The sequence below is a fragment of the Barbatula barbatula genome (genome assembly GCF_947034865.1).
Source record: "Barbatula barbatula genome assembly, chromosome: 1".
Taxonomy (NCBI): Eukaryota; Metazoa; Chordata; class Actinopteri; order Cypriniformes; family Nemacheilidae; genus Barbatula; species Barbatula barbatula.
This window is the reverse complement of record NC_136766.1, coordinates 8,342,050-8,486,228: the sequence shown is the minus strand read 5'-3', so window position 1 is coordinate 8,486,228 and position 144,179 is coordinate 8,342,050. Positions and strand designations below refer to the sequence as shown.

The 144,179-nt window shown below is 39.2% G+C and overlaps 8 protein-coding genes across 12 annotated transcripts in view; 4 read left to right on the top strand and 4 right to left on the bottom strand.

The window, feature by feature from the left end:
* Positions 1–14,400, top strand: part of plcb3 (phospholipase C, beta 3 (phosphatidylinositol-specific)) — a 50,974-nt gene extending 36,574 nt beyond the window's left edge. For both annotated transcript variants that reach the window (XM_079458447.1, XM_079458448.1), the window contains 20 exons: positions 86–196; positions 308–375; positions 448–544; positions 653–737; positions 2,326–2,450; positions 2,572–2,726; positions 2,850–3,011; positions 3,157–3,256; positions 3,349–3,453; positions 5,285–5,367; positions 5,829–5,955; positions 6,562–6,597; positions 6,714–6,823; positions 6,912–6,994; positions 7,162–7,291; positions 7,379–7,455; positions 7,538–7,627; positions 11,015–11,075; positions 11,317–11,403; positions 11,524–14,400. In XM_079458447.1, coding sequence (XP_079314573.1) covers positions 86–196; positions 308–375; positions 448–544; positions 653–737; positions 2,326–2,450; positions 2,572–2,726; positions 2,850–3,011; positions 3,157–3,256; positions 3,349–3,453; positions 5,285–5,367; positions 5,829–5,955; positions 6,562–6,597; positions 6,714–6,823; positions 6,912–6,994; positions 7,162–7,291; positions 7,379–7,455; positions 7,538–7,627; positions 11,015–11,075; positions 11,317–11,403; positions 11,524–11,808 — 2,177 coding nt within the window. In that variant the 3' untranslated portion in view covers positions 11,809–14,400. The remainder of the gene's footprint in view (positions 1–85; positions 197–307; positions 376–447; positions 545–652; positions 738–2,325; positions 2,451–2,571; positions 2,727–2,849; positions 3,012–3,156; positions 3,257–3,348; positions 3,454–5,284; positions 5,368–5,828; positions 5,956–6,561; positions 6,598–6,713; positions 6,824–6,911; positions 6,995–7,161; positions 7,292–7,378; positions 7,456–7,537; positions 7,628–11,014; positions 11,076–11,316; positions 11,404–11,523) is intronic.
* A 4,860-nt stretch (positions 14,401–19,260) lies between these two features.
* On the bottom strand, positions 19,261–58,485 carry slc8a4b (solute carrier family 8 member 4b). The gene is made up of 9 exons (XM_079475701.1): positions 58,050–58,485; positions 40,074–41,155; positions 39,530–39,793; positions 38,037–38,521; positions 25,685–25,791; positions 22,619–22,740; positions 22,440–22,539; positions 22,053–22,325; positions 19,261–20,578 (listed from the first exon to the last, which is right to left on the bottom strand). Exons 2-9 carry the CDS (start codon positions 41,097–41,099, stop codon positions 20,199–20,201), a joined length of 2,757 nt encoding a protein of 918 aa, XP_079331827.1. The 5' UTR covers positions 41,100–41,155; positions 58,050–58,485; the 3' UTR covers positions 19,261–20,198.
* A 3,668-nt stretch (positions 58,486–62,153) lies between these two features.
* Positions 62,154–66,613, top strand: cct7 (chaperonin containing TCP1, subunit 7 (eta)). The gene is made up of 11 exons (XM_079452726.1): positions 62,154–62,253; positions 62,880–63,033; positions 63,148–63,254; positions 63,913–64,091; positions 64,184–64,355; positions 64,458–64,622; positions 64,775–64,963; positions 65,142–65,239; positions 65,327–65,459; positions 65,559–65,765; positions 65,954–66,613. Exons 1-11 carry the CDS (start codon positions 62,248–62,250, stop codon positions 66,176–66,178), a joined length of 1,635 nt encoding a protein of 544 aa, XP_079308852.1. The 5' UTR covers positions 62,154–62,247; the 3' UTR covers positions 66,179–66,613.
* hspa12b (heat shock protein 12B) lies at positions 66,593–78,515 on the bottom strand. Of its 3 annotated transcripts, none has more exons than XM_079452625.1 (13): positions 78,136–78,515; positions 76,757–76,820; positions 75,769–75,860; positions 75,083–75,207; positions 74,337–74,523; positions 74,010–74,114; positions 73,369–73,485; positions 71,549–71,726; positions 70,186–70,272; positions 69,314–69,418; positions 68,736–68,994; positions 68,541–68,644; positions 66,593–68,461 (listed from the first exon to the last, which is right to left on the bottom strand). In XM_079452625.1, exons 2-13 carry the CDS (start codon positions 76,800–76,802, stop codon positions 67,815–67,817), a joined length of 2,052 nt encoding a protein of 683 aa, XP_079308751.1. In that variant the 5' UTR covers positions 76,803–76,820; positions 78,136–78,515; the 3' UTR covers positions 66,593–67,814. The 3 variants fall into 3 exon arrangements, with proteins under 3 accessions (XP_079308751.1, XP_079308750.1, XP_079308752.1); XM_079452624.1 differs by having other exon boundaries at positions 66,609–68,461; positions 76,757–76,823; XM_079452626.1 differs by lacking the exon at positions 78,136–78,515 and adding an exon at positions 78,007–78,053 and having other exon boundaries at positions 66,609–68,461; positions 76,757–76,823.
* A 3,156-nt stretch (positions 78,516–81,671) lies between these two features.
* On the top strand, positions 81,672–87,887 carry LOC306892077 (polyadenylate-binding protein-interacting protein 2B-like). 2 transcript variants are annotated; one of them, XM_079452846.1, is made up of 4 exons: positions 81,672–81,910; positions 86,288–86,448; positions 86,838–87,008; positions 87,204–87,887. In XM_079452846.1, the coding sequence occupies exons 2-4, from the start codon at positions 86,299–86,301 to the stop codon at positions 87,258–87,260; spliced, it is 378 nt and encodes a 125-aa protein (XP_079308972.1). In that variant the 5' UTR covers positions 81,672–81,910; positions 86,288–86,298; the 3' UTR covers positions 87,261–87,887. The 2 variants fall into 2 exon arrangements, with proteins under 2 accessions (XP_079308972.1, XP_079308971.1); XM_079452845.1 differs by lacking the exon at positions 81,672–81,910 and adding an exon at positions 82,191–82,403.
* Positions 87,888–89,577: 1,690 nt separating this feature from the next.
* Positions 89,578–92,539, bottom strand: nagk (N-acetylglucosamine kinase). Its single transcript, XM_079452754.1, has 10 exons — positions 92,462–92,539; positions 92,152–92,236; positions 91,945–92,043; positions 91,722–91,863; positions 91,533–91,643; positions 90,848–90,960; positions 90,660–90,747; positions 90,481–90,578; positions 90,317–90,395; positions 89,578–90,091 (listed from the first exon to the last, which is right to left on the bottom strand). Exons 1-10 carry the CDS (start codon positions 92,524–92,526, stop codon positions 89,898–89,900), a joined length of 1,074 nt encoding a protein of 357 aa, XP_079308880.1. The 5' UTR covers positions 92,527–92,539; the 3' UTR covers positions 89,578–89,897.
* Positions 92,540–94,161: 1,622 nt separating this feature from the next.
* On the top strand, positions 94,162–105,158 carry dok1b (docking protein 1b). The gene is made up of 5 exons (XM_079452652.1): positions 94,162–94,564; positions 98,967–99,260; positions 100,058–100,148; positions 101,489–101,661; positions 102,379–105,158. The coding sequence occupies exons 1-5, from the start codon at positions 94,508–94,510 to the stop codon at positions 103,543–103,545; spliced, it is 1,782 nt and encodes a 593-aa protein (XP_079308778.1). The 5' UTR covers positions 94,162–94,507; the 3' UTR covers positions 103,546–105,158.
* A 331-nt stretch (positions 105,159–105,489) lies between these two features.
* Positions 105,490–124,273, bottom strand: m1ap (meiosis 1 associated protein). Its single transcript, XM_079452714.1, has 9 exons — positions 123,305–124,273; positions 123,022–123,204; positions 121,725–121,914; positions 111,819–112,007; positions 111,480–111,633; positions 110,364–110,505; positions 109,879–110,076; positions 109,504–109,689; positions 105,490–108,095 (listed from the first exon to the last, which is right to left on the bottom strand). The coding sequence occupies exons 1-9, from the start codon at positions 123,551–123,553 to the stop codon at positions 107,925–107,927; spliced, it is 1,662 nt and encodes a 553-aa protein (XP_079308840.1). The 5' UTR covers positions 123,554–124,273; the 3' UTR covers positions 105,490–107,924.
* Positions 124,274–144,179: the final 19,906 nt, after the last annotated feature.

Below are 144,179 nucleotides of genomic sequence, written 5' to 3'. Positions count from 1 at the left end.
TCATGGGTTTTTATGTAAACGTGATCCGTTTTCATTTCATTGCCCATTTCATTTCAAACCCATTCATAATGAGATTTGTGTTTAGATTGTCCATTGTCAGATGGGGAAGTGGCCCAGGTCCTGTCCAATGGGGGCGAGAGGCTTGCAGAGAGGATGAACAAAGACCTGGATATCCCCAAATTGATTGCCAATCAGGGTGAAGACCGATTTCAAACTAGGCAACAGCACGGACGTTTATGGTGAATGTATTTATGGTGTGTATTAATTTTTGTCTTTCTGTGTGTATTATTGTTTCATGACTTGATAGATGGAGAAAGTGACGATGAGGAGGAGGAGCCGGTTGTAGATCAAGATCCCAAAAAACAAACTGATGAGGTAAACATTGTGATTTCTTACCTTTCTCTCATCCTCTCTCTGATGAGGCATTAAAGTGCCCTCGTCTTTCAGGGTACTGCATACAGTGAGGTGAACGCTACAGAGGAAATGTCCACATTGGTCAACTACATAGAACCAGTCAAATTCAAATCATTCGAAGTGGCAAGGAGTGAGTACAAATAAAAAATACTGCGTGTGTCTACAGGTTTCTATACATTGTGGTCCCCACTATGTAAATTGATTATTAAACAATACAAATCTGTCTTTCTCTTTTTAGAGAGAAATAAATATTTTGAGATGTCCTCTTTTGTGGAGACCAAAGGCTTGGAAACTATGAAGAGCTCTCCCAGTGATTTTGTAGAGTATCCTTCAATGCATTTTTTTTTAATATGTATATATACACACACACGCGAAAAAAATAAAAAAAATCACACATTTATATTTAATCAGCATTTCTTGATGTATTGTGGCCATTCTAGTCCATGGTCTGTTGGATTTCAACTAAATCAAAGACTGGGATGTGATTCTTCTGCACAAATCTGATGTGCTTTTTTTGACCTCGCTGGGATCACCCGCGTAAATTGAATACATTCGATTTATTTTCATTTGTGACGGGGTTGGGGACGTGGGCATGGTCATCATACAGTTGGCCAACAGGATCCTTTCTACACTCTCTACGTCATGCACACACTTGTTATATATGAAGAGCAACCGCTTCATTCAGAACATCATTTTGCGAGTTATCTTTATATCTCCAGAGAGTTCATGAAAAATAGACGCCAAACACGGCTGTTTTGGTACTCAAAAAAGCTTGTGGTGTCATTTTTATTAAGTGGGGAACTGATCAGCGTTTTGTAACAGAAAATCCAGAGTCTGGGAGTTGAGGCGTCTATACGATATGCTTTATTGTTGTAACATATGTATACTAAGATATGCTATTACGGGATTTAATGGCTTGAAAAAATGGCCAATCTAGTCACTGTCTAGTATAAATGTTGTGTTGAAGTCTCTACTGAATGCATACATTTAAATCAACTTAAACCGCAACATACAGTGTTTGCAAATACCTTTATTACAAGCGAATTATTGCGCCATCTAGTGGCTGTGTATGGAAGTCTCTTGAGGTCACAATATTCTTTACTTTTTGTGTTCGACTATTATTTAATGAATTATTGCTGATTACAATAAAATTTTAAGTAAGTGTTAACCTAATGTAAACAACTCAAGTGGTGCCATTTGTTAATGTCATCTTATGTGACATTAGACTAGTATCAACCTATTTTGTTTAATATTATTTAGGTGTCTGTCAAACTAATAAATATTTTAGCTAATATTTCCAAAATTGCCAGTCAGAACGGGCTAATTATAAAAGTTTGTTTTTGTGTTTCTCAGTGAGAAATATATATTTTTGCCTGTTTTAGTTAGTAACATTAAAGACTATTTTGGGGGGGATTGTGGTTGGAGCAAGGGTCCGTGCAGTCTCCCTGACTGAAAACCTCAGGAGTGACGAAAAGTCATCCAACAGCAATGTGAAAGACTAACAGCATGAGAAGTCACATGAAAACGGAGTTATCACTTAAAAGTCATATTAGAACTTATTAGAATTTTGTATGTACAAATACGTTGCTTAGAATTGATTATTAAATTGTTTTCTTTGCAGTATTTGAGTTTAAAAAAAATTGAGCATTTTTGCTGTTATTTGAACCTGTTTCTCCAGTTTTCACTGTCTGCAAATAAATGCAATTAGAAACAATATTTTTATTTGTAATTTGTGAGAACTATTCTTAGTTCACAGAAGGAAACAAACATGATCATTTTACCTAAACACATAACGCATATACAGTAAATTCAGAAAAACTCTAAAACCAGAAATGGTCTCTTAATTTTTTCCGCGGCTGTATGTGTGTGTTTTTGAGTTGTTGTCTTCCTTAGCGACTTGTGTGTATTCAGATACAATAAGAAGCAGCTGAGTCGAATCTACCCCAAAGGGACTCGAGTTGAATCCAGTAACTACATGCCTCAGCTCTTCTGGAACATGGGCTGCCAGATGGTGGCACTAAACTTTCAAACTCTAGGTCAGATATTTCGATTTCTGTCATATTTCATGGTTTTCCTTTTTCAAGAGTTAACTTATTAAATTAATTTGATTTCAAAGGCACCTTTGTTCACAATCTCATGTTTCGGTTTGCTTCCCAGACCTGGCGATGCAGTTGAACATGGGGGTGTTTGAATACAACGGGCACTGTGGCTATCTGCTTAAGCCAGAGTTCATGAGACGCAACGACAAACACTTTGACCCCTTTACTATGGACATTGTGGATGGGATCGTAGCCAATAGGGTCGAGATTAAGGTACTGTGTGCATAATGCAACATATTGTATGAGGTACTACTGTAGCTATCTTCTGTTTTTTTACTTTGTAGGTGTAATGTAGCGTAAAAGATCAGACCCACATCTGCTCACTCTCATACACAGATAATCTCGGGTCAGTTTCTGAGCGATAAGAAGGTTGGCATTTATGTGGAGGTGGACATGTTTGGACTTCCCACTGACACTAAAAGGAAATACCGAACAAAAACATCTAACAACAACTCTCTGGACCCGGTGTGGGACGACGAGCGCTTTGAGTTCAACAGGGTGACAAATGACAGAAATAGTTTGTCCACAATTACAGTTTTATCTTGACTCATTTTATTACTGTTAAATGCATTTGTGTTTGTCTCATCATAAAGGCTTTATTGTAATTACTAATTAAAAGTATCCCGCTGACCACTGTCTCTAGGTGGTGTTACCCACCCTGGCATCCCTGAGAATAGCGGTGTATGAGGAAAGTGGAAAGTTTATCGGCCATCGGATCTTACCAGTATCTGCATTGCGTCCAGGTTTATAGATCTATCACACATCATCCTATCAGTCCGATACTGTTTAGAAGATGATTTGGTTTATCTCAACTGTGTGTGTGAATGTGTTGTAGGTTATCACTACATTTGTCTGAAGAATGAGTTGAACCAGCCGCTCATGTTGCCCTCCCTCCTGGTGTACACAGAAGTGATGGACTACATCCCCGATGAGCACCAACGTAGGAGAAGAATCTATGATACTATACTATATGTCATTTTAATCCAGTTTTTTAGACAGTGGTTCAGTGTTTACCCTGCTACACACAGTATATGTTGTCACCAGCTGGAGGATGAGTAGAGCAAATTTTTAAAAGCTATACAGTAGGTTCTCAACCAGAATTATCCTTCCGCCGGTGTCGTCTCCGCTGCGGTACTTCTTTAATGTGTGTTGACTCTGTGTTGAAGCTCATTGCCACACTCAGCAGAAGGGCTAGTTTTAACTCACAATTTATTATTTCTATTTTATTGTAGGTTTATTTGAACTGATAGAGACAGAATATAAAAAACAGGGGAAACATTTTTATATAAAGTTTATAAATTGATTTGCATTTCAGTCAGGGAAATAAGTATTTGATTCCCGAGCAAAACATAACTTTGTACTTTGTGGACAAACCCTTGGAGCAAATTGGAGTTTTAACCTCTTTCACAGATTTAGGACTAGAGACTGGCTAGAACATTAAATGTGCTTCTCCTTAAGCCACTCTTTGGTTGTCTTTGCAATATGTTTTAGGCCTTTGACCCATCTTCACTGGTAATAAACGGGAGGATGTTCTCGTCCAAGATTTGACAGTACATGGGCCCGTCCCTCAGCCCCATCGATGCGGTGAAGTCATCCTGTACCTGTAGCAGAGAAAAAGCCCTAAAGCATTATGTTTCCAACACTGTGCAATTTTTGTTCTCACAGCACTTTCTCCAAAGCCTTTTCTGAATCATTTTGATGTTCATTGTCAAACTTCGGACCAGCCAGGCGGGCCTTCTTGGGCAGGAGGACCTTGAGGGTGCTTCAGGATTTAAATCTATTGTAGCATAGCGTGATACCAATGGTTTGCTTCCTAACTGTGGTCAAGACTGTATTGAAGTCATTAACAAGCTTCGTCTGTGTAGTTCTGGGCTGATCTTTAACCGTTCTCATGATCATCTTTACACCATTGGGGAAATCTTGCTGGGAGCTCCAGACCAAGGGCAATTCATAGTTATTTTGTATTTCTTCTATTTCCAAATAATCACACCAACAGTCGTCTCCTTCTCACCAAGCTTCGGTCTGTAGCCTATTCAAGGCTTGTGCAGCTCTACAATCATGTCCCTGACATCCTTTGAAACCTATTTGGTCTTGAACATGGTGGTGGAGAGGTTGAAATGGAAGATACTGGTTCTGTTGGCAGGCATATTTTATATACATAACAAGCTGATTTACAAGTACTTTCTTAAAGTGACAGGACTTAATAAGTATTAAATACTTATTTCACTGACTGAAATGCAAATTCCCCCCATTGATGTTTTGGTTGATATTCTGCAAACATTAGTTCAGTGCAGCGCAAGGCAAGAAACTTTCAACTCTAGCCTGTTCTTTATGCGTGAATATATATTACATCATCAGCCAAAATATCAGAAACTGTTTTTGTTTTGTAGCTCAACTTTCTTTAGGCCTATATGAACTTCTGTGATCATAAACACTTTGGCTCATTCACTGCTTAAAAATAGAATTTATTGTAAACGTGAATAACTCTTTTTTTAATCTTTAATATGTTGCCTCCTGTCATGTAATAACGAATTTATCATATTGAATTTCACTGTTTCACAGTATTTGTGGTTAAGTACTGAAGGCGCATACTCTCCCTTTGCACCTCCTGGTGGAAATTTTGCAGACTAGTTTCACATGTAAATGTTTTTGAGTGGGGAAGGGCGGTGTTTGTTTATTGTAGTAAATTGCCCTGAAAGTTCAACCAAAATAATATTAGTGATAGTAATTCATAGGTTTTCCTTTCATCTTTGTTTTTGGTACACATGTAGGGTACGCTGAAGCTCTGACAAACCCCATCAAACATATCTCTGAGCTGGCTCAGAGGGAAGCACAACTTGAGGCACTTCTGGAGGTCAGTCACATTTGAGTTTTTAACAGTATACAATACACCCCTGGTCAAAGATGTAGACTCACGCCTATTCATTGCTATTTCTTAGTTTTAGCCTTATTTCAGTGAATATACAACAGAAATGGAAGTTTGGGAATTATATAGTAAACAAAACTAGGTCAAACAATAATCGCATCCAGAATAAAAGTTTGTGTTTACATAACATATGCCTGTGTACTCTGCATATTAATATTGCATTTATAAACGCATACCCATACATGGATAGTTGACAGACCAACATGCAAACTCGTCATATCATTAAGAAAAAAACAATAGTGAGAACCCAATAAATACGATACATTTTTCAGAAGTGTGAACACATCTGGTATTTTTCAGTTGGTAACAAATATACTGTAATGCAAGTTCAATAAATCCATTGTTTGATTAAATAACATTGTTGTAATTAACAATGTGTGTCTGTGCAGGATGGTACTGTCAAACCAGAGGAACGAGTAAAGTGTTATCCTAGTTGTGTGACGTCCATTGACCCTATCTGTCCTCTGCCTTCTCAAATACTTCCTCCATTGAATGATGTCATGAACCCTGCAGCAGGTTCGGTTCACCTCTGAAAATGATCACCTCATGTTCTCATTTCCATGTTCTTTACCATATGTGACCCTGGACCACAAATCGAAATTGAGATATATACATCACCTGAATAAAGCTTTCCATCGATGTATGGTTTGTTAGGATAGGACAATATTTGGCGGACATACAACTATTTGAGAATCTGAGGGTCCAACAGAATCGAATGCCTTTAAAGTTGTTCATCAGAGGCGCTGTAGGAGGCCATTGAAGTTTTAACGCTCTGTATTTGCTTACCGCTACCAATTTTGAGTGAGAACTGTAATTCCCGAAGAGCAGGCAGCAGTGAGAGAAGTTTGTAGGCGTGTTTCTGGCCATTTATGTTTGCGATTTTTCTGCATTTACGGTAGGAAATTGACAAAATATCTTCATGGAACATGATCTAATATATCCTAATGATTTTGGCACAATGACCCATACAATGTATTGTTTGCTATTGCTACAAATATATTTGTGACTGGTTTTGTGGTCCAGGGTGACATATTACACACACACGTCTGTTCTGTTTCGATGTTTGGTTTGAATGTCATGTCCATTTACTTGACCCATATGTCCATGTGCCATATATTTTAGCCCCCAAAGAAGATCTGGTCAACAATATTCTTAAAGGTAAGATCCACAAACCATCGTCTAATTGTCATACCCTCATCTTCAGCACTCATGTCACCCTCACGGACAACTACGATGCGTTATAAATCATGTAAAATGATGCATGTGTTTTACAGTTATTGAACCTCAGTCTATTGATGACCTCAAACAGAACAATTCCTACCTGAAGTTGATAAAGAAGCAGTGCAAGGAACTCAAGGATCTACGAAAGAAACATCTCAAAAAGGTTCAAAATCGTTCGAGTACTTCAACACCGCAAAGTTATATTCAGCTGCGTATGACAGATAACTTCTTTGTTCGTGTTTGTGTTACAGGTGTGGACTTTCAGTAAGGAACAGAGGTCACTGAGCAAACAGAGTCAAGCGGAGAAACGTCTGCGGCCCAGTCTGAAAAAAAAGTGAGAAAATTTGATTCCTCGCAAACTCAAACTGGGCTCGTGTGCCGACTGTAATTCAGAATAGTCAAAGACAGCTAAGGAAAATATTCTTTAAACCTGAAACTAAACGTTATCTCATAGTTAATCACGTTAAGTCCATTTTTAATACGAGTGTTTGCGTAATGCAGTGGAGCAGAAGAGCCTGTGCAGAAGGATCAAATGGATCGGTTTAAAGAAGAGCAGATGCCGAAACTTCTCAGTCTAAGACAGTCACAACATCAGATTGAGACCGATACGAAACTCGCTCATCTGTTAGAGGTACCACAAACACACATCGCTAAAACAGACGATACACTACACACGCTTTAAAAAAATATTGATTATTTTGCAAATACGTTCTCTCAGGCCAGTCGGAAACTGGGGGAAATTGCCCTGGAATGTCAAGCTGCCCAGATAAAGAAACTCAAGGACGTGTGTGACAAGTAAGAAATGATTTTGTGACGATTTGGAGGGTAAATTTGTGTATGTATACTTTGACACATGTTGAAATGTTCATACTGACAGAGAGAAGAAAGAGCTCCAGAAGATTCTGGAACGGAAAAGGCTGAGCAGCATCTCTGAGGCCAGGAAGTTAGAAAAAGATAGGGCTGAAAGGTGAGTTTATTTCTCCCATCCTTGTTCTCACATTTACAATCTATTCTGCGTGATCTGTCGATAGGAATAAAATGTCATAAATTGACATTTGAATTGAATCGTATTTTTGTCTGAATTATTAAAATTCTAATTTTAAACAGCTGTCATGTAGATGAGAGATTAAATGACATAAAGCAGACTCGACCTGCTGAGATTATTTTCTGCACCACTTTTTCCTTTGTTGTTTAGCAGATGTTTATTGAAAGCACCTCACAGTGAACTCATTTTAGGGACAGTCCCGGTGGCTGTCTTGGGTTAAGTACTATGCTGAGAAGCCTGCTGGTTTCAGGACATCACTGTACATTTCACAGGTTGGCTTGGTGTCAGCCTCCGACTACATCCCCACAGAGTACTCACAGACCGAAATTACAGCCCATCAACATGATATACACAAGTAGATATATATGTATAAATATACAGAATTTTTAAAGATACTGTTCTGTAATGAATAGGAAATATGTATTGTGCTTTTGTCGTTGGAAACTGTGTCTGGTGAAATGCACCGTCAAGTTAGAGACTTAGATAAATGTGACCATTTGTGTCTAGAGTAATTGAATGAGTAGCGAACCGTGACGTTTGAGCCTTGGCCCTCTGCGCACGCGCAACCCTACAAACCAACCCACCCCCCCCCCAAAACCCCACATTTTTTACCTTACTGTCTGTATATCATTTTACCATCACACTAACATTTACATTTAGTCATTTAGCAGACGCTTTTATCCAAAGCGACTTACAAAGTGTTCAGGGAGCAATAAGTGATGTCATACAGGAGCAATAATACAACAGGTGCTAATACAAAGTTACTAAAGCTAGACCACCACCTGTTGAGAGAAGAGAGAGGGTTAATGTACTTAAAAATGTGTGTATTCACTGAAGTCAAGTCAGTTTATTTATATAGCAATTTAACCGCTTTGCTGTTCCTGTTCTATTCTCTTTCTCTTCTCATAAGTACAGCACACATGTGTAAATAAAGCGCATACCTATGTAAAAATGTATAGGATAATGCAATGTAAGTCGCTTTGGATGCGTCTGCCAAATGCCTAAATGTAAATGTAATGTAAATGCATTGTCACATAATGCTCAACTTGGACAGCTCATTAAAGCTGACAAAAATGTTAAAGATGTAAAGCGCTAATTCAATTTGTGAATTCTGCTTATAAAAAAAATGAAGGGCGTCGGAGGAGCGCATAATTACAACTGATAGAGAGAGCTGCGTAAATTCATACACCATCTCACATTTTAACAAGTGTAGACCCCTGCACAGGCCTCAGCCAGTTTTTTAAACCTCTGCATTACGCAGGCTGTGGCAGCCATTAAGTTAGTTGTTTTTTATGGCAATTATTCATATTTCGTTCAGTTTCTTTATTAAGTTAATCTAGAAAAATGTGTGAAGTATTTTTTGTTTGTTGTTCAGGTGCTGAACTGGAACGCGTATTTAAATAAAGGTTGTGAATGAAAACTGTTGCAGCCATTGAAATAGTTTTGGTTAATTATATTTCTCTTCGTTTCTTTATTGCGTCAGTTTAGGGAAATGTTTTGAGTATATATTGCCAATTGGTTTTGTCTGCTTATTTAAAAAAAAATCTTTGTTGCAGAGATTGGCATATATTCGTTAATTGCTCTCTCGTGTTACTTTAATATCATACGCTGCTGGGTCTGCGCAACGTGCGCATATAGTTGAAAACATCCATCCATCCATCCATTTTCTTCCGCTTATCCGGGGCCGGGTCGCGGGGGCAGCAGTCTAAGCAGAGATGCCCAGACATCCCTCACCCTAGACACTTCCTCCAGCTCTTCCGGGGGGACACCGAGGCGTTCCCAGGCCAGCCGGGAGACATAGTCCCACCAGCGTGTCCTAGGTCTTCCCCGGGGTCTCCTCCCGGTCGGACTGGCCTGGAACACCTTCCGAGGAAGGCGTCCAGTAGGCATCCGTAACAAATGCCCAAGCCACCTCAGCTGACCCCTCTTGTATAGTTGAAAACATATAAATCACAAACTTAACACTACTCTGTCGATTGTGCGCTTTACCTACTGTTTAACTCAAAACACATGCATCATAACTATGTATGCATGCTCTGGTCTGGATAGTAAAGTGATACTGCCATGCGGGGGAGTGGGGACAATGTCCATTGATTATGACACCATGAAAAAGGCCCGATGCCCGGCTCGCGTTTTAACAACCTGTACCGAAGCCCGGCCCTATTTTTCGGGCTCAGGCTGGAATGCAGGGCTCGATGTGTATTCATTGCACATATGTGTCTGTTTTTAATACACATGATCTTCAATATAGTTTGTCACTTGCTGAGCTTTTGAAGTAGCAACTTCATTTTAACACATGTTATGCCTTATGGAAACAGAAACATCTCAATAGTGAAATCATTTTTATTGGTGTTATGTACATTTAAACAAAAATAGACATGTGCATAAATTTGGGCTCCCCAAAGAAATAATTCCTTTAATATTTAGTAGAGCCTCATTTTGTTGCAATAACAGCTTATAGATGCCACCTTTAGCCACAGACAAGTTCCTGAAGTCTGGCAGGTGGTATTTTGGCCCACGCCTTGGCTTTTGTGCGTAGACAGCCTGCTTCAAATCAATCCATACATTTTCACTGATGTTAAGGTCTCGGGACTGGGATGGCCATTCCAGAACATTGTACTTGTGCTTCTGCATGAATTCCTTGATGGATTTTGAGTGCTTAGGATCATTGTCCTGCTGAAAAATCCAACCCCGGCGTAGCTTTAACTTTAACTTTGTGACCGACTCTTGAACATTCTTGTCAAGAATCTGAGAGGGATTCATGAGGTGAATTTTGCATACCACTGTATTTACTACAATAAAACCATGGGAAATGTTCCTACGGATCAGTCCCCAAAAAACAGTATGAACATAAAGAGTCCCCATAACCGCTTAAGTGGAACAAAAAGGATCCGAGTCCTCTTTCAGTAACGGAGACAGTGTGAACATAAAAATAACTCTTGGTCCACTGAAAGGGGTCTGAGTTTGGTTCTTTTAAAGAGGACCCAAGTGTGAAAACACCCTAACTGTAATGTCAGCCAGCGGTATGCTAACAGAAGGCGCTCAACGTAAGCACACGTTCGATTTCTTGCAGCATGCGCAGGCAGCGTATTACATCGGAGAACTACGACGGCTCCGTGATCTTGAATTACTCTCGTGAGACTTGGAAATCTCACGTGGTTAGAGTCCGCATCGAACCTGGAAGTCAAATATAAATATGTAATCACAGAGGGCTTTGAGGGTTCACAACTGAATTGAATGCTTTCAGCACCTCAATGACGTCCAGTGAAAGTAACCTTGTTCTTTTTTCTCTCATTCCACATCTTTCAGCAAGGATTTGAGTGAGATCAATAGAAAACACATCAGCGAGTCTGTCAACTTAATCCGTCTGGTGAGTTGAGCTGTGTGGCAAAGTTATTTAGATTTCTGTCTGAATGATCTGATCTGCATTCAAGTCACATGAATAAAAAACAGCAGTCGCATCTCCAAAGTACACAAAAATGTTCCAAGGGTCAAGTCAATTTCCGCCTTATGAATATGCATCTGTAACGTTGGCATTATAACGCTGTGTTGTGGTCATACGCATATCTTTATCGTACATGCTCTCGCTTTCTCGTTTCTCTTTTGGGTAGCTGGAATTGTCTCAAGGGAAGCGTCAGGAGACGCTGAAAGCCCTTCACAAAGACATCCTCCAGAAGATAGAGGAGGAGATCCCTCTGGTCAGTAAATACACACATCCAATCATTCATTTTTAAAGCATTATTTTAAACAGATGTGTGTTTTTCTCCCTGCTGGATCATTCTTGTCAAATAACCACACGTTTTATTCCTTCTCTTCAGAACCAGGCTCGCCTGATATCCGACTGCGAAGCAGAGCTGAAGCGCTTGCCGGAGGAAATCTCTCTGTACCTACAGGGGGAGCTAGAGAGCAAAGGCTCATATAAAGACCTCTTAAGTCAGGTCAATAATGACAGCTCCGACCCGTCTTCTAACTGCAGCACACCCCCTTTCTCCTCTCCCGATCACAGCTGGAGCAACATCGGCAGTATCTCCAGCTCATTGCTGGACTCGCCCACCTCAAAAAGCCCTGTCAAATCAGACAAGGACACTACAGGAGTATTCTAGTGATGCTATGCTTTTCTTTTCTTCGTTTTTTACCACTAATTCTCACCTCTGGAATCTAAGAATAGATTTAGTATTACAAGTTGTACGCATTTTTTTGAGCTGTATGGATTTTTTTTTCATTTGCGTATACCTTGCGAATTGAAATGTACCAACTTTTTACGTTTTTATTTTTAAACCAAAGTCTTGTTTTAAATAGTTAGAATTGATTTTATCTAGCTTTACAAACGTGGGCTCTGGTACATATTGATGCCTGTACGGGGACACCTGTGGAAATAAGAGGGGAGCGGTACACCTTTGACTTGGTTCTCTATTTATTTCTGTTGCATTGTGCACTGTAGAGCTTTAAGTGTAGTGCTTGGAATTGCCCTGAAGGTGGCAGTGTAAATTTGCCAATGGCACATTGGTCTGCGATGCGAAGGCCAGGCTACTGCTTGATCCGAATGGTACGTGTTTACATAAAAATGCACAGATGGACTGTCGCTTGCCCAACTTCCAACAATGAATTTCTCATAACGTATGAATACCTAGTCATTTATTTTATGTACAAGTTAAGTGCCCCATTTCTACTTTTCTTTCGCTTGAACTCTATCACCCAGATTATGCTTTATAAATCCTGTTATCCCCTCAGTGTTGGTTGGATAATCGAATCGATTCTAATCCAGTCTCTGTAATTGGCAGTGATCCCGTACGTCAAATTCTCTCAAATGCACTGATGTCTAGGAAACTTGTACCTTATGCCAAGCCGTTTTTCTACATTTAAATCCGATTGAACCGTAGTCCCGGCACAGTTTTATGACAGACACCTGCACAGACACTTCCGATGTGTTGTTTCATAAAGTCGGATTCCAAGTCACAACACGTTGCATAACATACATCGAGGCAGAGCATAATGTGAGATTGAACGAAGACACGTAAAGCTTAGCTCTGATCACAGCAATCCAGGCCTTTTTTTAATCCATTAGACAGCATGACCGTTGGATTTCACTTTCTCTGTGTAATCTGATTTGATTCTATCATTTTTCATTTATCTCTGGTTGACCATCTGGGTCCATAACCTCTCCTCTTTCATTCTTTTTTTCCGACACTTCTCTCTCTGGATTTTGACATGCCTACAGTGCTCACTCGCTCCGCCCACTTGAGCGTTCTGCCTTGACGCGCACCAAAGCTTCCGTCAGCGCGCTGGTCTGCTGTAGTGTGCATCATCTTCATTATTATAATACAGGAAGATGACAGTGTGCTTGGTACTTGATGATCTTTATCGAAGCACTTTAAGAAATAAAATCAATTACAGCACTTATGACTATCAAACAAATACATTGGACGCAGGCCGTGACGTCTACTCTCAGTGCATGGATGAAAATATAAAGACGAGATGTGTAATGTACACGGTTGGAAGAGAGCGTGTTTGTGTGTGATTTTGCTGGCTGTATGAATGGTTGAGTTTAGAAGACAAAAGGGCTGTGATGGACCATGTCATCTTTCTCAATGGGAAATGTGTGTTGTGTGTATGGGTATGTCTTGTCTGCATGTCAGTTCAATAGCTTTATACCAATATGAACAGGGATAAATGATGTATGCATGTAAGCATATCCTCTTTTCATACTTCATTATCTTTGAAAAGGACTGTATTGGCCAATATCGTTGTACTAGGAAATATAATTGTGTGTATTTTAGCAGAAACCAGTTTATAAATTGTCTTATAATTCATTCCTTTTAGGAGTTTAAGAAATTATACTACTGACTAAAGCAGGCGAGAGTAAAGTCTGTCTTTGTCTGTGTTTTGGGCTTCGGGGAACATATCAAATTGGAGTTATCTGTTGTTGATGGTGCATTTTTTACTTTATGGCCTGTAATTTTCCATTTAATTTAAAACAAATTTTCAAAGATATTTGTAGCACCTTTGTAAATGGGATTGTCACAATTTCACTGTTGTTTTGTTTATAGGCCATTGAAATGGGAACATTTCGTATGTTCAGTGAATTTTCTGTTAAACCCCACAGTTTTGGGTCTTGAAATGGGACAAAAATCCAGGTTGCTAACATTTTTTATTTTGATTTTAAAACCTTTTATTTTGAAATGCATTGGAAAATCACGTCCTTTAAATTCAGTTCTTCGTGGTTGGTGGGTTGAAGTCAGGAAGACATTTGCATGCAAATTCCTGTCTACAATCAGACATCCTCAGGGGAGATCAGAGTCGTGTGAATCAAATCACAGCACTTCTCTCATTATTGCTAATGATCGATGACAGACTGCTCCATAATACAGTACACGTGGATCCAGGACCTGACTTAAACCTAATGCTAGCTAATATTGGTGTTTGTACTGATATGTCTTTAAGGGACAATATATGCAAGGGCTAACTTCTGCTGCCTCATTTATAGCTTTAACCAAGTACATATGTCATAATTAGTACATCGTTGTTCACACTTTCTGGATCTGTCTCTTTATCACCTTCCTACTGAAACACTTTTGTTAACACTGTATGTAGATAAAGTACTGGTCTGCCTTGTTAAAGGGAAAATTATTATTCTGGATGTAATTTTTATTCGATAAATAATATAACTGTACATTCAATAAATGCAGAACGTTGTCAAAAATGTCTCGTTTCAGCTTTTCTTTTTCAGTTCTCTCTTTGGAGTAGAAAATGTCTTCGGATTAGGAAATAGTTTCGCAAGGTATGTCCAGAAGGCAGAGTATGTGACTTTATGAAGGTATTATTTAACACATGTAGTACATCATCACATCCATCATGGAGACAGATTCCATCAATTTTAAAACTTCAAACAATGATTTGAAGTTTAAAAAATGTGTGGGACCTAATAACCTAGATGATGATGTCACCAGCACTTTAAGTGCTATATAGAACTGTATCCTGATACTTCAGCGGTTCTTTGAGATGACTGGTGCTATATAGAGCCCCCGAAGAACCATACAGGGACTTAAAAGGTTATTATACTAAAACTGTGCTATATAGCACCTCGGTCACTCTGAAGAACCACTGAAGCCCCAAGATATGGTGCTTAATAGCACTAAAACTGGTTCCCCTATGATCACCCTATGATCACGAGTAAAGAACCACTTTTAGTTTACAACACCAATTTATTTTTAGTATATTAACTAATACATTTTCTTTTACTGGAACATAAGTGTCTTATGTATTATTTCCTATAAAATAGTTTATTAACAATCTATTATTCTATATATTTTAAAAGATATATGAAACTATTAAATATTATTTAATCCCCTAGTAAAAAGGTTTTAACCTCTGTATATTAGTGGAGCATCTGTGTATAAATATGCAGAATAATTAGTGTGTTACGATTTTGCATCTTCAACAAAATTATGTGGCCTGCTCCATTATTTCGAGTCTTATGACATAAAGTACATATTTTGAGTTTATGCACTAGTTTCCATTTAACAAACGCTGAAAATAAATGCAACGTCTTCAGATATTATTATTGAACCCAATAGATAATACTTTACAACAAAGAACAAGATATGTGGATAATTCATACACCTTGGCTTTATACAGTAACTTTTTTAAGCTTCAAGAAAGATCTGCAGATTTGTGACAATGTGAATTACTTCCGTATTCGGACGCATTTCCGAGTGAAACGGAATTTCTAATGAGAAAAACAGTGGGCATGTCTTGTTTTCTTTTCACTGCGATTTCATTGGATGTATAAAACAGCTGTTGCAACTGGGAGAAGACTGAAAGTTGAAGGGGAGGCTCCGCCCAAGCCGCTGACATCATTTGAGATGGATAGTCAGTAGAGGGCTGAAGTGCATTTTCAGATTTTGACTGAGGATTATGAGGGCACATGAATTTAAAAAAAGACAATAAGCCACATTGGTAAACCATTACAATTAACGCTGAAATATTTCATGAAATAAAATAGGGATTGTAATTTTTAATTTCACTTGGACTTTAAAGTGCAAACATATAGTCCTTCAATTTGAACTAGACTATAATTACTATTTTTATGGACTTGACTATGAACTTTTGAAACCCGATTCCCTCCATATCTGACCAGTCCATTTAAGTACTTTTCTAGTCTTTTCAGCTCTCCACGGCCGACCAGAAGTCAGAGTTTAATTATACTCCCATTCATTTTTATTTTCTTAATGTTTCACATTCTCTCTTTCGCCTTCTCTTATCTCCAGGAATTGTATTTCAAGCGCAAAACTCAGATCTTCTTTGTCATGTTCTCCTGTGAGCGCCTGCTTTGATTTCCGTCTTCCTGCTCTCGTTCTGTCGGTCAGGGGCATGAGAGAAGGTGCATGATGGCAGGAACAGTCGGTGCCTGACTGTCACGCCAGACATCCATCAACTCAGTGTGCAGAAAAGTATATACACATCACATATCTCTTGCTTTCTCAAAACGCCTCTTCCTTCCAGATCTTTGCTTGTTCCATTGAACCTCTTTGAGGTCCTGTGGAATTATCTCGTAAGAAATTAGACAGTACTGCTAATGACAGTAAGATAAATTGTCAACTCAAAACTCTTAAAGATATGTTTGTTAGGTCTCCGTTTAATCTGTAAATATATTGCACAATAAAGACTGTTATCCTTGTCAAACTGGAACATGAACATGATCATATCCTATATTTATTCTGCTGGGACACCAGTGTTAAACTGAGGACTGACTTTATACACCCCCTAAACATATTGTTGATTAAAATACATTACTACATGGCAGGTTTAATATATAGTTATTGAATACTGTTCTTTGACCAATTGTGGTTGTGTGACTTCTGGGTCATCTGTACAGTATAAAGCTTTTTGTTCGCAGACACGAACAAACAAATTAATCACAAAACTGGGAAAGTGGCCAGACTGTGGACAAAACTACAACAATTGTATGCATCTAAGAATTATATAAAATGCAATTGAACCAGGTATAAATTTATGTTAACACACAACCTCCTGTATTTCAATGCCAATGCCAATAACAATAACACTCAAACCATACTTTCCATCTGTTGAAATATCACTATGGTGGTGAACAGAAACAATTTATTACATTGACATGTTATTCATTAATGAAATGTAAAATATATATATATATAATAAAAAAATAGCTGTTTTTGAAATGTAGTCATGTTGCTACTTCTGGGACATATTCAATTCATACTCAACCATAATATGTCAAATAATTGATCTCATTTTGTGTCGGTAACACAATTATGAAGCAAAAACCTGCATGTTGACCTTACAGCAACACAGGAAATCTCTTCTTCAGAATAAAGGCTGGATTCATTTTTCCAGATTTTTAAAAGGTACATCTAAATATCTTAACTAATGTGTCTGGGGACAGTTAGTATGATGGGTAGGGAGTAATAATGAAACGTCATTTTAATAAAACAGAGAGTAAATCAAATGAAACGAAACATTCTAATGATAATCTCGGATTATTTTCAAAATACAAATACTGCTATCTGAAAAACTACTGACAGGTCAATTCGACTTTTTGCCCATGTCTCAGAACATGTCTTGATGTGCCACGAATAACCTTTACACTTAATTTGAGATCATCTATACTTGTGATTGTCTCAATAGGCTCTCTCTTTCTCTCTCTCTCTCTCTCTCTCTCTCTCTCTCTCTCTCTCTCTCTCTCTCGGCTTAATCCAATTACGATAGCTGCTTCTCAGCATGACATTCGGGATTGCACTTCAATTCAATGTGCTCCAAGCGTAACCTGGCACAGAGAGAAAAAAACAGTGACCCTGTAAACCGATTAAATGCACTCTCTCCATCTTGCACCCATGTTTCGTCTAGTATGAACTAGTATTTGTGTCCTAATGACATCACGCTGTCACGATGCTACAATATAACTTCGATAAAACCAGTAAATGCACATGATCATTATATGGAAACTCTTCACAATAATGTTAAATAAGCGTTTATGTGTTAAGTAAAACTGTATAACTTGCAGTAAGTTCAGAGGTTTAAGTTGGTATGAGATGGTTTGTTGTGTGCTATTTAATATCTGTAAATAGACTTGGGTTGAGTGGGTGTAACACATAAGGCGACTCCCACATGCACACACACTCGTCATCCGGTCCAGACAAGACAATGACTCTTCGGGTGGATCGCCTAGCAACAAGATAATACTAAAAATACTCTGGGTGCAATCTTTTCACTCCAAACACTTGACAGAGCGCAGAAGATACTTCAAAGAGCTAAAAATCAACACAACTGCTAAATCTGACTCAATCTGTGTTTTTCATTCAGTCATTTCTCTCCACACACTGCAGTCACGTAACTACAAACACTGACAACAGATAACAACTGACACTTCATTACTGTGAATCACTGCTTGACACACAGAAATCATAACTCGACAACAAATTAAGTCAATTAAGTACTTTTGTGTGTTAGGCTATATTTATTAGAATTGCACAGATACAAAATGTAACCACCGAGTGATGTCTGCAAAACAAAGATTCTGAAGATTAAGCTGAATTTACTGGATGGTATAACACGGCTCGTTGGAATGCTTGCTTCTGATTGGCCGGTTGAGACATTTGCAGGTTCCTTAATCCCGGATAACAAGCTTTCAAAATGATTTTTGTCAGAATTGTTTGACAAATTGAATATAAATATATCTTTTTAATAACACATATGACATTATATTTACAAATGATTAAACCAAATTGCCTGTTGGTGACAATTGAACATCGTTCCTTACCCTTAAACTGCAAGTAAACAGCTTTTCCTTGCGGAAAGTGTGCATTTGGTAAAAAAATTCTAAATTCACATTTCACGTCCAGTTTTTTTCTACATGTGGCAAGAAGCCGTGTAATAAGCAGGATAATGCACAAGCAGCCGGCTGATATTGCGAAATAACCCCCTTCAGTGTGATACTTCGCGTTGGACCCTGATCACACTGTCGGGGCTTAGTCCTGTACATTATCCCTTACATATAATTACTATTAATATTGACCATCAAATTGGTGATGTTTTTTAACATTTTCAATATACAGAGAACAAATTCATTGCATTTTCCTGTCCTCTTTTGATTGACAGGATATATTGGCCCTGATCTTTGTCTGTTTTTAAACTATTACGTCTAAAAATACTCTTATTGACCGATACGAATTATTGCCTGATATATCTTGCATCCCTAATATTTATATTTACATATAAGATAATATATAATTTTTTGATTACACTGCATTTATTATAGTTTTTTTCCACAGATGTACAATGTACAGTTTAAGCTCTTGATGCTGTATTATCACAAGAAGTGCTTTTTAATGATGATCTACTATGCAACAGTATAAGGAACTGCAAGTTCTATTAACTACCAACCGTTTACTGTTTACAGTCTTCATAATTTCCCAGTTAATGCCCAGCCTAGATAATTGAAAAATGAGGAGCAAGAGTTTACAATCCCTTTGTCTCATGATCTACTGTGACTGTAACATAAAATACAGATACAGACAGTTCTATTATAACATTAGTCAAGTTGTTTATTCTCACATGAGTGGTCCCCACACACACACACATTATATACGCATTTACAATGTATACATTTATGAATGATATTCAGCACCATCACTTTGTTTCATTCATTATTATTCCAAGTGTTCCTCTGTTTTCCCCATCACTCCAGTTCATGTGTATGTTCAATTCCTTTTTGTTATTTGACATCCTGTTGACGTCAACAATACGTCATTACATATCAGTTACGAGTTCTTCGACATGCTTCAGTCAACAGTCATGTTTATTTATGTCGTGAAACATGCTTTTACTTCCTCCACGAGCACTAGTAAATCCATCTTGATGCTACACCTGGCTCTTAAGAATATAGTTCCAGTTAGGTCATTCAGTTCATTTAAACATCTTTTTCAATATTATGATTACAGTTACATGAGAGTAATACCAACACACAGTAACAAAAAAAATCTTAAAAAAGTAAACCTCTTCATTCAATAACGAAGGCTCGGGATCGGCTCAAACGGAAATATGAAAAAGACAGGAGTCATTGGTTACTGGTAGATTTAAGACAGCACTGAGAGACGAGTACGAGTGTAAGGCAAGGAAACAGGGAACGACGGGTACAATTCTGCATTCAAACTAATCTAAAGATGCACTCGGTGATGTTTGCTTTGTATTGCATTGCATTGGCTGATCTGGCAGCTGTCTGGAGACACATAGTCTCATCTGAGTACGAGATCATTTTGACATATTGTTTTATTATTCTGGGGTAAATCTTCAATGTAAGCTTTACTGAGTGCACTTTCAAAAATGAAAACTTACAAAAATCGGACTTATTAAAAGGGTACCGATAAATATCTAATAAATACTAGTATTTCTCTCATTTACTGGCCACGTTCAGAGAAACTTCGAGAAGCTTTGATATGCTGATGCCACTCTTTTTTTCTCAGAATCCAGGAATGTGGCAGTATGCTTCCAGTGAGGCCAACAAGATGTAGATCAGCCATAAGGAAAGAAACAGTAAGGATGTCAATATCTTGCAAGTCCGTGGACCACCGAGTTCTCCTCCTGCCACTGAGGGGCGCCGGCGATACAGCAACACACAGACACACACCACAGACAAGGCCGTGTAGAGTGTGACCGAGAAAGCCAGAGAGCCTGGATTCACAAGAAACGGTTTGCCCTTTGTGCGCCAGTATACGGCAGCTATGGTCCACGCCACGCCAATGCCCAGGAAAACATTCACAGCGTTGCTCCCAGTCACGTTGCCAATGGAGGCGTCTGCATATTGATCTTGGATGGCAGCGACCTTACTGGCAAAAGTGTCTGTACAGAGGAGAGAGACCGAGAAAAAAGAGAGAGGATGTTTATTACCGAGCATTTGTGGAAGGAAAAATGTGCATATAATGTAGCCATGAATGAAGAGTCAATGAGTGATTTTAATTTCCAATATTGAGGTTGCCAGGTTTATTACTTGTAGTCACATTATGTTTAAGTGGTTGCCAGGGTAATTCTATGTGGTTGCTAGGTTGTTCTGGGTAGGTGAATCAACATTTTAAGAGAGACCGAAATAAATACATTTAAAATATTTTTAAACTGTTGTAAAGTATCACAAAGGGGGTCATGAAAAGGACAAATGCAAGACGAAACTAAGAGGAAATGAGAGAAAGAAAAAAAGAGGTAGAGAGAAAAGGGTGCACTTGACCCTCAGGACCCTTAAAGTTACATTAAAGGACAAATTTGGGCACTTTGAGATCCCTATGAAATTTTTAAAGAATATTCTTTAATTTATGATTTTATAAATTAAATATTAAATAAATGTAAAAACACTTAAGTTCTGCTTTATTTTGTGATTTGATTGTTCAGTTTTTTACATTATTTGCCTTTAAAATGACTCAAATGTGGCATTCATTTTAATGTAAAATAAGAACGAAAAAAAGATTTAAACTTAAAATGTTCCATAAACACAGTGAAAATCTCACCTTTTTGTGACATCTTAAGGACATCTGAATGCTTGTAACCATAGTAGGAAAAACTACAATGCCAGTAAAAAGAGTTTGCTTTCCTGCATTCTTCAAAATATCTTCTTTTGTGATCAACCGAAAAAGAAATGTATAAAGCAATGGTAGTCAATGGTGGCCAAGAACTGTTTGGTAACAAGGTTTCTTACAAATATATTTCTCTGTGTTCATCAGACCAAAGAAATATATACAGATTTGAAACAACTCCATGGGAATAAATTATGTCTTTTGGGTGAACTGTTCCTTTAAGGCTTGCTGAGTTGCTATTGTGTAATTGCTGAAGTGAAAGACAGCAGAGCACCAAAAACACTCAAAACACCTTTGAATCTGCATAGCAACCGCCTGGCAACCCTCCAACGTGGAGACAACCATAAAATCTTTAATAAATTTATTCAAAACGGCACCTTTTTAAGTTTATCTGCGAGCCTTTCAAAATGGCTTCAAGGGCAGGCAAAGATCAAGGGAGAAGAGAAACTTATGTCCTCAAGAGCCAAGAGGAGTTCAATTTTTACAGAAATTAGAAAATCATCATACAAAATGAACCAAACCAGCTCACAACAATGACATACAATCCCATGAAGCACTGTGATTAATAACAATAAAATGACAAAAAAACGATTGATTTCAAGCCGTCTGATTAATTTGATGGATTAAAAAAAACTCATAGATCTGTAAATAAACATAAGTTACTGTTGAAAATCAATCACTCTTGCACTTTATTTTGGTATTATTTAAAATATGTTCACAAGTAATTGCATTTGATCACATTTATCACCAACCTGGAACAGAGGTCCCGAGAGCAACAAACACCACAGCAGTGACCGAATCTTTCAGGCCAACGGTGCAGCCGAAGTGTGAAGCGAGATCACCCGTGATTGCTGTCAACACGCCAATCAGACAGATGGACACAATGAAGCACGCCCATCCGTTCCAGTACTCCGTGGGTGGCACAAATGCAAAGAGAACCTTCCAGAAGACCGTGAGAAAATGCATGATGTAGTCAAAGCAGGATGGAAGACGCTCTTCACCGCTCTCTTCCTCATCGTCGTCCCCTAATGAGTCATAGTGAAGCAGACGTGACTTGAAATAAAAACATGCTTGAACGATTCTAGTGTAGATCTAACATTGCACGGGGTGTAAGGATGAACAAGCAGGAAGTTGCATACCTGCGCTTACAGTAACAGCACTAACAAACTGCTCTCGCCAGCTACTGCTGCCCACAACCAGAGCCAGGTTAGTCTTCTTAATGAGCTTATCCACTGTATTCTACAACACACACCAAACCAAATAAAGCGTTTTGTTTTCATTCTGATCCCTTATTTTATCTTACATTTATCTGTTTTACCTTAAACTCATAGGACTCTTCAATTACCACCTCCAACCTGGTATGTTCTCCTAGACTGGGACATCCCATCTTTGCCACTTCCTCCTCCGCCCCTATATCTGGCTTATTCTCATTCGAGTCTCCTAAAGTACACAAACATAAACCAAAAGAGAAACACGTTATCGAAAAATGGACAATATTGGAATAATATTATTGCTTAAGGTACATCTAGGGGGCCACATTGGACCACTTTCTCATTTATTAAGGTATTTACTTATTAATTAAGTCATACACTTAAAATTATACTTAAAATAACTCCATATATAAAGTATATTGATTATAACAAGAATTTGGAGAGATGTTATCCAAATTGAATATATATATTTCTGCACTAGAATTGTGTCACTTGCTGTCCATTTTGATAATTATGAATAATGACAAGAGATGTTTTCGCTACTCGTGAGGCGTAAAAAAAGGAGTGAAATTGCCTATTAATCTTCATTTTCAGCAATATTCAATATTTATGATATTCTGTAATTGTGTATCTTCATCACAGTTTCAATAATATCTAATATGTACATACGTAATACATCACCCAGCCTTATTATGAAGATGGTCAGAGTGAATAAGAAACGGTGAAACTGCAACAATGACTAAAGGCAACGAGCGAAATTGCTTGATGGAGAGATACGCTTTCCTCAACTTCATACTTTATTCCATAAATCTTATGAATGTGATTATGATAATTGAATTGTGAAGTAAGGCATTTGAGATTCCAGTCTTTGCTGGAAAAGGCTGCATAAATAACATAGGGAATAGTGATAGCCTCCAGTCACACTGCTAACTTGAGCTGACACAGAGACGGGCGATTCTTTCTGGAGGTAATGTATTTCACAGTCTGCAGGTATTTGTGAATAATGCTTTACTGTAAAATTATAGAGCCACGGAAAAATGTAAGAGACCTTTTCAAAATTATTTTCATTTTTCTGTTGATTTATTCTGTAAACTACCAGCAATATTTTGCCTGAATTGCAAATAAAATATTGTTTCTATTTGCATTTATTTGCAAAAAAATGACAGAAAAGGGGCTCTGTACTTTTTCAGACCTCAAAAACTACAACGTTTATATTCACTTTTAAGCACTACAACAGTAATATTATTACATGTATTTAGTTAAAATGTATATATATAATTTATATACAAAAAATTATTATGTGATAACCTCAATTTTTCTCACAGTTTTGTCTTGTCATGCTGTCAGTCTTTCACGTTGCTTTTGGATGACTTGGTCACTACTGAGGTTTGATATAAAGAACATTTTATAGATTTATCAAATTAAAATTTTTATTTAAAAAGCCAGAGGATGTTAACCAATCAGGACGGACAGAGATAATATATTTTCCTTCTAATAAAATCGAGTCTTTAAGCTTAAAAGAACATTACATATTTACTCAGGCTTTAAAGACGCAGCGAAATTCAAATGACAATTCTTATTTGTTAAATTGTTGGTTCTTTAGAAATGTTGGCCCATATTGCATTTACATTTATTCATTTGACAGACACTTGAAAACATTACCCACACCATTACACCACCACCAGCCTGCACAGTGGTAATAAGGCATGATGGATCCATGTTCTCATTCTGTTTACGCCAAATTCTGACTCTACCATCTGAATGTCTCAACAGAAATCGAGACTCATCAGACCAGACAACATTTTTCCAGTCTTCAACTGTCCAATTTTGGTGAGCTCATGCAAATTGTAGCCTCTTTTTTTCTATTCTCCTCTGACCTCTAGCATCAACCAGCCAGTCTGGCACCAACAACAATGCCACGCTCGAATTGCTTAAATCACCTTTCTTTCCCATTCTGACATTCAGTTTGGAGTTCAGGAGATTGTCTTGACCAGGACCACACCCCTAAATGCATTGAAGCAACTGCCATGTGATTGGTTGATTAGATAATTGCATTAATGAGAAATTGAACAGGTGTTCCTAATAATCCTTTAGGTGAGTGTATATATATAATATAATAAGGTTCCCTGTGGGCAGCACATGCACACGTGAGTTTGTTGACTAAGCAGAAACAGCTGTTACATCATGTCACTTCATAAACTGTGTGCATGGACGTTAATGTGTTTAATAACCAGCAAAAATAATTTTCTGTAGTCATATTTTCGGAAACACACTCGTAACCAGGCATTTTGCTTTGTGTAATCGGTGCAATCACTAAATTACACTAAATTATCCAACTCGCTGCGGGAATAGTGCCTAGCATAATAACTAAAGATACTGATAACATTTAACTACGTGTGTGAACTAAGGAATGAGCAACTTTTGACCATAAAACATTTATTTTGGTTTGGTATTCGTCCTTTATAACTATATGCTACATAACCTATTGAGACCCGGCATTATCTCTAGCCTACCATGCGGTTATAAATTGTGAACCAGTTACGGTAGTGCGCCAATAAACAACCTAAGCACAGCCTAATAACTAATTAGCTCATATAATACTTTATATGAAAAAGGTCCCCATCCGTTTTGCAACCCGTTGCCTCTTGCAGTTCGTGCAACAAAGTGTAAATCCGTCAGATATCGACTCGTGTTCGGGTTCATGTCCGATCACTCTCTCTCTTTCCCTTTGTGTATTTTTTGCTGGCTCTGCCATGGTGATGGTTTGTAGACTTGCGTTGAACTAGATCGTTTCATTGTTAGCTAACTTCACCCAGGCTACGAGTAAAACGTGACGTATGCCGTAAAGCAGGTGATGGGCGGGGCTTATGTACCTACCCGCACACCAAAGTTACAAGTGAATTCAGTTGATAGAGGGCTGCTTAGGTAGCAAAAACTCCCAAGTGTTGCTTTAAATAAAAGCTTCTCCTAAATGACTAAATGTAAATGCAAGTGTTATGCTTTTTTATGCTTCGATGTGTTATTTTTGAAGTTTTAGATGCAACATAAATATCGCAATGCTTGTCTGTAAAGCTGCTTGTAATTAAAGGGAATCTCGAAAACATCTACAGTACAGTATATAATACACATATATGCACAAGTATTCACACAGACATATTCACAAGTCACTTTACCATGTTTTTGTCCAATCTCAAGTAACACCGGCTCTCCTAACTCAATGCTGAAGGTCTTGTTCTTTTCATACTCTTCATCATCTATAATCTTCACCTTGATTATCTTCCTGTAGACAGATAAGCAGTGAAAGAAGTTCAGATATAGTTTATAAACACCATGTTATACAATTCATTTGATCTGTGAATCCATTTCATACTATAAACCCATTTAACAAACTCATTAACACATGAGAATATGTCATTCTGTAACACACTTGCATAATCTCGGTTTTACACACAGTGACTGTGAATACCGAATATCTTTGTTTAATTGACATAACTGACATAATAACACACCCAATGCATCCTAAATTCATACATTATTAATGACGATATGTGGTGCCAATGTAAACAATGCTATTGAGCGGAAGCTGTAAGTACAGGATTTAGTGAAATTGCTTTTAAATTAAAAAACAAAGTGGGAACATCTATCATCACTGAGAAAGATGTACAGCAGTGGTCATTCAGTACCCATGGTTCAGAGGTGAGGTTCACATAAGGGACAGGGTGGAGCTTGTACACCCAGATTTAGAGATGCTCTAACCAATCATCATTGTAAAATGTTTAATAAACATTTTATAAAATTGCAATTACATAATTACTTTACAGTACAAATACATTACATTTTGAGAATTTAGTTTCAGATATGAAAATTTGGTAACACCTTAAAATAGGTTTCCAGTCTGCAGCTTTAGTTAACATGACCTGACAATGAGCAATAATACATCAACAGCATTTTTGAATCTTAGCTAATGTTCACTTCAACAATTACATGTTTTAAATCAAACTGTGTATGTCTTTTAAAAAGGACTTCATTTCATGTTTTAAGATAATCCCTGTCCGGTACACCATCCCTTTATATTCTATTTTTGGGTTAAATTCAGTAAATGACATAAATAAATTGCTGCACAGAATAGAAGTCCAGGTAATTTGATCAAAACCTACTAGAAGATTTCTGGCCCTTACCAATAGCATATATATATTTAACCAGTGATTCTTAAACTTCGTTGTAAGGCGCCCTTTGTTAATAGTCCATTGCCCCCCCAAATAAAAATGTTTAATCTTAAATTTATCATTTTAATTAAGACAGAAACATATTCAGGAACATCAATTCTTTCGTTTGGTGGTCTTGTTTTTTATGTTTGGTTGCATAAAATATATGATATATTTTCATATTATATAAAATGCCACAAAATCTGTCGTCCCCCTGGATCCATTTTGGGGTCCCCAGTATGAGAACTACTGTATTAAACTATATGGTACGAAAAAACACAGAAGGGAAAATATAGAGTCGGTGATGCACAAAAACACTGTATCTGTATATTTATATCAGTGGTCACAGACTTATAATTCACTTTTATTACGGCTGTAATTCCTCACAGTGTCACTTCTGCTGACTTCATTAACCAGAGAAATGTATTCATCTTTGTTCAATTAAAACTGACAGATACTTTAAATTAAAGCAGGATTAATCAATAGCCCCTCATCATATTTTATATTAGAAACACACCGTGAAAGAGACAGAGCAAGAGAAAGACACAAAAATGAGCAAATACATTTAAAAAAAACTTCTGGTGATGTTGAGATTTACAAAAAGACACACGCTAAGTCCTCTGTGAGAACAAGCAAACATTCACACTTCCATTCCTTTATAAATCCTAAATCTTAAGTGCCTTTCACAGTTAATCTTCCTTCTTTCCCTTCAGCTCCTCGGAGTGGTTTTCCTCTCCTCGTGTTTCTCTCCATCCTTTACTGTACCTCGGGTTATTCATGAGTTGAAATCTGAAATCCTCCAGAGAAAACACACGTTTTCCTGCCCTCTGGCTTTGAAAAGCTCTCCACTTGCTCTTCCTCTCGCCATCATTCTCTCTCTACATCTTTCTGTCACCCTTTCATACCGCTAGTAAATTTTCCATGCCCTCCATTTCATTCCATTTCTTTGCTGTGCTCTTACTAGATTTTTTTGTGTGTTCTTGAAATGAATCCAGACGTTCAATTATGATCTTGTCAGCTATGTGTTTTATTGCTTTTGCCTGACTCACACGCACGCACGCACACACACACACACACACACACACAGGAAAAGGAAAGCTGAAGAGAATGTAGTAAAGGAAGGACACAGAAAATAAGAGAATTGGGAAATGCTCTCACTTTTGTTTATGTGCATTATGTTGCGTTATTAGAAAATTATGCAAATTATGTAATGCTACAAACAGACACAAAACAACCTGTGCTGAGTGCCAATAAAAACTCTTTCGACCAATGGAACCGAATGGTCTTATTAAAAATGCAGATCCACATGCCCTGACGTGTTCTGTTATAATTCTTTCTCCATCATTTGATGGATAACTGCTGCCATGATCAATAGAAAACATGCACGTCACCTCAAATTATAAATTAAAGAAGCAACGTGTAGATTTTAGCTGCATCTAGCGGTGAGGTTGCAAATTGCAACCAATAGTTCACTCTAACTCTCCCCACTCCCTTTTGAAGCGCTTTGATGGCTGACACAGAACTAAGATGTCTTCCGCTGTGTGTGTAGATAGAAATAGCTCATTCTAAGGTAATAAAACATAACGCTTCATTATTTAAGGTCTTTATACACCTCTGAAGACATAGTTATGTATATTATATTGCATTTCTGTCAATAGATCCTGCCACTTTAAAGCCCCCCTAATCCAGACAATTCACTTTTAAATGTTGTTTTAACATATCTGTGTCTCAGGAGTGTGCGAGTGTGTGTAATCCACGCTGTGGATTAGTTTTATTTCTCATCTGAATGTGCAGAAGACATCAGATGAAGTAACTTTACACCGGGATGCTTCCCAAACGAATGTTAGTAAAATGCTGGATTCATAACGGGTTGTGTTTTCAGTTTTTAAACATATGATGAGTTTGTCCGGTGTATTAAACAATGTGCTTTTAATGTTATTAAAGATGAGACCGTGTTTCTCATTCGCTTAATGACCATTCTCTTCAATTTTGTTGTTGGAAGCACGGACTCACACAGCCCTGCGCTTTCTGCATTTAAAGAGACACACACCAAAACAGCCGTTTTTTCCTCACGAGCAAAAATGGACACAGTATAATACATGATCTTTGGTGTATTTTGAGCTGAAACCTTTTATACACATTCTGAGGACTCCTAAGATTTATATTACATGTTGTAAAATGGCTACATTTGGGGCCTTTAAGTTAACTAGCACAATGTGCAATGGAGCACAAAAGTGTAGACTATTGTAAATAAAATACAATCGAAAATAAGAAATCAGATTGAATACAAATTGCAGCACAGTGACACATCAGCACTTTTACAGACGGCTTAAGCTGGACAGTGACAGTTTACGATATTTGTTACAGAGACTTTCATTAAGCTGAATGTGTCGGCAATAAAACGATGAGTGTGTTCTCCGCTTTACAAATTGTAGCATTGGTGAGCGCCTTATCTAAGTGCACATCTCAAAACACTCTACCTTCATTTCTGTCAGCGTTTTCATTAGCAAAGAACGCCTTGGTGTATGTTAAGACAGTATATGTTGAGAGAAGCCTTAAATTACACTGAGAGCATAGAGATTCCTCTCAACTCAGGATCACAGATTCTTTGTTTCATGCTCTCAATATTGGTGTGTTCACCTTCCATGAGTGCAAGGAGAAACACCTTCTCATCACCTGCACAAACACACACACACCTCAATCAGAGTCTAATAAAAACTCCACATTTAACATCCTGTAGCTCTTGCTTATGATGATAAGCAGGTTGTGGATCGTGCTAATTGAAATGAAGCGAGGACCAACGTGTTCAGAATGTTCAACCGCGTACACGGTTTCATTAATGCGACTCACACACTAACACAGGCTGATTAATAAAGATAAATGCTACACGCCAACATATAATTACACGATCAGAGGGAAGGATGGATGAATTCCATTACTGTTAGCATTTCATTATTCAAGACTTCATTAGTGGTGCTTGCGAAGCAAAGCATTACTGTTACAGTTTCTCATACTACTACAAATTCTAGACAAATCTTTGTACCTGGAGCCCACCCATGTGTCTAGACACTGGAAGCTCTTGGAACTGGGATATTTTCCAATGGGCCAGTTAACAATATGTATTTTTTATTTATTTAAAATGAATATTTTCTGCAGTAATATAAAGGATAGTTCACCCAAAAATCTGTTATCATCACCTCTTGTCAAAGGAAACCTTTATTTCGTCTTCAGATCACAAAATAATATATTTTGAATAATGTTGAACTATGATGGTACCCATTGGTTCTGTGTCTATACAATAGAAGTGGGTCCCACCATTTGTCGGTTACCAACATTCTTCAAAATATCTTCTTTTGTGTTCTGAAGAAGAAAGAAAGTCATACGGGGGGTTTCATATGACAAGACGGTGAGTAAACGAACTTTAATGAACCTAAATTTAAAAAATTACTTTGGGCAAAGACTATAAGAGACAGTGACACACACAAAGCCAAACTGCACATTGTTTTTCTGCATGGTGACGACATTTCGTAGACACAATGATAATACCATACAAACTGTATATTCTCTAATCCTCATTCTACCCCTGAACCTAGCCAAAACAAAAACCTTTTTGCATTTTAATATGTATGTTCAGTCCCCAACCTGTACACACACACAGGAGTTCATGCACCATGTTTTTAAATGAAAGTGATAAGCACACCAATGTATTTAAACTGGAGATATTGAGGTCACAGAATACACAAACAAATATATATAATCCATCCCATGTAAAGTAATCCTCAGAGCAGTTATGTAATGTTATATCTCATGCCCATCAAATCGAAAACCTTTCAATGAGCATTGCAACACCAGTAATGCAATCTATATAATCACCCTACAGATAATAAATGCCCTGAGCTTTAATTTTGATTAGAGAAGAGTAATTCCATCTCAGTCTAAAATCTGATATGTCTTCGACCTGTTTATGCACTTGAGCGCAGTCTTGTAAGTGTCTTAGGCATCTGTCTGTTTGTCCAAACAAACTGTGTATGAGAGACAACCGAGGGTGTGCGGCTATAAAGATCATAGCCGTGATGCATCCAGGCAAGGCAGCGGTACGAAGACGCACATCATTTATGAGCTGCTCATGTTCTCCAAATTTCACCACCTGCTCTCTACTCGAAACACACATACACACACAAGAGACAATGGAAGCAGAACCGAGCAGCTTGGGGCAGTACAGACACACAGGCATGTTGGCTGTCCTCCCTCATGATGAATGGTGACACATCTTGGGTGGGGTTATCAATCAAATAAGGTCAGGCGTGTAGTGCTCAGTCATAATTTTGGCTGTTTAAAAGCAAGCACGCGTTTCGATCTGGCACTCCCTCGACAACAGCTTTCTAATTAAAGAACAATGATGAGCAGCTTATGGGCGGCACGGGCAGCGAATCTGAACGCTGGGCTAATATGAAGGAATAAGCACTGTGGCATCTCAGACACACGCGACGCATTATGAAAAAATGTAATGACGGGTATGTACTGTAGTAGGCATTGACTATGTTTACATGGACATCAGAACGCTGCATTTTCATCCACTGTGTTCTTAAAGAAATATTTTCTAACTATTTAGCCTGTAGATTAAGCATTTGATGTGCATTTCCAAAACTACACATCAGAATCTGTACAAAGACCTTACATAATGAAGCGTTATGTTCTTATTACCTTAGAATAAGCTATTTCTTGATGATGACGTGACGATATATTAGTGCTGTGTCAGCCACCGTAGTGCTTAGAAAGGAAGGGGGAGGGGTGGAGAAAGCCGTTAGTTGTAATTCGCAACCTCACTACTAGATGCCGCTAAATTTCATACACTGGACCTTTAATGTTTTCAAAAAAAATCAAAGTTCTTAGAGACGAATGAGGATGATGGAGGAGGATGTTAAAGACGAATGAGAAAGTGCAGGATAGCTCGATTGAGAACTGATGGTAAGGCAGATTTGAAAAGGGTACAGCAAATTCATTTTTTTCACATTTCCTCTCTATTGCAATATAATTATAATGACAGGCTTGCCATAAAGCAATGGACTTTATCGACTGTTTTGCAGAAGACTTATTGAGACTGTTATTGAGAGGGCAGGGTGTTGTGCATTTTGAGGTCTGCCCTCCTTACAATAGAATAGACAGATGAGATTGTACAACCTGTTGCCAGGTCTAGAAGACACATATTTTACATCACACTGTTTCTGCTCCATCTGATTATTATTAACAGATTATTTGTTGAAAGGCGTGAAGAAAGTTACCACAATGATTACAACCATTCTTTGTATGGTATTGTATACTGTGCTAGGCTTTACTGGACTAGTTTTGATGCATTTATGCATTTTTTTGCATATCATTGCTTCCAATGTTTCCTCATCTGTAAATCGCTTTGGATAAACTGTTTGGTAACTTACATTTTGCAATTGACATAACACGTAGAAGAGTACAAAATTTCTCTGAACAACCTGGGATTAAGCACTTTGCATAAAGGCCCAATAGCAGGCAGATTAAAATTCAGTCATTATTCAAAACCCTATTTACCATACAACGATACCACACTATAGAATAAACTTTAATTCGTCCGCTTACACTTACAGAATTGATGTTGTAGGCTATCACTGGATGGAGCTCCCACCAGTGGTTTAGATTAATGGGGTGGAAAACATATATACAGTATTGCTGAGAAAGGACTTTCTGTCCAAATATATTTACATTTTTTACCATTTTACGGGCATGGTTCAGTGCTTGAGAAAAACAGGATAATAATTTAATCCCTTTTCTCGGTGGTAAAATGGGGATTGTTTTGACTATTGAGTATTATGCTAATAAATGTCAATATATAGCCGCGGAAAACATTAAGTGACCCTTCCAGATTTTCATTTAATCAGCATTTCTAGATGTCTTTTTGGCAATTCCAGTCCAGTGTCTATTGAATTTCAACAAAAAATCACACCTCAGGAGTGACAAAGTCATCCAACAGCAATATGAAAGCCTGTCAGCAAGACAAGACACATGAAAGCTGTGAGTAAAAAAAGAATTGGGAGGAATACTAGTGGTTAGTGGTGTTCATTTTAGCTGAACACATTAACGGTAAATTCAGGAAAAGCTGTCTTTGAATATTTCCGCGGCTGTATAATCTAAACGTATGAAAAATATCATATTGCTGCCAGAACATAACTGCATTTGAGTTGTAAAGAAACAAAGAGATGGAGAACAGAATGTCTCAAATATTGTTTTCTGTGAAGAAAGCTTTTGTTTTTGTATTCTCAAAGTCTCCTCTTCTTTCGTTCTCCCTTACAATTTTCTCTCAGATCTTTCTGTCGACTCTAACCTGCAAAAGCTCTAACAGGTCTGTTAACCCCATAATCACATCTGCAACTGTTTCTCTCACACACATAAACACTAACAGATGGCCTGTCTCTTTCAATACCTCAGTAAATGAAGGGCAAAAACAATTCTTTTTTTTCAAAACCACAGATAGACCTGCCACAACATTATGTCCACCCTATTCCTCATTAACCATTTCATTTGGTTCATCCATCTTTATCACATTCAAATTAGTTGTCCAACCTCTCACGTATCGTCTAACATCTCCCAGTTCTTTTGTCTACTCGTGTATGTTTAAACATCCATAAATCACCTATTCTGCCATTTCTTCATTACCTATTTAGCTTACCGTGCATGTTAAAACTCTTTTACCACCCATGTGCCCCAAGGACCATTAGCGCTTTCAGACGTTGATAGTAAGCACGTGATTGGCTAAAGTCATAAACAATCCAGGTCCCTGAGCCAAAATGTGGTGCCTGCAGCCGTTCTCTTACATTTCACACAAAATCTAAGTAAATTAATCTTAAAATCACATTCACCCTTTCACATATTCAAATATATGACCTCCTATTATGCCAAGAAATTACAAAATGTAATTTTTGGGGTGATGATGACACCCAATAAACACATAAAAAAACTGACGAATACTGAAGCTTACACAGAAGAGCTAACACAAGCACACATTGTCACTTTAAGCAAATTGTTGGGGAAGTGGAAATAGATTGGGGTGTAAGCTTACATAGAAAAGTTTCAAGGTACAATTTTAGGGAGGTTTCATCAAACGCTGACTATGTTTAAGACATAAGACATTCAGCTGAGCACGGCACAAGCAACACCATTTTAAGAATTGATTCCCAGGGAATGCATTTACAGATAAAATGCACAACGTAAATGTGCTGTACCTTTGTACATATGCAAATATGACTCCAGTTCACAATATTTTACATCATAGATAATAAGGATGAAATCCTCTTGGGAGGAAATCAACCTTCAAAAAGAGCCAATACAAAAGTGTCATTACACACTGAACCTACAGAGAAGCGGTGTCCAAGGAATATCAATGCTTTGCATTCTGGGAAGGCAAAATAATGTCGCCTTATTAGCTGCATCTTTGGGTGTAATTTATGCTTAGTGCTAAAAGCTTTGTTTTAAGCATGTAATGAAATATTCCCCTGATAACAATTCCCCTTGCTGTGCCCTGCTGGGGACCGAAAGTATAGACAGAGAAAACTGAAGAGACGGGTTGCTTAATACTATACCACAGACAGCCTACAGAGTTTATACTGGTGCGGATAAAATATTGAAATACTCTTGGACACTTTTGTTGTGTGAATGTGAACCAGGTCAAAATCTCAAATTTGTGCTTTAGGTTTCAATTCTGTTATGAACACTAAAAGTGACCCAAAAATAAAAATGAAGTCATCATTTACTCACCCTCGATTAATTCTTTCTTTGACAAAACAATTTTTGGAAGAATGTTGTTAACCGGCATCCATTCACTTGCATTGGTTTTGTGTCCATATAATAGAAGTGAATGGGCACCGGCGCTGTTTGGTCAACTTTCTGTGTTCTGTATAAGACAACTTGATCAGATTGTGCAGCATTTTTAGTTCATGATTGAAGGCTACATGCATTGCATCATTTATTTCATTGCAAATATGTACGACTTATCGAAGTTGAACTGAATTGAACAAATGTTTTACCTTGGTACTGGTATGGAAACCTAGATTAGGCTAAACGGTGATAGCATGAATGAGAGAGAAACAAAGACAGCAAGAAGGTAAAGGAGACAAAAAAGCCTCTTCATACTTGCAGCATTCCTTGTCATTCTGTTTCCTTCTAAACATAAACCGGATTAAACCAGATTTTGCTTTAATTTAACAAATTGGCACAGGAGTCATTGCTTTGCCAACAGGGCTGGTCCTCTCGTCCCACCATCACTTAAAAGTAAACTCCTCGTACAATGGATCAAATCAGTATGCACTTTAATTTAGAGGCATTTTTAAATAGAAGTCCAATCATGTATTGTAGTTTGAGCCACAGAGAGACATTTCAAAAGCTTTGCCAACTCTACTCATAAGCCTAATGCAGTGGAGGATGTGATGCTGTCATGCACAGTACAAGAGGCTGAATTTGAGGGGAAGGCTGATGCCCTCAGCGGGGCTCCTGAGAGCCGAGCGAGCACTGAGCCAGCTGTAAAGCATCTAATCATGGCTTGGACAATTGGCCTCCAGTCTCCCTCCGTTTGGACATCTGCCCTCTAATTAAAACACTCTATAGCGTATGTGCATGATGGGAATATCTGCATAAAAGCAAGTGCGTCTGTGAGTGTGGTTGTTTATCCTAATAGCACAAAATAAACACAAAATGACGGAAGGGGCAACCTTCACATTTCGCCTGAAATACAAATTTAAAGTTAGATTAAATTAGATAAGCATAAAGGCATAGGCACATGAAAACGAAATAAACAGAAGTCATACTGTTTTGTGCTTTTCTCCAAGGCTTTGAAATGGCAAACTAGTAGCTAGTAGTTTTTTCAGGCTAGGTCAATTACAGCTTTTCCTTCGAAATCCTACATTAACGATGCTCAGAAACCTAGCAGATCTCTGTGTTTTTTTTGTAATGTGGTTTTACATATAGAGAGCCTGTATTGCAGCATGAGGTTAGGGCAGGGTACACCCTTGGTAAGATTAGTGACATGATGACATACTGAGGATGAGGCTCTACAGCAGCATAAAATAGAGAAAAACCACAAAATGAACACACATACAGGAGGCCACGTTGATAAAAAAGCTATACATTATATATATTACATATTAGATCCTATATGCCATTTTGCTAAAGGTTAACACTTCATGTTTCAGGTAGTTTTTAGTTAGTTCTTTTGTATTGATTAAAAAAATTAAACTGGTCTATATGCAAAAAGTCTTTATTAGATTTGTGTGCATGACTGGATATCATTATTTTTTAATACTGTTTGAACTTAAAGGCATAAATTCTATTATAATCAAACGAAATTTTATTTGTTATTTTTAGGGATGCACCGATATGTTCATTTTGGCCGATAGAGACAACCGATGATTCTATAACGTTGGAGGCTTCTTCCCGATAGCAGTTCCCGAGCAACACAGAAAAATGTTCTTAATGGCCACGAGTCTGACAGGTCTCAAGATAGAAATCATTCAGACAGAAGTCAACCAATATGCTTTTGTTCCTATAATTTACACATTCGTAAATACCATATACCATAACATTAACGATTATTTATTGTGCATCCCTAGTTATTTTATTTTGAATATCATATATATATATATCATGTTATCATTTGAAGCGATTCTCTTTCACACAAACCCTCAGAGCTAAAAAGATAGAATTGGAGAGAAGAATATAGATGTATAGACTTGTTTATATAGATGAGAGAGTCTAAATGTTGTGGAGTCTGGAACAGCAGGATTCCCAAAACCATGTTCACAGCTTTGGATGATAGGATAACAAAAGGATTTCAAATAAATAAAATATAGTCATTAGAAATATTGTGAATGAAGAAAACATCAGAAAATAGAGAAGGTGACTGTAATAGATTCAAAAGAAAATTAAATTAAATTTGCTGTGTGAAATATAGATCGCATGCAAGCGGAGCGGCAGTAAAATCCTGTTAAAAGACAGATTGAGTGGAAAAGTACAGAAATAATACAGAGAGACAGCCTGGAGAGACTGTTCAAATGAGAGTGTGCGCAAGTGAGAGCGCTTCTCTGTATCTCATAAATCCTTCAGGATTGTGAGCAATAAATCAGCATGAATACGACAGAACGGCACTAGAGCTGAACCATTTTCTACAGAGGATCTCTGGTGTGAATGGTGAAAATAATACCAAAATATTTCATGTTGTGAGGTAAATTTGCAATTGACCTTGAAACATGCTATAAACATCAACTGACAATAGAATATGAATTTATATTGTGTTAACAAAATACAAAAGGAACAGAGGGGACCCAGCCTTCTTATTTCAGACCTCCGTCACACACTGCTGCACTAAAGCACAGTCCACGATATATCACATCACATGCATTAAGGTAACAGGCAACGACACAGTCAGACATGCACAAACAAATCCTCCAGACCTCCTTGTCTTTTCTCATCTCTTCTGTCTTCAGTAACCTCTTCCGACCCCTCTCTGTATTTCATTAACTCTGTCCTGTCACCTATTCACCCGTCCCCTACTCTATACGTCTAGGCCAAGCCCACGGGTCTGCACAGGTCCACGCGGGCCAAACCAATAATAACCTACCCAAACCTCTTTCACATAGTCCCCGCACATGAGCATTCATATTTTATGAGGCTGAGGTGTAGCAATATACAGTACAAAGCATGAAAAGCAATACATTCAAAGTGATGAAATCAGTCAGTACTGATGGATGAATGAAAAAAGGGAAGTTATTAAACAGAGAAGGATTGAAAATTTGGAGTTAACAGGACAGATTATGTTTGGGTTGGAATGCAGTGCGCAGGAGAACTGTGTTTCAAGACATAAGAGCAGAAATTACACTCTTAAAAATAAGTATTCTTTATGCAAATTCTGACTTCTTTCTCTCCCCTAAAATCACTGTAAAACAAAACTTCTTCTTCATCTTAATGCTTTACTCTTCAGGGTCCAGATTAAAGCAATGTCAGACCATGACTATCTATCTGACAGGCTTTTTACAAATGACACATTTTGTTTGACAAATCCATCTCCTAAAGAAAACGAATACCTTGTAGCGTTTCTCTTGCCTCGAAATCAGTCGAGACAGATGCGCAAATCAATCAAATCGCAATCTAACAGCTTTTCGACAGGCCTAAAAGCTGTAATTTGCTCTGTGAAGTTTCAATTAAAATTGGACAATCTTTGAACACAAACGTCGGTGACAGACCCTGACAGACAGATGCATTATCTCTTTTTATCACACTCATAAATAAGACAGAAATCTCTTACATGGTCTCGTCGTTCTGGAACTCCAATTTTCCAGACACTTCCTCATAGTCCTCTCCTCCGTGAGCGGTCCCGTCAACCGTAGTGTACGGTACAGCCACCAGACCACGTGCTCCAGATGTCCTCTGGACCTTCACCTGCATGATTCCGATACTCTCACTAACTCGGGTCAATTCGCTCTCGAACGTGAAAATTCCAGCATGGTCGTCATCGTAGACCGTGACTGTAGCTGTGTGGGCTTCGCCGAGGGCTGCAAAGGGAGCCGGTGCTCCGGTTTCCAAAGCATTAGGATGTCCATCAGCCCACCCGACTATGCGGGGGTTGCTCAGGCGGACATAGAAGTACTCATCCTCTTCAAAGATGTCATCATCAATAATGCCAACGGTTACCTCTTTAAGGGTTTCGCTGGGTTTGAAGACCAGTGTGCCCTCAGCAAATTCGTAGTCGGAACCGGCGTTGGCTGTGCCATCCTCTGTGCGGTAGTCAACCTGTGTGTGGACGAATGTTTAAAAAGCTCAGAAGTTAGTAAAAGGTTTATGACCTGTCTTCTTTGATATTAAAACAAAATCTGAGAAACAATGTTAATGGAACAGTTCACCCAAAAATTAAATGTTGTCTTCATTTAGTGACCCTCAAGTTGTTCCAAATCTGTATAAATGTATTTTATTTAGATGCACGGCGAGAAAATATTTGGAAGAATGCTTGTTACCACACAGTTACCATCGACTACCATTGTAGGAAATATGACAATGGCAGTCGAAAGTGCCCAGAACTGTTTGCTTTTCTACGTTCTTCAAAAGGTCTTCTCGTGTTCAACAGAACCAAGAAATTTATAAAGCAATTTTTCCTTCTATGGTGGTCAATAATTGGTTACAAGCATTCTTCCAAATATCTTTCTTGGTGTTCATCAGAACGAAATTTATAAAGATCTGGAAGAACTCTATTTTATTAATAAATTAATAATAATAATAATAATAAATGATCAAATAAATGATTTCATTTTTGGGTGAACTTCTTAGGAAGGCGGGGTTAGCGTTTTTTCAAATAGACTTTAGAAAACTGGGTCGGGCCAAGTACCAAAAACAAGCTTGTAGCCAATCAGCAGTAATGGGCGTGCCTGCTCATGTTGATGGAAGTAAGAGAGCAAGCGCAAGGGGTCAGTAGAAAGATTATCTTCTACTGTCTTGTTTATTACATAAAAGTAAAGGGTCCGTGGATTTTAAGTGTAAAAAGAAGGCTAAAAGTCAGGTAGGAGATAGGACCCGTGTTATTATTATAAAGACTTTCGAGCGCATAGACTCATTAGGACCCTCCACGATACTATGGTGAAGGATTTCCAGCAGATAGATGTTGGAGAGCACGATCGTATAAAATTCACCCCCAAGGAGGTTGCTTTGATTCCTATCACTATGGGAGTAACATTGATTTTGCATAAAATGTAAAAGTTTCCGTTTCATGACATCACAACAGACAACTAATGCATAGTTTGAACTTACCTTAACAGTACACCCAGCATCTCCTCCATGCCTCTGCACAGTGAGTTTTAAAGAACCACAGTTTTCAAAGCACTGATAGAGAGCAGGTTCAAACTCTATTCGTGTAATATGAGGCTCAAAATCCTGCTCTTGCGTTTCCCCGCCGCTGACAACCTTACGAGCCTGATCTGCCGCATGTTTCTTTAAGATGTTTCCTGCACCGATCATCATCCTCGTTGCCTGAATGCGGTAGAAAGCTCTGCTCTTTTGCTGCTGTATGAGAACCTGCAAACGTAAGGTTGAGGAATGTTAGCTTAGCTGCAGTTTTGTTGCAGATCGATAGTTATTTTTAAAATGAATCAGCCTGAAAATAGTGGAACTTTCAGGTTTAATTAGCAGATTCTGGATACATTTTGAAGAAATATTACACTTATTACACTCTTATTACACTATTGACTATGTAATTTTTAACTACTAATTAATTGCTTTATCAGAGTAACTTACCCAACATTGGTTGTGACTATACAATTTTGTCGTCATAATAGTCAGTATAGTGTTTTTGTACCTGATAATTTGCCATTTCTATAAGCTGCTCCATGTCCTTGTCAGGGTGCCTCTGCTTAAGCTCCTTCAGTGTTCTTGCCATATCTCTCCTGGCCTCCTCGTCTTGGTGGCGTCCACCAAACCGACTTTCCGCAGCCAGCATTCCATCCAGATGTGTTGGTATTCCATCGATTTCCAAAATGTCCATCTTTGTGAATCCTGTATCCTTCCCGATCTCCTCCCCACCCTCAGACACAATGATTCCACGTCCCTTGTCAGCCCGGTAACGTTTGCGCACATACTTGTAAAAGAGCAAGCGGCGGTCAGCGACCCAGGCCTGGACCACGCAAAGAGGAAAGAAAAGGAACGTTACGACCGCCTCCCACACTTCCACCTCACCGGGAGAGATCACGGAGAGGATCAGATAGAGCCAGATGTAGGCGAACATGCTCCATGCCGCAGTCACGAAAAATACTCGAAGATGTTTGACCTTCCGCGTTTCGTAGTCAGGAACCACATAGACGCAGAGGCCAATGATCACAAACATGTTGAAGGCAGCACTGCCCACGATGGTGCTAGGACCGAGATCCCCAGCTTCAAAGTTGTGTCCACAGACCTCAATGACAGAAAGCAGAATCTCAGGTGCCGAGGAACCCAAAGCCATGAGGGTTAGATTGGAGACGGTCTCGTTCCAAATACGAACTGTGGTCGTGACCGTTTCGCCATTGGGTCTCTTTGTAGTGATCTCCTTTTCTTGTGATGTTATGACTTCGATAGCAGTCATAAAGCGGTCGGCAATGATAGACATGCCTAAGAACATGTAGACTAGCGCCACCAGGTACACGATAGCGCGGGCTACTTTGTCACCAACTGATGGATTCTGGGGGTTCCAAACGGGCAGAAAGACTCCGTCTTCACAAACCTCTTTTTGGGAACAGTTGGAGGCTGACTGGGGTTCATCGTGGGATTCAGCTTGAGAAAGGATTGAGAAGGAAAGGAGGAAAAGGAGGGGGAGGATCAGATGAGATGGACTGAAGGAAAAAGGCATGGCAAATTGATGTGGTTTTTGATGATTCCTTCTAGAATTTTTGAACTTCACACCACCTGAATAGAAATACAGAGAGAGAGTGACATTGAGAGAAAGAAAACAATAAGAAGAATAAAAAACAATATCTGTTTAATCTCTCGATTATTCTTCACAGACATCAATGAGATGAAATGGAGATTTTCATTTCAGTCAATACTCCCATATTTTATTCACGATATAAAGTGCAATATAAATATAAAAGTGTTTAAATATAAAAAGGAACCGAGCTCATACTAGAATATGAATGACTCATAAAACTCCCCAGAACAGGTTCTGTAGGTCGAAGTTTATAACATTTGACCATTACAAGGCTACTAAAAATGATCTCTTTCTACTCTTCTCTTCATCAACATTTCATCAGCTCCCTCTTTCCATTTCCCCCTAGTTGAATTGACACACAAAGTCTGACATGATAACATACTGACACACCCAGAGTTCACTCTACTTCTTAACACCACACATTTACTGATATACATTTGTGATAAAAAAGCTAAAAATTGGTAGAAAAAATATTACTTCAGACATAACAAATTCAACATCAACAATACTGGAAAGCATGTAGACTTGATGTGTTAAACCACATAAAATGTAGGCTCCCCTAACTTTTACACATCAAACACACAGAAATTAGCTGGTAAATCGTGTGTGTGTATGTGTGTTGACAGGGTGAGACGTCTAAAAAAGTTACTTAAGTATTTTTCAACAATTTTCCTGATAACCTGAAAATCTGTACTGAAGAACTGCATCATAAATAAACAGGTTAATAATATTTTGAAATACAAAAAATGAACAGAGTACAAACAATCCAAACAACTGTTAGTCGTGAAATTTACATGCATCACATTCTAGAATAACTGTCAAAATGTTTATTTTACTAAAGTTTTTTTAGTTTGAAATAAAATATATATTTTCTAATGTTACGAATGAAAATTAAAGCCTTAGGGATGTATGGTCTTGATCAAACAACAAAACCTAAAATTCCAAAGACGATTTATATAGCCTTGATATATCAGAAAATATTGAAATCTTTTCTTTTTAAAAAAAGACAACCCCATGTAAATAAAATTTCTCAGGCTGAAAGAAACATATTATCATTGCATGTCTGTGAGTGCACTCCTGTAATTTCATGTTAATAATGTGATCTAAACACGACACGCTACTTTTATTTATATAAGCCTGAGGTCTAGTATTGATTCTACTTGTGTCATCAATAATCACCTACCTTGTAGTTTCTCTGATACCACACACAAACTTTTACCACCACAGACCACATACAGTATGAATGGAATTGTTGTTAGTGTAATCATATAGACCCCTTTTGCGCCGATGTCACGATTACGTCACAGCCATAGCTGGAGGCAAAACGAAGGGGCAACTGGAGGCTACATAATGATTTTAAAATATCATCTTGCTGTGTTGTTAAGTGCCAGAATCGACAGATTACAGACTCTTATCTGATATTTTCACACATACCTGCTGCAATCGCCAGAAAAACGAGGACAGTTGTAGTTAAACACAAAAAAACTAGCGGCCCGGTATAAATTATCATCAAAAAAGCTGCCATTTTCACCGTACACTTTATATCACTTAAATATTCATTGAAATCAAAACAATTTTTTTCCTTTTATTAAAAAGGAAAGGGGGCGGGGTCACTCGATATGTTTCGCGCTCTCTGCATTTTTCAGTAGAAATTAGTTCAACATAAGGATTTATGCTGCGCGTTCCAAAGCATTTCAGTGGGCCTTTAAAGTTAAATAAACTACCGTCTTTTGTTAGTATGGATTATGGCTTTCTCCAGTCATTGTCAAAAAAACGATCTAACAGAGTTTCAATGCTTGGTTAGACAGAGCCTGGATTTGAATCTGCACGTATGTTCTTCCACGTATGTACTCATGGGTGGTCCAGTACTCAGGCCATTTTTAAAAGCCAATGTGGTTCGGTGTAAAGTTGAATCTGAAGCAGAGAGCGGTGGATAGTTTGAGAGTAATGATAAGGAGAGAGGGTGGATTACAGGATTGCCCAAACATTACTTGCACGAACAAATAATCCTATATATTTTGGACTTTTTTCACACTGGTCTATCAGTCTTTTAAAACTGACTAAATTAGCCACAAAGTGTGCTTTGATCTTGAAAGATTAGTTTGGTTTTCAGATAAATGCTTTCCACTTTCTGGCACTTTCTAAAAAGGTGTAACAATACATAACCACAATACATTGTATGAGGGTATGAAAAAAAAATTTATTTCCAACCTGATTTCAAAGGAAACCATGTTATGTTTTGAGACATAAAATTCCATTCAGGGTACTAAAGAGAAGAACTGTATTGGTCCACTAGAGCAGTGGTTCTCAAACTGTGGGCCCTAAAATGGCGTCAGATTTTGTGGCATTATATGAAATAAATACATTTTATGCAATTAAACTTCAGAAAAATAGGACCACCAACCGTAAACAGACTGACGGATACAAATGCTTTGCTGCATTTTGTTTACTGTTGTGTTTCCATTTACCTGCTATGCGTGTCTGTAATAGTGCTGATAAAAAAGGACGTGTTTGCTGCTCTTCATGCGGCTCGTCTTTGGTGGGAGAGAAGCAGCACGCTCGGAGCAGAAAGGGTTCAAATGAAGCGTGTTTGGCGCTACATAAAGATATTAGATGATATTGCGGCAAAAGATCAATCACATAAATGCTCCTGAGAGCGTGTCTGATGTGATTCTCCGTTGTGTAGACGAGTGGCTCTAATTAAACAATCACAATAGACAAACGTTCTATGTATTTATTAGGCTATGTCTCGCGGTCTGGACCTAGTCCGTGGTCCACCAATTGAGGGTGACTGTTCTATATGATACTAAACCCTGCAAGGCTTCCTGAAGCATAGAGTTTAGCTGGAGGTGCACGTGCAGAAATCACCTACAGCCTCTATAAGCAAGGCTCTTACAACATGACCTGACTGTGGGATTAGAAACAAAGCCAAGATTTACAGAACCTAACCCTCCCTAAAGTCTGAGGGATTCATCTTGCCATGAGACCAACATACGATTAGGAACTACCCTTTATCTTAGTTTGCACAATGTCTGTTACTTTCACAACTTTTAGCTAAAGGGATACTCAATTGTTTGCCAATAAATGAAACCCAAAACAAAATCTTATAACATGATAATGTATTGGAACATTTCACTGCACAACCACTCACAATGGCAAATCCTAGGAAAGAGAGTAAAGAAAAATATGGTTTAAACTGAAGAAATAAAAATGACTGAGGATTATAAATTGCCACAGCTATGACTTCACTGAATAGAGTGATCATGGGAAGACTGATTAATAAAGTTCTTATCTTAGTAGTAAAATGCAGTGTAGAGAAAATCTCTATTAGGTGAAGTCCTACAAGCTGATGTGCATCTAGTATTACTTTCATTAGCCTGTAATTTAGTGAAGGTTTTTCAGAGGGCTGCCATCATGGCTGACCTTGAAGAAACCGCTAGGGGAGAACATTTTCTCTTTAGAAAATTAGCCAACAAGATGGCTTAGACTTAACTCTCTCTGCTAACCCCAAATTTTCCTCGCCAATTTTATCTTTTCTCTGTACCACCTCCTTCTTTAAAAGCTTGATCGCTGTCAGAGGCTGCAGGGGCCACACCTGTCCCACACTGGCACGGTATGATCCGACCCAGGAACAGACTCTGACAGAACAGTCAGCTAAACCCGGATCACACCAGCTGGCTCATGTTCAGATTCAAGACCTGTCGGCCAGTCACAACACCTGTTCCTTTCTATACGGAGTGTGAGACCTTGAGAAAAACGAGAGAATAATATTTATATCTTGTTTACATAATGTATCAAAAGCTGCAGCACTTATATGCAGTAATATACAATATTGTAATTTGCTTGGTTAAATTACATGTTAAGGATAGGATTTAAACCTGGATCCATACATAATGTATATGCCACCAGACTGTCCTTACAGAATTAGCAAGCAGTAATAAAACCTTTCAAAACCCTGACTGTTATGAATTCATATTTAGTGCCATGAGCTGCATTATGTCCCCCCGGCAATTCAAAACCGTATATCTTTACTTTCTGCAATATTTCATTTTATTTAGCAAACATGATAAAGAAAGTCTCGCTGTGCAGGGTCTCTTTAAAGCTAAAGGATTAAACTCACATTCCCATGGGGCAACAGAAAACATTAGTGTTGCATACATAACATTATTTGTTACTAAAAAAGAACCAAGACGCATGAATCACTGCTATCTAAAATGTTTAATACCGACGCAGGTCCACCCAGTGTTTCTTACTGTGATCCCCGCTGACTCCTGTAGGCAAACTCAATGGCGTGTAGAGAAAAACATCCATAACAGCGAAGAGACCAAATGTATTACATATCTTCTAGCATATTCCTTCGAAAACCGAAGATAAAGGACTCACCCCATCAGTCTCACAGTAAGACATTGTGAAAGGGGCAGGCTATTATATTTCATAATTAACTAATTGCATGCTTGGTAGCTAATGATGAACGCCAATGGTCTTGAGCTGTGCTTGTGGCCATGCATGTTAATTAGATGTAAATGTGTGCGGTTAATTGTTGGGAACCACGGTAACATAAGAATGGACAGGAGATAAATGCCTTCATGGTCATGACATTCATTCTCAAAATAAGCTCAAAATAGCAGTTTAAAATGTGAATGGAAATGAGTTTGTGTATGTGAACACCCGTGTTTGTTATGCTGATGAGGCCTGTGGAGCATAGATACAGTCAGATAGACCTCTATTCATGATCTTAGATCAGTAAACATGGTGACCTTCAGCAGCAGCTGAATCCAGAGTCTGTTTGGACAGGAACAGCAAGTGTAGAACCAGGCAGTTCAGTACTACCGAAACAAACATCTGGCAGCTCAGCAGGAAGTTTGTTCATACGAGTGTGTGTGTGTGTGTGTGTGTGTGTGTATACGAGTGTGTGTATGTGTGCACAAAACCAATGCAAGTCAATGGAAACCCCAGCATTCGTATAGGTTTCAGAAAGTTTTTTTTCGAACATGAAAAAACATTTCGTAACAACTTTTCTTAGTCACTTATTGGACAATTCTCTCGGAAAAGCACGCTGCATGCACACGCATCATTCAAGGAGAGCGGGAGACGGAGGATGCGCAAACGTCACTTTCACTTGTGTGCAGGAGAGAGAGAGCACTACGTTTGCGAAGTTCAGCTGTGTTTGTTTGTCCACTGGATTTGGGAATGTTATATTATATATATTATATATTTGGGAATGTTATATAAACAGTTTTATGTGAGGCCTATAGTTTATATAAACTGTGGATAATATAAACCTGGATTTGGAGATCGTTTGAAACTGATAGATGGAGCTGATGTCTGTGTTTTTAAAGAAATTGTATAAATTTGTTTGTATGCATACCAGCACAAGCAGCTGGGTTTCCGTCTCTTCCTTGCTAGCTGAATATTTATATTCTGAATCTGATATTCCACATTCATCATAGACTGTTTTCTAGAAAAATGAAAATGAGCTTACTTTTAACACTACAGTTTTAAAATGATCTTAGAGATTGTATTGGGATCAGTCATCCAGCGAATGCTTTAGCCACTACAGCTGCAAGCTCATTATTCTTGCGACTGGGTGAGCCATGCACAGCCGATAAGAGAATTGATCGGTCCCAGTCTTGTGGGTCCAACTAATGGCAGGAGCAAGAACAGCCCTGAAGGCATATTACAAGATTGATTAATGATTGTACTTGTAAATTTCGCCGCACAGCATCAATATGAGAGAGCTGAGGGATTTGTGACTGGAATTGTAGACGATATTATAATGAAATTATAACTAGATCTCCATTTCAGAATAAGATACAAGTGCAGACCTTAGACCACGGGTCTCCAACGTGGTGCCTGTGGGCACCTGGTAGCCCGCATGAACTCTGTACGGTGTATGAATTTTATATGAATATTTAGATACTGTATTTCGGCCAAAATATCGGTTATCGGCTTCCAATGCTAAAGGATTATCCGTTATCGTTATCGGACAGAATTGACATATCGGTGCATCCCTAAATATCAACAATGCTAATGTATATTGTGTATGTTATACTTAGGCCTACGTGTGTAAGAAGGGCAAATGCAGTTTAGTATGCAACTACTACCATAAACTACGGTGGATTTTGAATATTTAAACATTTGCCTTCAAGCTGTTTCAAATGTGTATAAATTTCTTTGCTCTGATGATCCCAGAGAAAGATATTTGGAAGAATGCTTGTAACAAAAGTGCCCCAGATTCGTTTGCTTTCCTACAATCTTCAAAATATCTTCTTTCGTGTTCAATAGAACAAAGACAATTGTAGTCATTTTTTGGTGAACTGTTCCTTTAAGTCAATGAGGTTTTTTCACTGAAAGACACAGTGGTCCACTAAATAAGAATGACGAAGTGAGAGTGAGCTAAAAACAAAGTGTAAAAAAGTGACGATAGCAATACAATAGAACAAGAGGCTATGAAAATTGGTGCCAAACTGAAAAAAATAAACATGCCCATAGCATTTGCCTCGTTGTAATCTTCCTAAAAGGAAAAGTAACTCTGGAAAGTATTTAGAGAAAAACCTCACCTCTGAACAGCAGTACTTCAGCACTCTGACTGATGAGGTGTATGCGCCGCATTCGTAGTGTCTTGGCTCACAAGAGATTACTGATGGCCAAACTTCCACATGGATACGAGCTCATCAATTAGCAGCTGGAGGCGGTCTGACAGCTCTGAGATGCCAGCAGTTTATAGCCTTTGCTGTTTTCTTGATTAATATGCTACGGTAAGGTAAGGGTTATGGCTTTCTAGTGCCCTTCAAATGAGGATACAAACTATTACTCTCTCACTCCATCCCTGAAAACCCCCTATCCTAAACTCAGGTAGTCTTCTACGGAACAAAAAAGTGCACACATTGAAAAGGAAATAGAGACCTAACGCAGTAAATCAATTTCACAACACAGCTTAACGTTCTGCTCTCAGACAGTCATTTTTTTATACAAATCCCACTGACATTACCAACAGCTCCAGGGAGAGTATAAAGGGACGATCTGTTACCACATGGGAGTAAATAATCGCTGTATTTATTCAACGATACTCCAGATTTGATTGACTTCAGATTTACTCTTTGATATGCTGCATTTCACCATAAACATGACATTCACATGCACAAGCATCTAATTCGTCAATCTGATATTCTTCGGTTTTATTGTCAGCGGTACTGCCATGTTCTTCTATTGATGATAAGGCCTATTTTATTGATGTCACAGTAATGTTATTTAAGTGATTCTTCACCCAAAAAGGAAAATTCTGTCATCAATTTCTTTGTTCTGATAAACACAGAGAACGATATTTGGAAAAATGGTTATAACCAAACAGATCTGGACACCCATTGACTCCCATAATAGGGAAAAAAACAATGGTAGTCAAAAAAGCCCCAGAACTGTTTGCTGTCATACATGCTTCAAAATGTCTTTTGTGTTCAACAGGACAAAAAAAAGAAAAGTACATTTTCCTACTCTGGGAGTCAATGGATGTCGTGATATGTTTGGTTATAAGTTTCTCCAAATATCTTTCTCTGTGTTCATCAGAACAAAGAAATGTATACACATTTGGAACAGCACTTTTATCCAAAGCGACTTACAGAGAGTTCAGGGAGCAATAAAGCGATATGTCATAAAGCTTTTACATGTTTCCAGCTTTTATTCTGTGCGAGTGTGATACTTCAATATTAAGTAGGTATTATGAGCTATTTAATGAGGCTTGGAGAAGACTTTTGTGTCTCATTGCATAGGCCTAAGGGCCAATAATTATCTTTTTTTATTTTTTGTCAAGTGTTTCCATCTGAAACCATGAGCAAGCATACTCCCTGTTTAACCCATTTCATGAAATAGTGGGCCAAAGAATGTGTCTGAAGTTTCAGCTCAAAATAGAACACAGATCTTTTATTATACCATTGTCTATGTGCCCAGTTTTGCATGTGAGGAGCTGTTTTGTTGTGTGTTTTTGTAAATACAATTGAGTTTATAGACGCCCCCTATTCAGCAGAAGACGCAGATAGGGTTGTGAGCCTGTTCTTCCAACGGCAAAACAAGAAGGCTCACATAGGAAATGATGCGTCTCGTTTTTAAACACCAAACACAAGGTTTTCTATAAGCGGACAGACTCCTAACAAAGGTGTCACGTTTTCTATATGCGAAAGCACACATGACAAACCAATTGCGTATTTTCACTGCTTTCTACAAGTAAAGGTACTCAAGACAAACACATCGTGTTTTCTCTAGGTGAAAATAACGTTACACATGACAAGCTCGTTGCTGCTTTCTATGAGTGAACGGACAAACGTGTCACAGTAACATTTTACCTACTTTAAGTTGCCACTGGTCCCTGAGGTCTTACTTAAAAAAATACCGGTACTTACAATGTCTTTATCTGCAGCTTTGCCTCGTTCAGTCTGGAGGATTTCCATTGAAAACAAAATAAATCCATTGCCCTCTTTTCTCCTGTGTGGCTGGGAACAGTGTTGTGTTGGTCTGTGCAGCCAACAACAGAAAAGTAATCATGCTTTGCTTACTTTTGCCAAGGTGTCAGAACAAATTCACCTACGTCGCTTGCGAAAACAAAAATGGCGCAATGCACCACCTTCAGATAAAGAGGGGGAAATACATTTATAATAAGAAAGTCTTGAAGGGAGTGAAATGTGAACAGCTCGAACCGCAGATATAGGCTCACATAAACAAAGTTTTTCAAGTTCTGACGTGGCATTTGCACCAGAGACCCGATTGTAGCATTGAAATGGCCCCTTTAAATATAGACTGCAAGACTCACCATGCTAGATCTGCTTCTAGATTTATATAACCTCTGACATCCCAATGCACAAGACTGACACTTGCACGAGTACACAAGTATGCTGAGGCGAAGAAATCAAATTAGCAAGCCTCAACCAATGGTGGTAATGAACAAATGCATCAAAACAACCACTGCAAAGACTAAAGAGAAGTGAAAGAGAAAGAAAAGGCAGAAATGCAATCTGTGGTGCTGCTGAAAAAATAATAGGGCACTTTAACAAAGGGAAAAATATTCCCATGAGACTTTCTGCCCAATGTGACATGAAACAAAAATAATACATATATCTGAAGAAAGAAAAAAGCGAAAGATGAAAGAATTTCTAATTCTTTTTATATTTAACATATTTACTGCTGCAACACATTTTTGTAAGGATGAGGAATACATAAACCATAGCCAACTGCAGATTTTACATAGCATTTCTACAAAAGTGTTGATAACTGAAAATGATTGTATTGCTTTTATGAGATGCAGCAAATTCTGCCACTCGTCCAGATTGTCTACCGTATGCTGTGCAACAAAAAAATACTGAGTGCATCTTTATACTGAGTTTTTGCATATGATAATAAGATGGTTTGGCTCTTTAGATCTGTTGTGTCCGTCTCATGTGGGAGGTTATTATACAACAGGATGGTGGAGGGGTGAATGGAGTAAAGGATGATCTCTGATTATACGATGAGGGCAGAAGGTCTCTTACGTGTCAGCTTATGAAGCCTGATAAAAAACATCAAATGAAAAAAGCAGAAGAGTAAGACAGAGCCGTCAGAAAGAAATCGATTGTAAGGCAATGTTAGACGGTGAGAAAATGGGATCAGTAAAACACCAAGGCTAAAATGCCTTTTTTGGCTTTCTCTCACAGGCACTTGATGTAAGATGCCACTCTCGCACACTCTTGAGAGGAACGGGTTTTGAATCGAAGACATTCATCTCTCTGACAACTCTTAAACAGCGGCAACACTGAGACCGTGCAAGTATAATTATATAGTAGGACATTTTTTAAGAACATTTGTCAGCAGTAGAGCTTATCTAGATGTGTTTTCTGCTTCATGTTGCTTCATGTAAACACTTTCATGCCGCCATATGCTATCTGTCACACCTGCAAGATTTTATTCAACATAATAAAACAAGACCTTTAGATTGAATCCAGGTGATGAAAGATGAATAAAAAAATTCTGTCACTCAGACGGAAAATAAAATTGTGCTGACAGGGTCGCTACATAGAAAAATAAGCAATATGCAATCTTTATAAAGGGAGTTGTGGAGGTGTCTATTGAAGGCATTGCAGGTCATCTGAAGGGTCTCGTAGCCTTTGTACACTTGAGGACATTATCTTTTTTTTTACACAATCTGTGCAGTCAACCATGTGAAAACGCAAGGATTCAAATCGCTCGTGGTTTGGTTCCACTTTCCAATCCGTGTGTGAATATGTGTGTGTATGTATGAGTGACGTTTGTCCTCCTACTGTTTGCTAATGTCACACTGGCTGTGTGGCTGACGATGCTCAGCATGGCGAGGGGTTGCTGTGCCTCAGTGCTGCAGGAACCTTAGGATCCATCCAACAGTGAAGACAATTCCAGCTATATTATTTTACAGAGCTCTGAGGTTTTTTTGGAGGAGAGATAAACTTTGAAAAGCTTTAAAAGTTAATCTGTAATGACAGTGTGTTCAAACTGAGACTTCTTCTCTTTCCTTCCCCGCTGGTTTCTGAATGAGCTTATGACTATTTTTAGATTTTGTTAATAGCTTTTTCATTTACCGTCTCATGATTCAAATATATTATGTATTTCAGCACGTGTTTGCGTATGTGAAAACATGTTGTAATCAGAATGTGCTTATTAATCCTTTTTGTTGCCAGCTACACTCTTAGGATGTGTTTAAAGATTCAATGTGTAATTGTTTGGAGGATCTATTGACAGAAATGCAATATAATATACCAAACTGTCTTTAGAGGTGTATAAAGACCATACGTAACGTTATGTTATGTGTGGCTTAGAATGAGCCATTATTTTTCTGGCTCCCTTTACATTGAATTCGCCATTATGTTTCTACAGTAGCCCTAAACGGGCAAACTGCTCTACAAACCACGTTTCGTAAATACGTTAACTCCTTCAGCAAAAAAATTAAAACGTGACGACATCTTAGTCCCGTGTCAGTCACCGTAGTGCTTAAAAAGCTAGATGCCACTATTCCATACACTGGACCTTTGATATTAACATTTTGTTTTTGTTATACTATTTAACACATGATGTGTTGTTTTACCACATTTTGTGTTGATTTTGTGTGGAATAAAAGAAGGGGACAACACAAGTTGTGTTAAAAGTAACTAAATATGTTGTCCCAAGAAATAGCACAAATATGTTGTGTCCAAAATGTGTTGTTTTAACACAACAATTTTTAGAATGTAGTACTTCAACATATTTCAGACTTATGCCAAGATAAACATCTGATAAAAATCTTATTTATATTCTAATTAAATAATAGAAGACGTGGCTGCTGTGGACTGTGTGTGACGTTGCTGCACAGTGATGGTTTACCTCATAAATATGAAATAGGCCGTGCTGACATTCCTAGGTAATCTTCCAGAACCTCTCACTCACCTAACTACTAAATATTAATAAATCAAGATGATTTAAAAGTTTATTCATTTTTACAGTGTCGGCAACCCACTACTAAACGATATCCGTCCGGGAATATTTTGTGAACATTTTGCAGATAGACAGTATGCAACACTCAACTAACATATTTCCCATGTAAAAACGTACATTGACATGTACAGTATGTGAGCTATCCAACGTAGTGCAATTATTTTAACTATAAGAGTAGTCGGTATATGTGGTTATGAGACTGACAGATGGGAGATCTTGGTTTTAAAATGAAAGCTTGATCAAAAGTGTTGGTTAGCGATTTGTGATGCTTAATCTGTGACCATTACAATCAGCAGATGCAATTACTGCTTTCATAGAGTCTATGTGTTTTCTTCTTTGTTTTTCTTTATTTCTCATGCAATAATGTTCCAGGTTAGTCACACACAGACCATTTTCTTACAAAAATTGCGGCAATATAAAAAATGCATGCTATTGCTATTCCTATTGCTTAAAAACACATTTTTAGCTACAACCTGATTTGCTGTTTGAAGGATCAGGTGATGCCCAGATAAACGTATCAATCTATCTTATCAACATTAGTGAGTGATCAATATTAAGTTGTACCAAGTCAAAGTACGGGCGATATTGGCAAATTATTTCTATGTGTTCTGGGATTTTGCCGATAACGCGATAACCAAACGATATTTTAATTTCATCCAAGTGTCAATTTTTCCAAGTGTCATACTGTACTGAAAATGGATTGATTAATAATAATAACGAAAACAATAAATTGAAGAGAGGTCTTGAGGTTTATTATTTTAAATAACAAAAAGAAATTACAAAACAATGCTCGATTAAAATTGTAATGTCAAAATATTTTCAATGTTTGAATTATAAACAAATGACTCTCTTCAAGTTCTGTAAAATTTGTCAAAAAACTCAAATAAAATACAGTGCGAACAGTAGCACTGTACAAATGCACAAAGATACGAGAGAAAATGTAACGGTTTTCAACAATTTGCAAAAAATGATTCCCCCAATGTTTGCTGCGTGTGTTTTTTTGCTTTTACCCTATCTGCTGCAGACTGGTCGTTATTAGTTGATTCCCGCTGATTTTCATATTCGTCGTACTCTTGGCTCGAAGATGGTGACTAAGATTTGTTGTCAAGCTGCTTTTGACGTTTACAGACTTTCGGCAAAGTTTGCAGGTTGGTATTTTTTGAATAACGTCTGCCCTTTCAAAACCAAACCACCTCCCTGATAATGATGTCGACCCACATCTGGCAATTAAATCTAGCGTGGGTTGCCAGGTTGTTGGTGTTTGAATATTTTCTCTCCCTGTTATCTTGCTCATCTTTAACTTCTGTCATAAAGACTGCATGGATTCCATGATATGTCACCCTCTGATTGATCACGCGCAGAAGGCACAGTATGTGACTACACAGCTCGCAGTGAATTCGTGGACAGTGAATGCGGATTTTTGATTTGTTTTTAAAAGTGAGTGACATTCACGATAATATCGCGTACGATATACATCTCACAACAAAAATAGAAAATGTTACCCTTATGACTGGTTTTATGGTTTAGGGTCACATACCTGTATGGAATACATTGTACACTCCAATAAATTATATTTTAGTACTTATATAAAACTATTTTGAAACTATTGATCTAGACTTGTTGCTGGGCTAGGTGGCACTTGAAGTTAAGTTTGGAACGGGGCACGGATCACATGAAAAAAATTGCTAATGTGAAAGATGTCAAGCGCACCCGTGTGCCTGAAGGAGGTGGTCGGAGTTCGGTTGCTCTCGAACTGTGGCGCGGTTCGCATGAATATGAAAGCAACACGGTCCCGAGTGCATACTTGATGAGGAAGTAAAGACACCTTCGGAAGCGTTTAACCCGATGAGGATGTAGTTCCTTCAATAAAACACATATAAGAGATGATAGTCTTGATGATTTTCCTTGGCTTTGAGCAAGAGTGAGCCTGCATCGTATTTCTGCGTTGCGAGTGGAATCAGAGCGCCATGTCAATGACAATCCTCTGTTTCCTCAAAATAGTCTGTTTGCAAGCAGCAGAAAGCCATTTGCATGCAATGCGCAAATAACCCAAATTAAATTTAAGCTAAAATACACTTACAAGACTTTTGCTCAGATTTATTTTCCCCACGTTTTCAGTCTGGACTTGTTGCAGAAAGTCTGTGCCAGTCTGCAGATTTGATCAGTTAGTGTGTTTCTATCTGAAACTTTCAAAAAGTCTGCAAGTGAATGTCTAGTTAAAAGTAAATCTGTTCAAATTTAAAAAGTTGTGTAGTGTATTCCAGCCAATACTGGTGGTTGTGTTAATAAAAACACAATATATTGATCCATGTTCTGCTTTCTGTCATGCACCGTGCACATTCATGTTCGGACCGCAGCAAACAAGCCCAATCTTAACACAGAATTAGTATATTCTCTAATACTGTAAATATCTCCAAAAGAGTCTATATATATCCAATTAGAGTTTGTTTGTTAAATGTAGTTTAGTCTTGTTAGATTTGTTGATATGCCACATACAGAACAGAACACATTCGAATTTAAAATGCATTTTAATGCAATATTACCACCTCACAAAAGCATTTAATAAGCTCTTTCTATTATAAACATAAAATTCAAACAGCCCCAGTGTATGGTACCACATCTAACCTCCCGACTCCCCTTGCAGAAATAGGTGATAGGGAAAGACAGTGTTAGTTTGGACAAGTGAGTTCATAAGGTTAGCTCCTCTTAGAAATCTCAATTTCCTAAACCCATCTATTTTAATGACCTCGCTCACTCCTACCTCTAATCCCGGAGGTCAAATAAGACATGTTTCCTGGCACACTACTCTTCATATTAATAAAAAACATGACAAGGCCCAGATAAATCCTGCCCACACTCAAATAAATAAAAAACTGTATTGATAAACTTTAGCCGATGTTCATATGTAAAATTTATTTGCTATTGCTGGTCAATGAAAAGTGGAATGTCTAATGTAGTGGGGGGACATGGTTTATTTCAAAATCAAGTGCAGGCGGCAGATCCTTTTCCTATCTAGAGCCTAACTTTGGACACACTTTGTCAGTTTAAATCTAGACTTAAGACGCATCTTTTTAATCTTGCATACACTATACTATCATAATATAAATATTCAGAAGGTTTAGGCTGCACTAGTTAGATCAACCGGATCCAAGAACACTTTTAATATCAACTGATGCGTTTGTTGCATCAAAGAGTGCAGAACAGTACTCTACTCTCATCCAGTGTTGTCTCATTGTTCCGAGATTACCAGAGCAGGCAGGACTCAGTCCATGCCCAGTCCTGACAAATACTGATAGAGCTGGACAAAGGACGTGGCGACTCTACACAAAATTTCAGCCGCTATTAGATTATTAATGATAATCTTAAATCAATTTTTTGTATATTTTGTCTTGTTGTGCAAGCACTGTCGAGCTTTTGCCAGAGGGGAACTGGAATCCCCTGGTTAGGCCTGGTTTCCCTCTGAGGTTTATTTTTCTCCTCCAAAGGATGGTTCCTCGCCACCGTTTGCATACTGTTTTGCACTGTTTGCCTGGACGGGAGGGCAGCTACAATTTTATAGTTTTATTTCATTAACACTGCATATATGATTTTATAGTCTGTCTGATATTTGACCTGCGTTTTAACCTGTTTTCCTTATAGTCAATGTTTTCTTGTACAGCTGCTTCGTAACAATGAAAATTGTAAAAAGCGCTATATAAATAAAGCTGACTTGACTTGTGGCTTGAAATTTTAGCTGGTGCTAACCCATATCCTGCACCCTTTGTCAACCCCACGGGATTCTCATTCTAAACTAAAATTGATTTGACAGAGAAAAGACAAATTCCAATTCTACAGGCTGAATGATTCTCGCCGTAACCTGACGCGCACCTCTCCAAAAATGAATCAACGCACCAACAGCAAGCGCTGTGATTGGTCTGTTTGAACCCCTCCCTCAAGTAAAAAAATTCTGCGATAGCATCATGTTTACTCAAACGCATTTCCGAATGAATTATCCAAGTAAATTATTTGTTCGTCTGTGTTTAACATCTGAAGCTGCAACAATCGGGCTTGACGTGTCAGGCTACGGCATATGGTAAGTGGCTCTGCGTAGGCCACGGCGTAGGTCCTACGCACGAGTATAAACTGAGCTTTAGTTTTGACAGTCAATGTTTTGACATTAGAACTCACACTAAAAGCTAATGTAGTTAGAAAGGCATTTGGCAGTATAATTGCTCACTAAAACAGCATGTGAATAAGCAGACACCTTACTTGTAAATTGTTGACAGTATAGTACTGGTAATTTTATCTAGCATAACTGGATGATTGTCTATGACTAATGACACTTTTTTTTAAGTGAGACTGTTGTAATAATGATACAGCAATTATGTTCTATTTTCAGTCTTAATACATTAACAGTAAGGGCCACATCATAGAATCCGGTTTTTGCAAAAATGACACATGAAACAAACCCAGCATGTTTTTTCCATTCCTCTATGATCTGTCATCTAAAATGGATTTGCTCTGCACGCAGGTTGTGTTAATCTAACTACTACATCGTGACCAGCATAACTGCGTAACACGGGTTCAAATGTGTGCGCATAATCTACGTAGAGAAGAGAGTCTACAACATACAAGGCTGAACGAGCACATGGAGTAGCCTATTTGAAATCGAAATGCCTTTATATAATTATAATGCGTCACGTTATCGGCACGTTTATACGGCGTTTCATAGAGGTCGCCCGAACTGTTGAGCAATATTCAACTGTAGAGACATCTAAGAGACGTATGCATTTCGTCTAGTGTTGTTTTACACTACAATAAACTAAAGCTCTTACCTTCACTGTGTGGGCTAGAAACAGGTGGTCGCTCGAAGGGGTCGGTGCTGTTTATCACCTTGAGTTTTGTTGTTTGTCGATGGCGTTAATCGGTCATATCTCGGATCTTGCGGGAACGAGCAGTGGAAGTGAATTCGCACGTTTTAAACCACAAGCTCTCTGTACGAGGTGAGCGTGTGTGACAACACTGCACCGCAAATAAACAACTTAATCACCATCATACCTCACGCAGGTTGAAGACGTTCACTTGCTGCTAACGCGCCTTGGACAAGTTCTGTGGCACGCTGGATGAATGCGTTCATTAGTTGCATTCAGATTTATTTTCTTCTCAAGATTGTCATGTACATGTGTCACACATTTCAACAAACACTGTCTGTCATGTAGTCTATGCAAGCACGTTTTACACGAACTACAAACTACAACAACGCCGTGTCTTGCGCGCGCGCAAATGACCAGCATAAATGACAGCTCGTCGTTAATTCACCGCTAATGTGCTCAAAAATCGAGTTAAATTTCATATTGCCCCCCGTAACGATGTATAACGACCATTGATCCATGTAAAACATTACTTGATAGACTTAAGTTGACAACTGACCTTCAAAGTAGGGCTTAGATGACACTCGTTTTCTTGTTGAATGTCTTCTCCAAGTCTTGAAATAGAGGTTTCTCCCAGTGCTGGTGTATAGACAAATATTTCTACGTGGTCTTCATCCACCACTTCGTTCTCAATGTTCTCTATCCCGTCAAACCCCGTTTTGCACTGACTTGAGCTGGCAGGAATGTCAGGAAAAATTTAACTCTGTGCCCTCTGATCAAGCTGATCTACCGTCCGCGTTCACGTCCTCGTAGAATTGTTGCCAATACCGTCTCGTGAGTGGTAAACGAGACTTGTCAACGAGAGTGATGTTGTCTTGTCTCCACTGACGTCATGCCATGCAATAGTGTATGAATGCGCGGTTCAAAGTTCAATGAAGAGAAGAAGAGGAGCGGATGACAGCAGGTGTCGTCGCTCAGGATGCGAGAGTCAGGATGGAGAGCCACTCGCATCAGCATCGGCGCTGCTGTGTGGCGAGAAAGAGGGAGGGGGCGGGTCCCACACATGCAGTTAATGCATTGATTCACATAATTGTCAAGCAGGTAGTCAAAGCCTTGTAGCTATTAAAGTGTGAATCATTTTCTTGCAAGCATGAATGTTTGTGTTGTTCCCAGTGTATTCCGACGTATTGTTTTTTCCTTTCATGTGAATGTATGACTTATACCCATGATGCAATCTAATAGAGTCTTGAATAACTCGTTGAATAACATTGAAGTGCAGTTTAAAAATATTCCTAGCTGATCTCTGTTCCAGCTGTTATTTCACACGTCGTGAAACTTGGATCTGTTGATCAGCGACTATTGCAGATGGATATTTGCCCGAGTTGCTTCCTGTGTGTTTGGCTTAGGATGGTGTTTGAATGAACACAGAAACATCCTGTCATTCTTTTATAATGTAGTCCAAATGATAATAAAAAATTGATTTGAACACTCACATTTAAACTCGATTGTAGAAAGAATAAAGACGGGTCCCAAAACTAGGACCAACACCAGCCTCACCTGAAGGTGAGATGGCATTGATTAGCAATGAATTGGCTTTTTAGTTGAAAAGTGTTATGTAAATCTATAGATGAACTTGTGCTATACATGCAACTCTTCTGGTGGTCATATAGATTTTCCTGTTTAGAATGTTTATAATAATGCATGGGAATTAAATCATGGTTAATTGGAATGTAGAAACACTTATGTAAGGATTAGAAAAACACTTATTGCAAATAAAATATTGAATATTCCCATTACATCCCATGGCCTTTTTTATCTTTACATGCCGGTTCAGAGAATTATTTTAATATTATTGTTCCACCCATCCTAATTTTTGTCATAGTCTAAATCATGTTGTTCCCCATGAAGCAGAGCTTGGTGGTCCGAATAATAGACTGGATACAGGGAAGAGATTACAGATGGCAAAAGCCGGCAACGTTCATTACTGGTGTTTGTGATTACAGCCTGAGCTCTGTCACATAGAGGATGCGTACAGAGTGTCATGGCCACATTAAAGTCTACAGTAAAGGAGGAATGATTGGAAAGAGAGGCTAGAAAATAACAGAGGAATAGACAGGGAGGAGAGCCGAATGAGAATCTGTGGTAGATCTCTTTTGAGAACTAGTTCAAACTGTAAAGATTGTCAGGCCGGGCTCAGAATAGCTCAAAGGGTTTGGGCTCCATGCCCCGAACAACTGACTGTTTGAATCATATTCAGAGTTTTTCACTTGAACATTTCCGACAAGACTTTGCTCTGGAACACGCCAGGTTGTAAGCTCTCTCTATGCCTGGTTGAACGCTGGACGAGCAAGTAAAAAATGTACAAATCGAAGATTAAAACATACATAGAGTATGCAAAATGTTTCCGTATAAATACAGTATAGCACTTTTATGCAGAACATGGCTTTCAGCTGCAACACAGTCTCACAAATGGGTGGGTTGACTGCCACAGATGCTGGAAATATCACAGTTAAAAGGTACCCTCCATAAGGGCGAGGCCGGGTGCATATGTATATATAACCGTCTGATAATTACATGTGTCTAAAAGCAGGGAACCCTGAGAGCCTTGAGTTCAACCACAGACTGCAGGCACATCACAGAGGGAGGCATATGCCACCCTCGCTATCCAGAACCACTTGCAAACCACAATAGCATAAGCCTGTAGTTACACTGGTTTAAAAAAATAAATAAGCGTACTCTTACTGATATAGACATCTTAAATATACAGAGCTTTATACAGTGCACAAACCAGGTTGTGTTGAACAGGATGACTGTGTGGATTTGGTAAAGCATGGCAAGGAGACAGAAACAGACCTGGTAACAGACGGTGTACACATTTTCATTGTATGTATTTGAATTGATATTATATTTTTATCCGTGAAGTCATGACTGTTTACACAGACGTGTTGCTTGTTTGTTTTGATCTAAGGAATAACCCCCCTGTCCAAGCCTCAGAACATGATGTTAAGTCTCTGAAAATTATATAACCACTTCTCGTATGACCATATGAAAAGATAAAGTCCAAAAGAATATGAAACATTCAATTCAATTCAATTTTATTTATATAGCGCTTTTCACAATTTGCATTGTTCCAAAGCAGCGTTACAGGGGGAAAAACGAAAAATACAAAAAAGGTAAAACACAGTACATGAATAGTTTATCTTATTATTTACTAGGTGTTTATATAACATCTAATGTCAGCAGTCTCCCGGTGGTTTATTTTGCATATTTTGCATTAAGTGAATGATTGGCTGAAAAGATGCGTCTTTAATCTAGATTTAAATTGGGCGAGTGTGTCTGATCCTCGAATAATATCAGGAAGGCTATTCCAGAGTTTAGGTGCTACGTATGAGAAAGCTCGACCCCCTTTGGTGGATTTAGTTATTCTAGGTGTTATCAAAAGTCCTGAGTTTTGAGATCTTAGAGAGCGTGATGGGTTGTAGTGTGATAGAAGCTCTGGTAGGTAGGTAGGGGCTAAACCCTTTAAGGCTTTATAAGTGATTAAAAGAACTTTAAAGTCAATACGATACTTAATTTCTAGCCAGTGAAGGGTTGATAAAATTGGGGTTATGTGATCGTATTTTCTGGACGTGGTTAGAACTCTGGCAGCTGCCTTCTGAACTAACTGTAGTTTGTTTATTGATGATGCAGGACAACCACTAAGTAGCGCATTACAGTAGTCAAGTCTTGAGGTCATAAATGCATGAATAAGCTTCTCCGCGTCAGCAACACACAGAATATTTCGTAATTTGGCAACATTTCTTAGGTGGAAAAAGGCTGTTTTTGTGACATTTGAGATGTGATTTCGAAATGACAGGTTGCTGTCTAATATAACGTCTAGATCTTTTACTGTATTTGTTGGAGTAACAGTACATCCTTCAACTTGCAGTTTATTTTTTGTTTTAAACATGTTTATTGTGCAAACTTCCAAGCATGTTACAGACAATAAAAAGGTCAACTGTAAATAAGAAGTCTGGCATTTTTTCCATTTTTTTTTTCCAACTTGCAGTTTATAATCAGAAATATTCGATTTGCGTGTCTTTGGTCCGATAAGTAATATTTCTGTTTTATTAGAATTTAAAAGAAGGAAATTACAGGTCATCCAATGTTTTATATCTTCAATGCACTGTCAATTTGGATAGCTGGGAGGAATCATCTGGTCTTGATGAGATATATAGTAATGAATAAGAGAAAAGAGGTGGTGTTTAAAGTGTACTGCAAGTCATTTTCATTTATCTAAATAACATATGTGCACCCAAATAAACGGTTAATTGTGAAAATGAATGAATCAAGGTACATATAAAAAAAACTGCCATCTGAAAAATACTGCCAAAAAGGTGTCATCAAAAATGTCATAATTTTAACTCGATTAGAATTGCACTTAATGCATCAAAATGTATATTTTACACCGCATCCCCCATACTTATAGGAATCACTGCATCCCACATACTTATAGCGTTAGTTTAGTTAGAAACTCTGTTATAGTGTTGGTTTATATTTTATACATCCATTAATTAGTATGTTTTACATAAATTCTATAACATTTGATTTAAGTTTCAAACTAACATTTGACTAAAAAACAATAGCCTTCAAAACTATACTAAGAGCGCCCTCTGCTGGCCATCATTAGTTATGCAGCAGACGCGCCTTGTGTTCTAGAGAGTTCCAGATGCATTGTGGGTACGTCACCCGGCACGGTCCTCCTCAAGCCTGCAAACATGATGGTGAGTGTTTTCTCGTGTCTGTTTTATCACAAATCCATTGCCATCTGACTTTATAACAGTCTTACAAATGCTGTGAAATAAACATTCAAAATGCATAAAACACAGTCGACACGCCTGTGAGATTATTTCCCTTGTAAATAAAATGCGGCTCCTAAAAATGTAGAATAATGCTAGTTAGCACGGAGGCTAATAATTCATTTTACTGACTCACTTGGTGCGTTTGAGATCTGCAGTAACATATCAAAATGATCTTTTTCGTCATGTGTGCATGTTTGGCTCTCTTGCTTCGTTCAATCGGGGTAGTCGGTAAATGATGCTAAGGCCGGAGTTAGCATCTTTAAGGACCGGTTAACACCCTTTATTGTTGTTCGTCTCTAGGATAAACAATATTCACTTTTCAGTGTGGTTAAAGTGTTTTTACTTCCCAACACTGATAGTGATGTTTGTCAACAGCAAACTTAAATAGAACAGGCGTTAATGCGATTAACATTAGTGAGGTCTTTGTTCAAATGAATGCCGTGTTGTCTGCATAAACACAGCACCAGAAAGCTACTGTCAGTATTGATTTCTCTCTATTGAAATAATGAATTATTATGAAGCACTAATTTCCGAACATCTCCGCTCAGCCCACACCAGTCATCCTCCTGAAGGAGGGCACAGACACCTCACAAGGGGTCCCGCAGCTTGTCAGTAACATCAATGCCTGCCAGGTTGTGGCAGAGGCTGTGCGGACCACCCTCGGCCCCCGTGGCATGGACAAACTTGTGGTGGATAACAGAGGTAAGCTTGCATTGCACACAGTAAAGCGGAAGTTGTTCTTTGCTTGGTGTCAAAATAGTCAAGCTAATGAAGTTTTTCTTGCTGAGATTCAAATTTGGTGATGTGATCCTCCAGGCAAAGCCACTATTTCCAATGACGGAGCCACTATTTTGAAGCTTTTGGATGTTGTACACCCTGCGGCCAAGACTTTGGTGGACATTGCCCGGTCTCAAGATGCAGAGGTAACATCTTTTAACATCTTTAAAGGGATCGTTGACCCGTCACTATTATATACCCATATGTCTTCTGTGAATACTTGACACACAAATGAGAGAAAAAAACCCTCTCTTTCTCTCAACAGGTGGCGTTCTAGCTTTTGTTGAAACTTGTATCTTGGTATTAGCACCTATTGTATTATTGCTACCTGAACTCTGTTGAAGTAGCTTTACATAAAAGCCTCCGCTAAATGTAAATAATGAACTCATCCCGCGCCATCTTCAGCCAAACATGGTTATAGTACAGGGGTATTCAATTAAAGTTCCAAGATGTCCCGTCTTCATATTTTCTTTTAAAGAAATTCATCTTTGATGCTTGTTATCTAATAATTCATTAGATTAAGAGACTTTAGCCTGGGATTTCACGGGGTCACAAATGTTTATATGCTGGTCAAAAATGTTAGTGCTACATGTGGATAAAAACATTATGGTTCATAAAATCTCTCAAATGGAGACCTATAGCAAACAGTAAACACACAAGATACAAATACTTATATTATTTATTTAGCTATTTGGTGATTTCTATCCTTGGGGGAACTAGTCTGTTTATATTATACTTTACATTAAGTTGTCTAAAACAAATCGAGAGAGCAATTCTTGAACTTCATTGTGTGTGTGTTTTTAGGTTGGCGATGGAACCACCTCTGTGACTTTGCTTGCCGCTGAGTTTTTGAAGCAGTTGAAACCATACGTGGAGGAGGGGCTTCACCCCCAGACCATCATCAGAGCGTTCCGCATCGCTACCCTGCTCGCTGTCGAAAAGATCAAAGAAATTGCTGTTGCAATCAAAAAGGATGACGCTTAGTAAGTCCACACCTTGTATACTATTACATAAGCTCGTATTAATATCTTTTAAAATCACAGATGTAATCATACGTCCACCGTTGTCACCCCAGTGAGCAGAGAAGGTTGTTGGAGAAGTGTGCTGCTACAGCTCTGAACTCAAAGCTGATTGCCGGCCAGAAGGAATTCTTCTCCAAGATGGTGGTGGATGCAGTTATGATGCTGGATGAACTGCTGCCTCTGAAGATGATTGGAGTGAAGAAAGTGCAGGGTGGAGCTCTTGAGGTGAGAAGCGGGTTTAGGCATTTGTAGCTTGGATTTGTTCACACTGCACACAAATCAGATTTGCTTTCCAACACTGAATTCTTTCCATTTTTGACTTCTCAGGACTCTCAACTTGTGGCTGGAGTGGCATTCAAAAAGACCTTCTCTTATGCCGGATTTGAGATGCAGCCCAAGAGCTATGTGAACCCAAAGATTGCCCTGCTCAACGTTGAGCTGGAGTTAAAGGCTGAGAAGGACAACGCAGAAGTCCGTGTCAACAACGTGGAGGTCCGTACCACTGTTTCTAATCTTCAATAATGCAAGTTAGAGATCAGGATGGCTTGTTGCAATTGAAACTGCACTAAATGCTTGAGATTCCTTTAGCTGTAAACCTTAACGTGTTGCATAAATCAGGGTCTTGTTTGTGTGGCTGTTTTTAGGACTATCAGGCCATTGTAGATGCTGAATGGAACATCTTGTATGATAAGCTGGAGAAGATCCACAAATCTGGGGCTAAAGTTGTGCTGTCCAAGCTGCCCATTGGAGACGTGGCCACACAATATTTTGCAGACAGAGATCTTTTCTGCGCAGGCCGTGTTGTGGAGGAAGACCTCAAGAGAACTATGATGGTATGTTTCTTTTTTAGACCAACCGTTTGTCTTGTCTTTGCCATGTCTTTCTAAATGTGATAGCAATTAAGTCATGTTACATTATTGGATGATGTATTTCCCCTCACACACGTTCGATAGTTATATGATGTTGACTTCGTGGAGTATATGTGCTAAGCATCTGTAATGTGTCGTCTAGGCATGCGGAGGCTCTATTCAGACCAGTGTTAATGCCATGACTGATGATGTACTGGGACAGTGCGAGCTGTTTGAAGAAGTGCAGGTTGGAGGAGAGAGGTATTGTTTTCTTTTACCTTTCTAGGCAATAGAGCAATCAAACCCAGAAATCTTCCTTTAAACTCTGAATGTGTTTGTGTCTTCTAGATACAACTTCTTCAAAGGCTGTCCGAAGGCAAAGACTTGCACCATCCTCCTCAGAGGCGGAGCCGAGCAGTTCATGGAGGAGACGGAGCGCTCGCTGCATGACGGCATCATGATTGTACGCAGAGCTATTAAGGTGGATGAACTTTTCACTATTTGCGTAACGCTTTTTTGTGTTTAGGTTAAGTGTTAAACTAATGTCACATTGTTGCCTTTTTTTCTCCCAATTCCACAGAATGACTCAATTGTGGCTGGAGGTGGCGCTATAGAGATGGAGCTGTCAAAATATCTGAGGGATTATTCCAGAACAATTCCAGGGAAGCAGCAGCTGCTGATCGGCGCCTACGCCAAAGCTCTTGAAATTATTCCCAGACAGCTGTGTGACAACGCCGGCTTTGATGCTACCAATATCTTAAACAAGCTGAGGGCCAAGCATGCACAGGTACATGTACACACAACCTGGCCGGTTTTTGGGAAGTCAAAAAAACGTATAAATATATAAATTATACCTGTCCTGGAAGGGGGTGTGTTTTCAAGACTTGCATTTTCATATTTGTTTAATAGATCAAATCAAGATAAAATTATACACTGTATTACGAATGCATAAATTTCTTCATATTCATCTCTCAGGGTGGTATGTGGTATGGAGTGGATGTGAACAATGAAGACATCGCAGATAACTTCCATGCATGTGTATGGGAGCCCTCTATTGTTCGTATCAATGCCCTGACCGCTGCGTCTGAGGCGGCATGTCTCATTCTCTCAGTGGATGAGACCATCAAGAACCCTCGCTCTTCTGGCGATGCACCTGCTGGAAGAGGCAGAGGGCGTGGTAGACCCCCACATGCCCACTAAGCCACACCCATCTCCAACAGTGTCTTGGGCAGAGCCTCTGAACTTTAAGATCTAAATAACTGCTGGCTCGTAAAAGCCTTGATTTGTTTCATTGACCTGTTGTTATTCAAACATTTCTGTGTGATTTAAAATGGCTAAAGCAGAATAAAAGGGATCATCCGTTGGAAAGTTGGAGATCAATGTTGTTTTGTGATAGTCCGAGAACACACACAAACCTTACATGCATAAAGTATGATGGGTTTGTAGATCTGTATAAGCACTGATACGCAGGCAGTCTGCTCTGATATGTTCCTGTGTTGATTATTTGGTGGAACTATTTATTGGACCATTAAAACCAATACTTTTGCTTCTCAATCTTGTGTTCACTTTTTTCTAACTTTGCAAGTTAATATTTATGACTGCATACCTTGCTTAGGGTAAAAAAATGGTTAAAGGAAAATAACTTTATTTTTCAGCTACATGGATTGGTATACAAACAGTGCCGTTATACAATATTTTGAGAAAGCTTTGAGGTTATCTGATTACGAAGTAATTTACCCTTTCCCTAATGCTAAAAAAATAATGGAATGACTTGCAATTTTTACATCACATTCTTTGGTTTTCCGGCCTCCTGGATCGGTGAAAAGTCGACTTGCATTACTTCAAAATGAAAAGTTGGGTCAAATGTAAAGAATATGTGAAAATGGATATAAAAGATTGACAACAGACAGACAATTTAGACCCAAAATAAGTTAAGTTTTAGGAGGTAGAGTTAACTGGTGAATGTAAATGTGGGAAAAAATCAACGAACAAACTAAAACGGATAAAACTGACGTGTATCCGGTAAAACCACAATTAAAAACAACTTGACAATTTTACAGAACATTTCACCATGTAAATATTTGTCATGTACCTATGTAGAAAATAGGAAAGTTAATCAAATGTTTTTTCTGTTCACCAACATCTTTAAGTTCTATTCCAAGGGATCACTTCTTAATTTACCACAAGGTGGCATAAAAACCTTCCCATCCTTTATAGATAAATCAGTAATATAATATGTTTACAAAAATAAAAGTTAGGTGGCTTTATTAAAGAAATTTGTTTAAATACCTTAACATGTATAAAGTTGGAAACTAGTAAATTTTCACTCAGTGTCTACAAACAAACGAAACGCGATCTCTAACTCTTAAGAAAAAGGTTATATACGCCTTTGATCTGTGAAACCTTTTAGGTGGAGACTTCTTGATGTAACATTAGGACCTTATAGTTATGAAGCAGGTTTTGTGGGTTGAGTTTGTTAGAACTGCTCCGCTTAAAAAGAGCTTTATGACTCGCTTATTTGAGCCTTTTTAGAAGTTTGGATGTATCTGTTCAATTACACACACACATGTTTGTTTGTAGCAATTGAAAGCACAGACATGGACATTGTATATAAATAAAATGCATTGTCAATATCCCTTCAGGCATTTTACCTATAACATGCACTACTAGTAATTTTTACTCTTATCCAAAGCAATTTAATACAAAGACAGTTCTCACGGAGAAAGTTGGCACCTTCCTTAAAAATAATAGGAAATTCCAGTAACCTTCCAGTTAATGAGTCGAATGTGATATTTAATGTCCTTTTACACAGTTCTCCACAAACAGCTCAACAGGTTCAATTGGATAGAAAGTCAATTGATGCCCTCACCAGTCGCCCAGTGGCCACATCAACAGCTGTCACTTTGATTTCCGTATCTCCAAACTGCATGGTGGCACGAATCTCTCTGCGTTCACTATCACCAGCGCAAGCTGCTGTTGCCCCCTCGAGCAGATCTAGAGTTATGGCACCACACTTCCTCACCCCAGGGTCAGTAATGTAGATTACATCATCAGTGTCGCTGCAGTAGATGTTGATGATAATCTTCCTCTGTCCAACTCTTGCTGGAGTGTAGCTCCGCCTCACCACCTCACCCAAAGCCACAGATTGGTCGACGCTCACGAAGCGGTCTAGGATGTCAGTGCACCATTCTCGGCCATCTTTGATGAGTAGCTTATCACGAGGGTGTCGGCCTACCACGAAACGGTTTAAAACCCCAACGCCGTAAGTTAACGGACAACGGCGTACGCGGACTACTGTGGGGTCTAGACCAAACAAGACGGCACCTTTCAGGATGGTTAGACCCACATCGTGTGGAATAATGATGCGACATGTTCGCCCCAGTGCATTCTGGGCCGCTCGCTGAAGCATGGGCGACTCTGCGAATCCGCCAACCAAGAAGAGAAAGCGCACGCCTTTAACCTCTTCCTTCTGCATCAGGTCCTCTGTCAAGATGAGAAATCGATAAAATGTCAGAATATTAATCTACAATCCTTGGCTTTATATTAATGTTAACAATCTTACCAATATGTTTGATGATATTGTTGATGGTCGGCTGAAAGAGTTCATTCATAGCCTCTGCTGACAGTCTCAGCATACCTTGAGATGACCACTTTATAAAATTCATACTGACAGAAAGATACAATGTTAGACACGTTCTTTTTCAAAAAGATGTCTTTCAGCTTTGCCATAATGAAGTAATCGGCGAGTGAGCCATACTTGCTTTTGCGCAGGGCGGTCTCCACACTCTGCCCCCGCTGTCGTTTATAAAAGTCAATAAAGGAGAAGGGTAGCAAGATGTTTAAGGAGTTGGCCCGGCCAGGAGCTGCAGTGCGCTTGCGTGCTTCAAATGCAATGGTGAGGTCCACCCAAGCTGCTGGACGTTTCGCTTTAAAACTCTCAATGAAGTCGGTCCCAAAGATCTTGCACAACATGGCCTCAAAAGCAAGATCCACACCAACTGCTCCATAAGGACCCCCTGACAGACATGGCATTGAGATAAAATTGCACCTTATTCTTACGGCCACCTCACATTCTGCGCCTCATATCTACATTCATTCATTGGGGTGTATGTGATGTGCCCGGAAAGGTTCCGAGTAAATTACTTATAACCTAAGTCCCAAGACTAAATCCCCCACAAACCTATTCCTAAAATCGGATTGGTTGATTAAAATACCAAAATAAAAAAATGTAGTATTATGCTTTCCTTTGCAATGTCACTTATTGCTAAAAAACATTTTGAAGACGGGCAGTTATACAGGTAAGGGTGATGAAATAGAATTTGATTCTCAACTCACCCGAGGCTTTGTATAGCTCCTTCAAAGTGCCCTGCGGCTGCTCGATCTGATGCACGGTGAGATCCACTGTTCCGCCGCCACAGTCTACCACAATGTACCGATCGCCTTTAACAACAAACACGCGTGGTTATTTAATCTTCACCTTCGCAGATGCTTGTGCTTGTCATCACAAAATAATTCTTACTAGAAACAACATGACTTGTTTTAATAACGCCCCTGTTCTTCTCTCTCTGACCTGTTGCGTTCAGGAAGATTGTCTTTTACCAAACATCCCATAGACGTTTACGATACAATTTGAGATAAGAATGGTTTAGCTTGGCTCTTGCCAAACGACTTAACTACCTAGGAGAGGAAAGTATTTCTTGTTTGTTTACAGTGCAGCAATACCTGCACAATATCACAGGAAATGCTCTCTTGTACGTTTATTGCATGTGTGCACCATTAAGAACAGCAAGAGATCTACCAAATGAGATCAGTGTTGTGAGTATTGAATGAGTTAGGTCCCTATAAACTCTCTCTTGCTCTTAATCCTTTATTCTGCCTCACGTCTCACTCTCTCTCCAGGAAACATCTGGATCTAAAGATCTGATTATTTTGACCCTGCACCTTGTCATTGTGCCAGTCCAGCAGAGAGCATTACACACACACACACACACTGTAACCACGTGCCTTTGCAGCCAATATAAACATTGGCTTGATTTCTTCATAATGAAGATCCTTGTACACATGTGCATGGTAATTATTGTCAAATAAACAATCTTACATACATGCATATGCACACAAAGAAAAACCGAGAGAGAGGCGGCGGGAAAGGTTTCACTTCACTGAGAAAATTGTATGTGCATGTTACTGTATGTGTTCCCGACTCTTACCTGTCTGCATCTCAGACCACAATTCTCCAGTACCACTCTCCACCAGAAACGTTCTGCTATGCCTCGCCCTCCGGAGCTGTTCGCGAGCTGAAACACATAAAATGACTCCCTTAAATCTCTGAATCACTCACACATGGGAAGCATTCATCAAAATCCCTTCACGTGAGAGTCAAGGAGAGCGAGAGAAACATACAGAGATTGTAAGTACCTGGATCAATCACAGAGCAGCCTGGTTTCATAAACTTAAGGGCTTTGTTTGTAAAACTTGATCTGGATGTAAGCATGCTTTACGTTAAGCCTTGCGTTTATGCCTCATAAAATAAGCTTGTTTCACTGCTGTAGTTTTATAGAGAGTGTTTTTAGTGAATAATTACCTGCTGGCTAATCTCAGAATGATCTTTGCTTTCTTGAGGGGTTCCTAAAGCTATCATATTTCTTGAGGAACTTTTTTATGGTCTTTAACATTTCCTCTCAGGTACAGTCAGTGAGAACACGTAAGGATTTAAGCTTGCTGTTGTGGATCTAAACAGTTTCTACCAAACACTGAAAGAGCAGAAACATTACAGTGCTTTAGGGACAGTCTGGAACCCATTAAAGTGTGAAACAGAGAGAGAGAGAGAGAGAGAGAGAGAGAGGGTATAGTAAAAAGACTCAGTCCCATGTGATGATGAGCAATGATGAATAACTGTTTCTTCTATAGGAGCACAATGAGAGACTCGAATTGGCCATTAAAGAATTTAGTTAAATTTTCAAATATTTTTTAGATACATCTGACTACCATATAGAACGGTGTGTGAAAATAAAAAGAAAAAAAGAATCATCTAGGGAAACTAATGTAAACAATCCTGAGTATGAGATCATGGTACACCAGCACCTTGTTCCAATTATAATACGAACCGTGTGTAGAAGTGTGTACGTATATTTTGTTTAGGTACAAAAACAGGAATGAATAATGAGTGTCTACATTCCCCCCCATTATATTTGTATAAAATGTGAAACGTGAGAGCCCTATTCTTCCCTTTGACAAGTAATAAAAGCCAAAACAGTGCCCATCCTTCAAAGAGGTTGTTTTCTTAGCTCTGTGACCTGAAGGGACACCCTAACCAAGAAAACATCCCAAACCAAGAAAATGTCGTGACTTAACCTAAACCACATGCTTTTATACCCACTCCTGCATCTTATGGAGCAATCTGACCCACATCTAACAACATAAAGCCACACATACCCACACAAAACAAAAACAGAGTTCCCTTTTCAAGGAACGAAGAGCAAACCTTTATTCCTTAGTATTTTAAAATGGTTCTCATTTATTGTTTTTGAAAATGTGATGCCAAAAACATGAACCGAAATAAGTTTTTTTAACCTTGTCTGAAACTAGAATCAAAGGGGCGGGACCCATCCAGATCGAGACCATTAGTCATTGGCCGTAGACTGAGGTCAATGACCTGGTGTAGACGAAGTTTCCTGCAGTAGATGGAGGCAGCCTCTGGTTCGAGGGCTATGAGAAGCTCTTCGGGAGTCTCTGGAGTGGCCAGACCTGCCTGCAATGACAAAAATGTCATAAACCATGACTATTTAAATTCCTTATTATTAAACATACAAAAACACATTCAATTGTGTCTGGAAAGGTGTGTTATAAGTTATTAGACTTGTGATTTTCATATGATTGATATAAAACAGGCAGACCTCATGCAAAAATGAAATTCATGCTTGTGTCATTCCAAAGCTGCAGAACACAAAAGAAGATATTTTAAAGAACGTCGGTGACCAAACAATACTGTATTAGGCCCCGTTGACTTTCATTGTATGGACACAAAAACTATTTCTCAAAATATCTTCTTTTGTGTTCCAACAAAGAAAAAGAAATGACAAAAAAAAAATTTCCGGTAACTACCCTTTAAATTAAAGCGCATTGACATCCAGACCTAGAAACACCACTCACATTCTTTTCTGGAAATATACCAATTCACTGTATACAATGTACCGTTGCTAGGTTACCAACAAAAGATATCATGACATCTTGGAAAGTAATATATAACTGCTCCACTTGGTCTGGTAAAGTTATGGAGGGAGGTGGGGTGGCGGGGTCGCTCTCGCTCTTTCTCCCTCTCTCTCTCCCTCTCTCTCTCTCTCTCTCTCTCTCTCTCTCCCTCTCCCTCTCTCTCTCTCTCTCTCCCTCTCTCTCTCCCTCTCTCTCTCTCTCTCTCTCTCTCTCTCTCTCTCTCTCTCTCCCTCTCTCTCTCTCGTGGTTGGCTGGGACAGGCGTGGTTTTCCTGTGTTTGTGTGCTGCTCTCCTGCATTGTTTAACCTCTGTGACATTGAAAGGAGGAAATTATCCTCAACCTGCCTCACTTCAAGTGAGAGAGAGCAGAGCTACTAGGACAAATACAGTTGTGACCTGGTCATACATCTGGACGGTTGATAGGTCAGTTGATTGGTTTGGAATAAAATACAGGGACATTTCAGTTCAAACTGACTAAACATGTAGACACGCATGCACACACACACACACACACACACACACACACACTCGCAGATATAATGGATATCAGGTTCAGATCTTTCTTGACACACAATCCCTTTTACACACATGCACAAAAATCTTTCAACGTTCCTTTTTCATTGTGCAATGAATGACGTTTACAATCCTTTTCATATGTGCAGATTTCCTGAATTGCACTGGAAGGCTTCAGGACATTATAACCATTGCAAGAACACATGTGTGTGCATTTTTTGCACACTTTTTGGGTTAAGGTTAGATGTTTCTATGAGGTCCCTACTTATATAATGGCAAAAGTGTGTCAATGTTTTGTATTCATGCTTCAGTGGAGTGTTTAGATCTATTAAAGAGATAGGTGAGCCAAACTAAATTCTGTCATTCTTTTTTCACCCTCATGTTCGTTAAAACCTGTAAATGACCCTTTCTTCTGTGTAACACAAAAGAAGGTATAAAAAAGTGTCTCACTGGTTGTGTCCATACAATGGAAGCAGTTGGGGCCAATGTTGTTTGGTTACTAACATACTTCAAAATATCATCTTTTCTCATAGTCATACATATTTGGAGGGATGACATAAAGGTAAGTAAATAGTGAAAGAATTTTCATTTTGGGGTGAACTATCCTTTATCCTTTACAGTATGAGTGTATTCTGTATCCACAAAAAATTGCTCAGTTATGCTGTTACCAGATATGCCGCTTCTCGCATGAACTGCTTGGCCGGTTGCCTCCACACCGCAGGAACTGTGATGACCCATCGTACTTCATTACCTTCCAGTACTAAAGATGACTGGTCCTTCACCTCCTGAAACACACACACTTTATTATTTTTCCTCCTCTTATCTAAACTGCATTCCGCAGATAACATTTTTGTATGGGTATTAGCTATTGATATCCTTTATATCCTGCACATTATGTGCACTAAAATGTATCTTAAGAATCTGCACCGAATTAATGACCCACAGGATCCATAACCGGAGCTGTGGGAGAAATCTCCATGCTGGTGTTTTCTCACAAGCCTTTAGGGGCTGGAGGAAGCGAGAGGAAGGGTTTGGATCCGGCCAAGACTGACTAATGATTGGCCCAGAACCAGTCTAAGGAGTGGATGTGTTATTGTATGTATAAAAGGAGAGACGGTGTATTTTTCTGTATATCATACTGAGATTAATGTTCAAAAGGATGTTTAATCTTGTTAGAATAGTCAGCATGTCCTTTATAAAAAATGGAAAGAACGCCCATGCGGACAACAATGCTAAGTAAGATCAAGTTTCTTTGACTGTATCAGTGTATCTGTCCATTATTTTGAGTGTATATGTAATATGTCTAAACCTTTAAAGCATGTTCTCTGAAGAATCTCAAAGCATGAGCGAACACCTCAATGGCTTGAACTCTTCTTCCACTAACAGATTCCAGCTCTGTCTCCATAGTGAGATCCTGCAGCAAACCAAGAAAAATGACAGCAAAACTGCTCACATAAATAAAATCCTCCCCATATGCTTTATATCAAGTAAACAGTAGATCTGGCTTTTCTGACAGTGTTGTGATATCTTACTGCCCCTAAGATAAACTGATCCAAAATCTAAGTAATAATAACCTCCTATTAATAATCTAGTCGTATCAAAATCCTAGAAATGTCAATATAAGTCTTGTGTTTACACTGGTGCTGTGGATCTTCATTTTGAATTTGTCAAAGTAGAGCCAGTGCTTGGCTTCTTCGGGGTCGAGGTCGTGGTAGCTGTCTCGAGCTGCAAAGCCAAAACTGTGGAACCGGAGGTCAGGGGTCAGTAGCAGACATGTTGGACTTTTCTGATTGGCTACTCCAGGGTCCCCTCCCTCCCATCGTCTGTTGGAAGAAATAAGTAGATGTCCCAAAGTCAAAGTTATCTTTTGTCAGACAAATGTCCATTAAAGGGATAGTTAACCCAAAAATACAAATTCGGTCATCATATACTCACACTTGAGTTATTCCAAATCTGTATATATTTACTTGTTCTGTTGTACACAAAGAAAGATATTTGGATGAATGTTTGTTACCAAACAGTTCTTGGACCCCATTGACTCCCATAGTAGGACAAATTACAATGGCAGTCAAAAGTGACCCAGAAAAGATTGTTGTCCTACAACCTTATATATATCCTCTTAAGTGTTCAACAATAGTTTTTTCCTACTATTTAAGTCAATGGGGTCCAAGAACTGTTTGGTCTTGAGCATCCTACAAACATCTTTCTCTGTGTTCATCAGAACAAATAAATGTATACAACTCGAAGGTAAGCAAATGATGACAGCATTTTTAGTTTTGGGTGAACTATCCCTTTAAAGAGATACATCTTAGCATCTTGAGGACATAATTTCTCATTATAATTTTAAGTTAGAATCTATTGTTAGGCTGATATCACAAATACCTCATCATGTTAATGGTCTCAGGATCCTCTGTGAAACTGAAGGCATAGCCACTGGAGGTGGTCCCAAAATCTATAGCTACCACCACAGAGAACGGACGGGCCACGCGTGGTCTCACTTCAGTGCTCTGGAGAGAAAAAGTAAAATAATGCAAAAAAATCAGATGAGTGGATTTTAAAAAGAAGAAAAAATAACCTGGTACGGAGAGTAACTGACTTTCTCTTTTCTCATATCTCTCGATCATTTCCCTGACCTTAGTGTTAAGTTCAGAGATGCAGACCTTTCAGCCTAAAACTACCTTTTTGTAAGCTTTAGTAAAACAAAGTTTAAGATTAATAATGTCATCAATAAAACTTAAATAAAGCTTTTTTTTTTAAAAAGCCACGAGTGTCTCACCTTTTCATATCTCATGAGTTTTTATCCCTGCAGGAGAAAGTCTGCTCTCAAGCTAAATATTTGTGGCGTGCCACAGAACGGAGAGTATTTTGACTAAAAGATTAGTTAATGATAGTTCTGTGTTAAACCCTCACACTATGTTCTAAGTAAAGACGCTTAATTGCACACATTTAATACCACATCCCTTCCTCAATCACTGTCTAAGCTTCTGGTTTTGTGCAGGTCTTAGTAGAGTCTGGGTATTTATCGTATTTAAGATACATCAATGTATGGACCGCAATCATGACCTTACCGGAGATGGGGAGGGAGTTAAAGGTGCGATACTGCACTCATTCCTCGAAGAAGGGGAACCAGATGGAGATGTGAAGGTCGATCTATCTTCTCCTGAAAGAGAATGAGATGAACAGCCTACATTGGTGAGCAACCCACAAAAGGTCTGGACGCCCTGTGCCAAATTCCATTATTGGTTGCCCAGGCAGTTGGATGGTTTGGTTGGAAAAACACTGCACTGTAGAGCACACTTTGTGAATGTGAAATAACCCAAAACCTTTGATGGCCTTGGTTTTTTTTTTCAGGGATATTTAAAGCATGGAAAATTCCTCAACATGATTCCAGCACAACATATAAAGATTTTTTCTGGAGGTCTTTAGTTAACATTTGAGATTAAATAAGCAGTCAGTTTAACACTTTTAGCAACTATAACACACATTGAAAACACTTATACTGTGGACATCTCACATCTGCACTGGAAAAGAATTTCAGAAGCAAAATTCAAACAACATCACTATTCATATGGAAAATGTATGCATGACCTTTTTCAAGATAAAAAGGAATACCATAGTGAATACATCATCAACATGTAGTGACCACTTCTCACAAGGTCATTTAAACATGCCTTCAAACCTCTCCAGCATGGGTGGAATTCACTCAAGGGTACGCCAGGAATGTTATCCAAGCGTACAGATATTCTCAAGAGTGCAGAGCATAGATAAGAGAGGGTCACACCCCTGTCCAGTATTGTTGATGGAAAAGACAGGAATTACAATGAAATTCCTGCTCGCCACTGTTAGGATGACAACATGTTTCTTTTCATCTACATTAACTGTTTCCACTGAAAAATTGCTTTTGTATGTAAATGCTGGATGTTGATTGTAATACATGTTTGTCTCATTATAAAAATGAATAGAATAGAATAGAATAGAATAGAATAGAATAGAATAGAATAGAATAGAATAGAATAGAACTCAAATACAATAGATTCAGATGCTATGAAATGTTACCTGCGACTTGTAGATTACTGGCATTAAGCTGCAGGAGAGTGGCCATTGTGATAGCATTCACAGCCTGCTAAAAAAAACATTTTAGAAGTAATTTAAAACAGCCTATGATCTATAAAAGAAGAGCAAAAACTAAATAAATGATCAATGGCATTAAGACGACCTAGCTGAAACAATAAAAACATGACATCATTGACAAGATGTGTACAATCGGGTGTGCGTTAAACACATGTTTTACTAGAGCTAAAATTTCTCCAAGCTGTACTTGGGCTCTGTTGTGCCGAATAAAATTATGTGAAAAGAGACTGAAGAGTAAACAGAAACAATATACAAGTCTGATTTCAAACAAATACTACATACCAGGAATAGAGGAAATTACTACTTTATGCTGCTGAAACTCAGCCTCACGTGTCCCCCCCAGATTTTCTCTTTTCCCCTACTTTTTCTCTTCTGCCTCAAACATTTTGGAGTCTGTCCCATTTTCATCTTTGTTCACTGTTAGTTTCAAACATTCTTTGTGTTTGTAAATGTGTGAGCGGGAATAGGCAGCACATCACAGGACTTCAGTGTATATAAACAAGGAACACTTGATGTGCATGTTTCTCAGTAAAAAAGTTTTGTGAAGGGGGAGAGAGAGGGGGTGACTTGGGGCCTCCCACAATGCTTGTTTAGTAAATGGATCGGACTGAAATATATTCTCCAGATGCTTATACTGTATTTGTGCTAGTGCGATGGAGAACAAAATACCACATTTGGCTCTTAGCGACTTGCAAAATTTTCGGAAACAAAGAACATTTAGCGTACGCTATCGAAATGCTTTTCCACACTGTTTGAATACTCATACACATATAAAGATCCATCTCTTTCAGTAAGACAAACAAATTGGGTTGTTTCATTTCAGTTGATTTAGATCAATTTTATCCAGTTTTAGTGCACACTGTATTCCAGTTTAACTGTAGTGCACAATTTTTTATCTATGCAGAAATGTTTCGAAATACTTAACTATACAAAATATAACTTTTTTTAATTAAAGGATGTAAAAAATATGAAACCATTGGGATCATCCACAGTCATTACTGTTAAAGCAGTTGTTTGAGATTATAAAAACACTTGGGTGTGTGTGTATTTTAAAGTGGGCTGATCCGCAGTAATTCCTGGATCCAACATGAAATATATCTGAAAAGCAAGTCTTCTAGACATTCTAGATATTTTAGAGAATGACTAAAGACTCATTATAAGTTCAGCAATCGTACTTTGTGTGCCACACAGGTTACCAACACCTTGCGATGCTCCGTCAATATCATCCCTGTCAATCAATATAGCACAAAAGACAAATCACTACACCTGATCCTTTTAATATGCACTGTGACTTGTTAACTCACCCGTTTAAACAGGAAACAATGTTTTAATGTTCAGGGTTGTTTATTCGCTGATCAAAGTCCACAGTCCCAAAAGGAAAATCAGATCCAACCGGTGCAGTAAACACAGATTGTAATGATGCCGTTGCCTAGAAGTCTCCGCCAAGAAAAGTCCTGAAGGATCGATCCAAAGTGTCTCTGATCAAAGGGATATTCCCTTCAATTTCTATGTGTCCTTTACCAAGCAGTCAATCCCTCGTCTCCTTTGGAAAGTTAGACAGGAACGGTTGAGAGAGGCAGTCGTGCACATGCACAGGGGCTGGAAGTGCAGGTTTATGTAATGAACCGATGAAGGGAGCCCTCTGACTTAATGAAACAGATTCAATGACCATGTATTGGTGTGTGTTGGTTGCGGAGGGAGAGAGGGAGAGGGAGAGAGAGAGAGAGAGAGAGAGAGAGAGAGAGAGAGAGAGAGAGAGAGAGAGAGAGAGAGAGAGAGAGAGAGAGAGTTTAGAATGGCAGTGTGTTCTGATTAAGTCAACTGACCCCCCCGGCCCCCGTCTCCTGTTCAACCTCTTTTCCTTCATCCCACCCCCTGCATCCAACTCTTTCTTCCTTCTCACTTCTCTTCTAGCTCAATATTTTTTCTTTTCTTCCTGCATTCTCTTTTAATTAAATCTTTGTTTCTAACAAAACTTCCATTAACTCCCACAAATAGTTATACTTGCATACAAATGCACAAAAAAAGTGTAGAGGAATAACAGTTTGTTGCTGTTATTCAATGTTGCTATGCTGTTGTAAAAGGCATAGTTCACCTTCAAAATGAAATTGCTGCCATTATTTAAACGCCTCTTGTCATTCCAAACCTCTATGACTTTTTTCATCATCAGGAATATATTTTGAAAAATGTTGGTAACAGAAAACTGTTGGTTTCCTTTGCCTTGCATTGGTTTTGTGTCTGTACATTAGAAGTCAATGGGGACCTGCGTTTTTGGTTATCAACATTTTCAAAATACCTTATTTTGTGTTTTGCAGAAGAAAGAAAATCCCACAGGTTTAAAATGACAACAGGATGACAGGATTTTCGTTTTGAAGGTGAACTTTTCCTGTAAGGTAAGAGCTTTAAACTTTCAATTATATCGCTATATCCCAGTATGGGACTTGAGTTTCTCCTTTAATGGTCTTTTTGAATGGCCCATTTTATTATCTGAAATAATTGAACTGATCGCTTAGCACTTCAACATATCCCTCATGTCTGTGGCACAGATTACATGACAAATTTCTTGAGTTTTAATGCTTGTGGTTAGAGGTCTGAGGATTGTGCAAATGCAGATACTCTCGATTGCTCTCTATCCATTACTCTCGCTGAGCCTTAAGGGCTAGTCTCAAAGTCATAAAAAGGCCCAACAGTTTTGTTCACTTCACTTTCTTTTGTCCTTTCTGCCACTTTAAACTGAATAGACTTTCCATATATTCCATATTTCACCTTATGTTCATGGACTCATTCAGAATATCCACAGTGTCATGCACTTTTTTTACGGGTTAAAGGGATTTGTTTCCGATGCACTTGGTGTTAAAGAAAGATGACAAAGACACATTTTCTGTTTTCAAAATATGACACAGAAGTTGCAACCTGACTGTCCAAATATGGAAAAAAACTAAATACAATAATAAAGCTACTTAGTTATTAAATAAAAATATTTTCCTTAGAAGGTGCCAACCAAATATATCAGGCTTAAGGGGCAAGTTCGCAAAAAACTAAAATATCTTCATAATTTACTCATTGTCATGTCATTTTCTTCTGCAGAGTACGTTGGAAGCCCAACACCATTGGAACCCATTGACTTCAGCTGTATGAAAACATACAAGTCATATAAAGTCAAATTCAGATTTTGAACGACATGAGGATAAAAAAATACTTAGGAACAGTTTGAATAAGCATGCTTCTGCAGCTCTCAACCCACCAATTTTGTTGTATTCTGGACAGTCTATAAGTACAAACCCAATGCTTTTTTTTGTCAGACAGGAAGAAACCGAGTTGACAGGAAGTGAACAACCCTACAACTAAGTTAGTCGTGCTGCACACTGAACCAGGAAGTGCTTTGGCGCTGATCACAAACACACCCTTAAACTTCCCCTTGTTGACACCACCCTTCCGCTTTCAAAAGAGCTTCCCATTACCATGTTACGTGTCGGCCTTAAGCGATACAAATTTTACTTACTCCACCAGCAGATCTCTCTTATTAAGGTAACCAATAGAGTTCTCTCTGCTTTGCTATTTAAAGCCATTCATAATTTATATTTTTTTCACCAGCTCTGTGATAACATGCATGCACGTGTCATGCGTGCATATGTGTGTGTGCGTGCGCACTATGAGCATATGAGGGTACACCCACCCATGTCTTCCTGTGACTGTTGTCTGTATTTGAGGAAAAGCTGGGCCCAACTTAATGACATTCAAATTCCTGTATTCAGTGGGACACTTACAGTATATTAAGTCTATTAAGACACTAGAAATCTGGACCTCTGGCCTATTTGAGACTGTGGTTCAGACCGAAACAGAATCTCTAGATGAAAAGTGTAGTAGTGTGAAAGGTTTGGCTGACGTTTAATTCTTGAAATGTTCATTTGTAGCCATTAACAGCTCTTTTATACCACCTGCTGGACACCAAAATAAATATATTATTTGGCCCTATCATTTTTCCCTTTTATTCAGGTAACACACACCTTCGTAAATGTAATAAGTAAACAAAAAGGGGAAAAACTATACACAAGAAAAAGAGTTTATTAAAATAGTATTACAATTTATAATACATTTATATGCAGTTATAAACATAGCAAAAACATACTTTGTGAAGTTCACAAATATTTAAAGATAGATGGCTTTCCTATTCAAATAATCTCTGGTAATGCTAATGTACAGCCTTAAAAGTTTAAATAACCTGATTAAATACACTATTTATGTTATTTAATCGATTTTCGGTAAAGCCAGACAATACATTTCCCACAAAAGAAAGACCTCGGACAGTCAAATACATTATTTCGTACATTAAATATATATTTTCATTTCATGTTTTTAAACAAATAATAATTTATTAAAACATACATTTTAGTGCCTTTATCCACTTGTAAAAGAAAAGTCCCGGAAGTTTCGGTGGCTCTGTGAGGCACAAGCTCACCCTCATTTGTCTCGTGCGTAGAAAAACAGGTAACGTTATCTAAATTGTGTTCGTGTTACACACACGCACATTGCCCAAGTTAAAGCATGAACAACAAACCTAACAAATATTATCAATAATCTCTCTCGCGTAAGATGTCAAATATCTGCATGCATGCACATAAATACACAACGTTACATTCAACCGAACCGACAACTTCACATCAAACTGAACTATCGATATCATCCCGAGAAGTTAATAAACATTCTCCCACCATTATTGTCATCGGGAGGATTACAACGAGACTCCCGTGTGTCATTGCAGTTTTCAAAAACGTGATTTTATAAAATGCAAAAACAAACATACCAATCAATAAAGTATGAGAGTGGGTCAGCTGTAGTCACGTGACGAGCACATTTGGTGATTTACGCAGCACACTGAAAACATCGAGACAAGCGACTCGCGTCTTTCATCTCGACTTCTTCAGCGGACCTTGTAGTTTTTAAAAGTCAAAATACTGGAGGAGCTGGAGACGTGTTTTCTGCACACATTGTCCATATAAATATTCCCGTTGGTTCGGGTTAAGGTTAACAGTTTTAAGGTTTACCCTCCCTCTCGACCACCGGAGGAATACATTGAAAGTAAGTGGGGATAACATAAAGCAAATTCTTTTTAAATCGAGCACATGTGTTGTTCAATTTTTCTATTTTATTACCTTACAAAGTAGTAAATGTTTAATGTTACAAACTTTGACATGTTTGCTGCTTGACATTCATAAGCATGTGTTTATATTGCGAATCTAATAGTATTTTTTTAAACAACAACACATTGTAGTATTACTACGAGCCTAAAATTCCTTAACAATCGTTTTGTTTAAGTAAATAGAAATGTGCCGTTTGCATATGCATGTGTTAGAGAAAGGGGGAGAGAGGGAGGGGGTGGATGCATGTTTGCTTAAACAGGAACCACATGACCATCTCGCTCGTAATGTGTTTTTCTAATGGCAGTCAGCCATCTCATCTTCGCTCAGCTAACGTTACCTTGCAAATGAAAGATTACTCGTTCCGCGCAGTGTTTTCTTAAACTCTCCGTGAGATCTGACGGATATCGCAACGCAAGCAGCAGCGATGCCAGGTAACGTTACGATGTTTTGAATGCGTTTCTGCCTCGTGTGTTTGTGTATGCACGCCTCGACCGGACTTGACTGCGTGCGTCTCTGTCATCTAATCTGTCCAAAACGCGGCGAAGACGGCAACAAAAATGGCCGTGCAAACGGGGTCTTGCGGATTTAAAGAAAGTGTTTAACGTCACTTGTGTTTGTTTAGCGGGCGTTAGGTTCCCTTCTCTCGTGAAGTTGAGTTGTGGATGATCCGATAACTCGGATGTCACGTCACGGGTGTTTGAGGCCCACTTGAACTGATCACGACCATCAAATGCAAAGGTTGTCATTGCATTTCTCAATGCACGGAGGTGAACTCGCGTTGTTTAGACGTTTGCTTGTCCCTTTAAGTTTCTCGGCTCTGTGTAATACTGCAAAAGTAGATTTACACAATTGGTTTAAAGTGGTTATGTTCGGACATGTCTCCTCGCGGTGCATTGCAGGACAGTGTGTTTAGTTTCGTACATTAAACGAAGGCTTTTATGTGCATTGGCAGTGCTCTGTAGGTTTTGTCTGAAATACACACAAAGAGAGGCAACTGTGTGTCTGCTTTTATTTTGTTTATTTTTGTGTTGTTGTTTTAGTTCTGTTTGTTTAAACGCATGCATGCAGTGACGTAGTCAAACGGGTTTATGTCGTTGCATAAGCTCTGTGTGTTCCTGCAGTCTGACATGCTGCACATAAGCGCATATGTCTTACCACCACTACTATATTGTTATCAACTTCTTAACGTCTAAGACTTGTTTTATGATGTTTATGACATTTATCTGTTTTTGTTTGGTTGTGTGAATATAGAGTAGACTTTATATAGACTAGTTATTTATTGCATTAATGTATTAAGTCGGTCCTGGTAGATGTTTTCGACACTAGTTGTTATTTTGTAGACCCTAATATATAGTATATTGCTTTACAGTGGGGCCATGAAATGATTTTATAGTAGGACATTGTAGTTTTGTGGACTATGATCCGACTCGAGTACGTTTTGAAATGCTTTGATAAGTCGGCCATGCTTGTCCCATATTTTAAAATGAGGGCAAGTACGAATATTACACTTAACCTTAGTTTGGAGTGTGTAACAGTAGTTGTCGGGACTATGCTAGGGATTAGTTTGTTGATCTTATCATTTTCAAGACTTTGTGGTGATGGATGTTTTTGTGTATTGTCTATAAAAATGTGTATGCATATTTGCAATAAATATATATTTATATTGAAATCGTTGATCATAAAATTAAATCGTGGTTCATAATCTTTACCAAACTTCTAACTTTAATCTTGTGTCTTCCGAGTCAAACTTTTGCACAAACATTTTTATCCGTGGATCTGTTAGACAAAACATGCTCCACACTATTTAGTCAAATGCATAAATACCCTGTAGCCTGACTACGTGTAGGTCATGCGCTGTGGCTGCTCGATTACGACACAAATCATAATCACAATTATTTTGGCCAATATTGAGGTCACGATTACTTATTAACCTTTGAAACAACATAGGAAATAAAAAACTGTGCTTTTGAACTTTTTGAATTTTACTAAAAAAAATAAATGTAAAGAAATAGCACTGCTGAACCATTGTAAAGGAAAGGTGTGCGCTGTGGATTTATACTACAAGGGTGGATCCTTGCAAAATGGTATGCGGCACAATAATCGTTTATCTCAATTATATTGTTTTTCTAACTGATGATGGCTAAAATTTACAATTACGATAAATTTTCGATAATTGCACAACCCTATCATGAACCAAAACAGGTTCTTGTTACACATATTAAGATATACTGGGTTATATTTCAGGAACGGATTGCAACATTAATTTATATAGCCTTGCCAATTGAAACACTAGGCATAACACCAGTCGTCAATGTGTGAGTTTGAATCCCTTTCCCCTCCCCCTAGTCGTCTCCTTGCCTTTTCACATGTCATCACAGATGAGCACTTATGTGTAGGGATGCTCCGATCCACCTTTTTTGCTTCCGATACCGATTCCGATACCTGAGATTCAGTATCGGCCGATACCGAGTACCGATCCGATACTAAGGTAAAATTTTTAAAGTGCACAATTACTTAATAAACTATGTGCATTGCTGTGCAAGACATCAGGCTCGACTTAACATAAATTTCCTGACCCCGTAAAACAAAATAACAAACTAATGATTCACAAATTTAGTAAATAGTTTATTAAACCAGCACCGGTGCAAAACAAATGAAAAATAAAACAAAAGTGTTCACTATCTTTGGACAAAAGACATTCAAAATTAAAGTGCAAATTAAGCAGCTGAATATAACAACAGCTTCACTAGCTTGATAAACGGGTATAAATAAATGGAAACAAAATCTCTTAATAATTTTTAAGAAAGTGCAAAATAATTAAAAAATCAATTCGCAAAAAAAAAGCTGCTGAAATTGAGCAAAAAAGTAATAGCTTTACTGCTTTAGATATTCAAAGTAACATGAATCAGATCTTTTTAATGCTTTAGTCACTAAAGCAAAGTCCACTTAACTAAACTAAAGTTTAGTGAAAATAAAATTTAACATCCAACACAGAAACAGATGAATAAAACACTAGCTTCCCTAGCTGAGTAAAACTGCACATGTTTGTTGCATTTAACGTGGCATTTTGTGGCACAAAATTCTCATCCAACCAGTGTGCGGTTAAACTTAAAAGCGACACGTCGCAGCTCCAGATATCTGTTGTAAAACTCACCGCATTGACATCTTTAATTTTTTCGGATATGTGTTTGCTTTTTGACTTTTCGGTACAGTTCAAGGTAGAGTTAAATATTTACGCTTCGGCGTGTCGTACTGCGGCTCCAGGTGGTTTATAAGGAGTCTGAAGCCATTATTCGCAACGACGGACAGCGGTTGCCCATCCATAACAATGAAAGCGGTGGAACTTATTGGCGTAGCTGTTGTAAAATAACTCCAAATGACAGATATTTTGGCTCGCTCCATGCTGTTCGCTGCTATATGTTCACGTGCACTACGTACAGAGCACGTTGCTAGCGTATGATGTCGCACGTTGCTAGCGTATGATGTCACACGTTGCTAGCGTATGATGTCGCACGTTGCGCAATGCGCAGCCGCCCACGAGAGAGTTTAAGCGCCGGTGTCTCCATGAACTTTTACATCGTCTAGCACAAATTTTATGTCAGATCGGGTATCGGTGACAAATTGCACCGATACCCGATCTAGAATTTTATTACGTATCGACGCCGATACCCGATACGAATATCGGATCGGAGCATCCCTACTTATGTGCAGGGGTTAAATTGGGCCGGGGCCATCTGGGACGGAGCCCCGGCACATAGCCTGACCGTCTCGCTCTGCTCCCAGTTTGTGTGAGGCTCATCTGGTGTAATTTACCTTTTTTGTCAGTGCATACACGGATCTATATGCAACGTAGTAACCCAACCTGCAGTCATAAAAAACCGTATCGCTTCGAAGAGTAAAGCTCTTGATGTGTAAGCTCTGAAGGGAAAAACACAATTCTCTGTTTGAAAAAAGGAGCCAAAAAAAACAACGTAATTTTCTCTTTATTTGGACTAAGGGACATTTTGTACGGTGTCCACAAGGAAAGGGCACAGGCCTACAGAAATATATTTTTCTTACATGGAGTTTTGTGAGTTGCTGGCATACAGAATGAGTTTGATCAGATCATTTGATTTTATGGCTCTTGCAATTTATATTTTTCAGTTTGTCAATTAACAAGATTATAAGCTTCGTAAACACACCCCTCAAAATCCCCCAGAGCCCCGGCACATAACAATCTCGATTTAACCCCTGCTTATAGTACAAATAAACAAACAGATTATCTGTGTATGACCGTGTGCACAAAAATGAATATGTGTATATCCTTTTTTCTTAGAGCCAACAGAAATGAATGGACCTGACCTAGGGAAGATGCCGGTGGGTGGGGCTCCAGGAACCGAGGGAAAGGACTCTGTAGCCAATGGGCACACAGAAAACGAATCCAACCCTTTTGCAGAATATATGTGGATGGAGAATGAAGAGGAGTACAACCGACAGGTACAGCCCATTTAATTTGTAAAATTACCAGCCGCCACACCGTCTACCAAACACACTGAAAGTCAGCAGTTGATCAAGTTGGGTTTCATACCTTTGACAAAGGTGTGTGTTAGTTATTTTATGGCTTAGGATTGTAAACAAGTCTTTTTTTTCTCGGGCAAAACCTAATTAACACTTTCACACACCGCACCCACGTTTCAACACTTTTCTACCAAAGAATTGTTGTCTGATTTGACTTTGGCTGCAATCACAGTTGAAACATTTTTGTGGCATACGGTTAATACACAACAGTTACGAATGTACTGTATAGTTCAGTATGGCACCTTCTTAATCTAGACACATGTGTTTAAAAAATTTTCTGGAAGTGAACTCTATTGCTTTTCCTGCAGGTGGAGGAGGAATTGCTTGAACAAGAGTTTTTGGAGCGCTGTTTCCAGGAGATGTTGGATGAGGAAGATCAAGATTGGTTTATTCCTGAAAGGGACCTTCCCTCTGTGGGACAAATACAACAACAGCTCAATGGACTTTCTGTCAGCAACGGCAATGCAGAGGAAATCTTAGTAAGCTTTAAATCGAAATGCAATGAAATTAAATTGGATCTTACGGCTTTGAGTTTTCCCCATAAATTATTCCCCTTGAGTTCAACCAACATCTTAAAGTCCACTTATATACTCATTTTTATTCTGCTGAACTCTTAATAGAAGTTTTGTGATGTTACATGTTCAATAGCTCACACTGATTTTTCTTTGTTTCAGGGGAAGAGTATCTTGAACCCGGAGGCCAAGGAGTTTGTGCCAGGGGTGAAATACTGAGGATCACTATTCTCATCTGCATCATTCTTCACCCTCGCAACCGCATACATTTGACCATATACTCAGAGACTGTTGTGGCCATATTTAGTGGTCACATAAATGCACTCTTTACACACTGTTGAAGGGGCGGGAGTACAAATGTGGATAATGTATCGGGTGGGAGGGCAGTGACGGGTGATTGTCTATAAGCTTTATATTTCTGTTGTGTACAAACCAAGGGTATTAAGTTGAAACACTGCCTCTAGGAGGTGCTATCACAAGCTGGTATCATTGCAAAGCTGTTTATTTTCCTCTACCCTTACTGAAAGGGTTGTTTTTGTCAGCTTGTTTCTCAGTGTGTGCCTGATCAGGTCTTTGCGTTCCTTCCCATTTTGTTTAGTATTTTTTATTGGTCTTTTTTTAGAGGGAGATTTGATATCTTATGTTCACATTTCTTGGTCTCAAGAGGTGTGGCCATAATTGATTGAAGTGGCTGTGGGCGGGCCTCTCTTGTGTGGGATACTGAGGAAAGGGGAATTCACATGAATTCAATTTGTTTTATTTTGAATTGAAATCGTTACATGCAGGACTGAATTTCATTTAAAAATGGAGGGGGGGAAAGGCAAATAAAGATTTAGTTCATACTCATTTTTGTTTTGACTCCACAAATTGATTCAGATCTTAAAGTGGCAGGTGTCCCAAAAATGAAACGTCTGTCATTTTTACCTTTGTGCCTTTCTTTCTTCTGCAGAACCCCAAATATATATTTTTAAAGCACGTTGGTAACCGAAGAATGGCAGTAACCAATCGCTTTTATTGAATAGACACAAAACCAATGCAAGTCAAAGGGAACCGCTGTGGTTCGGTGACCGACATTCTTCAAAATATAATCTTTTGTGTTTTGCAAAGGAAGGAAAGTCCTACAGATTTAAAATGACCAGAGGGTAAGTAAATGACAGAATGTTTATTTTTGGGTGAATTATCCTTACAAATGCCCTTAGATGTGCGTACATTTTATAGTAAATGAAAATATAATATAAATAAAGCCTCTTTAGTAACCAGTCAGTTATTATCTCTGCCATTTTTCCTTTATCTTAAATTGAATTTGAAAAGAAATGATTGACAGCTATAATGGATTGAAATGAGTTGCTTGTTGGTAGCAAACCTAACAGCAATGAGCTTTTAAAGCTATATTGCAGAAACTCTATGACCCGAGTCCTATATTAGGATTTGACAAGCTCAGTGGGTTCTATACTGAAATCACTTGTTACCAAAGAAGTTTGACAGGATTCTAAGTTGGGATGTTTCTCTAATATAGCCCCAGGGGTATGCATGAAGATGCAGAAATGTCGAAAAACAGGACACTTCTACACATGTTTTTAGTTGCACTTATGTCTGCTCCCGCTAGTGAGAAGAATAAGGACACACAGTACGTGGTTGATGCTTGAATCCAATCGAATTTGTTTTATGCATTGGCACGGATCTTTTTTTGCATACTCTCATGTTCACACTGTTTTGTTATTTCGGAGCCTGTGGCATTATAAGACAGACCGAGGTTATGCACACTAGGCACCTCAAGAGGTTGCTCACCTATGTTCTCTGTACAGTAGGTTAAATAAACAGTACATTTTCCAGAGATCTAGGATACGTTTTTATTTTTTAATTACACCATACATGAAAAAGAGGTTGATTAAAAGATTCACTCCTAAGCACTTGATCTTTTCAACTCTCTTAAAAAGGTGCTTGATGATGCCATAAAAGAAAAATGTTTGCCTATAGATCCATAACTTAGTAGTTTATACTTGTTTGCTGTTCCTGTCCTAATGCAGTTCTGACGCATCCTGTTATTCTGGGCCTCTAGTACATTGGCATCCCACTGATCTCATGATAATCACAGATTATTGGCTCTCATCAGTTATGTTAATTACTTTAAAAGTTCTCTGTGTATTGTAGAAGGGCCAGCTCGCCTAAAAAATCTGAAAGAAAAATATAAATCAATTATTATTATTCAAACTTTCCTGGACTTGCTGGCTTTTTTGTCGAATTTTAAATGGATCAGGAAATTATACGTGATAATAAATACAGTCCTGCTGTCGATACTTGTTGTAGTTATAAAGACGGGTCTATTGCAGGTGTTTTAAGGTCACATGCAGGATGTGGGCAAGTGATGGGTTTGGACTGACTGAGACAACTGCCTTTATACTTTCACACTTCCCTGTTCAATGTAATGCAATTTTTCAATGAGTCAATTCCAGTCTAATGTACAGAAACAACAATCAAACAATTGCAGGTGTAAACTAAAATCTAAACTAAATCATGTCCACACAGAAACTTCAAAATCTTTTCAGATTTTATTTAGTCATGCAAATGCTTTAACAAAAATCTAAACAAAGTTAAACCATGATCACCAAATTAGCTGAAATAACAAAAAAATATTTTGAAAAATAACATCGAATGCTTTGTTTGATGTATTTTTTAATTTATTTTAATAAGGACAACATTATTAAAAAGATACAGCATGTCCTTTTTGAAACAGCACTCCCAAGAGGAATGTTTGAAAACACCTGTGCCCATCACTAAAAATCATAGCTCTCACTTGGGTGTTTTATTAAAACAAGAATTTAGTGTCACCTCTGACCTCAGGCCTTTTTCATCCGGTCACTGATTTGGAAAGGTATGGCTAAAAAACACATTGACATTGGTGGAGTAGTCTAGCTGGAGGGTGGCGCCAGCGTTCTGCGCCCCCAGTTTGGCTCCTCCCAGAGCAGAAGACTGGCGTAAAATTAGTAGGCTGTACTTACACAAGTGGCTGTACCCATTAGACTGAGCCTGTGAGATGACCTGAGTGAAACCTGCAGCACAGAAGACCACATTTACACCACAATCTATGCTTCATCAAAGTGGTTTTAACAAGTTGGTCTTTAATGGCCCTGATGATCGAGTAATATTACGTGGCTAAGGAAGTTGGATGTCAAAACAATACTAAATTGGTCTTCTACAAGCAAGACCTTGTGTAGGAAGCGTGTCTTTTATTTTAACGCGTGTGAGATTAAAGACTTAAGAATTATGTTACGTACCAGACATCATGAGCTCCCAGCTGCGCCACACAGAACCGACACACAGGATAGGCAATCCAAGCTCACCTGAGAGCATATCCTGGATAAACAAGAAGCAATAGGAAGAAATTATTATGATATGGGAATAAAATAAGAATTGGAAATGTGTATGCTTGTTTTTTTACCTGATGCACTTTAGGTAAAACAGCAACAATGTGCTGCGCAAGGGCTTTTCCAGCCTCGGTAAACATGTGTTTGCACAACGCATCCCCAGCATTAGCACCTGATGCACACATAAACACTAAAACAGTGAAGAACGTGAAGTGTAATGCGCACACACACAATCTCACAGCGTTCTACATACCTTCAGCTAGTTTCTTACAGAACCCGGCAAAGTGCGACTTCTGAAAGTTTCTGTAAAAATGAGGTAGCATCCCCATAAGATCAGACACCTATGAATGAACACACTGAAAATTTAACTCCACTAACACAAATAAAACATTAAGATAAAATAATAAATGAATCAAATGAACTGAGAAAGTGCATTGTAACCTGGAAGTATTCTTCCATGGCCTTCTTAACAAAGGTGACATCATGAGGGGGTGTGACAAGGTTATCTTTGGCATCAAAAACAGTTTTAACCGCAAGGTGAGAAATCCAGTATGCTAGAGAAAAGAATGCCTTGTTTACACCTCATCTTTAAAATGTTTGAAATGTCTTTAAAAATATTTTATAAATGAACATTTAAAAATGTATTAACTACATCAGTGTGTTGCTTTTTGTTGCTTACAAACAAACTTCTGCTTACAAAAAGACTGAGTCTTTTGGAATGTAGTATATAATATACAATACGGGCTTTTCTTTCAAAGCTGTATTGAGCAATATTATAAACTCTTTTTGATGCAATATTATGTGTGCAGAATATTATGCGGGTACTCAAAAGAATACATTTTGGAACACAATAATTCTGAATTTTTATGCTATTTAGGAGAGATGGTATGCAAATTGTGACACCATTAGTGCTCACAGAGCCAAAGATTCATATGATAAATGTCTAAGATGAGATAAGATTAAAATGCTGTGTGTTGCAACAGCCCCATAACTCGTTACAGTTCGACTTGATGTGGCACCGTGAGAGCGAATCGAAAAACCATAAAAAGTATGCTTTCGAATAGCTCTCGCTGTACTTTGATGTCATCAAGTCGAACAAGCCTATTAGGTTTCTGTCATATGTTACCTGAACCCTCATCTCCCATCATGTGACCCCAGCCACCACAGCCAACATGTGTGCCATCAGGATTCACCAGTTTACAGTTGGAACCAGTGCCTGAGATGACCACTATACCACCTACAGAGTGAAAAAGAGAAATCGCTTATCACATCCATTGGCTTCTTCCATTGCATTTGTTGACAAACAATACAGTACCATGATCACTGGCAGTTGCCACGGCACCAATGGCATCAGTGGTAATAAAAAAACTTTGACTCAGGTTGGGATGTCTTTCCTTCATATCATCGATAAGCTTCTGTATAGCAGCCTTCTGCTCTCCGCCACTCAAAGACATTCCCTGTGAACACAAACACACAATGTCGACGTACTTACAGCCCAATGTAGGTGAAATGTAATGTGCATGAACGCATCAACTTACCAATGAACAAAGTGGAGCGTTTGGGTCCAGCCCAGCCTTGATTTTAGCTCTCTGGACCATATCGTTGATACCATTGATGCAGTTATCGACACCAACCAACTACAAACAGGAACGCACAGGAGACAAACTAACACAACAGAAGACTCCAAGCTATATGACTTCAGTCAATACTGAGGTTTTGGGTTAGTTAAGGATGCTGACTCTCACCCAGTGATTGGTGCATGGTCCATCTGTTTCAGCAAGGATGTGTCCATCAGCAGAAAGCAGAACTGCTTTAGAGTGCGTCCCACCACTATCGATAATGTCGAGAAAAAACAAATAGTGTCACAATTCCTTTCTCTGGAGATGCAAAATTCTCAATGAAAGTGAATGGAGGTTGCACTTCCCGAAAACATCGGCTGAAAGAACACCGATCGCGTGCTATCTGAATAAGGTTTGTTTAAAACGACTCGGACGAAAATGTTTTCAAAACTGATCGAGTTTGTTGAAATAATAGTGACTTTTGTTAGAAACTCACCCCTCCACACCGCCGTACACAGCGCTCATCTCTTCCGCCGTTTCCTCTTCGGTCACATGACTCATCCTAGCCGTCAGCTGGTTAGTCTTTCGTCGTCATAAAATTTGGACTTTGACAGACATCAACAATCTTTTTTTTATTACCTGAAATCAACATAAAATCCCGATCCACACCCGTTTTTATCCTTGAGTTATTTATGAAAAGATAAGATATTCTTTCTTGTTTATGCTTTTATTCAGTTCATGCGTATTTCCGGCCATGGTTGTGTTGAATACGCTTTAAACAGTATAAATATAGATAAATATATCTTTTAAATAGAAAATATAATTTAAACACATTTTAATTTGGAAAAGTGCTAAGATTTCGGTTATAAACACTCTTGCCAATAGATGGCAGTATTGCAAAACAAATAGGCCTACCGTCAAGTTCATATAAAGTACAATCACTTACGTTTTTGTAATAAACTATTCAACAGAAAAAAATATATATACAATTCAACCAAACTTTCTGACTCCACAGAACACACAACTACAAAAATATACTTAAAATATACATTTTCAATACTGAGATTTAAATTAACTATATATACAATAGTAGAACTACACTAGATACTAGAACTAGTATTGAAAGTCAATGTGAAGGTCAGGTTGACATTAAACGGACGCGCTTAAGTCAAGCAGTGATTGTGTTAACTTCCTTGCCTCCCACTGAATTTGTGATTCACCCTTTTGCAGACCCACAAACTGTCTCACTTACTGGTGGAGATGAAATAATTTTACATCAATAGTTGATGACATGCACAACAAGTCAAGATTTTCTTCTCTTGTCTTCTTCAAGTCTGATATGACAGCCATCACTTGTGATGAGAGGGCGAGACAAGGGTTCCACAAATGGTATCATACTATAATTAGATCACATTCATGTTAATATTCACATTCGCAATTGTGTTTTTATTTAGTTATAGCCATAATTATACTATATCAAACATGTATGTTGATTATGAGTTCACTTTCCGACCACACTCAATAACCATATAGTTCAGCAGCAACAGACCGCAGAACTAGAACTAGTTATAAGTCTCCAGGAAGCTATAGCTGGTTTTAAATAAATACATTACAACGTAGACACAAAGTTGGGGTCATGGGAAATATCTTGAAATTCAGACTGATGGTCGTTTTTATTCAGACACCAAAATAGACATTTGAGCTGTGTTTGCATGTGACTGTCACTCAAGGTTCCATATCAGTCTAAATATGAAAATACACTGTCACCCAAAGACTCAAAGTGAAGTAAACCATTGGAACACGTTACCTTAAGCCAATCCTCCTATAAGCTTGCATAACTCAATATATAAAAAGGGTCAAAACAGACATTGTGTATTTAGTTTTTGTTTCTATGCACCATTAAGAGTTAAAAACCTGGTGGATCTGCAATGTGCACATGTGTCTGAACAAAATAGGCAGTCCTACGAAGGACAGATCAAATCCAAGACCAAACACTACATCCCCCTCCAAAAATAAAAAGACGAATGTGAGTCAAAATGTCTCACTAGATCGCGAACCTTGTTATTGTAGTTTGAATAAACACTCAAATACGCATAATGTCATAAATGCATAACATCAACCAACTAAACTAAAACCCTTTCCATATGTTAAAATTCTTTCACAGACTATAATATAAATGCATAAGTACATAAGTAAGAGGCAGTGTGCTGTATGTCGAGCGTCATGCATTGAGGGAGTAGGTGGGAGGAAAGAGAAACACGCTGTGAGTGAGCGCGCCTCCTCTAACGCGAGCAGAGACAGATCGCACGCCGTTGTGTTTCAAGCTTCAGGACCATCGGTATGCAAACACGCTCCTGTTTAATCTCGCGTTTCCACTAAACCGCGTTTGACGCGCAGGCCGATCTTAATGAATTCCCGTCGACACGCGCTTGAAGCAAAAGTTTGGCAAGCGGAAGTTCGTGCGGTAGGAAATCTGAAAAAAATCTTGAAAATAACACATTTGTCGTTTGTGTCGTTCTGGAGCGGGGCAGCGTTTTAAGACATGGACACGCACGTCAAGGAGGGACAACTGTACGTCCAGCATCTGAAGTTTGGGAAGGTAAGACTTGAGTAAGTTGTTTGGTTTAAAATGATGCGCGCTGCACGCGCACCCTGGCATCAGTGAAATGCAACGAGGTGACAAAAACTAAATAAAAAGAAGGCATGCAAATCATTTTTTATTACGATTAATCTTTTTAAAATAAAAGAATTCGACGCAAACACCCCCGATAAGCTCTGCGCTGTGAGGGGCGACTCTCCTGTCACATGAATAGCATCAGCTAGATTCAGTCAGCACACACACATCATTCGATTTTAACCTTTTCGGGCAACTACGTGTCTAAAGCTTGAATATTCACCGGTTTCGTCTTCGTTTATTCATGCACATAGTCAGCTGTGTCTCTACAAATATTTTCCACTCTCATAACTGTCCACGTGCGGTGGAAAATGCTACATCACAGATACTTGAACACAAGTGCGTCTATTTGTTTTCTGTGTGATTTAATAAGCAAGGCATTTATTTTCATCATTCTCCTGATATGAGTCACATGTCTTCTTTCAGCCGTTTGTGGGATTAAAATAGCGTGTTTCTCTTTTAACTGTGGAGCTAGAGTTTGTCATTAATTCGTTATTCACTTCCTCAGTTTGTCTGTGAAACGTCTTTGTGCTGTGGAAGTAGGCAAAATAGGAGGGCAGCTTCATTTCTTCAGCCCCGGGCAACTGCAGAAATCCAAATCGGACAATTTGGAGTTCAGAAGCCTTCTGTTAGTCATTCAGATCCAACGACATAAAGGATTTTTCTACAATAAAATGGAGTGCAACACAAAAGCACCTTGTCGGCTAGAAAACGTATGGTCCAGTATTATCAAAATAATCTTGCTGTACAGTGTACACATATACAAAGAAAGCAGAAGGTATAGGAGTGGGTACAGTCGACATAACGTACAAAAAAAGAAACGAGTACATCTGTGCGTGCAGTATTTTTAGCAAGCATGGAGCTTAAGTCATTAGTTACAATCCCTGGCATCATAAAATCAGCCTTTGGCTGCACTTTGTGTTTTATTCGGTGGCCTTCAGAGGACCTGAACCTCACTGATGTGGCTTATTTGTGTGGAAAAAAAAGAATTGAGAGGAGAGAAACTGATTTGTCGTCAAATAATAGATACATTTTAAATAGATCAAGTTTATGTGTCTATTCTATTCCTCCGTCCGGGACACTTGGAATGTTTGGCGTGAGTTGCATGGATTTAGCTTATAAAGCTTTTGCATCCTTTTAAAGGTTGAGAAGAGGTGGTCAGAATTATCCACTCCCATTGTAAACAGAAAAAGCAACAATAAAATGGTCTGTGTTTCGGTCTTAAAGAACAAAGCCATAGGGGGTTTGATCGACACGAGGGCGGGTAAATAATAACACTGGCGTTAAAGGTGACAAGAACGGCACAGGTTCACTCTTTCTGGAATTCGGTGTTAGTTGAGTTTATTCATTAGATGTGACTTTTGAAGTGTCCAAAATGTGACAGCCGGTGAAAATTTTGATTTTGTGTGATTAAGATAAAACCATCCTACATACTGTACAGTATGATTTTGGTGATGATTTGGCCAAGTTCATGAAATGTGACAAACTCGATCCCTGCCAAGTTCAGTTTCCGTTTGTATAGGTGAGTGGAGTGATCCAGCCTGGCCCACAATGGCCTTTGCTCCTACATTTACTACACCTGAACCTTAGCTGTGACTAATGGATGTATTGTGTTCAGCAAACATCTGTAGACACACCTCTCAAGTGTAACTAAAGTATTTCAAATGAAACTGACATGAACACACTCATAAAATGCATAGAAATGTCACACTTTGACAAATAAGTGATCCTCTCCTAGCGCTATGTTCTGTTTAGCATTTGTGTCTTGCCATAATTGTAAAACTAAAGGTGCTTCAGAATCATACTTACTTTAAATATACTGTATGCACCAAGTTTGAGTTTTTACTTTCTTTTTTATGTTTTTACTTTTTTAATTTTTAATTTTTACTTAATTAATATTGCATATAGGAATTTATAGTCTGTTTAATATTTGACCTGTGTTTCTCTCTCCTTTATCTTAAATGTGGGATTCTCAGTGATAAACACTGTACGTGTGTGTTAGTACGTGTGCATATTGTTTGTGTGGAGTGTTTTGTATGTGGGTGTGTCTGTGTTTTCACCTTCTTTGTTTTTACTTGTATCACTTTAAATGTTTTGCTAATAGTCGATGTGTTTCATGTACAGCTGCTTTGTAACAATGAAAATTGTTGTATAAATAAAGTTAACTTGACTTGACTTTCTAACGCTTCTTTGAATTGACAAATTATAGTTTGAACCAGACTATTCTGATTTTATACAGTCACTAGAAGTTATTTTCTCTTCCTTAAACACTATATGTTTTGTAATGCATGCATATGTAAGTCAACAGAGGGACGAACTGTTCTTTCTCTGTGGCCCCCGGCGCTATTAAGGAGACGAGCAACATTCAATATATATAGATATACATACTCACTGTATTTAAAAGTTTAGTGAGATCAATATTCTGCTGGGTTTAAGAGCAGTGTTATTAAATGCTCACACTTTGTGCAGAAAATGTCAGAACTTGACACCAGACATATGTACTAGGGTGGGTTTTGTTGAATCTTCCAGACAAATATGTGTATAAATAAATAAAACCATAAAATGGGCTGAAGGGTTCATTGGCAGTTTGACGTAGGTGTTTGGGATTTTTTTATGAAAAGGTTGAACAGTTTAAAATGTATAAATTATTTAAATCTTACTGTGACACTAGCTATACATTAATAGCTCCATCCCTCTGGAATAAGCTTGTGATGGGACTACTTAAAATATACCATAATTAGGAGTCCTACATTGACTTGAACAATGAACAACTATGATAACTTTAATTAAAGATGTACCATTTTAAGTTGACATGCAACATCAGATACATTTGATTGACACGCATTGTTTTTTGAAGCTAACGTTTCCTTGTCAGAAATGATTTGATAAGAGAAACCTCTCAGACCAAGCAATTATGATGACAGATAAAAAATGACATATCTGATCTATCACAGTATAATGAATATAATATATATACTATTTAAATATACACTTTAATACCAGGAGAGAGACAAGTCCAAGTGTAATCTCGTAATAATTCATAAATTGGATGATCAGATTGCATTGTACTCGCATTGTGAGAGCAGAATGTAAAGAAAAAGCCAAACCACCACAGATAAAACTCAAATGGTTCTTGCCACGGAACTTCCTGTATGTAAAGTTATAAATAGCAATTGTTAAAATATTTTACCGATGGATAAAAATAGCGTATGGTGGAAAATTTACAACCAAGACCGCCAAAGTAACAGATAATATTTTTTTTGTGGTGCAGACTCTTCCTACATGTCATGGTGTGTGTGATGTTCACACACAAAAGAAGATTGTTAAACAATGTGGGGTTTATAAATTATGACACAATTTACAATTTTAGATTGAACTACCTCTATAATGTCACCAATGTATTGTAATTCAACATACTGCTTTGGCTTTTCTTCTGTATATGCATTGTACCGGCCATGGGCCTGTGTGGACCACATAGATGAATACAAGCTATTGAACATCTGTACACAATAGTAGATCAGTTTGGATGGATGAAGCATGTTAATCAGCAAATCATCCCCAAGTGCCTTTTTTAAGGAAGGAAATCATTTTTCTTGTTGCGCTGCAGAGTGAGGAACTGAATCTCACTCCCACTGTCTCACCCACGTAAACATCTTTTGTTTGGTCCAGAATCTCGTCTTTGTTGTACATCTGGAGGAAGGGGCTTGATAGTTATTTTTACTGACACCGCCATTATCGTGTTCCTCTTGTTGTCATCATTTACTCACCCTCTTGTCATTTCTAACCTGTATGACCTTCTTTCTTCTGCAGAACCCAAAAGAGGATATTTTGAAGAAAGTTGGTAACCGAACAGCACTGGCCCCCATTCACTTCTATCGTATGGACTCAAAACCAATGCAAGTAAATGGGGGCCAGTTAACAACATTCTTCAGATAATCTTCTTTTGTGTTCTGCAGAAGAAAGAAAGTCATAGAGGTTTGAAATGACAAGAGGATGAGTAAATGATGACAGAAGTTTCATTTTTGGGTAAACGATCAATTTAGTTGCACACGAATATTAATGTTAAAACATATTCACAATCATTTATTTTCAGACTACAAGAAACAAATGTAAGATATCAATATAATGTTAAAGTGATAGTTCACTCGAAAATGTAATTTCAAATCTTTATGACGTTTCCAATATTTATCTGCATCATTTCATTATACAGTATAAACCGTGTATATATACACGTGTGTAATATATGTTTATATATATGTGTTTAGAGTAATGCGGACTTAAAACTCTTTCTGGTCATACAGTAAGTCCTCTATCTCTCTCTCTTTAGAAATGGAAGAAGAACTGGTTTGTGTTGTACCCAGCAAGTCAAAACGGCATTGCACGGCTTGAGTTTTATGATTGTTCGGGTAGTGCTACCGATAAACCTTGCACTAAGAAAATGGACAAGAAGATCATTCGTCTCTCAGAATGCATCAGCATTCTGCCTGCTGTCACCGAAACCTGCCCTAAAGAAAACATGGCCGCTTTCTGCGTTGAGACCAATGACAAGACGTATGTCTTCGCAGCAAACAAATACGTTACCAATGAGTGGGTGGAGAAGATGTGTGAGATTGCTTTTCAGGTAAGACATGGAAACTTAAAATGATTGCATTAATGAAGCAAAGATGCATATCGCTGATGTCCTTCTGAAATCCTGTTACTCAATATTTTGCAATTTTTAGATTTAGCCACAAATCAATCTTATTAGTCAGCCTTTATATTTGTCACTGTGTTTTGAAATATCTAATAACCGCAGAGTAATAAAAAGTGCTTATCAACTTTGACAACACAGTATTTAATTTCTCCATTATCTTTAGTTTCTCCATTTGCTGAAAGAGCAAATTTGGACATCCGATGTTTTGGAAGGACAGTGACAATATTATTTATTAGTTTTATTTTTCTTAGAAATACTGTATGTATCATAGAATGCTGTGTTGTACTATATTTAATATTTGTGGATTTTATTAACAAAAAGTTATAATCATAACTGTATAACATAAAAAACTATAGTTTTTTATTTTAGTTATGAGAATTTGAAGTAAAAATGTGCTTAATTGTCAAGAAAATATTGAAAAAATATCTTTACAGTTTCTTCATAAAATACAGCCTTTCAAACCCCTTTAGCATCTTTCATCGTAACAATGATGAAAATGACAATATTTCAAGTTTTACATAAACCTACGTGTCAAGGATTTGATGTTCCTTCGATGTAACGAATAAACTCACAAGTGTTAAAGCATTTAAGGAAATAAAACTTTAGTATTTATAAAACATGGCAGACACACAGGTATTAGGATTTTTAAAAGATGCTTTACAGCAGGTGCTCTCTATACTAAGACATTTCTGTTTGTATCTCACCTTCTCTCTCTCTCGCCTAAGGGAGGGAGTTTTTCTCTTGGTAGTTCGGACTCAAACGGACAGAAAGAGCTTCAGATGGCAGAGAATCTCATCTATTACTCCAGAGAAGAAGGTAAGAAGGGACACGTCGCAAAGTGTACAGCATTTACTCATCCTTAAGGTCTTTTCAAACAACTGGTTAAATTTTTGTTTAAAGGATGTAAGGCCAGCTGCTTTTCCATTACATTTTTCCTTCAATCTCATGCCATTGCGATTTTCCTTGTTTCATAAATATGAGTCACTTATATTTTCCTTCTTAATCATGCAATCTCCCTTAGTCCTTTAATAAACGTATCGCCAGTAATTTTGTTTGACAAGGCAAATACGACAACACAATGCACCAGCTCATGTGCAACACCAAACAGCTGTGCTGGTGTTTTCCATATTAGGTAATGAGTCCTGAAAGTTTAGGCTGTGCGATGTCACTTCCACTGTCAGTTTATATATGTTGTTCAGAACGTTCGCTTGCTTGATACGTTCGCATGCTGTCCATGTGTCTGACTGAAAAGTCTATTGACATCATCCTGTTAGATGCAAATGGACTGGATGCAAATTCCTTATGTTACCCATTTAACTTGTAAATACTTGATTTGTTAAGGGAAAGATGTTTCAAGATAGATAGTTGTTTGTTTCCATTCGTTTTCAAATGAACAGTCACACAAAGAGGCTAACAAGTGAAATGGAGGACAGAAAGTAGAGCAGTATCTCAGGCATTTCCTTTAACCCCTCTTTCATGGCTGACACTTACTTCATCCAGTGCAATGAGAGACAAACATTCAAGGCGCAACAGTGTATTGATCCTGATATGCATTCTCGGGTGTTTCTTAAGAAACAGTTTCTGATCACTTCTGTTTTTAGTAAGGGCAATGCTGACTTCCTTAGAGGTTGGGAGGTGACATTTACAAAAGCTTTGGCATCTGATTCAAATATCTACAGCATATACATTTTCTTGCATGAAAGCACAGCGGCGGGTAACAGAACAAAGTATAACATTTTTGGGTCATTGTCGGGATTTGGGTCGAAAGCCAATGCAGAGATAGACCGGATTCGATTCTGGGGGCACGGCAGCCTTTAGTGAGACTCTTTGAAAGGAAAGTAGTCGAATCGCTCATCACTGTCGGTAGTCTCTGATAAGCAGGGAATACTGTAGCTTCAAATGAGAAACATCCTGGTTGTTCTTTTACTGCATATTGTAAGTTGTCCTTATGTGATATGAAAAAGGCCAGTGTTGGCTAATTTCCTGAGATTTACAGAACTTCCAGTTTTACTTTACTTTTGAGTTAGTTGTGCCTAACTGGGAAATTTTCATATGTTTACAATATATATTTTTCAAACGGCTATTTCAGTCACTGATAAGCTTGCTGTTATGCAAACTTGCAGCATTTCAACTTGAATGTGTCCTATATTTTGCAGTTAATGAATTTTGGGTGAGCGTCCAGCGAACGGAAGCATCAGAACGCTGCGGTCTCTCTGGTAACTACTGGCTTAGAGCGAATCTAGACAATCTTATCCTGAAGGAGCCCCAGACTAAAAAGGATTTACTGGTATGGCCCTACAAGCTTCTCCGTCGCTATGGAAGAGATCGGGTGAGTTCATTTTATTTCTTAAATCTGTTTAATCTCCACTGTAGGTGAATGAGTGATACATCGTCAATGTTGGTTGTTTAATGTCTTCGGCCGTGACTTTGTATGTAGCTCACGCACACATTAACATGCAGACTGTTTGTGCCTAAAATAATCTAATGGCTGTTTGCATTAACCAATCATTGTAGCAGACAGCTGGCCACATATTACACATGACATGTAAGGCAGGAACTTAGACCACTTGTTTCCAACTCTGCTTCCTGTCGTTACCATAGAAACCGACTTCTGACAGGAAGTTGGCCTTCCTCTCTCCCTTACGGGTGGGTGGAAGGCAGGACTAATGCGCCGAATGACATTTGAGTTAGGGTTATGATGGTTTGTAAAGGTTGTTTAAGTGTGCTTGGTTTATTTTTTTTGACCCAACGCTGGGCTATTTTGGGGTTACAAACTCTCTCTCTCTGCCTCTCTACACTCGACTTGAGTGTGATGCATTTGGCAAAAAATAGAGGGGAAACGCAAATGAAACAAAATAAGATGAATTTGTCTGATATAATTATTTATTCAATTTCACTAGATATCACAATCATATCTTTATTGGGAATTCACCTGTGGTGAAAATCTGAGATTGTAACAGCCCTAGTGTTAAGTAATAAGACTATTAAATTAAATCAGGGATAATTTAAGGAAACAGTAAAATATTATTATTAATGTGTTCCACAGGTTATGTTCTCTTTTGAGGCCGGACGACGCTGTGAATCTGGTCCAGGAAACTTTACCTTTGAGACAAAGCAGGGGAATGACCTATTCCACATCATTGAGAATGCCATTCGGGAGCAGAAAGCCCAAGCGGAAGAAAGACACCAAAGCTGTCCATCATTAGACTCTGACTGCCCAACTCTCCAGCAGATTCGTGCTGCCATCGCAGATGCAACCAGTCGTGAACCAGACGGAGATTCAGGCGGAAGCAAGCCTGGATCTGCAGACGGCATCTTCAGTAGAAGGGATAATGATGGGAAAAACTTAAAGGGACGGAGCCTTCCAGAGCCACCACCTCCAGTTGAGCCACTGCCGCGATCTCCCATGCCTCGTGGGACCAAAAGTGGACAGCTGCTAGGCGACCAGGGGAGCCTATACTCCGAGCCTGCTGACTCCGTTCGTGCGCCACCTAGTATAGGAGACTCTCTGTATTCTGATCCAGTGGATAGCATCAAAACTGTCATGCCCACTGCCTGCCTACGCCTCAGGCCACCTGGAGATGAGGGGGGTGGCCGGCACCCACAGCCTTCCTACACGGACATCTACGATCATATCAGTCTGGATTTGGTGCAGAGAACCACAGCGTTGGGAATTGACAGCCGAAGCAGGCATCCTGCAGATGGAGGCCCTAAAGAACACATCTACGATGAACCAGAGGGACGGGCAGGACCTGCACAGCTTAGTTCCACGATATACGATGAAGCACGGTTGGAAACACACGCTTGGAGAACTAGAGAAGCGGAGGAGCCTCAAGGCCACGAGGTACCTTACATTCCCAATACGGATGATACCAACCTTCCTTTTGGAAAGTCTCAGCAACCGTTGCCTGTGCCCAGATCAAAAGGCCCCAAACCTGTAACGGCACCAAAGCCGGGCAAAACAGCACTGGCTAAAAAAGACCCTACTTTAGTGACTCAAAATAAGAGCAATGCAAACCTGAATAATAATAATAGCAGCAACAGCAACGACAGAAGGGAAGGCGGAGCTGTTAGAAGAGGTGGTGGTGCGGAAAGGGCTTGTCCCAAAGCGGAGCTGTACAGTAAAGTATCTAGACACAGGCCCCCAGCGAATGCTTGGCATCCAGCAATGCAAACTCCAGACATTATCTACGACAACCTGGGTGACATTTGACCGCGGCTTCTTTTTATTAATGTCAATGTTTTTTTTAAGGGAACACTCAATGACGGCTTCAATTGGAAAATGTGAGTGACAATGGTGTACCTGAACATTACATGGGTCATTCAGTCATTAAGTGTAGCTAATACCACTATGAGAAACAACAATGAACTTTGCCATTATGGTAGGCTGTGGAACTACAGACGTTGCCCTCTGAAATGGCTTGAACTGGAATATGCCACAATTTTGCACTTCTCGCACAAATTTTGTATATCGGAGTCTGTGACTTGCGTAAGAAACTGTCAAAGATTATGAAGCACTTGTCGTAAATCATAATCCCAACATGCAAGAGAGTTTAGTGTTAAAGTGTAAATGTTTTCTGACTGATCTGATTTGGTTGACATGTAAAGACAAAAAAGGTGAATTGTTTTGCATGGAGATTGTAGCAAAAGTTTTAGTTTGTTTGTGTGTGCGTGTGTGGGGGAGAGAGAGAGAGTCAGCAGCTGTGCTGTTGTTCAACAAGACGATAATAAAATATTATAGTAAAAGAGTCCCCATACTCCACAATTTTTCCTCTTGCAAAACTGTACGAGGAATTGCACTCCCAATGAAAATCTGGATTTGGTTTGTGTCTCTTGAGTCACTACGGGGCCATGAAATCACCCAGAATGCCCTGTCCTTCACCCTCTATGGCTTATTCATCTTGAGCTCTGTCATCTTGAACAGAGTTCGACAACTGAGGGATAATCCTGATGCACAGTGAATATTAACCAGCTGTGTGAAATAGGGGCCTTACATAAAGTGCGAGTTGAATGTTGGCTGAGTTGATGTGTGTCTGGCTGGCAATGTTTAAAGGTACAGACTGTTCCCTGTCCTGTTTCTTCTCACTGGCCCTCTCGCTCATTTCCTTTTGTCCTCTTACTTAGTCTCCCTCAGTCTTTTCTTCCATCTGATCTATTCATCACATTTGCTCTATAATGTCGGTGTGCTCTTAAAGAGATTTACCTCAAATTTCAAGTTCATTTATTCACCCTCATATCATTCAAAATCTTAATATGATTCATTCTTCTGAGGAACATAAAAGGAGATATTTAGACAAATGTCTCAGTGGTCCATGTTATTTGCTCACAAATGTTCTATAAAATATCTTCTGTGTTTTGCATACAGGTTTGAAAAGACGTGAGAGTTTATACTTGTTTCATCATACTGAACATGAATTTTGGTGGAAGCTTTAAACAGTGTGTGTTAAAGAGTTCACGTTATCGAAGTTTCACTTTTAACATCATGTGCCTTTAAAGGTGCACAGCGCTTCAGTTTGGATGGACTTTACATGCTAGTTCCTGTTTTCGAGAATGTTCCATTTGTTTTTGTTCTGCTGGCCACTCAACGCTTGGATAACCAAACGGAAAACAGAACTAAGCTGTAGTTCTCAAGTATGAGGCAAATGATGGGGAAGTGCACAAGTTCCTTGAAATTTCTTACTAACAAAGTTCAACCAAATGAATCTTAATATCTTAAACCGCCATTATTCCTGTACAGAATTAGTTTTGCCAATGAATTAAATATACAACATCTGACAACGATAATTGTTACTGTAAATAAATTCATAGTTATCACTGTAAAATGTCATTATCATCAGTGTCTTTCTGAAACCTGGATGTCCAAAGTCGCTGATTTTCAGGAAATGGGAAAAACTCTTACGTTTAAAAAAAAAAACGTAAAAAAATTTTACGTTTAAAATCATTAAATACTGTACTGTCAAAAAAGGACGTTTTAATAATTCTTATGGTTAGATTTTTGCAAAACAGTGCAACTTCATAAAATGTGCACATCCAAAAACATTTAGGACAGGTCACGTCCAGCCAAAATACTCGTGAAAAGACACAGTCATTGCTGCTCCCAAAATGTTTCATTTAGATTTTTGCATAACCCTGTGACAAACAAAGCGTGACTAATAATAATGTCAAGTGAGCTTTATTTATAAAGCGCTTTTTACAATTTTCATTGTTACAAAGCAGCTGTATAAGAAAACATTGACTATTAGCAAAACATATGACTATTATGCAAGTCAAAACACAGGTCCAATATCAGACAGACTATACGTTTCTATATGCAGTGTTAATTAAAACTATAAAATTCTAGCACCCCCCTGGCCAGGCAAACAGTGCAAAACAGTATGCAAACGATGGCGAGGAACCCAAAACTCCATTGGAGCAGAAAAAAACCCCAGAGGGAGACCAGGCCTAACCAGGGGATTCCGGTTCCCCCTCTGGCAAAAGCTGCAGCCTCTGCACAAGCTCGACGGTACTTGCACAACAAGGCCAAATAAAAAAAATTACATTTAAGAATATCATTAATAATTTTGTAGAGTCGCCACGTCCTTTGTCCAGCTCTATCATCACAGCATTTGTCAGGTCTAGGAATGCACTGCTTCCTGCCCGCTCTAGTAACTGGCTGAGAATAAAATACTGTTCTGCACTCTTTGATGCAACAAAAGCTTCAGCTGTTATTTGAAGTGTTCCTGGTTGTGGTTAATGTAACTAGTGCAGCCTAAACCTTCGGAATATATATATTATGATAGTGATCATCATATAAAATTATCATTATGGAGATACAAGGTTTCAGAAGGATAGCAGGGATATGATTATATGTTCATTATACATAGTAAGTATTAAATATTGTAAAATAGTACAGTATTAAACCATGCAAAATACAGATCGGCCAAAGTTTTATGCAGCCCCCAAAAATCTGATAGATTTTGACACATAAAATTGATTAGGCCTGTTTATTTGATTCGTTTTTTTTCCATTGAAAAGGACAACAGTAAAGCATCAAACAACATAAACGAACCACGGAAATGAATAAAAGTATCCAAACATACATAAACACCAAATGCTGCATTTGCAATAACATTGTGTACAAAAATGTCCCTTTCATTGAATAGTTTATAAAGTAGGACTTAACAGGAATGCTGTAGTTATTATAAACCCCTGGCCCCTAAGACAACACATGCTTAAGACATTAGTTGGCCAGAGTTAGAAAGACATTTGAAGAACAATAAAACCCCACTTAAACTACTAAAACGCAAGTAAGGGAACTGCGAACGTAAAATATGATAGACGCGATACAAGATCTGACGTCTGCTTTCTGTCTAGTTGCACAATGCCAAACCTCAAAATGATGTCATAAAGCAAGGCGTAGGCAGTGCCAGGTGGGTGGAATGGTGGAGAGCTTAATGAGGCAATACTGATGAGCTTCAGTAAGAGAGCCCCATTGAGTAACATTATAGCTATGACCTCAGTCTGGTTTCAGAATCATTTCTCTCAGCTCTCACAACTCGCCCTAAACCAGCATCTCCAGAGCTGAACCTTGTTCCGCAGGGTCGCGGGGCTACCCCGAGCGACCTCCTTTTCATTTCTCCTCTCTTTCGGTTCTCTGTAGCTCATTGAAGCCCCTGAATTCTTACTCTGCTGTGTACGTCTCCAGAGGGGCTGTAGTAGAGGCTTCCATAAAGGAAGACAATGGCTCTACTTTACTTCCCTCATCCTCCCCAAATCTCGACGGAGTCCTCCAGCTCTAACATTTGCACAGAGAGCGCAGTGCTCAAAACAGCCTCTCTGGTCTTTTGGTGGTTTTATGTTGAATTATTTCTTTTCAGCAGCTTCAGCAGTTCACAGCGATGTTCTTCCAGTTGCGGTGCAGCCTTTGTTAAATCGCGCGGCCCAACGGTTACTTTAATTACTCAACCAAGAATAAAATCACGTAAAAGATGTTTAAATGACCAGAATTTGGGTAGCTCAACAGATTTGATGCATTCTGGGTGTTTGAATATGGGGGATGGTTTTGCAATGCACGTCTCAAAGTTGCTGTGGTTTTTTTATGAATAAGCATGTTTGATCTGCGCGCTAATGTTTTTCAGATGCGAGAGGACAAACGGAGATGCAGTGAACTGTTGCACACCTCAATTATTTAAAAAAGTATTATCAAAGAATGTGTGTAATGCTGTCATGTTATCTTGTAGCATTGCAACGTTTTCTTTGCAGCTAGCTGCAGTTGTGTCTGTTTTAAAACAGGCTTGTTATCTTTTGATGCAAATTGCCACAGCTAAACAGGGCTCTACACGGCATACAGTATTTCAATTTAGTGATGTTGTTTTAGTATATAACCCCAACATAATATGTGCCCTTTGAATATAGCTAACACATGTAAGGTCAACTCCATATATGTACATATAATAGTGGATATCCGGTCATGTGCAAGTACATAACATCCTGTCTCGGGTAGTTCAGAAATGATTGCTCTGAGTTTCTGGTTGTGCACAGCGATTATCAGTGTAGTGTTAATGTGTAATTTACTCTCACAGTTGAAGAATTTTGACCCCTCTCACTTTCTCATTACTTTCTCTGGACCATCAGAAGATCTTCCTCTTCATAGTCTTGGAAAGATTGAGCGGAGCTACGGGGTCGGGAGTGGCTGAGGGTGAGCGAGGGGCGGGGTATCTTGTTCGGAGGAGTGGAGGAGAGAGGGACCACCGTGGCCCGCACATGACTCTGAGGCTGTCGAGCCTAGTGATCAAAAGGAAAAAAAGAGGCGAAAGAAAAGTTGAAAAGTACAAGAGCAAAACAAGGACGGCTCTGGCACTATCACACATTATTTCCATGAAAACCGTATTGAAGACTCAACCCAAGCAAATGAGATTTTGAATTCTGTTTGGATGGAAAATGACTTCATTTTGCTCCTCCTACAAGTCATAAGTACCACTGTGACCTGCCAGTTGATCTACAATGGTCACACGTTCAAAACCATCCTTTTTAGACACAATTTAATTTTAAGGGACTTCTAACTCTTCTCCAAAGAAGCATGGAGCTTTAAAATACCCCCTTTAAGCTAATGTTCTTTTCAAACAGTACGTGTTTAGCGCCTTTTTATTTTTGAGGTAGTCATGTTCTCTATCAACTAAAGGAACAGACATGCTATCACTAACTTTTTAACAAACATGATATATCCTCTTGTCTAATTTGAGCTGTTAAATTTGCATTTTATCTGTAACCTATTAATGCGCGTGACATTTAAACGTGTCCGTGGTCGGAAAAATAGAAACCAGTCATGAGTCTCAACACTTTCCTGTAGCTTGGTGGTTAGAGCATAGCACTTATAACGCCAAGGTCATGGGTTCGAACCCAGGATGTATGTCACAGTTACACTTTATTTATTGTTACGGTGTAGATTTGGTTTAGGGTGAGTTACACGTAACTATACATCATTTATAGTAGTTAATACATGTAACATGTCAAACAAGGGCACCGTAAAAAAAGTGTGACCGAAGTCGCTTTGGATAAAAGCGTCTGCCAAACGCGTTAATGTCAAAATGTAAATCGAAATGATTGTGAACAGTTGCAAAATCAACCCACCGCATGTCATTATCTCTCTCATTCTCCCTTTCGCCTTCCCCTTGTGTGGGTGTTTAAATAGTAGGCCAGTGCCTGGTTTCATTCTTGCTCTCTGGGGCAATAACTTCCATGTTTTAATCTTACATACACACACAATTTCTTAAATCTGCCTTTGCAGACAGAAAGTTAATAGAAAGGAAGTATTTTATTTGCATTTTAGTTGGTTTTCAGAAATGACTCGCGTCACATTCAAACTCAACTAAAATGTCCTTTAACTTGTTGATGCCCGACTTTGCATCTAACATTTTATCTAATAGGACATGCTGACCCACAATTACAGACACAATATTCATGTCACCACCATTATGAAAATATAGATTTGATAAACAAGTTCTTCTACTACACACTACATTAATATTCATAATACTGATAATGCAGACCATAACGGACCACATGAATCCAGTGTAACATTTACCTGCAATAAAATGTCAAAAACATTTCTTCGATCTTTGAATTCTTAAATTCTTACGATCAATGAAATGTTGTTCAACTGTAACTTAGACATTTTGTCCCCTGCTCTTACCTGGCGCTGTGTAGAGCCCTCTGGTGGCCGACTGGCATCTCTGCGATGGCCACGACCCTGACTGTGTGCTCCAGCTGGTTGTGATGATCGGGTCAGCATGCCTCTCATTCGCAGATGCAGGTAAAGGTTGGTGTCCAGGCAGAGGGGGTTAAAGACAGGGTCCCTCTCAAGCTGCTCCAGGGAGCTCTGGACACAGTGATCACAAGTAAACCTTAGTGCTTTAAATTACATCATTACAAAAATATCACAGCAGTGATGTAACCAGTTAAATACCAGACGTCTGTTGTTTGCATGCCATTTCCAGGTCTTTAAAGGCTCTTTGGAGTCTGTTAGATCAGGGACATGTGCTGCACATATGTGGTTATGTAACGGTACCTCCATAGTGGCAAGTGCATGGAGTGGAGGTTCCTCCGTTGAAGGAAGTAAAGTGCAGGGAAGCATAAGTTCTCGTGTCAACACCGGTTTCAAAAGGAGAGAGAGTGAATCCGTGGACTGAAGTATGTAGTAGGAGAATACACCAGAACCGGAACCTGAGCTCGACTCTGAACGCACCAACAGGAACCAATCACGTGTCTGTCAAACACACATTTAAATGTTAAGTGAATGTCATAAAAATATCCCTTTCACTGCCAATTTTCTTGTTGAACTTATGATGCACAATTTTTATTTTACCTACTACGTTTATCTTATTATTTAAATACTTCTGGAGAGAATATAAGAAGCTTTACATTTCACTACAAGTTGTACTTTGTGTGACTATAAATCTTGAATCTCTTAAAACAACATCAGCTATCCTCCAGAAACTCATACAGCAGTTCATCAGATCATAACAGAACACAGAAAGGCAGTCAGTCACTGACTTCAAGTGTGCGGCAGAGAGCATGAAACATCTGGTGGTTTGATTCAATCTCATCCCAGTCCAGCTGCCAGCAGGATGTTGGTCTGATAACAAGAGGCAGTCCATACAGCACAGACTGACACACTCCATCGGCATGAAGAACTCTGCGTGACACACAAACAGTAAACAACTTTCAGCTCACATAGCTAGATCTTCATCTAGATCTGTAGGTTTAAATGTGACTGGTGTTTGTACAACATTTAAAACCATATGTGGGCTGACTCAAAAATTACAATTAATAATAATTAATTATTATTATGAAATTCTTAAGTCATAAAAATGTGATTAAGTCAGACCGGTAAAAAGAAAAACATTGGCGCGTGAGAAGTGCATTTCAAATTGGCCCATAATGACTGGGTAAGGAAAAGTGGTATAGAATAATTGTACTGTATCACATTGCCTCATGAGCATGCAAATCATATGCAAAATACTCAAAGAGGAATACAATGTCTGACTGTGCTCTGTCTGAAAGAGAGGCCTCAAACATAGAGCTCTCTGTTTGAAAGATGAAAACACGACTGTCTTATTGACTTGCATATCCTATTTTACTACAAGCGTCTCACTTTTTCTTTTCAGCTTGCTTTTACATTTGGTAAAAAGTCACATGTTTTCATGTCGCAAAGATTAACCATGTATTCCTGATACTGTAATTGAATGTCTGAACCTTATAGCACTGTGGACTTTACAAACACAACATTGCAATCAGTTTTCAAAAGTATTATTGTTTGTTTTTAATCTTCTTTATTCATATACTGTATATAGAATATATGCGCATACCTCCACAAATGCATTTAAACACAGATCACGTTTTTGTAATTGGGAATATCTCATAATTTACTCACCCTCATGCCATTCCATGTGTATGTGGCTTTATTTCATCATATTAGGGGTTATGGATATCCTGGCTTTTCCTAGCTTTGCAATGTTATTGAACGGGGCTCAAGGGATAAAATTTAATTTTGGGAACTATTCCCCAACTAAGTCCCCAAATTGTTCCTTCTTTGCAACTTACATGCTTTGGTCTAATATTCTTATTTGATGGCATGTAAGCAAAACCTGACTAAAGGTGTGACCTTACTTGACAACTTGTAGACGTTTTGTTGAAAGATTCTGGTTGGTCTTATTTGGAGCTCGGAAATCTTGCATGCTTTCTGTTTTCACTCCAAGGTCAGCAGTGCTGGGAAACAGAACTGGGCTTAGAAGCCTCTCCTGCATGTCACACTTTAAACAGACTGCAGAGAGAGGCGTAAACATGAGAAAAAAATTATCATCGCAATGATTTAATTGCGTTAACATAAGCATCACTAAAATATTTATTATGGAGACGTGTACAGAAAGAGTTGAAGTTAATATTTCACTGAAAATTGTGATCAGCCCACAAGTTCTCAGTATATACTGTATGCATGTGTTTGCATACCAGGGCTCGGTTTGTTGTTGGCAGGGTTGGTTGCAGAACCTTGTACTTTTAGAGAGGGGGGTAACAACAGGTGGAGGTGCTCCCGGTCTCCACCTTGTTCATGCAGCCACATCTTCAAAGCATTTTCCACAGCCAGAACTGTGCCCTCCACCTGCTGCAGGTCCATCTCTGTGCCCAACATCAGGCTCTCTATGGAACGAAAGAAAACACGTGACATGACACATTAAAATACACAAAAAATGAACTTTGCTGAAATGGTTTCCCGCTCCTATTTTCTCTGAATCAAGCAACAACATGGTGGTGGCCTATTGCTTAATAGGATTCATAATATAAAGGCTGCGAGCCTCAAACCACATAACACCATTTAGCTCAAGTTATTCTGTGTCTGCATCTAGCGTGCTTTATGTTGCTAGGGATACATAGTATTTGCAAATGTGTGTCCACTTCCTGGAGATACGGCTGATTGAGGCTGAACAATGTTGCACTGTTGTTGTGATTTCCTGCCAGAAAAAGTTGCAGTACTCGGAAATCACCAGCAGAGGCTGCTGTAACCCGATAAAAGAGTAACTTTCTTAAATCCTTAAGTGTCAAAATGTGAATGTGCTTGTGATATTTAATTGAGCTAATGTTTATATACATTTTGCCATTATGGCTCAGAGTAGTTTAAATATGACGTGTGTAAACCAGTTTTCCTAGTATATGGAATGTGTCATATAAAACAATTACTTATAAAGAATAACAATCATCATTCATAATGATCAAGTGAATTATATTCTTTATAGACTTTAATAACGGACTGTATACCACTCGATCAAATGTTTATATACACAGCAAGAGTTCAAGTGGAAAATGAAACCTATGTGTGCAAATGTTGTCCTTTTTTAATTATTCATGTTTCTTCAGAACTCTACGGGGCCTTAAGAGGGTAATGGGGGTTACACAATACATCTTTAATCTTTCATTACCAAAAAGCCTGACAGCTACAGTAAGAGAAGGAAAACATTCAAATCCATCTCAACCATGACAATCTCTGTCGTGGGAATTAGGATGGGAAAGCATCTAGGGCATTCTGAGACAGACACAACACAATACTGCAGTGTGTGAAAATTGCTTTTTGTGGTTGTTAAAGGAGAACACATCTTCCATATCCCATCTACATTTCAGATCAATGTAGTAAACATCGACACCACCGTATAGTACACTTATAGTGTCAGCATACGTTCTGCAAAGATACTTCTTTGTTTTAAAGGTTGAACTTAAATCCTGGTCAAATCGCTAAAGTTAGATGCAATTTATAAAGAGTAATTGCTTATCACTAGGCAACATTTTAATCAATGTCTACTGTGTCTCCGATTCAAGCGCACAAATGAAGTGTGGACGAGTTTAGCAATCTTTTAAACTAAAGCCACAGTGTGCCCAGTACCAATGCTGCGAGCCAGTAAATGTGGCCCAGATGGGAGAGAGTGAGAAAAAGACAAAGTGTGATAAAAGGCAAATAACACTGACACACATTGTCAACCCCCGTATCGCTTCATTTTGACACATAGACTACATCTCATTATGGCACTTCTGTCGCCGAACATAGTTGTTTTACCCTCATACTCCGAACTGTTTTCTTCCATATAGGTTAAATGTATTTGTGATTGAGTCACCGTTTACTTACATGTTGGGGTAAAATATACCTTCAAGTGGCTCTCCCCTTTTGTCCATATCTGAAATCTAGTGAAGTAATGCGCTATTTTTATAGTCTATAAACTATAAATGTGTCGACTCCTACATGACCAGTCCTGCTGTGCCTTTCATTTGTTCTAGGGGACGCTGTGGGGCCCATTTGTCTCTTTATTGGATAAAACGACACAAAAGTTCTGCATGAAACAAAACCGCTGTGCGAACTTGTGCGCAGCCGTAACCCGAAATGAAGACATTAACCTACGGCCTCATAATATTTGAGTGGCCTTAACAAACTGTTTTCTTTTGTAGACAACCTGGGGTGTCGACCGTGCCGTGCTAATGATCTCATTAGCATGGCAGTGTCAGAGCCTCAAGCATGTCTGTTTCAGAATTAGAAAAGTGTCTGAGGCCTTCGCAAAGTTTATTTAGCAAAATGTCTGATTTCAATATAAAGATTTGAATTGAATGCATACCATTTGGGCGGGATGTTCTCCATACAATTAAATCAACTTCCTTCCATTTGCACAGACGGTGAAACAACCATATTCCAATGTTGATGGATGGACCTTGCTAATAGCTTTTAGTAATGATAGTGATCAGACAGGCAGTGGCCTGCACTTGACATTGCTCCTCTGTGCCATTCATCGGTCCACTAATCCTGATTAAAACTCCTGAGTGTAACTGATCATTTTTTTCAACAAAGTGCATTAAAACATGGCAAGTTTGACAAGCATCAAACTTCAACTAAGGTTAAAGTCATAAATGCAAACAGGGCTGGACTGGGAAGAGAAAGCGGCCCTGGATTGCGCGCATAAGCTTCTATTGCATTCGCGGTTGCGTGCATTCGCATTTATAATACGTTCATCCGAACGGCCAAAGTTTCCATTTACCGGCCCCAAACGATAGAGGCATATCGGGAAAACACCCGATATGCCAGATGGTTAGTCCGCCCCTGAATGCAAATAAGCCTTTGTGGTAACTAAACAAACCTTTTTCACCGATATATCCTGACAATTATCGGTATCGGTATTTTTTCTTCCGTATCATGACGTATATCCGAGTGAAACAACTTCTGAAATTAGGGAAAAAATTAGGGCGGGACTTGATATTTTTCATGGAGTACTGTTGGATCATTACAAGTTGGGTGTTTCCAACAAAATGGAGTCACTCATTGGAGCCCCGCCCTCGAGCCATTCCTCGTGACCATTAGTGAAAAGAGGTAACGGGGTAACGTTTTTGATTAAAGATTACAAGTGCAAATCAATTTTTAATAAGTAATATTATGCACGGATAAATCATTTATAAAGAATACTGCAACATTGTGTAAATCAAATGTTGAATTGAATCAAATTGAATTGCCATTTTTAATTGCATGCCGACTTTAAAAACAGCCGATGATCAGGGCCGATATATCCTGTCAATCAATAGCGGTTGGAAAATGCAATGAATTTGTGCTCTATAGAGATGTTAAGAAACATCACAAGTTTGACGTTCAGCATCATTATTTTAATTAATAACATTCAGAAAAATATAAATGTTATCTTCATAATCGGTAACGGGATCAGCAGATATCACTCTGAATCCATGATCACAATCTTGCTAGTCAATGTATTTAATTACCATTCATTCATTTTATGAAAAGGCTGAAAACAAAAGAATAAAGACTGGAAATTGCCACGCATGCATGTACAAAACAATTATTAAAAGGTGATGACTGATGATCACCTGTACACACACAATACTTTCATGATACCAGCTGTGAACGGCTGACCTTACACTGTAAGCAATGAGAGAAGTTTCCTGAAATACAGACTGCTGAGTTCAGCTTCTGTACAGGATGGAGATTCTTCCAGCTTAGCATGTGGAAAAGAACAAAATGGAAAATCAAGTCAAAACATCCGAGAGCCCAATGTGGAGAAAAGCCTGGTCAAATTCTACAATATACCAATTTGAAATGTCACATTCACATGACCCCTCAAAATCCTCCCAGTATCACTCTTACACAAGAAATATACCTACTGGACAAAAAAAGGTTTATGTGGAGTTTAGGGAAGTAAATCTTGAATGGCACCACAATAATAGATGCAAAGTGGAAGCCCGTTCAGATAATGACATAGTAGTAATTTAAATTTAGTACATTTAATGAAGAGAAAATTAGGAAACAAAGAGATTTGTCATAAAAAGGCAATAATACAACAAGTGCTTATACCAAGATAGTCTTCACAGTTTTTTAAAGCTTTGTCTGCATACTATAATCAGATATTCATGTAGTTGTCACATACGAGAACAGACATACCACACAGCAAAGTCAACAAGCAGAGTTGGATAAAAACGACTTGTTCTTTCATCGCTTAAACAGGTAAGTTCGACACACTTATGTTTAAGAGACTGATTGAGAGAGACCAAGATCAAAAGAACAGAAAGAGAAAAGGAGAAGATTTTACGTCTAAATCCTCTACAAGCAGAATCACAGCGGCAGTCACGTTCTCGTGGGAAATGAATGCTAAATGATGAAATGATGTGAGGGCAGACCACCGTGCCAGCCAGACACTCCCATGCACACACTCATTACCACAAACTCCTACACTCATCCATAATCTCATTTCAAAGAGCAACATTTTTACCAGTTCAGAAAGGGACACGGAATCACAGAGAAAGCAACAAAGACACAACATTTTTATATCAGAGATCCCTGTGCTGCTTTTCAAAATAATGCATAATCATAGTACATAACGAAAAAAGGTAAGAGTCGCAATTTGTCAGAGTTCGAATGTCATCATGTTTCATTATCATGTATACATTTAAAAATAAGTTTATTTATGTGAATATATATATAACATTCCAATATCTGTTTTGGACACGTATATGTGCAAACTTTAAGCGTGAATTTTTGTTTCTTTTCCGATGATGTTTTGGCATGTGGGCAGAGGACACTGATTCTCTATGATCTATCTGAAGAGCCAGATGAATGTCTGCATCCTCTGACTGCTTCTGATGACTCATAGTTAATCTGTCATGCTACCTTGCAAGGATAAATGGAAGTTATGGATATGCTTTGTTTTGCAGATTCCCTTTCGGCAAAAGACGTTTTCGAGCCAAAGTCAAGCTCACAATATTCACTGATTTAGACAGCATTATTTATATACATCCAAACAAACAACATATGCACATGCGACCTCAGCTACTGAAATGATCAGGATTACATGAAGATTCAAATTTAAAAGTATACTTGGTTGCTTTTCCGACCACTACACTCTGCTTCATTAAGTTATATGTAGTCATAAAAGCAAAGATCCTGCCCTTAAAGGCCCCCAAATGTAGCCCTTATACAACATGTAATATCAATCTAAGGAGTCCACAGAATGTCTCTATGAAGTTTCAGTTCTTGAATAATACTGTGCCCTACATGTCCATTTTTGCCCGTGAGGAAAAACTGGCTGTTTTGGCGTGTGTCTCTTTAAATGCAAATGAGATGCTGGTCTCCGCCCCCTTTCCAGCAGTAAGAACAGGGCTGTGTGAAGAGAATGGTAATTAAGCGAATGAGAAACACGGTCTCATCTTAAAAAACCAAATACATTGTTTTGTATAAGTGACAGTATATAAGACAAACACGTTATTTGTAAAAACAACTGTGGATGCTGTTTTCTGAGTGAATGCAACGTTCACATGATAAATGCATGCCTATAAAAACTAAAAACATGCTCTCTATAAGTGAATGCACTTCACGTGTCAAGTATAAAAACAATGTGTATGTTGTAAAGTCATAACGCGAATTGCATTCACTCAAAGAGAGAGTGTTTATGTTTTTGATAGATATGATGTTTGTCCCGTTTACTGTCACTATAAAAGTTAGATACATCCATCATTAGTGATCTACACAATTAATATGTAATTATGGCATTATATGCAAGAAAAACTTTTGAACTTTGCCCATGCATTGACGAGTCTATTTCTGACGCAACCGTGACCTATGACCTCTGGAATCCATTTTGAAGAGTTCACGCAAGAAATTATAAATGCAGGTTTTGCAAACACAAAAAGCTTTTATTTGGTTTGGGAAAAGCTGAAGAAAAAAGTAATGCAGACCTGGGATGCATGAGGCTAAGATGAGACATTTTGGTCTGCACAATTCCTTTAAACAGAAAGTGTTTGACAACTGGTTAGAACATTAAAAGATTTTAGATTTCTGATTTTTGTCACCTCATTGTTCGGTTTTGTTACCCACTGCAGAGGCTAGTTAGTTTGTAGCAATTTGCAGAGATAATGTCCTGTAGGACCGCAGTTTATAAGGAAAGGCTCACATTGAGATATGTGTAATTGTGACGAATGGGTACACTTTAGCCTGGAGCAATAAAGAAGCAAAATACTGCTGACTCAGCAAGATTGTTAAAGATCACTAAAGACTGCTAGACACTAACAGCGAAAGAAACCGGATGAGGATTTAGTATTATAGAAACGCTTCAATATCTACATTATCAAACAAGTAGGCCTACATTGTATCTAAAATCATACCCTGAACGCCAAAACAAACAACATCCAGCACCTCTGGATTGATTTAATTTGACTTTATTCAAGTTCTGGAACTAGGTTCTTTTAGAAAAGGGTTTAAAACGCCTTTAGTGGAAGTTTGTGTGGAGGTTTATGAGAAATACTTTTTTATACTATACTATTAGATATAACTTCACTTAATTTTAGTATCAATAAATAATAATTTACAACATTCTCAAATGGACTAAAAATTAAATGAGCCAGATGTTGAAGCAGAATTTGGGGGTGAAAAAGAAAAAAAAATGTTCAGCCTAATACAGTCCACTATAGAATGTAACTGCTTAAAAGTATTCCACAAAATACACAAAAATATATTCCCCCCCAAATGATGCAAATATGAACCAAAATGGTTTTTATTATTAACCATGATGTTTTTATACTACTGCTGTAGTTTATAATAGCTTATTGTTAAATAAACATTTACATTTAGCAAACGCTTTTTTTCCAAAGCGACTTACAAAGAAAAACCTTTTGAACTTTGCCCATTCATTGACAGGACGATTTCTGACGCAACCGTGACCTCTGAACTCTAGCATACATATTTAAGAGTTCACGCAATAAATTATAAATGCAGGTTTTGCATTAACAAATTTATGTTAAAAAAAAAAGTAAATTTGAAAACACATTCTTAAATAAATAGATGTGGCAATGCAGGTAATTTTTAGCATTTTTCTGATTTTCATTATTTGACTATTATTACAGCTACAGTATATTGGCTTCCAGAACCAATCAAGTGTCAAAACTGCAGGAAAATAAACCTATGTGACAAGGCCAACAGAAACAACCTATCTACTATCTATCTACACTCCCACAACAACACCGCTGTGAAAATAACCCTAGGGGAAACGCTGCCAGTTAAAACAGAAAGTATCGAGCAATGCATAAACATTTTTAGTTTATGATTATTTGGCTGCACTGCGGTGAATGACTTGCCATAATTTAAAATGCACAGCTTAAAACCGAGAATGAGAAAACTTGTCATTTTCAGAGTAATAGCAACAGATGGTTTGTGTACGAACACAGAGCGCGCAGCCTTTCAGCACAATTTACAACGAAAAACAGCCCATCATTCTGTCTGTTGTTATGGCCGGCAGCAGCATGACGGTAAAGACCTATTTTGCTGAAAGCTACCTAACGACTGCCAACATATCACCAAAATTTCACGAGCTCACACCCACTCGCACTTTATCTTAACAAACAACAGCCTAAGTGACATTAACATAGGTCCTGCTTTTCACATCAGCATGTTACCCTAATCACGCCATGCAATTACCATGGCAACACTACAGGCCTAAAGGAGGGTGAGATGGATATTGAGAGGCATGGGTGGTACAACAGGACTCTTCTGCTCCCATGATTCTCCCAAACCACACAGCTAAATAAGCCACAAGCGTGAGCGGTAAAAGGCCATGAATATAAGAAAAAGTGCAAAATGATGGAGATGTTGAGAATGACATGTAGAGACAAAGAGGGCTTTTTTAGCCACGGAAAGATGGAGCATTTTTCTTAAAACAAATATCCATAATGAAAGAGGCGGTAACATTTGGGATGATGTTCCTGAATACATTTATTTTACCTACAGACTTCTTCCTGCACATTTAATCATGCATTAAATTGGCTTTTTTGTGTGCAAATGATTCACTTAAACTGCCGTGCAAGCCATCTGGAAGGCAAAGGTCAAGTATTCAGTGGTTTCTTCACTGAACAAACAAACTTTAACGTTATGATCATAGAGTTCGACCACATACTGCCAAGAGTCTATGATTACAAGAGCTTTCATCATAATAACACCAACAAAACCCACAGTTTTCCAGCACAGCGTCCTAAAATAGGGCTGAAGTACTGAACCTGAACTACTTGTAAGACTAACATATAACATATAGCAACAACTGTTTCAATCTAAATATTATTTTGGTAATCCTAACCGTTTCCATATCTAGGAGGAATTAGTTTGTAGATGTATTTTTCTTGTAGGGATCACTCACTGGCCACAACAAAATGACCTCAGATTTGACAAACTTTGTAATATGTTTGGTTCCAACAAAGTAGGCAAACCTGACCCATAAACATGCTGAATGATCAATTTATACAAGGTTATCCATCCCACAAATATTTCTAACAATAAAACTGCATAGACAAGTTAAAGGATATTTCAAATTTTAACAATTGGTTTGCAATAGCCAAGTTTTGCTTATGTTGCCCCAAACTGCCCATTCTTATGAAAATGAAAAAATGAATGACTGCTGACTGTTATGTCCATTTACTGTCACTATTGTGTATTGACAAAATGGCAAATATTCAAATCAATTCCAATTTTAATACAGTATAACAGGAATGAAGTGGTCTATATAGGCTCTACTAAGCACTGCTCACAGAACCTGCCCCAGAAACTGAAAATCAGTTCAGCCAAATAAACTTACTCTTTCATACATTATACATACAAACTCTCTCACACAGCCCAACTCTACAGTCTTATTTCCTTCCTCAGTTAATATGCTGATTGTGAGCTCCTCCTAAGCAAAGTTTGTCTGCTGGAAGTTAAAAACAGGATGTCAGAGAGGGAGGGATGCGAGACCTCAGTGTCAGTCTAGCTGCTCACACCTGAAACTGTGGGACAGTGTGAAGAAGTCAGGGTCAAAACTAAGCTAGTTGTGTGTTACGGTGTTTGTGTTCGGTCGACTGACATAAGGCTATTACGCCATTAGCCACTCCCATGAGAACAATCAATAATAAAGCTGGTACGGACTTGATCCAGTCTTACACAATGGACTACATGACCTCAAACTTCCCTTTACTAGACATGCTGCTATTCATTACAATCTGATGGTTAGCGATGCGTCTGCGACTGTACAGCAGTTCAGTTTACATAACTGCTAATTCAATATGAATTAGAATAGGATTTACTGTCACTTTGCTCTTAAAGTATCTAATGTTAACTGCGCTGTTTCATTTTATAATTAGTTTTCATTTGATTGAAAGGAACTGTTGTGGTTTATTACAAAGCTGGAGTGTTTTCCTCTTCCTCAGAAATTATACAACTTTGGGTTCATGAAGGTGGGACACCCAGCAGGTTTGATCTAGCAATAGAAAGCAAAAGAGCTGCCCACTCATTCCACATGCTTAAAGCATCATGATAAACACGCAGAAAGGAAAAAACACGGAGACGTTTAACTCCAACAGGCGTTCCAAAGCTACTTCTCACAAGCCACAATTTCCAATTAACATTCTTACATTCCTCACAGCTGACAGTCAATAACTTAGTGTGGTGTTTCTGCCATCCACACTTTCAAAGACATTAAATGAAACTAAAAGTCTACAAGACGCTGAAAACTACAGACTAGGCATGGGCCGGTATGAGATTTTGACGGTTTGATAACCTTGAGCAAAAATATCACAGTTTCACGGTATGGCACTATGTTGCAATTACAGCTTGAAATTTTTATTTTTAAGCAACCCAAAATCTTTGGAACAGTAATAAACGTGCAATATGTCAGGCTAAATCAGTGGTTCCCATAAATTTTGAAGGCATGGCATCCCTTTCTAGTAAACTTACATCCAGTACATACATGTATAAATATAAAATAATGTAATTCAGATACTGCCCTCAACTCATCACCATCGGTCATACCTTGATTTCTAAATAACAGTGACTACCCTTTCTAATTTTAACTACATGAGTTTCGTTACCTTCATGGTCATTGTGGTCGTCTGATGATGGCGTCTCTAGGCTACATACTGGGGATTGGTCTGAGAGGTTCTGCTGTAGGCTTATATGAATAACCACAAGTCTGCGTAGACTCATCAGATCAGAGCTTTTGAGATCCTTCTCGAGCTGTCTCAGGACCATGTGACCTGATTGACAGGTCAATACAGTCACCTTATAAAACAAAAATGCATCAATATTAGTGATTACTAAAGCATGCAGTGCGGTTTAAACAACGGCTAAACAGGCATGTGTGTGTACAATACATCAACATTGTGTACTCTAGATGGATTTAAAATACGATTAGCAACGGAAATTGTGGTTTCCGAGAAAATACGCTTGATTTGGTTTTCAGTAAATCACAGCGGTTATTCAGAGTAACATTTCCAAACAATACTTGCACAATGTACCCATAAGCCTACAAAACCAAATGTCCTGTAATGGTTCTGGTTTACGACTGCAAAGATGAAAGCTGCTGAAGGTCATTTGCTGTCTCTCATGTTGAAATGCATTCCAACTCAAAGTATGAGTAAAATGTTCCTCACAAACTACAGAGAACATCTCTCTGAATATTCATTGAATGAAGAATAAGACACAGCAGATGAGCAGAACTAAAGTAATGATAAAGATAGCCATCAAAGCCATCCCCTCAACCACAAAAATATTTCATAAAATGTTAAAATTGTTCAAATAGCCAACAGATCATGTAGAAATCAAAGACAGGGGATAATATAATAGACATCTTTGGTATAATGACAAAAGCTCTGTTGTATTCTCACTGCAAAGTGCAAAGAGAATGAGCCCGTATGCATCATATAATCCCATTTAGGGCACAAAGAATATTCTGTATAATCTGATTAAATGCACTTGTCCTCTGCTCTGCTTCCTGTGGGGGGGACATTAGTGCTAGGTTTAAATGAAGCCTGCTGAGAGAATAGTGGCTGCTTAGGGCCATGTGGTTTCTGCTAGTGCGCCAACATCTCCATTTAGTGCCGATAGTGGAGGTTAAACTATCTTTGAATTCAATGGTATAGGAAATCTGCCTGTGCGGTGAAAAGACAATACGTTTTGCTTGTGATGTGATATTTAAAGAAAGCATCAAGCTCTAAAACGAAGCCGGGGGCAAATGCTCATATCAAAAGACTATTGATTAAAAAAAAACAGTACAGGTCAGGTCCTCTTTAAATAACAAGGCGGATTATCATAAAGGAATTTAAGGATTTAGAGATCTCTTCAATAGGCCTCAGATTTTCTTGCGGTATTAGAGATCCAAGCTGTCACCTCCACACAGTTGCTGTTTATGTCCCCAAGAGCTGTATGACACATGTATTGTTTAAACTGCTGCAGGCTGTCCAGTACTGCCTGTTTAAGGAGTGCCCCCCGCTGCTGAATACAGCCCTCCTGAGGCAGAGAACGCAGCTCCTCCACACAGCACAGTAGACGTGTCAAATTCCCTTTCACTTGCTGCAGAAGCAAAAGCGATTAGGGAAGAAATAAGTGAATGGAAGATGATTTATTGAGAGGTATGTAGTCGTGTGTCCTATTAAATTATGCCTATCCTTACCACAAAGGGTAGAAGGCACTCTAGCTGTGCGCTGATGGCAGAGATGCTGAGCAGAGGCAGGCGGACAGGCCCTGCCAGACTGCTGGCGAGGAAAAAGAAGTTTTCCAAGGCCTGACACAGAACAGAGCATATTTCTGACCACCAGGGGGGCGATGCATCCACTATCAACACACGGGATGGCTGTCTGCGAAAGGATGAACTGCATGCTTGAAGGATGGAGGAAGAGCAGGATCTGTTTCTCACACTCATGGTTCTTCTACGCACAGAGAGGAATACATTAATGTGGATGCAGTTACACTGGCAAGATGTACAGGAAAATTACAATTATCACTCTTAATTTACACATTTTTCAGGTCAGTTGTCAGCACTGATGTTTGGTAGGTGTGTCATGTTCTCATGAAATGTCTATCTTTCATCAAAAGAGGAAAAATTAAGCCCACTTGAATTTCAAAATCAGAGACATCATATGGGTAAAAATGAATGTGTCTAACACCTGACTGACAGTATGTATACTACAGCAAAAACAGAACACAATACGCGCAATTTCACATCAGCAGCTTCCGCGAGACACCGGTGGTGTCATAAAATGCTCTTCTGAGAAAAGCATAAAGATCGGGCAGCCTCTGTACGTTCTTTCCTTTAAGCTGTAAAACACAAAGGGTGATATTGTTGGCCATACCAGGGCAGATGGGGCAAATTGGTTAAATAAGGCATCGGTTCTTTGCAATCTAAGTACTCATCAATGCAATCCCACTTGACAAGAGAGCTCTTTGAGCGCACTAATGCTGCGCCTCGGGCTTTCCCTCCGTTTCAAGCACGACACAGGCGACAAAAGACACTTTGTCCGCTCCACAGACTAGCTGTCCTGGGACGAGCAGACGATCGTGCTGCTGGTTAGAAAGCTAAGGAAGAACGAGGACCAGAGAAGACGGCAGGTGTCTCTTCAGGAGTATTCGTTATCGTGACGTGCGGCCCGGTAGCAGACGTCACTCGAGAGACACGCATGCGCAAAAGCGCTCTGTCATCTACGCGTTAATTTCTTTTCGTTGAAATTCAAGTACTGTGTAGATATCACATGACGGATATTAGTTTAATGTAAATATCCGTATATTTAGAGTATTGAATAAATAGTTCCCGGTCTTCACTAGTGTTAAGCGAAATCTGGGCTATCATTGAACGTTACCTGTATACTTACAATAGTTGTTGCTGATTCGTGTTGTGAAAGTGTCTTCAAAGGCGTTGTATTAATACTTTATGTGATGTTTTAACAGAAAGAAGAGTAACCAAAAGACTCACTACATCACATCTTAAATGTCCGTTCCCCTTCAGTCGGTCTCTCGACGTTGTGAGAGACTGACTGGGGGTTTGATCTTGAGAACCTACCTTCTCCGAGATAATTAATTAATAAAACGCCAATGGGCTTGGCGAATGGCACGCGCACGCCAGTCTCCGCCCCGTGCATACGGGTATAAAGGAAGATGGCGGCGGTCATTCACTCATCCTTTGTTCTTCGGAACCTGTGTGTTTGCTGATGCTACACGCGATACTCGACTTCGAGAAAAACCTGCTGGATTTATGACGCGTAGCAGCGGACTTCTCCTTTCGGTGGACTTCCCCTGGGCGTTTCGGCAGAAGGCTACAGACCTTAAGAGGTAAGTCCCTCCGGCTACGAGCATTTTTCGTAGCTGTATCCTTGGGTGCGACAGACTCATCCCGGAGTCTGACGGCCATGATTCCTGTGTCACTTGCTTGGGGCTCAAGCATGCTGAGGCAGGTTTTCACTGATGCAATGTCCCGTGTGTGCGGACATAGCAATCAGGGTGTTGCGGTCACGGTTGGCTACGTTCTTTCGAGCGCTGCCACCACCCCGTCTGTTTCCCAGGCGTGTTCAACTGCCGTTTCGGCGAGGTTGACCGCTTTGGCGAGCGGCGGGGGTGATTTAGGGACGCGATAGATGTCGCTCCGTCAGCTTCTCGCTCGCGGACCATCTATACCTCTTCACGCTCACCTGGTTCGTCCCCTACGAGCGGCAGACGGCCGTCTCATAGTGGTAAGACTTCGCACACGGATGATGACGCTATCTCTGTCGCTGCGTCGGACAGCTGCCTGCTGGCATCGGATGCGGAAGAGAGCTCCGGAGGAGACTCAGGCTAAGATGTCGGCCATGCTTTCCCGGGCAGCCGCGTGCATCGGGTTGCAGGGTGTAACAACATCCTCGCCGGAACGCTCGCGGCTAGATGCGCGGTTTCGGGGGCGTGGTCAAAAGCCACGCCCCGCTCCGTTACCATTTTTCCCGGAGGTGCATGACGAGCTCGCCAAGTCCTGGAATGCGCTCCTTTTGGCGCGTTTCAGGCCGGAGGGCTCTGTGGCTGTGACTTCCCTGGTTGGTGGGGCGGCTAGAGTCTATGTTGACGTTCCCCGCGTGGAGCGTGCAGTCGCGGGCCACTTGTGCCCGCAGACAGCTGCCACTTGGGGGGGCTCGACCTAGACTCCCGTCCAGAGCACGTAAGCTCTTCGACACTCGTCGAAGACTTGCAGTGCTGCTGGACGAACCGCCTCCGCTCTCCACGCCATGGCGGTCCTCCGGGTTTTTCAGGTAAGTCCTGAAGGATTTGGACGGCGGGAAGTTCGACCCAACTCGTATGAGAGCTACGTACTGCCACAGACCGCGCGCTACGAGCGACGAAGGCCACGGCACGTGCACTGGGTCGGTCGATGTCCACAATGGTGGTCCAAGAGAGGCATCTGTGGCTTAGTCTTGCGCAGGTGAGCGGCGCCCAGAACGTCGGTTCTGGATGCGCCCATCTCGCAAGCAGGGCTGCTTGGTGATACCGTGGAGGACGGCAGTTCTCCGCGGTCTGGCAGACTGAGGCGATCGAACAGATCCTGCCACGCGCCAACGTGCCCGCCAACAGGTCGGCATGGTCTCGGGCACAGTCTGGTTCCCAGCAGCCCTGCCCTCCCGCGGCGGCCCTCCGGTTAAGGAACCTCCCAGAGGACGACCCACCAGAGGTGGACCCCCGCGGAAGAGGGCATCTGTTCCCCGTCAGCAGCCCGCCAAGAGGTTCTTTAAAGCGGCCCTGACGGGACGAACCAGGGGGAGATTTTACTGGGCCCGAATCCCGGCCTTTCCAATGCCGGATCGGAAAAGGACGCTGCCTGCCGCGTTCCATCGAGTCTGGGCCCTTTTCAGGGTCCGGCGCCCACATACTCACAAAGAGACAAATCTCCCCTGGGTTTTCCTCCACAACACTCTCGTCCAGACGGTGTATGGGATGGATCGGGCCGCCGACCGCAATCTCCTCCGGACATTGCGTCGGGCCGCCTGAAGCAGGTAAACATACAGAGCCGTCAACCTCCCTGGGGGTCCCCCCTGTGCGAGGTGACCGTACTGTCAGCCACCGAACCAGCCTCCCCCGGCACGGTGAGGCAGATTGTCCCTCTGGTCCCGTTGTCACGGTTCTTGGGCGCTTGGTAGCGCACCAGCCCGTCACACTGGATAGAGAGGACGGTCCGTCTCGGTTACTCGATCCAATTCGCCAGGCGCCCCCCCAAGTTTCGTGGCATTCTGTACACCTCGGGGCGAGGAGAGAATGCTTCCGTACTTCGGCAGGAGGTCGCCGCCCTTCTGGCGAAGGGTACGGTCGAACCCGTCCCTATAACCGAGATGTCGTCCGGGTTTTACAGCCAGTACTTCATCGTGCCCATAAAAAGGGCGGGGGGCTGCGGCCCATTTTTTGGATCTGCGGCACCTGAACAAGCACCTGCACAAGCTGCCGTTCAGAGTGCTGACGCAGAGGCGCATCCTGGGCTCGGTACGTCACCAGGATTGGTTCGTGGCGATCGACCTGAAGGACGGGTACTTTCACGTCTCTATTCTCCCCCGACACCGGCCGTTTCTACGGTTCGCGTTCGAGGGAAGGGCGTATCAGTACAGGGTCCTGCCATTCGGTCTGGCCCTGTCTCCACGTGTTTTTTCAAACACGTGGAGGCTGCCTTAGCTCCTGTCAGGGAGCAAGGCGTGCGAGTGCTAAACTATCTTGACGACTGGCTTATCTTGGCACACTCGCGAGATGTGTTGTGCACGCACAGGGACCTTGTGCTTCGGCACCTAGACCGTCTAGGCCTCCGGGTCAACCAGGAGAAGAGCAAGCTCTCCCCCGCGCAGAGCACCTCTTACCTCGGTATGGAACTAGACTCTGTCCGTATGTCAGCACGTCTCACCAACGAGCGTGCACAGTCAGTGCTGCGTTGTCTGAGGTTGATCAGTCAGAATCCCTCGACGCCGCTGAAGAATTTTCAGAGGCTCCTGGGGCACATGCCGTCCTCGACGGGGGTAAACCCTCTCGGCTTGATGCACATGCGGCCGCTTCAGCACTGGCTACAGAGTCGGGTTCCCTGGACGGCGTGGCACGCCGGCACCAGGCGGATTACGGTAACGCCTCAGTGCCTTCGCACTGTCTTACCCTGGTCAGACTTGACCTTTTCTCCGAGCGGGGGTCCCGCTCGGACAGGTTTCGAGGCGTGTCGTGGGAACGACAGACGCCTCCCTGCAAGGGTGGGGTGCGGTGTGCAAGTGGGCACGCAGTATCGGGTCGGTGGACAGGTCCCCGACTGCGTTGGCATATCAACTGCCTAGAGTTGTTGGCAGTCCTTCTGGCACTGAGGAGGCTCCAGCCCCTCGTGCAGGACAAACACGTGCTAGTCCGGTTGGACAGCACGACTGCCGTAGCGTACATCAATCGCAAGGCGGCATACGCTCACCGCAGTTATCACAACTCGCCCGACGCCTCCTCCTTGGGAGTCAGCAGGTGAATCCCTGCGGGCCACGTTTCTTCTGGGCAACCTGAACCAGACAGCCGATGCGCTCTCTCGACAGTGTACTCCCCACGGAGAGTGGCGACTCCATCCCCGTGCAGCCCGGCTCATGTGGGAAGCGGTTCGGCAGGCACAGGTGGACCTGTTGCCTCCCCGGACTCCACCCATTACCCGCTATGGTATTCCCAGACCGAGGGTCCCCTCGGCACGGATGCCCTAGCACACAGCTGGCCGCGGGACAAGCGGAAGTACGCCTTCCCCCCAGTGAGCCTCCTTGCACAGGTCCTGTGCAAGGTCAGAGAAAGGGGCATCATGTTCTGGTGAGTGGTGCCATACTGGCCCAACCAGACCTGGCTCTCGGATCTGGTAGATCTGACGACAGCCCCCCCTGGCCCATTCCCCTGACGAAGGACCTTCCGTTGCAGGGGAAGGGCACGTTGTGGCACCCCAACGCAGGCCTCTGGAACCTCCATGCCTGGCCCCTGGACGGGACGAGGGCTTGCCCGTTAGCGGTCCGGGAGACTGTCTTACAGGCTAGAGCCCCGCCTCTAGGCGGTCATACGCTTATAAGTGGCCAATTGTCCTGGTGTTCTCCCCGGGAGGAGAACCCGCGGAGTTGCCTGATCGGATCAGTGCTGACCCGCAGGTAAGTATCCCCGTCAGCACAACCTGGTCACCAGGTTCCTCAGGAGCGCGAGAGGGGTGTGTCCACCCTGGCCGCGCTCCGTACCCTCTTGGGACCCTAATGTGGTCCTACAGGGCCTTGGTACGGCCCTGGTGAGCCCCTAAGTATTGCCAATCTTCCTCAGTCGGATGAAAGATGCACTCTTTGTGGCGCTCACCTCCATCAAGAGGGTGGGGGACCTACAGGCATTCTCTGTGTCCCAAAGGTGCCTGGAACTCGGGATCGGTAATTCTCACGTGGTCCTGAGATCCTATCCCGACGACGTGCCCAAGCTTCCCACTACTCCCTTCCGGGACCAGGTGGTGAACCTGCAGGCGCTCCCCTCCGGAGAGGAAGACCCAACCTTTCTATGTGTTGTGTCCAGTACGCGCGCTGCGCCTCGGTCTGGACCGCACACAGAGCCTCAGAAGCTCTGAGCAGCTCTTTGTCTGTTCTGGGAGACGGCACCCGGGGGGGGCTGTCTCCAAACAGAAGTGGCGCACTGGGTACCAATCCCAGGATCGCCGTGCCCGCTGGCAGTGAGAGCCCACTCCACTCGTGGGCACTGGCACAGGGCGCCTCTCTGGCAGACATTTGTAGAACTGCGGGTTGGGCTACGCCCAGTACCTTCACGAGATTTTACAATCGCCACGTGGAACCAGTTGCAGCACATCCCTTAAACGCCGCCAACGTTTAGGGTGGGCTCCTGGTTTGGGCGTACGCCTGCGAAAGCGCCTTCTCCCCTCACCAGGTGAGACTAGTGCGCTATTGTAGCCTACCTACTTTCCCCTCTCGGGCGAAGTATAGGCATTCCATCCATCACTAAGCATTGCACTTGGTAACAGACTGGGCGGAGCCGTCTGTTAGAACCAGGTCCGTTACAGGTAGAGTCATCCCTGCTCAGGCAGACCCCTGTATTAGGACTAGTGCCCCATACGTAGTGACTCCCCTTTGGGTCGTCCCGTGTGTTGAATTCCTCACTCAGGATTTCCCGATTGGTGAATCTGTGACCTCCCCGCCGGTGGTAATCCCACCTGGATTGTCCCCCTATTCGGGCTAACACCGTTCCGCATGTTGTTCTCCCCGCCGGGGAGACCATGTCATGTCTCCACATGTACCTCCCCTCCGGGTAGGATGTGGCCTCCGTAGCACACTCTTCTAAGAGGAGAGCAGTGTTTCCCCAGTGTTCGGCTCCGGACAGCTCCTCGCTACTAGAGGCGTACGCCACTGTCCGTGAGGCCGTCAGTAGAGGCTTCTCGGTATGACCAATACTATATGACTGGAAGATTACGTCTCGCGGTAGCACTCTGGGACTCGCTAGCCCAGTCAGGGTCGCTCCGCTAGAGGTCGTGATATCGGTGCAAGCGCTGTGGCGTTTAAGATTGATCCCCAGTCAGTCTCTCACAACGTCGAGAGACCGACTGAAGGGGAACGTCTCGGTTACGTCTGTAACCTCGGTTCCCTGATGGAGGGAACGAGACGTTGTGACTTCATGCCACAACGCTGCACCGAATCACTGCAGTGAACGGGAGTGCCCTCTCAGGTTCCTCAGTACAAAGGGTGAGTGAATGACCGCCGCCATCTTCCTTTATACCCGTATGCACGGGGCGGAGACTGGCGTGCGCGTGCCATTCGCCAAGCCCATTGGCGTTTTATTAATTAATTATCTCGGAGAAGGTAGGTTCTCAAGATCAAACCCCCAGTCAGTCTCTCACAACGTCTCGTTCCCTCCATCAGGGAACCGAGGTTACAGACGTAACCGAGACGTTTTCACAGTTCACGTGATCTAAAGGAAATTGCACGTGACAGACACAAGCCACAAACAGGTGAATGGGCTATAATTCAATACATTATACTGACGGGCAAAGAACTTTCTGTATTGCTTCATTAAGTTAATATAATACAAAACAATACGTTACGGGCAAATAACTTTCTGTATTACTTTATACATCCAGTTTAACAACCATTGGATGCATTTCTTTAGATTTTTTCTGGTCTTAGGTGGTCACCTAGATTTTGCTTAATTGTTCCCAGGTGCAGTTTTACAGCTTGTGAAATAAAATCTGAGCTTTTCAGTTTCCTGCATGAATAAAACGATTTAAGCAATGGCACTGTTGCAGACTCACTTACTGGGGTCTTAAGAGGCTTTTGCTGAAGGCTGTGTTGTGAAATCAGACCTGACACATGAAGACGCATCACCTCTCCGGTATATGCAGGAATCAGCGTAAAGCTTCCACATCTGTTTCTTGAAGATAAGGGGAGCAGGCAGAAGGCTTCAATCCCAGTAGTGACGCTGCCTGACGAAATTGGCAGAACAGAAATCCAAGCTCCGGAATGCTTGGGGATGTTTAATCTCAAAACAGTGTCTACAAGTTAAGAAGGAAACAGGAACACAAACCATAAAACACTTATGGTTCATGGAGTTTGTTTAAATGTATGTCAATCTGGGGCCTACTCTGTCACTGTGACAGGGAATTTCTACATATTTATTCAAAATTGTGCTCAGATGCTATTATTCAGTTTATTATGGGTTTAATTTTATGCATTAATATTCTGAGGAATCTGTATTATTTAGCATGACCTATTTTGCATTTCCTTTTCCATTTTCACATTCTGTGAGTTTGATTAGCTCTTTCTCGGTACCCCTAAGCCTCTTAATCTAAAATCTGTTCAGTCATGAACAAAACCACTATTTACAGTATATAGCATTCTTGTGCCTGTGAATCAGTGATTAGATGAACACTTCTTGTTCTAATGGCGATGCACATGGAGAACAAATACTGTTTGATTCTGTGGATTTATCCATGTCTTCTAGTTCAATGTTAACGTAATCTCAATTTATTGAAGGTTTTTTTGACTGCCTCCAGCCCAGCGTTTTTGTATTTCGTTTTGCAGGGATGTTTGACCCTGGGTTCATTACAAAGCAGGCAAAAAATACTATGAATGTGACATAAAAGTAAAACATTCAGCTATGAAATCATGAAAGGCAGTAACTTATATCCCAGGATCCCATCCCCACATTCAATCATGTACTTATTGACCCTTCAGTGTATGATTTACTGTTCTTCGACCTCTTCTTTTCAGTTTATGCTTTCCGTGTGATTGCAATATTGCAATTTGTTAGGTCAAGGTCTTTCCAAAGACGAGTCATGAGATTATGTCTGGGGACAAATGTCTGTGGGTGAATTTACATTATTTACCAAAGTGACATATTTTGCAATCACAGGTCATTCTCAGAAATAATTATTTACAGTATATGTGTAATAATAATCCTAACATACTGTATGAGGCAGAGTTACTTCACTTTCTTTCTTTGCTCTGATGACATGGAATACAGACTGTAGATACAGGTTACATTTACAAATATATGTTTGACAGTTACATTGAAGCATTGAATGGCTCTGTACAGAATGAACGGTAGTGCTTGCAGGAATGCCAATTAAATAGCAAGCTTAAGGGGTTCCCTCATTATCCTATTCATGAGTTTATCGCATGCTGCCTTTTTATGTCGTTTGAGAATGGAGGTGGGAAGGCAGAACTTAATGGAAAACAGAAAATCTTCACACCTCTTCCACTGAATAGGATTTTTCCAAGTCCAAAACTCTGTCTTTAAATAGATGGCCTAGATGAGAACTGTGTTTAACAAAGACAAATACATTGCCCAAATTCTATCCGAAAATTGACATGAATTTTCCACGCTCTAGTTTTCCTTTGTCCTTTTTTGAGTCGCCCTCTGCACTCTCGCCTCGGAAATCTACAAGTACCTTTGAGAATCAAGGGTCTTCACAATTGCAATCGGTGCAAGTATTTTTTTTAAACCAAATCCAGTCCTGTTGTCATGGAAATGGTCCTCTCAAATAGAGCTTTTGAAAAGTCTCGCATGAAATATAAATTTGAGGGGGCTGGATTTGAGTCGTAATCTTCTCACAGATGGAATAGGAATAAAGGAGAGGAAAGGTGGTAAACCAGGAAGACTTTATTTTTCTCACTCAGGATAAAGAAAGTCTCTTCTACAAAGAGTGTTTAATTTAGTCAGAGCAACTGTAATTTTGCTTACACTGAAGTTGATATATTTTACAGTACATTTCTAGATTTTGATAACGGAATTTTCACAATGTAGAATCACGAATCTCTTTTCTTGATCCAGAATATACAGACTACAGTGCACACGTCAAACATCACAACATCAGTCTCAAAATATTTTATTGTAACACTCTTTGTTTGATCTCAGTGTCATGTGTTGCCTTTGAATTTTATCATCGCATGGGTTTGTTTGATTTAGTTTTTTCCAAACCTTTTTTCATAAAGCCGTCATGGTGACTGCCCACCGTGCCCCAAAACCTGTCACAACATGGAACAAAATTCCATGTTGGACAGGAAACGACCGGACGGACACAGGAAAAAGTCTGACGGTTTGTTTTGATTATTTCTCATGTTTTTCAGTCAAAATTGAATAGTGCCTTTGGTTCAGTGGTTTATGTATTTGACTTATCTTTAAATTTCATTCGCTTTGGTTGAAAGCAGACATCCCAAAGCAGTGGGTTTCGAATTAAACTGTTGAATCACTGTGCAAAACATGTTGATGTTCTCTGTACTGTTCTCTGTAATTCAACAGCCTTATCTGTCGTGTCCCCTGAGGAGTCTACCTGCTTGTCTTGAGAGAAGATAAGACAATGTTGATTGAGGAACCTGACCTGTGAAGTCCTTCGTTTGTTCCAACTGTGTTCCTGATTGAAGTATGGAGAATGAGAGCAGCAGGGCATGGCTAATGACTAATTACTGTACTGAAACAGGCCACGATGTGTTGAATGCACTCCGGGTACAAAACACAATACAGAGCATATTGGAAAAGAACATTATGCAGATAGTCAATGCGTTCAGAAACTCGAAATGACTTTCATACAGTATGCACTTAGTATTTTTTCCCAAAGGCTAAATGGCATTTCTCTCCGTTGTTCGCTCGCTCGCTCACTTACTCACTCTCTTTCTCTCTTCCTCACCCTGTATTTCTTGAACTGTAATGGTTGGTTTCCTCAGTAATGTCTCCTGTTGTTAGCATACAGGAAGCAGGTAGTGATGGCGTGTGGCCAGAGGTCTGGAAGAACAGGAACAGGACGTAAAACCTTCTAAGACCTCTCAATCTGGTAAAACAAAAAGAAACCAATAGCGGCTTAATGTAGGCTACTTATTTAGCTGCTATAAATTCTTGCATGACGTTCTAATTCTGATACATACGCAATACATATAAATTATTAAATGAACCCAAACATTTATTGTAAATTACATTGATTTTGAAATTGATTTTAAAAGCAGTGATAAAAAAGTATTAATTGAATTCTGACAGCATGTCAAATTACTTATATTTTCATACCATAAAATAATAAGAAATGTATATACAGCATAACAGCTTTCCCCTGACAAAAGTAGGGGATTCTATAAAATAATGTATAGGCCCAATATAACATTTTGGACAAAACCATACTGTTTTAATGGTTATACTACAATTTAATTTAAGTCGAAGAATCTTGCATTGAAACATAAACATACCCGAGGATTTATTTATTGTTACACACGCTTTTGATCAATTTCGCATTAAATGAACAGTGAATTGGGTTTTTTAAATATATATTTTTAACCAGCGTGTGGCGTCGCAGGTGTACGCACGCACGTTCATTGTGTTACGTCATATCAGATAGATATGGTGTCTAATCTCTTTCCAATTAATTTCACAGGAACACCTATTTAAACATGGCTTTTTGTGCTATCTGTCAAAACAGATACACAAGGAGGCCTACTGTAAATGATCTGTGGGCCTGCGGTTCAGCTATTTCCATAGAAAACAGATAAGCCTTGATGGTGACCTGGAAAAGAAAATAGTCACCTGGCGAGCTAAGATTTTTTTCATGGAAGTAAGCTTAAAAGAGTAGCTCACCCAAAAAGGAAAGTTCTGTTATTGTTTATACCCTCTGTTGTTCCTGACCTGTATGTTCTTTTGTTGATGCTGCACTTTTGTCATACAATGAAAGTAGATAGTGGCTGAAGCTGTCAGTTACGTTCTGCCTAATGTTTTATTTTGTGCCGCAAAGAGTCAGACAGGTTTAAAACAACACGAGGGGTGAACAATTATGTTAAATTTATGTGTAAGCCATCTATTTGAAAGCCTGAATAATGCACTTTAAAAGTTATGCCCTCACTTCTGTCATGTGCACTCTCAAAAATGAAATGGCAGGAGAGACACTGCCAACTGGTACTAAGCATTCTAATGCAGTGTCGTATCGCACCATTCTGCGCGCAAGCTGTGAGGCCTTATGGTTGTTTCAGAGTGATGCATGCTGGGACTGTGGACTTGTCTGGTCAGGCTTGACTGCACAGATGAGGGAGAGAGTCAAGCGTCCTCTCTGTCCCCTTCATCTTGTAATTCTCACTGGGATGTCACTCTGTAAGGCCCTGTCAGTTTTTCCTGCTATATATTTCATATTTTCAGAGGCCTGGCCTGGTTTGAGAGTGAACATGTTATTTTACGCACAAAAAGCATAATATTCAAAGTAAAATAAGGTATAAGATGCTTTGCTTAATCGCCAGTGTTTTGAGTCATGTGGATCTGGTCTGCCATGCTGTGTCATAGCTGTCTCTGAATTAGGGCTGCACGTTTATGAAAAAAACATAATTGTCGATTATTCACCTTAATATTGTAATTCCGATTATTATTGTTGATTAATAGATTTTACTTTGAAGCTTTGAAATGTTTTATAACTTTCCGTGAAACAGCTGCATGCTATATTATTTATCCCAAACTAAATAATATAATGTAAATAACTATGGGAGTTATGTTTTAGTAAAAATTCCAAAACAAATTGTTAAAGGACATGTTAACCAATGTAGTCTGTGCCCGAACACACTGCCGATACACACAGAAATGAGCACAAATGGACAGCTGTAATTGAGGCTTTTGCCGATAATGTAAATGTTTCACCCGAAAATGTTAATCCTGATTAGTTTTTCGATTAATTGTCCAGCCCTACATTGAATGGTTAGATAACCTGTGAGGTTGTGTTGCCTGGTACTGTAGGTGGTTGGATTGTATCTTGTGATATAGTGATGGTCAGGAGCTTTAGTCAATAAACCAATATTTATTTCTTACCTTTTTGTTTTTATTGTGTAAAATACTAATAGTTTATCTCAGTCAAAGTATAATGGACAAAATTCTGTCATCTGATCTCTATTGTACTATCCCAAGGCTTTTTTAAATAGCATCCCAAATGGGTTAAAGGATGTGTTATTTTTCTCTACTCTTGCCACCAGTATGATGAAAAAGTTGTCTGTGTAAGCATTTATAATGCCAAGACCCATGCAATCATTTAAGCTTTACCCTGAGGGTCACAGGGTGCAGAACCTCTCTTCTCATTTTCTTTCTTTCTCTCTCACTCTGTCTCTCTTTCTCAGTGTCGCTCAGACTCGCACATAGACAGGCTTAATATGTCCCATGCGAAACCCAGTGCCACATCAATTAATCATGTTGCACTCTCGCATTAAAGCGGAGTGACAATTATGATAGAACTCTTTTTATGAGAAAACCGAAAGTGAGACAGAGTGCGGACACTTACTGTATTCCCATGAACAATAATCCAAACTCACCACTTACACTATTAAAAATATTTAAAAAATATCATTTTGCATCTATTCAACATACATACTGTCTATGTATAAATAGAACAAGAAAAGACAAACAGAAGGAGGTTTGGATAAAATGTAATTTATTCTGTCCCAGAAACAGCAAGGGGGCATTGCATCGCTTGCATCTCGAAGAGCAGTTGGCTGAGAGCCACGGTCTGTGACGTGACTTTATTCAGTGGATCACAGCAGCGCTTAAGCTATACTGTGTGAATGTCATTGGCATTATCGTCTTGTTTGATTGTTTCAGGTGTCCCTGAAGGCTTGGCGTGTTACCATTGACCGTTTCACAAGAGCACCTTGTGCCAGAACAAAAAAAAATGTTTGTCATCTCCGTTTGTATTGTTTGTTGTGGTTCACTTGCAGTTTGGCCTAATTTATATCACACATTTAAAAGCCCAGGGGAAAATGTTATTGCTTAAATGTTGGTCTTTCGTAGTTTTTCATTGTGGTTTCCTATTAACTTAGGTATGTTTCATCTAAATTTGCTCTAAAAAAACTGTAATCAGGAAAGAGGCCTTAATGTTGGCACACTGTAAGTGTATGGAACTATATTAGTAGTGAGGAAAGCATAGCTCGGAAAATTTAGTAGAAAGATTTTTATTAGAAATGTTTTCTTGGGATTCGCTTAGTTTACTGCATTGTGAGATCTTTTTAAAAACCTTAAAGAAGACATCAGGTTTGTTTATCAGCAGAACAGACGAGGGAAGCCTAATGAAGTGTCAATTTTTTCTCTTTAATTGTATCTAATTGCTTTCTCGAAGAAACAATTGAGATTATAAAGAGATCTTACTTAAATTTTCCTTCCCATGTCTGTGAATACTCTGAACAGATAGAAGTTCAAGTTGGTTTGGTCACAGAGCTCTGGGTTATGTCGATGGGCTGTAGCAGATGGTGACAAAGCAGATGCTGTATCAGAATCTCTCTGCGCCAATTAAAAGCCTAGGGCTCTGTTTAAGGGTCCTGATAGACATGCCATTTACTCAGCGTTGAGTAAGTGGATTAGTTACCTCCCCACTTGGACGAGTAAAAGAAGGGAAATAGAAATCAGGCCATTAATCCTATTGTACGGAAAGAGAGAGAGGAAGAAAGAGGGAGAGCGCCATTGTGTCTCCATCAGATAGAGAAGGTCACCTTTTCAAGGAAAAAGTGCTGCACTTCTCTGTGCCCTCCCATTCTGAGTTACAGAAGAGTGGGAATGCTTTTGATAACCAGGCAAAGAGCGAGGAAAAGATTTCCATTATTATGCCTCCATGGGTGGTTCAATTATTTCTTCTCTACAGCAAAGTTTTTTTAGATTCCCGCTTACTTTCTGTATAGCGATTCGATCATAGATGTCTTTCCATTCTTTCAGCCTCTCAGTTTTCATTAAGTTTCATAAAAGTAAAAACATGTTCACATCAATGAAATGAAGGGAAGAATTACATCAACATCTTTTTGATATAAAACCCAGCGGAATTTCCCATTTACAAAAATGTTGTTTTCATCACAATGCTTTTGTGATCTTGTCAGGCATGGGAGTAAAAATAAGGAATCATATTTATCATAAGGATCCAAAGTATCACACTGAGAGCATTTTATATTTAAAATTTAATTTAAGGCTGTCTGCTGGAATCTGTATCGGCCTCATTGATTTCATTATGATGAGCAACATACCAGCCAGGGACTTTCCATTTACCTCTTATGATTTGATACTGAACTAAACAAAATTAGTTTTTCGACCCCAAATTCAGATTCAATGAACAACATTTAACTTTCTGTCCCCTACTGTAGGAAAAACTGAACCCACTCATATTGATATAAACAGCATTGCTTGGCAACACCATGCTCATTGATCTTTAATGATTTTCTAATGCCTGTCATTCCTGTGTTGTCCTACTAATTTTTATGTAACATCCCTGCACAGAATGATGCAGCTTAACGCGTGTTATTTTTATCTGAGTGTTCCATATGTGTGTTTATTTTAAGGGAGTTTAGATGGAAATGTTCGCGTGCTTTTCTAATCCCATAATGTGTGTGGTACACATCCAGTACTTTGGCATCACTTCCTGTTCCCAGGCTGTTTGGAGACAACAAATCACTTAACTTAATGATGATCTCACCTCAAATCGCATTACCTTCCTCCGATAAAAGCAAATTCCATCTTTGACACAGCATTTAGAATTTTTAAATCCCATAAAAGGATAGTTCACCCAAACATTAAAAGAAAAAACAATTCTGCCATCATTTACTCACTATCATGTCATTACTTGCAGAACACCAATGATGATATTTTTGAAGAATGTTGGGAACCGAACAATATTTACCCCCATTGACTTACATTGTGTGAACACAAAACCACCGACCCCTCGTTCACATTACAAGCGACATGATCTTATTAATTTCGATGGAGAGCTGGCGACTTCCAGCGACATGAGCAGTAGCAACCGTTGGGGATCAGATGGGGCGTGTCTAGCGACTCTACAGAGTTCTTTAATCTTCAACTTCATGCAAATGAAGAGCAATTTATAAGAGCGACAGCCAATAGGAAAATGGTAGAGCTAACTTAATCAGTGGATGTCTTCACTCAAGCAACCACTAGTGGGAACGCCCATTAGCGACTTAACCGCCAAACCCTGGCGACTTGCAGCGACAAAGATCTGAACGCAGCATGAGACATTTCTCAGTATATCTTTTGTATTGCACATAAAACCTGTATTAAACTTTCTTTTTTTAAATGAAACTTGCGTGAATAAACAATGAGATATTTAAGGTTGAACTATTCCGTTAAAGGCAACACAACTGCAGCTCTTATGCAGAGTAGAGTCTGCATAAGACGCTGTCACAGTTCTATGGATTTAGGCAGTCTCAGCTTTATCTGTCTCTTCGTGTAATTTAAAACTGACTTGATGGTGAGATCAGATATCTGTGTGTGCCATGCCATCTGTTGTAGGACAAAAATAACATTTGATCATTACAATAGCAACAAATATTTTAAAAGACTTGCACAGTACTGTAATTAGATCTTAAATAATTTAAAATATATATATTTTTGAATTCCAACTGGCTGCTAGCGTATTTGCTAAAAAGCAAGGTTTCTTGTAATAGACCAAACATAAAAAAATATATAATAATTCTCTTTCTGAATCATATTTAGCTTTTTGCCCAAATTATGGATCTGGCCTGCCTAACATCAATTGTTTGAATAGGTCACTCAATATTCCACAAGGGCTTTTTCCTACCTCTAGCAGTGAAGCCCAACTCTAACACATTTCAGGATGTCTGAATGAGGAAATGCCAACAGGTTTTTTATTTTATGATAGTAGCCCTTTTCAGGTTTCATTTATGTCAGGGAATTGGAGAACTGTGTGATTTTAAAAGATAAAGATGGACATAAAATGTATTTGTTGTGTTTTGTTTGGTTTTTTCAGACATATATAACCAAATGGTTGAGTTTTACTGTATGTGAGTGACCCACGTTTAATTTCTTAATCTAGTTTTAAATTATAATCCAGGATTTACTCGTGTCTGGATATTACATGACCCAGACTGTTTTTCTGTCTTGTCTATTGTCTTGTATTACGTTTGACATCTGTTAAAAACTGAGTGTCCTCTTCATAGGATGCTGGTACACCTGCACGCATATAGATTTTAGCATACATGCTCAAATTGTTATGTCTGAATAATCCAGGATTTACTCGCTGTTATTCAACATAGACTGATCACTCGTGTCTGGATGTTACATGACCCAGACTGTTTTTCTGTCTTGTCTATTGTCTTGTATTACGTTTGACATCTGTTAAACACTGAGTGTCCTCTTCATAGGATGCTGGTACACCTGCACGCATATAGATTTTAGCATACATGCTCAAATAGTTATTTCTGAATGACTTCAGATTGATTGAAATGTTACACTTTTAAAAGCGTACCTATATTTGGCATATGGATAAGAAAAACTTACAAAATCATACAAAGTTTGTTGATGCCAATTTCATTTTTATTTTGTTCAATGACACTTGTCATAGTGATTGTCAGTCAGACGACCCAATTTATGTGAGGTTTTATTTTATTTTTAATTCATCCAGTGATATCTTAATCTAATTGATTTTAGTAGGGATTAGTGAAAAAAACTATTTTAGTTAAAGCTATGTGATTACCAGCAAGACACTTTTACCAGATTTAATGTAGAAAGTCTGCTTGTCTAATCTCTGTCAATATTAAAAGCTTAGTCAATGCTATGAACTTTGTTGTCAGGTCATTTCGTTCTTTGTTTACATAAAAAAAAGAACATTTCAGTTCTTCAGTATAATTCAATATGTTTAAAATGTTAATCTTTTTGCACTCAATGGTTCATTTCACTGTATATTAATTCTTTAGTATGCATAGGGGCATGAAACCTCATTTACCTGGCATATGGATCTAAATATAAAGTGTGAGAGAAAAACCAAAGGGATATTTTATTCTTCTCTTATGTGCCAGTAGAAGGATGTCATGTACTCATCATAGCCTCTCGCTGTTGTACTCTCCCACGGTGCTTTGCTCTGATCTGAACAAAGAAGAACAAAGACAAAAATGAGGTCAAGTTGACGGGAGAGGAGACTTGTCAGATTCTTATTTGTATGTAAACATATACTGTGGGAAATTACTTTAGATCTTGAACTGAAGGTATATTATTAGAACACACACATCTAAGCCTGGTTTTAGTTGCCTTTCTGTAAATCACTTTGAATACTGCACATTTTACAGTTAGAAGCTGCACTAACATGTTGAAGATCATAAAATAGATGAGTAATTGCTTTTTCGTATACTTTCTTATCTTGTAACCAGATTAGATAACAATTCACCAGTTATGCATTTTGCAGGCATTTTTATCAAACATTTGTACAAATGTATTGAATAATGCAATGTAAGTCGCTTTGGATAAAAGCGTCTCCAAAATGCATAAATGTAATATTCAAGGTACACAATAAAACCGACAAACTTTGTGTTGCAAGCACAATGCCCTACCAATTTGAATTCTTGCATGTGATCTGTCACGGCTAAGAACATATGTCTTAAGGTCACCATTTCCAAAAATATTCCCTTCAGATTCAATACATCAGAAGCTACCACATGTGATCCAAACTAATGCAGTCTGTCCGTCATACTGAGTGGTAGCTTGTTTTCCCAGCCCCTCTCACAGCCAGACAATCTCGGTATGATGCCACATTTACGCAACACCTGATGCCCCCACCTGAGTATTTGCATTGACGTTTGTTTGATTCCGCCATCTTGGATCTGCAGGGGGTGGACTGCAACATTGGCTTTGAGCCAACATGGTGGCAGATGGATGGAGTGCTGTTGGCTTCAGGGTCCTAAAACTCCTATTATAAAATGGTCAAGGCCAAACCCCCCTGGTTAGGCTTACCATTTACTGTGTGCCATGGCAACCAAGATTCCAGTTTTCAACAAAAACTAAATTGATTGCAGTCTTTGGGAAGTGGTGGATGTGACAGTGGATTTTAATATCTTATATATTTTATCATATTAATTCCAAAACTTATTTTTATGTTAGTTAATTTACAACTAAACTTGAGCCACTTCGTCTACATCTGCTTTTTTTAGATGATTAATTTGTATTATTTCTTTATGAATTAGCTTTTTAATTGGAAAACTGGTCTCTAAAAGGCTTACAGGAACTCACTTCTGTCGCCAAATTATTTAAACTTTATGTAAATCAAATTAACTCAATTTCGGCTCTCTGGGCAAATATTATTATTTCATTTATTTGCAGGCATGTAGAGAAGAGTTTGTGACTCTTTGTCTTATGCTTCCTTCTCCCTTTCACATCCACTACTTTCCCAAAGTATGGAATGGACGTTGTTAATGGCTAAAGATGACAAGGATGTGGGCCAGTTAGTGTTTCTGTGATTTCACTGCCTCTGTGTGATGTGCCTTTAGCAGGAGCACCATACCGTATGTGTTTTGTTGTTTTGTACTAATTGTTTTGCTATAAGACTGATGAAGAAGGCGATTGAGTGTGTTTGATTGTAAAATGCTGTCTCAGTGATGCACACAAATAGTGAAGATTTTAAATATATAAGCATTTTTGTGGCATGCTCGTGGTCTATGACATCGAGCTTATCCGTCCACGAATGTTTTACTCTGAGTGTGTAATAATTAAGAAACTTCCCTACATAATCCCTTTTTTTGGAATAGGGTTCCTTCATGATCCTTGTGGCAAAGCCTCAAGTACATCATATTCTATAATCATCCACCATACACGATTTGACATTAAATCATGCATAAACCAGTAGTTTATTGCATGAGAATTGCAGAACCTTTCTGAGTTTGTCCTAGTTAATTTGGCTCTACATGACCTGTAATCAGAGAGAAACATAACCAAAAGCATTCCAGGAAAAGTTTTTTTTCTGAGCGGTTTATCATGTGTGTACAGCATTCGGAAGAGTGTATTTGTGGAAACATGATTCCAAAAGCAGCCATCTGCCCAAATCCTTTTCTATGCAAAATGTTTTATTTATTTTCAATAACAAAACATTTTTCTATTTTAATATGTATATTCCAAACATGTCATGCTTGCTCTTGCTTCATAAAGATCATATTGCTGTAGTCGAGGCAACTTTAAGAGACTCATGACCTTGATTCTCTTTATGAAGGCTTTAAAAAGTAAAGGCAAAATTTCCAAAAACAGATATCCACCCTTCTCTTTGGCATCTCTTGCTTTTTAACCTCATGCATATTCATTTCTTAATTAGTGGGGGTGTAAACCGAAAGCATAAGATTTGCCCTCTGTTGGATTTCTCCATCGGTCTTTCATGGTGAATTAGTAATAATGACTCATTGTAGAGTCTATGGTAAACCCAATGATTGACATCTTTAATATATGCACACAGCCTGCTCATATATATTCTTTATAGAGTATAATGATTCCTAAGACCTAGTTATTTTAGAGCTAATCAGTTCACATTTATATATTCAATGGGTTCATCCCTCAGCAGTTCTAATTCTGCAAAGTTTTACCTAAAGTTTATGCGAAAATCTTTTAGCATTGTATTTCCAATGACCCAGATCTGACATAAAAGCACAACATTTCCATCCTCCCTTTAATTATTGTAGGCCAATGTTCTATCTTTAAGGTATGCAGATTAGTCATGAATATTCATCCTTGTTTACTAAAGGGCATGTTTATTAGCTCCCTAGAGATCTGTTAGACCCTGATGTTTGCTCAGTAATAATCAAGACAGTGATTTGTTGGTGGATGATTTGATATTTTGCGCAGCAGTTGATGCATGAGATTAGAACAATCCCCTTATCTAACCCCCTACTGTGAGGGTCTGTATTCTGAAATAAAGAAATAAACATCTTGATGAATTTGATGGTGTATAATGGAATCAGCAAAGAATCCTTTATATTCAGACGAACCATGATATAAATAATGCTGGCATAATCATCCTTGACCTTTTTCATTTAATCAAGACATTTGAACATTTCATAAACTCATCCAGTGAAAGCAGTGGAATATAATTTGCAACCCACAGTCTTAAAATTTCAGTTTTCTTTTAGCTTTCTCTTTGTTTTTGCTCTTTTACTCCATCACAACCTCACTTTCATTGTCTCAGAGGTCTCACCCAGGCTTTTATCCTTTTTTCTCTGCTCCATTATAATCTAATTGAATTAGTAAATGGGTTGAAATTTGTGAGTGCACACACATGCATGTGGAGGGAAAGGGGGGAGCATATACAT

Coding starts and splice junctions, on each gene's coding strand:
- cct7 (XM_079452726.1), top strand. Junction 65,460..65,558: donor TTGTACGCAGAGCTATTAAG/GTGGATGAACTT, acceptor CCAATTCCACAG/AATGACTCAATTGTGGCTGG. Junction 65,766..65,953: donor TGAGGGCCAAGCATGCACAG/GTACATGTACAC, acceptor TTCATCTCTCAG/GGTGGTATGTGGTATGGAGT.
- m1ap (XM_079452714.1), bottom strand. CDS start 123,553: ATGAGTGTGAGAAACAGATCCTGCTCTTCCTCCATCCTTCAAGCATGC. Junction 110,506..111,479: donor AAACGTCTACAAGTTGTCAA/GTAAGGTCACAC, acceptor TGTGTCACGCAG/AGTTCTTCATGCCGATGGAG. Junction 110,077..110,363: donor CTCTCTGCCGCACACTTGAA/GTCAGTGACTGA, acceptor TGTGTTTGACAG/ACACGTGATTGGTTCCTGTT.
- hspa12b (XM_079452625.1), bottom strand. CDS start 76,802: ATGGCCACTCTCCTGCAGCTTAATGCCAGTAATCTACAAGTCGCAG. Junction 75,861..76,756: donor CAGTAATCTACAAGTCGCAG/GTAACATTTCAT, acceptor ATTCTCTTTCAG/GAGAAGATAGATCGACCTTC. Junction 75,208..75,768: donor TAACTCCCTCCCCATCTCCG/GTAAGGTCATGA, acceptor TTTTCTCTCCAG/AGCACTGAAGTGAGACCACG.
- dok1b (XM_079452652.1), top strand. CDS start 94,508: ATGGACACGCACGTCAAGGAGGGACAACTGTACGTCCAGCATCTGAAG. Junction 100,149..101,488: donor CTATTACTCCAGAGAAGAAG/GTAAGAAGGGAC, acceptor TATATTTTGCAG/TTAATGAATTTTGGGTGAGC. Junction 101,662..102,378: donor GTCGCTATGGAAGAGATCGG/GTGAGTTCATTT, acceptor TGTGTTCCACAG/GTTATGTTCTCTTTTGAGGC.
- slc8a4b (XM_079475701.1), bottom strand. CDS start 41,099: ATGCCTTTTTCCTTCAGTCCATCTCATCTGATCCTCCCCCTCCTTTTC. Junction 25,792..38,036: donor TTCCAGAACGACGAGACCAT/GTAAGAGATTTC, acceptor ATCTGTCTACAG/GAAGATAATCAAGGTGAAGA. Junction 22,326..22,439: donor TGCTGTTACTGTAAGCGCAG/GTATGCAACTTC, acceptor ATGACTCATTAG/GGGACGACGATGAGGAAGAG.
- nagk (XM_079452754.1), bottom strand. CDS start 92,526: ATGAGTCATGTGACCGAAGAGGAAACGGCGGAAGAGATGAGCGCTGTG. Junction 91,644..91,721: donor GGCAACTGCCAGTGATCATG/GTACTGTATTGT, acceptor TTCACTCTGTAG/GTGGTATAGTGGTCATCTCA. Junction 90,961..91,532: donor GATGGGAGATGAGGGTTCAG/GTAACATATGAC, acceptor TCTTTTCTCTAG/CATACTGGATTTCTCACCTT.
- LOC306892077 (XM_079452845.1), top strand. Junction 86,449..86,837: donor AAGAGGAGTACAACCGACAG/GTACAGCCCATT, acceptor CTTTTCCTGCAG/GTGGAGGAGGAATTGCTTGA. Junction 87,009..87,203: donor GCAATGCAGAGGAAATCTTA/GTAAGCTTTAAA, acceptor TCTTTGTTTCAG/GGGAAGAGTATCTTGAACCC.